The sequence below is a fragment of the Sceloporus occidentalis genome, unplaced genomic scaffold (genome assembly GCF_023333645.1).
Source record: "Sceloporus occidentalis isolate IW3139 unplaced genomic scaffold, rSceOcc1.0.p SCAF_6, whole genome shotgun sequence".
In the NCBI taxonomy this organism is placed as follows: domain Eukaryota; kingdom Metazoa; phylum Chordata; class Lepidosauria; order Squamata; family Phrynosomatidae; genus Sceloporus; species Sceloporus occidentalis.
Window position 1 is genome coordinate 127,600,157 of NW_028316986.1, and position 144,179 is coordinate 127,744,335.

The 144,179-nt window shown below is 40.1% G+C and overlaps 3 protein-coding genes across 5 annotated transcripts in view; 1 reads left to right on the forward strand and 2 right to left on the reverse strand.

Moving 5' to 3' along the window:
• Positions 1–2,581: 2,581 nt before the first annotated feature.
• LOC149311388 (succinate dehydrogenase assembly factor 4, mitochondrial-like) lies at positions 2,582–11,703 on the reverse strand. The gene is made up of 3 exons (XM_089528557.1): positions 11,565–11,703; positions 5,239–5,391; positions 2,582–3,273 (listed from the first exon to the last, which is right to left on the reverse strand). The coding sequence occupies exons 1-3, from the start codon at positions 11,635–11,637 to the stop codon at positions 3,164–3,166; spliced, it is 336 nt and encodes a 111-aa protein (XP_089384683.1). The 5' UTR covers positions 11,638–11,703; the 3' UTR covers positions 2,582–3,163.
• A 7,352-nt stretch (positions 11,704–19,055) lies between these two features.
• LOC149311389 (protein FAM135A-like) lies at positions 19,056–95,225 on the reverse strand. Of its 3 annotated transcripts, none has more exons than XM_089530982.1 (22): positions 94,893–95,225; positions 74,376–74,461; positions 72,190–72,313; positions 65,972–66,051; positions 64,597–64,736; positions 60,067–60,137; positions 58,884–59,057; positions 54,512–54,638; positions 53,284–53,437; positions 48,782–48,859; positions 43,074–43,129; positions 42,000–42,155; positions 38,587–38,660; positions 36,826–36,980; positions 33,584–35,876; positions 30,804–30,964; positions 29,902–29,993; positions 28,787–28,884; positions 26,950–27,101; positions 24,838–24,948; positions 22,326–22,439; positions 19,056–20,430 (listed from the first exon to the last, which is right to left on the reverse strand). In XM_089530982.1, exons 3-22 carry the CDS (start codon positions 72,264–72,266, stop codon positions 20,225–20,227), a joined length of 4,569 nt encoding a protein of 1,522 aa, XP_089387108.1. In that variant the 5' UTR covers positions 72,267–72,313; positions 74,376–74,461; positions 94,893–95,225; the 3' UTR covers positions 19,056–20,224. The 3 variants fall into 3 exon arrangements, with proteins under 3 accessions (XP_089387108.1, XP_089387109.1, XP_089387110.1); XM_089530983.1 differs by lacking the exon at positions 94,893–95,225 and adding an exon at positions 84,182–84,231; XM_089530984.1 differs by lacking the exon at positions 48,782–48,859.
• Positions 95,226–112,868: 17,643 nt separating this feature from the next.
• The window catches only part of LOC149311390 (uncharacterized), a 156,076-nt gene continuing 124,765 nt past the window's right edge, over positions 112,869–144,179 (forward strand). Inside the window, exon 1 of the mRNA XM_089528558.1 lies at positions 112,869–112,916. Coding sequence (XP_089384684.1) covers positions 112,894–112,916 — 23 coding nt within the window. The 5' untranslated portion in view covers positions 112,869–112,893. The remainder of the gene's footprint in view (positions 112,917–144,179) is intronic.

Consider the following 144,179-nt stretch of genomic DNA (forward strand, 5'->3'; position numbering starts at 1 on the left):
AGTACAGATAAAATTCTGTCATTAAGACATATGAAAGTTTAAATATAATTAAACTATACGTTTGTTGTTGTGTGTCTTCAAGTTGTTTCTGACTTGAAGGCGCTTTACAGACCGCCCAAAAGGGTGGTCTGCCGGCGCCGGTGTTTGCTGCGTGAAGGAGCCACAGTAGACAAACCGCACGACTCCTCCGAGCAGCAAAAAGAAGCTGCAAAAAGCAGCTTCTTTTGGTGGTGTGCTTATGATGCCGCAAGGCGCCAATGGCACACTTGCGGCGTCATAAGGGAGCCACGACGTGTGGATGCTAAGCATCCGCGACGTCAAGATGGCAGCGCCCATGTGTATAGGGCACCGCCATTTTGTACGTACTAGGTATGTACTAGAGTTAGAGCATCGGAAGGTGTTGTATGCTCCTTCCATTTATTTATTTATTGATCTATTTATTTACATATCACCTTTCTCCTGATATAGGGACTCAAAGTGGCTACCAACCAATTTAAAACAGTATAGCTTAAAAACAATACAAAAACATTAAAAAGTATCAAGTTTAAATTTTTTTAAATAATTTAATTTTTAAAAATTATACATTAAAAATTTAAAATATATGAAAACTATATACAAATCTTGACACATGAACTGTACAGCATTTAAAAGCTCATCAGCTTGAAAAAGCCTGATGGCACAAACATGTTTTTACTTGCTGCCTTGGGGCCATCCTGGTCTCTCTAGGTAGAGAGTAACTAGCCTTAATCATTATCCAGTTACTGCTCTTTGAATCAGGTGAACCTTCCCAATACTCTTCAAAGGCAGCATGCTACAGTAATCCAAGTGGGATGCAATTAAGGCATGTGTCACAATAGCCAGATCAGATATTTCTAGGAATGGGAATAGCTGGTGCACCAGCCTTAACTGCACAAATACACATTGATCACTGCAGAAACCTGAGCTTCCAGCCTCAGGGTTGGATCCAAGAATACACTGAAGTTGCAGACCTCTGTCTGCAAGGAGAGTCTAACTCCAGCCACCATAATAAGAATTTCTATTCTTGTATCTGCTTTCAACTGACAAGGAGCACTACTGTCTTCTCTTGATTAGGTTTCAATTAGTTTGCCCTCATCCAGTCATTACTGATAACAGGCACCAGTTTAGAACTGAAACAGTTCCCCTGAATTAGGTGGAAAGGAGTAATAAGAGTTGGGTGTCATCTGTATACTAATGGCACTGGATAACAAAACTACAGACAACCATTCCCAGTGGTTTCATATATATGTTCAACAGCACTGGAGGGACCACTCAGCCCTGAGGGACACCACAGGCCAATAGTCAAGAGGTCAAACAGGAGTTCCACAGCACCACCTTTTGAATTGACCTCTCCAGGGCGTCATTTCCACTTACAAATAAATCAGTTTGTGATCGGAATTGATGGATCGGTTTGACAGTGAAGCGTGGTTCACACTACATTTGCCCCTATCGCATTTTCTTGTAAAATAACCCACTTGTCGTTCACAGTGACTGATGAATCGATTCAAAATGGACCCTCTTCAGTGGGTTGCTGATTGCTGATCACATCATAGGAATTCCTGGTGTAAGTTTCTGCCAAGTTAACCAAAGCTGTCTCTGTTACATAGCGAGGTCTGAAACAAGATTGAAATTTTAAATATTTCAAACAAATATTTAAATAATCCATCTCATCAAGGAACTCTTGGAGCTAGAAGACCAACACATGCTCTAGTAGTACCTTCCCCAGAAACAGAATAACTAACAGGTAGTTGCCCAATAAGGTGGAATCCAGGGAGGGATTTTCAGTAATTTACTATAACCTTTTTCTAACAAAGCACTGATCACTCCCCTCTACCTACTGAGCCAATGTCCCTCTGGCTTTTTTGATAAGGCAGGAAGGACAAAGGGTCTAACATATACACACTGCTCCCAAGAATCCTGTCCATATCCTTAAGACTTAGATTTCAAAACAGAGTTGTTCAAAATATATTCACCTAAATTTATATGAGAAAAATACTAAACTTAGCAAACAGTGATCTGGGAAAATCTTTGAGTATTTCAAGAAGTGGAATAACCCATTCTTCGTTCCAAATTCCATTTTGGTGAATTGTTTAAAAAATGACTGATTTCTTGTCAAGTGTGCAAGACCCTGGAAAAAGTGCAACCACTAGAACAGGGCACCAAGAGAAAGCTATTTCTCCTGAGTCTCGTTGTCTTCAAAAACAGGCATTTCTGGTCTACATTTATATACAAGCTAATGATTTTTATGAGAACACTTTTAATTAAACTGAAGTCTTGTATTTTATATATTGTGTAATTTCATTCAATGTTATGTATATTTGATACTACTGTGAACCGCTTTGATTGCTGCAGAAAAGCGGTATATAAATAAAGTTTTTATTTTATTTATATTTTAAGTCACTGAACAGACAAAGACAATGAGTATGTAATACAGATGGCCATTTTAAACAGGAGTAAATAAGTAATTTACTCAGCATTGGGAAAGAATGGAACAGTAGTTTAGGTGCATGAGAATCACAGGAAACATGCAATAACCAAAGAAGAAAAACAGCTAACACAGTGGTAGATATCATTCATCTTTTATTTAGAGATTTGTGCAATACTCAATGTGGTTGGTCCAAACACCTTAAAAATGGCTTCTAGGATGTGGTAACTTACATGCTCTGTGCAGAACTGTGTCCTGAACGGAAGAATGTATCTGCTTCACACACAAAAAAACAATAGTTTTTTTCACATATCATTTAATAAACAGATTTTTCTTGAAGTAACTCTGCAACCTGCACTGACAGAAAATTTTGGCCACATGAAATCAGTCTTAGAAATCATATTTGAAAATTAAAATCCCACTGAGTTAAGCAGGGCTTCCATGGAAAATGAGTGTGGTTAAGACCTCACTTTTAATCGAATTCTACCAGCCATTAAATTCACACCCCAACAAAGGACAGATGCAAAATGGCAACATCCACCATACCCAACCTGAACTTTTAAAAAGTACCAATCCATAGAAAGCAGACTTTCAAATGTCATTAAATAAGAGTAATATAACACATTATTGCACATAAATACAAAAGACTCATCTGGGTGATATCTCTTCATCAATTTTACCATCATTCTAATATCAGTCCTCTTAAGAGTACAGAATCCTTTAAAAATCTACACAGCGTCCTTTCCGTTCCCAATCTCCATAACGAGTTGGTTCAGGGCCTTTGGGTCCACCTTTCTCCTTTGTAACAGGATTGATGTCATCTGGAAACTCTAAAAAGAAAGCAGAACAAAATATGAACAATCAGATTTGTACAACCATCAGACATTGAAAGACTGGAACAGAATTCAAAAAGACCTAGATAAACTAGAAAATTTGGCAGAAATTAATAAAATGAATTTCGATAGAGACAAATACAAAATTCTACATTTAGGCCACAAAACCCAAAAACAAAGGTATAGGATGGGGGGGGGGGGGGGAAGAGACATGGCTCAGCTGTACTACATGTGAAAAGGATCTTGGGATTATTGTTGAACAAGGGTGAATGCTATTTTAGCCTGTATTAGTAAAAGCATAGTTTCCAATTTGAGGGAAGTAACAGTCCCACTATATTCTGTGCTGGTCAGGCCTCATCTGGAGTACTATGTTCATTTCTGGGTGCCTCATTTTAAGGATATAGACAAGATAGGAGCAGGTTCAAAGAATGGTAATGAGGATGATAAATGGTATGGAGAACAAAACATATAAGGAAAGGTTGAAGGAGCTGGGCTTGTTCAGCCTGGTGAAGAGAAGATGGAGAGTGACATGACTGTAATCTTGAAATACCTCAAGGGCTGCCATAGAGAGGAGAGGGCAGATTTGTTCTCTTATGCCCCAGAGGGTAGAACCACATCTAATGGTTTGAAGTTCCATAAGAGTAAATTTCAATTGAAAACCAGGAGCAACTTCCTGACAGTAAGAACAATTCAGCAATGGAATCAATTGCCTAGAGGGGCAATGGGGTCTCCTTCTCTGGAAATCTCCCAAAACAGGCAGGACAGCTACTTGCTGCAGATGCCTTACCTGCAGATCCTGCACTAAACAGGGGGTTGGTCTCAAGTGAGTTAAACTAAATTAGTTGTCTAGTTGCACCATAAGACCCCTTCCAACTATTTCATTTTATTACTCTATTCTATGATGTGACATTCCTACATGTCTACTAACTGTGACAACTCAGATGAGTTAAACCAAATTAGTTGTCCAGTTGCATCAGATGAATGAGAAAGTAAATCCATCATAAAATCCCTCCCTCCCTTTATTTACATCCTTCATTTCCTCCTCAGTGCAACTGAGCCAAATAATTAAGGTCATTACACAATGAAATAGCAGTAGGACTAAAGAATTAAGGTGGACTGACCTAACTGAAATACATTTACAGCATTACCAACACCAGGTCTCTGCCCACCCAACACCCTGAAATAGTCAGCACACGTATTGAGGGTAACTAGACTGAGGAGATTGAATCATGTTTGACAAGAATAAGACATTAATATGAGATGTAATAAGATTAGTAAATACTCTTCCAGTATAACAACACATCAATTAATATAAAAACTTAGTTTTATTTGCATAAACAAAAAAATGTACAGCTTGCCAGATGAGCCCGTTGCGTGCCCCCAGAGGGACTAATGGGGTGTATGCCCATGGGTACAAAACCCATTACTTCCAATGGGGCTCCAGCACGGTGGAATTCCCCTTACGCAGAGGGATCCAGAACGGATCCCCACATAAGGGGAGGGTGCACTGTAATAAAATATGGTTTGAAATTACTTGAAAAGCAATTCTGACAGCAAATTGTAAATCCAAGATGACTTCCATCAAGTGATTTAGCCCTATACAGTATATCTTTGACCACATGGCATTAGTTTTACCTTGATCTCAAATAAAGAAGCCCAAACTAATGGTTTATATATGCTCTAAATCATTACCAACTAAGTATATGATTACATTATCTTAGTTATGTAAGGAAAAAAGAATACTGTTTTTAAAAATTCGTGTGTAAAGAGTCAATAACCAAAAGATACTGTTAAATAACCAAAAATGATTGCAGCTAAGTCTAAACATATCCCACTAGAGATCTTAACATAATGAGTTTTGCTATGCTTTATGATTTAAGAGAGAAGTAGCAATCGGAACTGGATATATTTTAGCACACTAATCCAAGTGCTGATATTTAAATTTTGCACACCCATACTTACTTTCTAGTGGCTCAGTCTCTACGTTGGATTCTTCTGCCTCATCAAAACGGCCTACTGGCAATTTTGGTTTCTTAAGCGGTGGATTGGTAGATTCAGCATTTTCTTTCGTGCTGAAGTTAATACTTCCCAAAGATCTGGGCAATAAAACTGACCCTGTTGTAAAGAAACATAATATTATTTTTTAGATGTATACTCACAGAATGCCTGTTTCTGCAATATATTAACGATCAGCCTGGAGGAACACAAAACTTTGTCTGTAACAACAAGTCAAATGCAGTTTGTATGTCTATGGAAACAGAACATTTGAGGACTGAAGCCTAAATAATGGTATACAATAATACACCCACATAAAAGCCAAGATGTTAATCTAGACTGTCACTGAGCAAATCAGTCTACAGTATGGAGGTACATTATTCAGAAACAAGGCTCTCCACAGAGAAATTTCTTCCTCACTACTATTGTGAGGAAATGGATTATGGAAATAGTTTCAGTATATAAAGCATATACTTCATCTTTTTAAAGTATGTGCTTCTTCTAAACAGGGAGCAAATGAAGCAGCGATTGGGCTATCTAGTCCAGTGTTATCTCTTCCAACTGGAAGCAGATTTCCAGATCCTCAGAAGAAATCTTTTGCAATCCTAACTATTAAGAAGACTAACTGGAATCACTAAGAACTGAATCTGCACATTTAGCATGGATTATATAGAATCTGGAATAAAACAACTGTTGCCTACTACTATATGCACAATCACTAGTCTTGACCACTATCACTTTGGTGCTATGTAGGCACTAAGAGAACACTGTTTCTCATTTTATAAAAAAAGACTGGCTTCAAGTACAGATGAGTTCTCAACATGTACCAGGTGTAACTTTTCTATATTAGATGACCATGGATCAATAATTCTAGAAAGACACAAAAGGGGAAGAAACATTTATATAACCAAGTTAGATCCTAAGAACCAAAGAATTGTTAAGAATGATGGCTATTTCAAGCCTCCTCTTCCTTGAGACTCCAGGTATTTATTTAATTTCTCAGTCGCCTACTAACCCACAACATATTGTCAAAGAATGATTTTGTAGAGGACATGCTTAGCGAATCAGCAAATGACATCAGACTAGGAGGGAGAGCAAATATCCCAGAGGACAGGATCAGAATTCAAAATGATCTTAACAGATCAGAAAGATGGGATAAAATTAATGCATTTCCACAGGGAGAAATGTAAGGTACTCCCCTTAAGCAGTAAAAATGAAATGCAAGTATAAGATGGGTGACTCCTGGCTTGACAACAGTACATGTGAAAGGGATCTAGGAGTCCTAGTAGACCACAAGTTGAATACGAGTCAACTGTGTGGTGCAGCAAGTGACAAAAGCTCATATGATTTTAGGCAGCAACAATCAGAGTATAGTGTCTAGGTCAAAGAAAGTAATAGTACCACTTCATTCTGCTTTGGTCAGATCTCACCTGGAATATTGCATCCAGTTCTGGGCACCAGAGTTCAAGATGGATGTTGATAAATTGGAGCATATCCAGAGGACAATGACCAAAATGGTAAAAGGTCTGAAAACCATGCCCTATTAGGAGCCACATAGGGAGCTCGATATGTTAAGGGAAGAGAAGGTTAAGAGGTAACATGATAGTACTGTGGTATCTGAAGAGTGTTATATTGAGGATGAAACAAGCTTGTTTTCTACTGTTCCAGAAATTAGGACATGGAGCAATGGATTCAAACTACAGTGTGCCTGTGCCTTACGCAGCTTCCACCAGAAAGATTTCTCCTGCACTCCAAAAGAAGGAATGGGGCACACACCCATGGCGCGCACCCTACAGTACGCCAGGTGCACGCCACAGGAACAAGCCCCATTATTTCTAATGGGACTTCAGTTTACACGTTTTTCCCTTACGTGGTGGGGTCCAGAATGGATCCCCGCGTAAGAGAAGGGCCAACTGTACAGGACAAGAGATTCACCTCCACATTAAGAAGAACTTCCTGACAGACCAGTTGGACAGTAGCACACACTCCCTTGGAGAGTGGTGGAGTCTCCTTCTTTGGAGGTCTTTAAACAGAGGCTGGATGACCACCTGTTTGGAATACTTTGATTGAGTATTCTTGCATGGCAGAGTGGAGTTCGACTGGATGTCCCTTGTGGTCTCTTCTAACTATATGATTCTATGATTATGGGTCTGTGTCAAATGTTTATCTGACATGTCACAAATATGACAAGCCTAAAGATCCTACAAGGGATCTTGTATCATCTTTGAGAATAACAGAAAAACAAACAAGTTGATAGCATAAGCTTTTGTAGACTGAAGTCTACTAATCCAAACTAACAAACAAACAAACAGCTATGTCTTTGAAGCCTAGAGTTTCCATCTTTTTTCTTTCCAGTCCATTATCGTATCTTTAACAACAGCATGTCAAATACAGAGCGTGTATGTGGTTGATTTATTCAGCACCACATGACTGTTTTGGAAAAAAACTGTTAATTGTTACAGGTGAATGGACAGAGATATTAGAAAGATGGCCACTCAAAGCAAGGTGGCCACCTTCAACACTTTCTGAAATAGCTCAGAACTACAAGGTTGCAGAAGAAAAGAGCAGCTACAAGTTCATAATTCAGCTGGTGAGCATTTTCAGCTCTGCTACTTCAGTCAGACTAATCAGTCTTGTTCACTTCTACCCAGTTTGTCAAGCAATAATGTGTACAACTGTAGCTTGAGATTTTAAGTAAAACGAAACAGGAGAGTGAATTGGAGACTTACTGTTAATTTCTAAACATTGATACAAGTGCAATATTTCTATGCATGGCTGTGAAAACTGGACAGTGAAGAAAGTGGACAGAACCAAAACCAAACACATTTGAAATGTGCTGCTGGATACAAGTTATACGGATACAATGGGTTCTAGAGCAAATCAAGCCTGAACTCTTACTAGAAGCGAAAATGACTAAACTGAGGCTGTCATGCTTTGGAGATATCATGAGACAATGTGGCTCACTGGAAAAGATGATAGTGCTTGGTAAAGTGGAAGGAAGTAGGAAAAGAGAAGACTACACTACAAGAGGGTTGATTCAATAAAGGAAGTCACGGCCCTGAGTTTGCAAGATCTAAGCAGGGTAGTTGGTGATCAGGGCTCTTGGAGGACTCTCTTTTACATGGTCACCATAAGTCAAAGGTCCAAAATACACTGCAAAAATAATCCAGTTTGAGACCACTTTAACTGCCCTGACTCAGTGCTAGGGAATCTTGAGAACTGTAGTTTATTGGGGCACCAGAGCTCTCTGAAAGAGGCGGCTAAATGCCTCACAAAACTACAGTTCCCAGAATTCCCTAGCATTGAGCCAGGGCAGTTAAAAGTGGTCTCAAACTGGATTATTTCTGCATGGTGTTTTGGACCAAAGTCGACTTGATGGCAATGGATTTAAAGTCTGAGGCCAATTCTAGCGGGAAGGGGAAATGGCTGTAAAAATATGGGCCATATGAACAGTGACAAGAGAGGATGCACTTGTTTGATGTAAAGGGAAAACAAATTGAGTGGAGGGAATGGAGTCAATATTAATAGATACCAGCATACTCTAACATTTTGCAAATGGAAATAAGGACATTCTTGCACAGTGACGTCAGCTCAGGGATGTAGAAGACACTAGGATAAAGAGTGAACATTTGCACCAAAGAGATTCTGGAGGAAAACTCTGCCCTGTTCCTGCCCTGGCTGCCTTAAAATAAATAAGCAGTGTAACTCTGAGCACGTGCGCAGTCCCTTCCTTTGAAATATTAATGGGCACCTGCAACCTTTTCATTCTACATAGACTGAAAGGAACAGAATTTCCAGGGCAATTACACATTCCATAGGTATAATTCCCCTCTTTATTAACAAGCTATACAACGATGCTACCAATTATGTTCCATTACATGCAACCCTATAGCTGTCCCCCCCCCCCAGGAGATCTTACTAAAACTCTACATGCCCCCAACTCCCCACATTAAACAAAAATGTAAAAATGGGGTGCTCCTAAGCACATGCCCCCCCCCGAACCAAATAATTGGTCCCAGAAAAATACTACTCATAATTTGAGTGTTGGACTGCGACTCTGGAGACCAGGGATCAATTCCTGGCTTGACCACGAAACCCACTTTGGGCAAGCCACATGCTCTCAGCCTCAGGGGAAGGCAATGGCAAACCTCCTCTGAACAACTCTTGCCAAGAAAATCCCAGGACAGGTTCACCTTAGAGCCGTCATAAGTTGGAAACATGAACACAACAAGAATTGGCAGAACCACCTCTGAGCCTTCCTTGCCAAAGAAAACCCTATGAAATTAATGGGGTCCCCTTAAGTCAATAGGCTGCATGAAGGACACACAGATCCTATATAATCATAGGATAGAGTTGGAATAGACTACAAGGGCCATCCAGTCCGCCCCTCTGCCATGAGGAACTCACAATGAAAGCACCCTGACAGAATCTTGAAAGTTAAGCAGAATCAGTCCTGGTTAGTACTTGGATGGGAGTCTGGCAATGAACAGTCGGTGCTAGAGGAACTGGACAAACCACCTCTCAGTACTCCTTGCCTAAGAAAGCCCTCTGAAATGCATGGGGTCACCATAAGTCAACAGCTTTCCTTTGGCCATGTCCTCCATGAAGGCTGTCCATTTAGAGCTGAAGAAACCTGAATTTATTGATTTATTATTCCTATGTCTTGTATTTGGCCATGTCTCCATTTCCCTTGAAGGCCCTCCATTTGGAGCCTATGAAGCCTGAATTCATTATTCCTATGCCTGTTTTTAAAGCTTTTCTTTGGCCATACCCTCCATTTTTCTTGAAGGTTCTTCATTTGGAGCCTAAGAAGCCTGAATTTATTATTCCTGTGTTTCTTTTTAAAACATTTCTTTGGCCATGACCTCTATTTGGAGCTGAAGAAGCCTGAATTTATTAATTTATTGTTTTTATGCCTGTTTTTAAAAGCTTTGTATTTGGCCATGCCCTCCATTTCTCCAGAAGGTCCTCCATTTGGAGCTGAAGAAGCCTGAATGTATTATTATCCCTCTATGTTTTTTAAAGCTTTGTATTTGGCCATGCCCTCCATTTCTCTCGAGGGCTTTTAAAGCTGAAGAAGCCTGAATGTATTAGACTCTTTTGATTTGGCCTCGTCCTCCTGCATTCCTCTTGAAGGCCTGCCTTCTCCTTGGGACCTGCCTGAGAAGCCTGAGTCCATTATCCCTGCTATGCTTGTGTTGTGAACCTTTGCCTTTGGCCATGCCCTCCTCCCTTTGGAGCCTAAGAAGCCTGGATTCATTATTCCTAAGCAGTGTTGCCAACAAGCCTGGAAGATAATTCCCGAAAATGTTTGTCCAAAACCCGCTGAATCCCCCCAGATCACATGGAATATTCAGTCACAATTCCCGGAAAATTCCCATAATGTTAAAATGGCGGATGTTTTGCAAATAAACGTAAACATAATTGAATAAAAATAATTGTAACTTATTTCAACCCTCAAAATCACCATTGAACCAAACAAAGAATCTTTCAGTCTTTTTTAAGATATTTATTTTGACATGAAGGGGGTTCAGGAAGCTTTGTGCCAAATAGAAATGTGTTCGGCTGCAACCGCACTGCAGAAATAAATCCAGTTTGACACCCTTTTAATTGCCATGGCTCAGTGCTAGGGAATCCTGGGAATTCTAGTTTTCGGAGACATTTAACCTTCTCTCTCAGCAAACTCTGGTGTGACAACAAACTACAATTCCCAGGATTTCATAGCACTGGGCCATGGCAGTAAAAACGGTATGAAACTGGGTTGTCTCTGGAGTGAAGATGCAGCCTGAGTTAGGTCCAAGACACACTGCAGAAATAATCCAGTTCAAGACCACTTTAGGTGCCCTGGCTCAGTGCTAGGGAACCCTGGGAAGTGTAGTTTTGTGAGACATTTAACCTTCTCTCTCAGCAAACTCTGGTGTGACAACAAATTGAGTCTACAGGATATCAGTGTTGCCAATTTAAGTCCAGTTCTTCAGCTGCATTTTTATTTAATAATGATAATAATAATGGTGATGGTGATAGAGAGAGAGATCTTGTAGCACCTTTGAGTCTCACTGAAAGAAAAGTTAGCCGCTTGAGCTTTCCTACAGAGTCCTTTGCATTGGCCATGCCCTCCATTCCCCTCGAAGGCCCTCCTCCCCACTCTTTTGCTTTGCCTTGCCTTGCCCTGCTTAGCGGCGGCGGCGGCGGCGCTGAGGCCTGCCTGCCTGCCCTGACACAAGATGGCGTCGGTCATGCCATGCCCTCAGTAGCCTCCCTCCCTCCCTCGGGCGCCCCCGCTGCTTGCTTACGGCCTTCTCCCTTGGCCAAGAAGGAGGCGCCTCCCAGGCGCTGCAAGGCCAAGCGCGGCCCAGCAGCAGCCATCTCCGTCAGCTCCCCGACCGAGGCCTGAAGGGCGGGACTGGGCCGGGAAGCGCCGCCTCTGGCCAGGCCCCTTCCTTCCTTCCTTCCCCCGTCACAATATAGCCCTGAGGAGGGCGCCATTTCCCAGGGCCTGCTGCTGCTGCTGCTGCCCTACATTTCAAGCCTTCTCCCTCCCTCCCTCTCTCTCTCTCCAGGAGGGAATGCCCCATAACGCCCCCCTCTCTCTCCATTTGGAGCCCTGACTGAGATTCTTAGTCTAAGAAGCATTCATTTATTATTTCCATTTCAGTGTGTTGTTGTTGTTTTTAAATAAAGCTTTTTCTTTTTTAAAAAAAGCATGTCCTCCATTTTTTATGGACGGTCCTCCATTTGGAGCCTGGAGTTATTATTCCTATATCTGGGTGTTTTTTTTGGGGGGGGGGGCATGTCGTCCATTTCTCTTGAAGGTCCTCCATCTGGAGCCTAAGAAGCCTAGACTTAGGTATTTCTGTGTCTGTTTTTTAAAGCTTTGATTTGACCATGTCTTCCTTTTCCCTTGAAGGTTCTCTATTTGGAGCCTAAGAAACATGCATTATTTCTGGGAGGTTTTTTTAAAAAAACTTTATTGGGTCATGTCCTCCATTTTTCTTGGAGGTCCTCCATTTGGAGCATGCCCAAGAATTCATATTGTTTTCACCTATTCTTTGGTCATCATGTCCTCCATTTTTCTCGCCAGTCCCCCATGTTGAGCCTCACTGAGGTATGATTAATGAGTATTTTTAAAAGCTTTTCCTGGGGCATGGCCTCCATTTTTCTTGAAGGTCCTCCATTTTGCAGTCCCTTGCCCTCTTTTGCGGTGAGGCCACCTAGTCACCCTGGTTTAAAGAAACTCATAAGCATTCCTGATTTAGCTCCTTCAGTAGGAAAGCAGAAGCAGGTGGCTGTCATAGATCAGCCCTCACATAAGGGAGAAGAGCCAAAGGCGCCAGAGGATGATCATCATCATCACTGTTGTTGTGTGCCGCCATGTCATTTCTGATTTATGCAACCCTATTATGGGTTTTCTTGAGAGGTTTTTTCCAGAGGTTTGCCATCGCCATTCACTGAGGCTGAGCCACTGAGAGAGTGTCATTCACCCAAAGTCACCCAGTGAGTTTGGTCATGGCCAAGCCAGGAATCGAACCCTGGTCTCCCGGGGTCCTAGTCCAACGCTCAAACCACTGTGCCACACTGGCTCTCATTACTATACTAATACATGTTGTAACCTGGTTTTTATTTTTGCCTCATTACTTGTTTTTTTTAACCATTTTGTGAATTTTTAACCATTTTTTTTTAAATTGGTGTAAGCCTCTTTGAATCCCAGTCTGGAAAAAAGGCAGGAGATAATTATTTTTATTATAAAATAATAATTGTTACCGTTATTGCATGCCTTCAAGTTGTCCCTGGTTTATGGTAACCCTAAGGCGAATCTGTCACGGTTTTCTTGGCAGGTTTCTTCAGAGGGGTTTTGCCTTTGCCATCATTCTCTGGGGCTGAGACAGTGTGACCTGCCCACAGTCACCCAGTGGGGTTCCACGCTGAGCCAGGATTCAAACCCTGGTCTCCCGGTGTCCTAGTCCAACGCTCAAACCATCACATCATGCTGGTCCTCATAAAAATAATATAATAATAATTTCCATGGGGAAAGAATTCAAACATAGCTGTTATCCTGGAATATCAGTATGCAAAGGAATTTTGTAGCACAGGTGCTACAAGATCCCTTTGCGTACTACTACTTTGTCCTTGTGCACCTTCAAGTCAGTTTCTGACCTATGGCAATCCTAAGTTGAACCTATTGTGGGGTTTACTTGGCAAATTCCTTCACGCTCTCCCCTCCTGAGGTTGAGACTGGGTACCCCGGGTCACTCGTATTTAATTTATTTCATTTGTATGCCACCTTTCTCCCAGAAAGGGACCGAAGGTGGCTCACAAATACAACTCCAGTGGGTTTCATGGCTGAGTGGGGAGTCAAACCCCATCTCGAGTCATAGTGCAACACTCAAACCATTATACCTACTATGTTTTTATTAGGTTCCCAAGAAAGATGCTCCTCCAACTGGTATATCTGTTCACTTTGGAGTTGCCCTAAATCGGGAAAGACTTGAAGACACACAACTGAAAGCTGAAGAAAATGGGTGCCAGTGGATGTAGGACCGCAGGCCCACAATATTTTGCTTTCATTTGTCTCTGCAATATTGATATTTGGGAACCAGGCTACTTCAGAGCAAATTTCCCTTGAAGCAGTTACATTTTCAAGCACATTGCCACTACTCAGGAATAGTAAGAGTAGCAAACCTTTTCCCACCAAGTTCATGCATGAATGAGCCTGTTAATAAGAAAGAGCTTTGGGATGAGGACTGCTCTGAATTACCTTGCCCTGCACTAGTTACATAGGATGGGGAAAAGGTGCACATTTGTGAACTATTGCATTTTACTTCCAAAGCTGCTCAGAAACTGCCTTTGAAAGCAGTTTTGACATAATTATGGGTCAGGTACGTCAAATGCTACTTAGTGTCATCCAGATAGAGAAGTTAATAGAAAAGGGATTATGTTGTTAGTTAATTTTTAGAAAAGGGGGAAATATTAAAGTTAAAAAAAAAACCCTTCATAGAATTAAAGCTGAAAAATGCTTCTATGGTTTAACTCCTTCACCTCCCTTTGTACCTGCTGTCTGGAGCTTGGGAGAGAAGAAAACAGCTGAATGGATTTGTGGAAAAACTCTCATTTCTTATCCAAGCTACCAAGGATGGTTTTAGTGTTTTCAGTTCCTTATGATATTACATTCTTACGGGTCTTGTCCCCCTTGACTGATTCCCACTGAATGCCAGCAAAAGTCCCAGGCTAAAGAGCCACACAATTTCCTGGGACACAAGAGGCACCTCTGTATTTGGTGTACAAAGTTGTGAAACCGCCTAGATGCAAAGAAGAACTGCCCCGCTTACATATTGACTTAAAATCGTTTAACCTTGGAATGAATCTCATATTCTAACCATGAGTGAGAGCCAGCGTGGTGTAGTGGTTTGAGTGTTGGACTAGGAGTCTGGAGACTAGGGTTTGTTTCCAAGCTTGGTCACTGAAACCCGGGTGACCTTGGGCAAGCCATACTATCTCAGCCTCAGAGGGAGGCAAGGTCAACCACCCTCTGAACAAATTCTGTCAAGAACACCCCATGATAGGTTCCCCTTAGGGGTCACCGTAAGTCGCACTGACTTGAAGGGATACAAAAACTCTTAACCATGAGCAAAAATAAAGATTCCTATATTCCTATTGAATTTGAATAGTTTGAATGTCATGACCTAGGTATTTTAGTTCCTCATAGTAGAAAAAAAACTGTAATCAAGGCACAAGCAAAAAGCAGTTGTCAGGAATCCAAGAGAACTACATTTTTGTTAAAAAAAAAAAAAACCTCGCTGGGATGTGTGAAATCTGTTGGCTCTTTAGTATGGCCTCTCCTCTAACTAATTAATAATTGATAATAATAATTGATAATAATAAATTATTTCTGTAAGTAGATTAATGGTGAAATTCTTATCTAAGTCAATTAAATTAAATATTTATTTTATTTTCCAGGATTTATATCCTGCCTTTCTCCACAAGGAGATTCACTGAATCAGTAAATTCAATGAATTCAATAAATGAATGGCCCATCACATTAGAAAATTAACAACTGATAACTTCGGTGGTTTTAGTTAACTAGTACCTATCAGTGGTTTCATCAACAGACAATACTAAGGTACTGCAGCAGTGGTTATTAACAACCAATACTATGGAAACTTGTAGAAAGTAAAAAGTAAAAATACAGCAGCTAACAACAGGGAAGCATCAGTGGAAGGCAACTCTATTGTCTTCTCTTTCCTTTGGAAGTTTGTCCTCAAAGCAATGGCCCACATCATGCACCAGATTTCCCCAACCTTTAGGAGTGTACCCCTTGCCTCCAGGTTTGAGGCAATGTGCAAATTCAGCCCCACAACTAGGTGTCAAGGAGTAGTGGTCTGGTCTCCTGAGAATCAAAACATATGGAGGAATAGTAGAGGAAGAGAAAGGAAAAACAGCTGTAAGGCAGAAATAATTTCCTAGTTACTAAACTACTTAAATATTTAAACATTTTAACTACTGTCTATAGGGTGATAATAGATTTAAATGAGGGTCATACAGTTAGTGGGGAGCAGACAAGCCACAGAAACCTTCACAGCAATTACTGATGAGAAATATATAGCAAGTACATTTCTATACTGCTTATCAGTGCACTTAAGCACTCCCTAAGCGGTTTAAAATGTGTAGGCTAATTGCCCCCAACAAGCTGGGTACTCATTTTAGTGATTTACAAAAGGATGGAGGGCTGAGTGGACCCTGGAGTCCTGCCTAGGATCAAACTCACAACCTTAAGGCTGCAGTACTGGCATTTAACCACTGCGCCACCAGGGTTCCTAGTGAAATGCAGCTCAGGTGACAATATGGGGGTGAAACTGACTGCAGGAGACTGCAGATGTAACTGTGTAGACCTTGCAACAGCCAAGTAAATCTCACCTCTGCCAGATACACCTGCCAAGATCTTGCATTACTTCAGTCTTGGTTAAGTATCTACTTGTCGAGTTATGTTATGTTGGCATTACACAACCCCCAAAGAGAATACCAACCTAGTGCCATGTATGTGGACAAGTGATCAATGTGTACAACAACCTGTTGTGTAAATGCAGTACACATTCACATGCTGCTCTGAGGTCTTCCATGTGGTGCAGCACATGCAGTGGTTCTGCATGTACAATTCTGCTTCCATGATCATCAGCTGGATGCAATCATTGCACTTTGTCCACAAAATTCATTCTGCATGTGTAGTGCGTATATCAGCAATAGGATTCTAGCCATTAGAAGCATTTGTTGTGTCATGAAATAAAATTGTAATAGAAAAGGGAACCTATAGCAAAACCCTAACAGAATCAGTACAGAGCATTGGTGTCTTGGCAGATGGAATATGTAATAGAGACAACTATTCCTTATTTACTGCTTTTAGGAAGATTTTTTTTAAATGTGATAGTCTATGTTATTATTTGAAACAATCTCAGCTTGAGTACACCAGAGGGTGGTATTGTTGAAACTTAGAGAGAGAGAGAGAGAGAGAGAGTTACTTTGCCTAAGCTTCTTCTGTGTCACAAGATTGGTATTAAAGTCAGCTGCCCCAATTCAGTAGGAGATATCTGCTGACACACTTAGTGCAAACTCACACCATAACGCTCAACCAGTTCCCACTAGATTCCCTGACTCACCTGAGGCAGATGCACATCCAAAACTACTAGCTGTATGCAACAATAAACAACCAGAGCTATATCAGGACTAATTGAAAATATATATAGGGCTCTGAGAAAGGAGATTGTCTACTATTTCTAATAGTATAGCTTAAATACTTAAAACTTTAGTTGTACAAAAAATCTGTACAGAAAAGAACAACTGTTCACTACCTCACAGAGTTGTGAACAAATAAAGATGTATTATGTCCATGGTGGTGGTGGTAGTGTGTGCCTTCAGGTCATTTCCTACTTAGGACGACCCTAAGGCAACTCTTATCATGAGTTTTTCTTGGCAGGATTTGTTTAGAGGAAGTTTCCCATTGCCATCCCTTGAGGCTGGGCGCACGTGATTTGCCCAAGGTCACCCAGTGTGTGATGGTATAAGTAATATGGCCATATTGTGTCCAGTGTTTTGCATCCCTTTTCTAACTCATACAAAATAACATTGGCTTTATGCACAGTGATATTCAGAACCACCAAGATTAGGTTTTTGAACATGCAATAAATTCAACTTTCCATTACCATACATCATATATTAGTCAATGTACCAATGGTACAACCAATGTAATGGTTAACAGAACAGTGTTAGCTTCCAGATTTAACTAATTTCTCATATAGACTGCTCCAGGATCAAAGTCCATGACCAGCACCCAACAATGGTGTTTTGCTGGCAGAACAGCAAGACTGCATATTTGAACACCTAATCATCTGGGTGGTTCTGAATATCACTGTGCATATAGCCAATGTTATTTTGTATGAGTTGGAAGAGGGATGCAAAATACTGAACACAATACACCAGAGGAATGGCCGGGGTATAACCCACTCACCAACATGGATGCCAGCACTAGCTCTGGAGTGGGGAGCCTGGTTTTTAGGTGGCAAGGATGGTTGGCAGGGCAGATGAGTTCCACTGTGATTGCCAGTGAAAAGTGGGATTGCAGCCTCTAGAAATTAAATCTAAAAGGCTTTTAAGCAGGGAGTGGGGAAAATAATTAATGAACACATTTCTTTGGTTTGTTATCCTTAAGAATCTTGTTGTGTGTTTTCAAGCCCTGGTGGTGCAGTGGTTATAATGCCTGTACTGCAGCCACTCACTAACAAACCATTCAATCCCAGCCAGGGGCTCAGGGGCAACTCAGGCTGGCATCCTTCCAAGGTTGCTAAAATGAATATCCAGCTTCACTGAGGCAATTAGCTTACAGTTGTAAACTGCTTAGAGACTGCTCAGTGTAGTATGAAGCAGTATATAAATGAAGCTGCTATTGCTATTGAGTTCATTTCTGACTTATGGTAGCCCTAAGGTGAACCTTATCACATTTTCTTGACAAACTTTGTTCTGAGGGGGATTGCCTTTTCCTCCCTGTGAGGCTGACTTGCCCCAGGTCAAGGATTCCATGTATGAGTGGGGATTCAAACCCTGATCCCCAGAGTCAAGGTCCAAAGCTCAAATCATTACACCATGCTGGCTCTCTAAGCATCAACTACGTATAACTAAAAATATAAAACTATTTAAATAATTAATTATAACTTATTATTATAGCTGGTTGTTATAACTATGTGTACTTATTCTCTTTTTTGCCTCAATTTGAAATGGGAATTGTTGGTACCATATTTCCTGAAGGGCTAATACTGGCAAGAAAAATATTATAAATTTAGAACTCATGATTTAAAATATATATAGAAAGGAACCACATATTTGGAATGAATCTACATAGGTACACAGCCACTGCAACTGAACATAAGAAAAAGTTACAATCCTAGGTGCACAAATGTAAGAGTAACTCCCTCTGAGTGCAATGGGACTTATGACTGGGGAAATGGGCTGCTAGTGCAACAGCTAAAATAAACTGGCAGTGTGTTTTCCCTAGTAAACAGCAGAGCATTGCTAAAAACTCTGATCATACCATTAAAAACAAATACTAACATCTGTTAGAACTATGTAACCTTCAACAGCTTCACTCCAAAAGTCTGAGATAAATGATACCAAAAAAGTTAAAGGAAACATGATATAAGCAATATTCAAACTGACTTTGCTTATAATAAAATTATACATCTCAGCATATTGAAAAAGAAGCAAAATTTTGCTTTCTCTCACAAGTTATTAGAAGTCTTTTCAATTTATTAACACCAGATGCAATAACACAATGCTAAAAAATAAACATGCACTAGATATACAACAGATTTATATTTTCAGAAAACCTGGTCATTACAATTAGTGAATGCACAACATCTTTTTTACACCTTTAAGTGCATTGCTATTTGAAACAGGTAAAGGGGATGAATATTGAACTCACTGCTGTTCAGCACCAATTTGACAGACCTTTAACACTGTTGTATATTAAAAACATTTACCAGTATCACTAAAGTTTACCATTTTGTTCCATTTCAAGATGCAAACTGATTTTTATTTACAATAATTTGTAGTCAGTAAAATGCATTTAAAAATCTATATTCATAAAAGTATTGCAGAAATTTATAGCCTTTACTTTTTAAAATGTACATACAAGGAAATCCTGTGTAAAAGGTTCACTGAAGAACTGAACCAATAGTAAGAGCAAAGTTTATTAAACTTTGCAAAATACCATTTGAAGGCAGCTCACATTTCAACATTCAAAAATCCTTAACTGCTGCTTGCTTACGAAAACTAAAGTTCCAGTAATAAAGGTGAAAATGTAAACCAACATGCTACTGAGATCAATAGGAAAATGTAGTTTCCACAGGCATAGCATTTCAGTAATGAGTCTATAGAAAACAGAATGTAGTGATATAACAAACAGTCACTCAAAAGAGTGGTCTTGAACAGACCTACAGTTATCATAGTTATTTTAGCAGCCAACATTCTTCCAGTTCAGCTTTCTACAATATGAAACAGAACTATCAAATTTAAAACCTTCTTACACTTGTTAAAATTCAGATTTATTTTGGCATCAAAAGATGCATAAAAATGTCACATAACACTGACCTTTTGCAATCTAGAGAGCCAATAAACCCACCAATTGTACATAACTGCTTAAATCTCAGTTCTGAAATAAGTAGGTACCCAAAATAAGAAAAATAGAAAAAAGTAAAAACGAACATTAAAAAAAATATTGCACAGCCACATTACCTAGAAAGTAAAGTTGATGTTAAAAAAGCTCTTCACATGGATGATATAAATTATCTTCCATATAAAAAAGTATAAATATCTCTTAAAATATAGCGGCAGCTACAGTTTTAATATCACACATAATTTGACTCATCTGTTAATGAGGTAATAGCCAGGTCAGTTACAATGTTTTTTATTCCTACTGGAAATATTTTAGGGCAGCAACCAGAAAAAACTTTTCTAAAAATATGTCTGAATCCAGAACAGCAATGTGTGCAGCTCTTCCAATGAGAGAATCAGCTGTGTTTGGCAATGCACAATGTACATTATAACGAACCAAACTGCATTCCTTGTTTTGAAGAACAGGAAGAAGCAGATTCTGGATCATTTCGGCATATATTGGTCCTGCAAATTAAAAAGGAAGATGGTATTATTGGTTTTATTAAAACCTTTATATACAACAGCCCTTAGTGGAGCTAAAAAACAAATTGTGATTTCAAAATACTAGACTAAGTTTAATTGCTACTCTCAGAGTAATCCCACCTGCTTATGTGCTACTGTGTACTTCCCACATAGGCCTATCAGATGCCTGTAGCAGGTCCACAACCATGACATGAGCACAGCATCTTCCTGCTCATAGTCCCTAGCAATTGGTATTCAGAGATAATACTTCTGTTACTGGAAGATATATATAATCATCCTGAGAAGTAGACATGAATGTGTCTAACTCTTTCCTGGTCAATCAGATCCCATTAACGTATATAAAAAGCTGAGTTCCCTCGCCGCGTGCAAAGCACTTCACCCTCACTTATATACTACTGCATTTGCCAGCTAGGGGCCCATTCTCCAAGTTTGGAGATCCTTCTGAAACTTTTGTGTATCTGCTTTTTTATCTAAATAATTTGAAGTTGTCATTAAATTTGGCAATTTCACTACTTACACATAATTACAGATCATGTATGTACCCTACTGTTTATATTCTTGAGACAGACACGAGAACTACCTTGTCTAATCCTACTCTCTGTTACCTGTATTTCAATTAGTTAATCTATTAATAGGAGCATGCCTTGCCTTTATACCATGACTGCTACATTTTGGCATTCCTCTGAGCCTTATCCCAAGGTCACACAAACAAGTTCATGTGAAGGGATCTGGCCCTATATATGAACATCTATGAAAAATCTTTGATGTCTCAAAATATAACTAATCTGAAAGAAAGATGTTACATAAAAGCACACCTAGGACAAAGAAGACTGATATGAACAACAGGCTACAAGTTGGGGAGGATTAGGAAAAGAGAAGAAGGGGTGTGAGCATTTATATATAAATTTATATTTGTCATCATTTATGGTGAGTAGTTTGACTCAGTATATGAAGTATATTTTGGGAATCACTCTTATATAACACAAGGGTTAGTTACCACTAGCAGGTAAAGATACAGCCTTCTGCTTAACTCTAGGTCTCCAATTCCAACCATAACAATGACCAAATATGTTTAACTGGAAGCAATCTATCTGCCAAAGCCAATCCATTTTTAAGCTTAAATCAGAGCATCATGGGATCTGTAAGTAAGCCCTTAATGTTTTGTTGACAATGCAGCCTCCTTTCCTTTAAAGATACATGGAAAATTCTCTTTGGGGCAAAACAGACCACTCCAAAGCAGCAGCTTGAAGCTGCTCCTGAGATAGCTGGGTTGCGGCCATGGCAATTGCACACCTCGACCCTAATCCAGCTTTTTGCCAGCCCAAAAAGAAGTGGTAAATGCTGTTCCTTTTTGAGTTGGCAAAAACCCATCTTTTCCCTTCCCACCATGGCCTTACAGTGCTCCTGTGGTGTGCAGTGTTTTAAATGCTCTGCTGCCAGAATGCCATGAAGTTGGCCCATGTGTGGCCAGCGTGGTGGCTTCTGGTCGTCATGCATATGCCACACCCCAAACCGCTGGGAAGCTGGCATTTTGAGACGATCTGTACCAGCCCTTTGTCCAGTTTAATAGGTTTGAAGGGATAATGGTGTAGTTTGAACTAAATGTACTTTTACAGTATTGATCAATGTATATCTTCCATTTTGTTTATTTGGTTAAAGAATGATCTCTAGTATGATAACACCTAGGCTAGGTAACAATCTTCAAGTGTCAACTCATGCTAAACCAATGTTTTTACATTAATATTTTGTATGCATAAACCATTCTAGGATCCAATGAAGAATGGCATAATTCAAATGAAATCTTTCTCCCCAAGATATGTGTAATACTGCCCAAGGGCTAAATACTGTTTCATACATGTCTACATGTTGGCTATTACCTGTCTGTTTGTCCTTCAAAGCTGTTTTACACATCTCAATGCGAGCAGAATGATAAGGGACATAACGATCTTGCAGAGATCCAACTAATACTATATTTTTGAAATATTCAAGACCTGTGAAAGACAATAATGATAAATATAAAACATGCTGTATTTAAAAATATTTAGCACAGATTTTACAAAAATATTTGCTTTTTTTTGGCTGATCAATAACAGTAATAAGTAGAATAATAAGAAACATGTCAACAAAGATGTGGTCATTTGAAAACTTAGACACCTATTATTATTGAAGTGAACTGGTTTCATGATGGGAGCTACTAAAATCTGCATGGATTTCCTAAAAAATAATGTCATAATATTATAGGTAGAATTAGGCATCTTTGAATAATCAATAACAATGAACAAACCAAATCCATTAGAGACTTGGGCTGGAATCTATCCCTTCTTCTTACAGCTGAGGAGGGGATGAGGATATGACCTTATTGGGGTGGTGTTCCAAAGAGCCCCTTGGCATGGGAACAACTAGTCCCATGATGGCAAACCTATGGTACGCCTGCCACAGGTGGCATGCGATGCCATTTCGCCCAGCATGGGCCAGGGAGGAGGAGGAACACGTACACGCCTGCCTGTTCCTCCTCCTCCCTGGTATTTCACAGCCTCCATCTATTTCTCTGAGACAGTTGGAAGCCAGAAAATGGTGCTGGGGAGAAGGAGCCACAGGTGCACACCTCTGGCTCCTCTTCCCAGCCTTCAGATGCCTCTCCAAGATAGCTGGAGGCTGTGAAAAGGGTAGGGAGGAGGAGGAGCGACCAGCATACCCCATTTGCTCCTCCCCAGAGACCTTTCCTGACCACCACCTGCCTTCAAAGGGACAGCTGGAGGTCAGGAAAGGTCTGGGAAGAGGAGGACCAGGCGCATGCCTACTCCTCCTCCTCTCCACGGACCTTTCCTGAGCCCCAGCTGTCTCTGAGAGATAACTGGAGGCTGAGGGAAGAGTAGGAGGAAGAAGAGGAGCAACCATCGCCCCCCCTTCCCAGACCTTCCCTGGCTTCTAGCTGACTCTCAGAGACGGCTGGAGGCTGGGGAAAGGGCAGGGGTAGAAGTCCTGCTCTAGAAGCCCTGCCTCTGGAGGGCAGAAGCCCCACCTCCAGCATGCAGCCCCCAAAAGGTTCACCATCACTGAACTAGTCAAAGTAGGAGCTGAAATATCAGCTGTGAAAACACCCAACATTGCTGTCTCTTTAAAAATCATCAAATTTCCAGACTATAAAACACAATCATATGAAAGGCTCCTCTGAAAGTTGGGTTTATCTGGCAACAAGAAGCTTCAAACAGGAAATATTATCCTAAATATATAATACTAATAAAATCTAATACAGTGGACCCTTGTTATACGCTGGGGTTTGGTTCTAAGATTACCCGTGGATCACAAAATCCATGGATACTCAAGTCCCATTAAATATAATGACATAGTAAAATGATGTCTCTTATATAAAATGGAACATCAAGGTTTGCTATTTGAAATGTATACTTTTGTTGAACATTTTCAAACTGTGGATGCTTGAATCTGTGTATAAAAAGTTCATGGATTAGAAGGGCTGCCTGTATGTGCAAAGTTCAGGAAAGATAAAGCCAAAATAATTAAAGGAACAAGGACAGCCATTTTGTGGAAGAACAGTAATATCAGGCTCCTTGAAGCTGTAGCATAGCAAAATCTGGGATACAAGAAGGGAGTAAGGCATTTTCATAATATTAAGGTCCTTTGCATAACTGAAGGAAACACACAACATTTACTCTCTATACATATACAGCAGGAATCCCCCACCCCCAAGATTATTTACCAGCTTGCTCCTCAATTAAATGTATTAGTTTTGTTTTATGACATACAAAGTTGATACCTGCAGGTACAAATGAAATTCCTAATTTGTTTGCTTGACAGAGTGTGTTTTTTTCCTAATGTGATAGTCTTCATTTGCATATGTCCATGAACCCACACTCTGTTGCACATAATTAATCTGAAAGCATAACTTCCATTACACCATTAGAAGTTAAGACAATTACAGAAAGATGTAATCCTATTCCCACTGCAATTTGTTTGACAGTTCTGTAAGAAGTGTTGTTTTACTACTTCTGAGAATTTTAATGAAATGGTCCAGATTCAGCAACATGTTTTTGATACTCAAATCTTTAACAATGAGTTCTTCTGTGATGCAACATAAACAGCTATTGTAAATATAGGAACTTCCTACACAAGTCTATTTGGCTTTGAATCAGTGCCATAATTTAACTTTTTAAAAAATCAGTGTCCTCTATTGTCTAATGAACAGCTGACTTTTGAAAACTCTTTAGAATAGCTGGCTTAAATTGAAATCACTGACTGCACTGGCACAGGATCAAAGTGCCTTTATACACATGGAGTAACACATTGTTCCATGATAATAAGCTGGCATGAAAGGCAAAGCATATGGTATATAGAAGCAACAAAATAGTCTTAAATGTTGGCATAGCTTACCTGCCTTTCTACTAAGTTTGTACAAGAAGGTTTGGCGGGGATCTGAATGATCTCGACATGTCAGCTGCAGTAAAGACCCTGACTTCTTCCACTTCTGCATAAACCAGAGACCTATATTTTTATGTACAGAACATGTGAGTATATAGAACAAAATCACACAAATAATTACTTGTGTATGTTACATATACAGTTGATTAATTCGCCCAAGGTAACTGATTCTCCCAATTTATGTTCACAATATGATCATGGTAACTGCCTTTGTATTTGCCTGCCTCATTTCTTATCTGATTTAAATGAATTAAAATTACGAGCATATGTATCAAATGAATAAATTTATCAAATGGAGAATCTTCACATAAGGCAAACTGTGTGCCCAGAAGAATTTAAATGTCTCCCTCTGCTCTCCTTGAATAGGCGTCTGGTGATTAAATGTTTGAGCACAAGGGTATTTAATTGGGTGTGTGTGCTGTACTTCCATTTTTATTTTTAAGTATTAAAAATGCTTCCATACTGTTTAAATTAGCTGTGCTTTAACAGGATAGCTTTGGATAAGATAACTTTATCAAGAGGCTTTTAGCTGTACTTCATTTCTTAATTAAGCTGTCCTTAATGCTATAAACTGCCTTGGGTCTATGTTTGGAGAAAGACTAGATATAAACAAGATTAAAAAATAAATAAAATACCCCCAAGCAAAACCAGTCTGTATCACACTACACTTTCAACCTTCATATTCCAGGCATTTAAATAAATATTATGACCTTCCTTATCCTTAAAGTCACTAATATCAAGTAAAAGAGAAAAGAATGACAATTGTTCTGAGCTGTTCCCATTAACACTTGGTATCAGCATACAGGGCACTTAAAACAGTTGAAGTCAGTTTGTGTTTCAGGTTCTGTTCTAAATTGAAGCCAGACTGATTTGCAAGAGACAGAGTCTACTCGGTGGTCACTTTGGAGTCCTAGAGTGCCATTCCATGGGATGTCAGGTTAGGTCTCTCAATTATGATCATCCAGAAGCAGATTAAAATTAGTTTTATTCTGCTAAACTTTGTACAAATAATCATTGGCATTAATATTTATATTCTTGCTCTTGGTCACTTAATGTATGTTTTTGTATTGGCTTTTACCCCTTATATTAAAGCAGTTCACATGCTGATATTAGTGTACAAAACCAACTCATTTTGAGGGGGACACTTTGGGAACATCAGATGAAAAATGGTATAGAAATTTCATCAACATATGTATGTATTTCTTTCTTCTTTAAAAAGTCTCAATGAGCACATTCCTTCTTTAGAATGGAAGTAGACTGTAGCTATTCTCTTTACAGGTAGATCAGTATGAATACCTTCCATTATATCACTCTGCAACTGTGCAAATGAAGAATCTTCAACCACAGGTGCTGGACTGTCTGGCTCAAGATAACTTTTCATTTAGAGAGGGATACTTTTTAACAAGCACATCAGAGTACTTATTTGTTCATCCTATCCTCTAAAATTAATTCTTTAGACATTAAAGAACTCAATTTAAGAGCTTTAGTTTCTGTACACGTTCATGTCTATAGTTACTAAGATTCGTTGTATTACACCTCCTATGTCAACTTCTGACTTGCAGACTCTGTTCATCCTTAAGAAGTCTACGAATTGCAGCCAATTACAGAACAGTGACTCAAGAAGGAAGACATAAAGTTGTGCACGTCAAGTCCAGAAATTTGTTTTCAGTGCCAGAACTGGAGCTTGGACCCAAAACTTTACATATACAAATCTGTTTCCCATTGAGTTTAGAAGCCTAATTTAGGAGGAAAACAAAGTTGCTGTTGTTAAACCACTGAGTTGGAAATCCTGTATTCAAAACACTGAGAAATCTACTGGGAAATCCACTGGGATACCCTTCTAGAGATCATTAATCAAAGTTCAGCACCAAAGTAGTAAACAGATGAAATTTAAAACTTACTGAAAAATTATCTGACCAATTGTCTTGTTAATTCTTATCATCCACATGTGTGTGGAAGCTCTAGTGAACATGGGTTTCTTCATTCATTTTCATAACAGACAGGAAACTCCACACAAATATTGCTTCAACTTTCAAAATGAATACCAAAACTATTTTTTTTTACCTGTATTAACAAGAGCGCTGCTGTTGTAGAGTGTACCAAGGTGTGGTCCAGACAGGGACAGGAAGGTGTAAAGTTTGTTGAGGTAAAATTTAAACCTGGGCCTTGTGAGCACCGAACGGATTATTAAGTTACCCAATGAATGCCCAATAAAACTGAACAAAACAGAAAAAAAGGGAGTATGACCTTTTGCAAAAATGTTTTTTAAAGAAATCTGCAAATGAAAACAGTTACATTATCTTAACTTTACTATGTAGAAAAAGCAATGCATCTTATGCATTCCCTGCATAGAAATGATAACACAGAGAACAGTATAGCGCGGGCCTGCACAACATATGGAACAGGGGCTGCATACACCGCACCAAAGGATTTTGGGTGGCCCATAAGGATGTGGAATGATTTCAAGGCTTGCCCATTGCTCAGCCTTCTCCTGAGGAGAAGGCCAGGCAGCAGAGGAGGAGGCTGGGCAAATGCTTGCCCAACAAGGCTCCTCTGGTGCTTGACTTTCTCCTGAAGAGAAAGCCAAGTGGAGAATGAGGCTGAGTGAACACTTGCAATGCTCCTCTGCTGCTCAGCTTTCTCTTGATGAGGCAGAGGATGAGGAGGACAGAATCAATATTAATAATATTAATTATTATTCATTAATATTATTAATTAAGTAACCAATTAATATTTAATTAAAACCTATCTGCGGCCCAAAGAAGTTAACCTATTTTAATTTTGGCCCCTTCCTACTGCCAAGTTGTGCACATCTGGTATAGCGCAATCTTCAAAATGCTTAAGATGATTACCAACAACTTGCATTTGTGTGCACAACATCTGAAGGAGGGCAGGACACCATGATTATTTGCCTCTCTCTATCCAACAGATAAAGAAACATGTCTCTATCACTGCTAATTTTAGAATCTCCCAGTTCCATTCAGCTGGTATCTTTCCTCTACTTATGTTCTACAGCTTGACTTATATAGAAAAATAATATTTGCTTGCACTTGTAAGAATGTACAGAATCCAGTTAGCTTGACTGAGAAGCTGCTGGAACACCGAACTGAAAGAAAGACAACAGCCCATTTTTTCATTAGTATCTAGTGCGCAGAGAGATATACCACTCCTGAATATGGAAATTTTATTTAGCTATCTTTGTTTAAAGCCACTGAGAGACATGGTCCTGTTCAGTAAACCAGCCAGCCATATACTCTTATTAGTTCCTCTAGTGAGTGGCCTGGAGCCTCTTCCAGCTGCGCTGGATCTGGCCTTTCCAGGGCACAAAAAGTAGCTGCAAAAAGTAGCTCCCTATTGTGCCCTGTAAAGGGTATGATAGTCTCAGCACTGCAGCTTTAAGGCGCTCCTTTGATGCTACATCATGTGGATGCAGTGCCAGAAGAACACTGTGACGCCACGTGCTGTGTGGAGCAGTGTGTGGCTTTATGCCGCCCTGCAAGCAGGGTTAGGACATGTATCATGTGGACGCCACACCCCAACTCCGCCCCCAGATCGGCATTAATGGCCGGTGTGCACAGCCCCTTAGTTCCCAGTCAGCCTTGTACTTTAAATTATTATGCTGTGTTTTTTTTTTTAAACCACTCCATTTTGAAGATGTGGATCCAAGCCATTGGGTAAGTTGCTGGCTATGGAGCTTCTTAATCGGTAAAACAGACATGTTCACAATGCCCACATTGGACATTGTATACATTCTATTTCCTAGTCTATATCTAGTAGAAAAGATAGAATAGTACTTTTTTCTAAGTCTGTGCTCTAAAAAGAAAAGGCAAGATTATCGCTACAACCTCCAGTTTATATCCCCTTTCTGGAGAGAAGAAATAACACATATTAGAACAATTACCTGATTCTTGAAATTGTTAGATTGTAAATTTGAATATATTGTATTATTTCATCCAAGAGACGATCTGTCATTGAATCAAAATCAGCAAATGTATCGTTCTGTGGAGGAAAAAAGTTTGGTGTTCCTAAACAGAGTTGATTTCTGATAAACAAATAATTGGTGCCAGCAACATGGATAATAGCAATCAAAGTTGATAGTAGTAATTCCAGAAGTTTAGGGAATGAAGCAAGCTATTATTTGCACAGTGCAAGACAGTTTGCTTTAAATGCCCCCAAACAATTACTTCTCATAAGGCACAACTGTGTCATTCCATTTAAGATGGATAAGGCAGAGGTTTGTTTACAAGACACAGTTTTGTCTTCAATACTCAGCTGAATTATCTTCTAAAAGTCTGGAATCTCTAACCTGTGCCCCTTAGCTTCAAAGACTTATTCTAATCAGGGCTGAGGCCCTGCACCTATTGTTGATGCCAATACAAATATTACTGATATGAAGATGGAGGTGATGGTGTCTCCACTCACGAAGAGTGCTTTCTCATTAAATAAACACATCTATCGGTTTCTCTACATCAACAGCACGTACAGCTGGCCCTCAATATTTGCAGCTTTGACTTTTGTGGATTTGATTATTTGCGTTTTTGATTAATATGTTCTCTCTAGGAATCTAAGTCCTCCAGCGCAATTCTGCTGGAAGTTGACCATAGAGTTGTTCTGAAGAAACTGTAAGTTCCTAGAGAAAACACTTGTCTAGGTATTTGTAGGTCCTCAAGCATAACTCTCTTGAACAACTTCTGGCAGATGCTGACCACAGAGCTGCACTGGAGGACCTGGAGACTCCTATAGAGGTGTTCTCTTGAGTAAAAAGAATAGTGTATTTTTATTTATGGTTTTTCCACATTCATGTGGATCCTTCACCCCTAATCCCAGCAAATGTGGAGGGACCACTCTATAGGGCTGCAGTCCTACCTGTAAGGTTAACTCTTTGACATACAACATGATTCATAACTAACAATTTATGTAATAATTTGGCAACAACTAGTCTACATGAAATGCTCACAATATGTCATTTTACAAAAATAAAGATATATTTAAAATCTTCCCAATACTTGTCAATACCTGATTTCTTTCAGACATCAGAAAATCTATATGACTTCCAGGAAGACCAAGTTCAATGTAAGTCCTTACTAATCTTAAGTCTGCACTATTACCTAAAATAAAGGAGACAAAGATCAAGTATGAGGAAAGCTTCTTCCAGAAAATATAACATGCTACAATATAATATATGTGCCTAACACTGCAGAAATCCTGAGGTATGTTACCTCACCATAAAAATAATAAAACTACAAGAAAATATTGTTCTTTTTTCCCTAGTGCAGCATAATTAATTGGATAGAGCAATGTATTTTGGTAACACCTCTTCCATGCAATATATTTGGGACAAACCTCCTTTATGCTGAGTGCTAAAACATGTACAAACACTGTTTTGAATCCAGTGCATAACAGAGGGTCTGCATGCCCTCAAAATCTGTTCCAGGTGGTTGAGCAAACAAAAGTTTGGGGTTCCAGTACTGTGGTGCTTTCTTCTTTCTTTTAAAAAAAAGTAATTTAAAAGACATCCTACTGAACACAATAGGATCCTAATGATGGGATTCACAATCACAATGGGATTCTTTTCAGCATGGCTTATCACAGTTCTCACATCTAAATCAAGAAACACTCCTTCCAGTTCTGAACCTACCCACACTGGTAACAAAAACAGAGGTAAATCTGCACACATCCACACCCCATTTCTACCTAGAGGACATGGGGTATTTTGAATAAATGCAACAAAAAATTCAAAAGGGGGAGGACCACAACCCTCTAGGTGGGTGATGCTCCAATTTGGAGGGCATAGTGTACCGTTGGAGACAGCAAAAATAGCCTTGTAGTCCATATAAAACTTATGGGCCACACTTTTCCTACACCTGACCTAAACTCGCAAATGTTTTCTAATCCATGATCAACTGCCAATAGCATACCATCTAAACCATGCACGCAGACTACGAGATGTATTCCATCTTCTGTATTTTCCTCCTCTTCAGTACTGAAATAAGGTACTGAGGATGCCAGTTTGGGAATATCACTGTACATAAATCCAGGGAGCTGAAGTTGCTTCAGTTCTTCTTTAGCCTGGAGGAATCTGAAACAAGATTTTATTTCACCCACTTGGCAAATGTTGTTCAACAATTAATGAATAATGAGATTTGTTCAGCTTTTATATGCATTTGTTTTAAATCATAGCCCATTCCATTCTATGACTATAAAGTCACTAGTATATGAGCTCAGCAGTTTATTTACAACCATCACTCTTCCCATTATAAATACATATATGTGGCAATGATTTCTCCAAGTAGCTTCCACAACATAGTTATAGCAGCTCCTTTTCTTTCATAAGAAGAATGTAAGAATTCCATTCTTCTATGCTGAAAAGACAGTTGTTATAACACATTCGTTATACTGTATGAAGTATGAACTATGCACAGTTGCACTGAAACAGATGAGTTCTCATGGCAGAAATGCCTTTACAAAAGTATTTCTGCCATGAGAACTCATCTGTTTCAGTGCAAGAATTGCCAAATTTTTGTCTGAGAGGTCAGGATAAGAGAACAGCCAACTTCTGTACTACAGGGAAATGTCTTAAATAAGTTCAGTCTGTATGAATTGACCAATTGTTCCTTGTGCTCTTAATTTAGTCTATATGTTGTGAATTTGATTTTGCTGGGTCTCTGGATTGTAATAAAGAACTGTTGTTATTGCCTTATGAAAAGTGACACAGGAGAGTCCATTAGCTACAAACATTCTCAGTAGTGTTTTTCAGATATAATTTCAGTTCCAGATAAAAGCACCAAGCAACGTCACTCTGCCATGCTCAGAATAATAATAATAATAATAATAATAATAATAATAATAATGTTTATTTATATACCGCTTTTCCAAATTAGATCAAAGCGGTGTACAACAGGAAGTACAATACAAAGTCAAAATAAAACATAACAGGCCTCTCTTCCCCTCAAGATGGTTGTCAGAAGGAGGGCTCTTAGTCTTTCAGGCCAGGCCTCTCTCCCCCTCAAGATGGTGGTTGGAAGGAGGGCTTTTTCTTCTTTCAGGCAGGCAGTTGGAGCTTGCCTGCCTCTCTCCCCCAAGATGGTGGCTGAAGGGAGGGCTTTTCTTCTTCCAGGCAGGCAGTTGGAGCTTGCCTGCCTCTCTCCCCCAAGAAGACTGGAATGCTACCCTGTTTCATCTGCACAACCATCTTTTTTGTCTTGCATCCATATATGCCACAGTACATCACTCACATTACACTATGTTCTGACAAGTATTTTGTTTCAAAACCACTCTTTGAGATTAAGGCCTGAAACAGATGGGCCAAAAGGACTGTGCCAGGATCACGCCAACCACGTGGCCATTGCACAGGCCTGCTTTCAAATAAGGCTGCCACTGCAGTCCTGAGCCCAGCTGCCGGCAGGAGCGAATTTACTTCACTCCATTTTGTGCTGGCATTTCCAGGTTCATGTGGTCTCCACGTAGCTTCTAGTAACTTTCGGGGCATGCGTCATAGAAACGCCACACCCCCTACGCAGCCCAAAGCCGGCACCTTTTGCCCATCTGTTTCATGCCTTTGTAACTACTGAAAATTTAAGAATGAAGTAATACTCCATATTTCATATTACGTACCAATCAGAACACAACTAAAAATCAAAGCAAATACTCACAAACTTTTCTATGAACAAAAGACTTAAGCTGACATTCTTAGTCTTCACCTCTCTCTCCACTATAAGATTCTCAACTGTCTGTCTCAACAGTTCTGGATATCATAAGATCATCACTCACACATATCTATATAATTCAAAATAATTACTTCAAGATAACGTCTTCCTACCACCCTGTCAGTTTTACATAAAGCTGAAAAAGCAAACAACTCCACAAATCAATGCTATCTTCCAGTATTCACCTCTTTTACTGGTGGGTATGAAGACAGTGCCTTGGTGATTATTTCTATTCTCTTCTATTAAAACAGGAGTTTGCAATGAATGCATTCGAAAGGATTTTTTTAAAAAAAAAAACCAATGACAACAAAAATCCAACAAATTGTAACAGCTAGCGCTCCTAAGGGGAAAAACTGTGATAAAATAACTAGGATTTATTCAGAGGTTTGACATTGCATTTCCCTGAGACTGAGAGTGTGTGACTTGCCTAAGGTTACCCAGTGGGTTTTATGTCTGAGGGTTTTAAATATGTTGTTAGCCACCTTGAGGCTCATTATTTAGTTGAGATATAAATGAAAATTAACAACAACAACAACAACAACAACAACAACAGACCAGGGATACGGAAAGGGAACATCCAGATGTTGTTGAACTGCAGCACCCATCAAACCCTTGCTGCTGTCTGTGGCTGATGAGAACTGGAACTTGCAACATTTAAAAACGACTTCCCACTCCTGGTCTATAAGTCTGTAATTTTATCAGCACCCCTTCTTTATCTACTGAATTGCAGGCTGCATTTTAACCCTGTCCCCATTGTTCACAGCCACAGCCCTAATGCACAAATATCAGAATTCCTGGCTACCTTAATGATGAATTCAGATGGAATTTCAGGTCTAAAAAAGTGAAGGGGAAAAAAAACCCAGCACCTCCTCCTCTTTGTAAATCTATTTTTCCTAAGAGTAATACTCAAAATAAAATGCAACATACAGGTTTTATATATTTCCCCTCTAAAATGATCTTTAAAATCAGTTGGTCTAAATTATATTACTTACGCTAGCTTTTGAGGTTTGGGAGTCCACTCATACCAAGGGACAGATGAAGTTGTACTGCAGGAGACACTGCTGGGTAGCTTGGGAATTGCATTATGTTTGTCCTTTGAAGACCATAACACACTGCAAGGATATCCTTTCAATGCAGAGGAAAAAGCCAAACTACTTGGAGTACAGAATGGAGAGATATCTGTGGCATTCCCAAAAAGTTCCCTGGTCATTCTTTCCGGTGTTAAAGAACTCTCATTTGTTAACCCAAAAGTTTCCTCAGAATCATTGGTAGCTCTATATTCATTAATATCATCTGCTTCCTCAAAATAACCATTTTCAACCATGTCTTGGTCTTGCTCCTCCTCCTCCTCCTCCTCCCCTGTCGAAATAGAACAAATTGTTCCCTTTTGAGGGCTAACACAATTGCTATTGTCAGCAGCATATATTTTGGAAATCTCTGTACTGCTTTGATAGCTAAAGTAGTTTTCTACAAGTCCTTGCTTCAACATATCTGCACTTCCTTCAGATGCAAGGATATTCATGCTTGTGGGATTTTCATTTTTTGCACTTGACAATTTATCAACTGGCTTTTTTGGCTCTAAAGAGTCAATAAAATCTCCTTCACTTGGTCTTTCTACACCACCTTCAGTGTAACTCGATACTGAACCTGAAACAACACATGACTCCCCAAGATAAACAACTCCCGGTGGAGTTTCATTTGTTTTTCCTATAGTATGCAAGTCTCTCTCCAGTCTTTGGCTATCTTTAAAACCTGTGTCAATATTCAAGTGTGGTGTTTTATCTGTACATGTATCTTCATCTGAAAACAACTGTAAAGGACATTTTACATTTGAGGGCGAAGAAGGCAGAAATATAGTTTCATTGTCCAACTCTTCTGAACATGCTACACAGTGGTGTGGCAAAACATTTGGTTCTTCATTGTCATCACATTCTGCCAAGTCAATTGCTCCCAGGTCTAATACAGTTTTGCTGTCACTTAACTGGCATTCAGGTACAACAGATATCTTTGAGTTTTCATCAGGGGATAGATCATCATCAGAAGGGAGAGAATTTATCGATGTCAATGAGGACTGTATTTCACTAACAGCACTTGTACTTTCTGTACAGTGATTTTCTACCAGGTTTTTAATATTGCAATCTGGTTTTAACAAAACCTGAGGAAGTAATCTCTCGATACTGCATGCACTTTGACCTTGAGGAGTTTCAAAAGCCACATCTGAACTTGGATGCATTGCAAAAGAACTTGGTTCACTTTCTACACCAGAATCTGAAAATCTAGAAGATGCATAGGTAATACTGACATCGGGCAACTTAAGTACATCACCACTTACAGCTGCAACAGCAGTTTCTTTTGTTGAGAGAGCAGACTGACTGGTTGCGACCTTTGCCAATGAATCTTTTATGAGACGGAAGTTTGTTTCTTGTACAACTTCCTTTTCAAGCAGTAGTTCCTCTTCTTCCGATTTAGGTCTCTTTTCAGATTCTGGTCTTTCAAACGTAGGCTTCTGCAAGTTCTCTCCATTTTCTCCAGTTCCTGAAACTTCTATTTGTGAACCAATTCTAAGGAACACTTTCTCTCCCGCATTAATATTTTTACAGTATGGTTTGACTTCTATTCTGATAACTCCAGAAGTACCAGTACAATCTTCAACAGTAGTTCTAGTTGTCAAGCTGCTATCCCCATGAGTACCCCCAATGCCTGCTTGGGGGATATCAGATTTACCGAAAATGATTGCATTTGAACACTGAGAAACAACAGATATATGTTGGCTTTCCTCACCCCCTTCCAGCTTTGTAGTAATTTGTTCAGTTCTAGACGGCAAACTTGTAAAATCTTTCTGACTGATTTGTCTCATTAAGTTCTTTGTATCACAAGGATGTCTACCCACAGTATAATCATATCCTTCCTTCTGGTTATCTGAAGGCATTCCTTCAAAGTATTTAGAGATGTCATCTTGTGCTGCACTTTTTAAACATTTGTAGCCTACCAGGACAACAGAGTCCTTAGAGTTTTGTTTTACCATTTTTTTGGGATTTTCTGGTTTCATTGTTTTCATCAATTTGGTAACTTTAACTTTGGATTTGTTCGCATCTTCATATTTCCCCTTAGCAGACTTTGTGAACTGCTTTTCACTTTCTGACTGCCAAGCATGGGAGACAACTGAAGATCTGTTTTTCAGCTCTGGGCTAGAAAAGCCAGCCATAGAAGTTTCTTCTGCATCTATTTTATCTGGTTTCTTGGAATCTGATTTCTGATGTGTTGTAGACCAGGGCACATCTGTCTCTTATATAAAATTTAAAAATAAACAAAAAACATATTAGAATAAAATAATATAATTGTTTATCATCAATAACATATTACATTTGAATTTTATTGATTTAAAATATAGATCAGAGAACCATGCTTTTTGTGACACTTAATTTATTTCTAAGGTTGCATCCACACTGCAGAAATAATCCAGTTTGGCACTACTATAATTGCCATGGGTCAATGCTATGGAATTCTGGGAACTGTAGTTTTACGAGACATTTAGCCTTCTCTGTGCCACAGCTCTAGTGCCACAAAAAACCGTAATTCCCAGAATTCTGTAGCACTGAGCCAAGGCAGTTAAAATGGTGTCAGACTGGATTATTTCTGCAGTGCAGATGCAACCTAAGAAAGAAATTCATATAATAATTCAGATCACTGCTCCACCTAGCATAGTTTTATCTCTCTATCAATCATTGTATTTATATCCTGCCTTTCTCTTGAATTGGAACTCAATGTCCACAATGACAGGGAGCAGCAATCCAGCATTTCAGATGGGAGTCTTTCCCAGAACTACCTGGAGATGCCAGGGGAAACCTGCATAGAAAGCACATACTCTACTTCTGAGCTACAGCTCTCCCTGGGTTTCTATTCAACAAAGACATAAAACATACAAAGACAAAAATATTTATTTGTATTTAAATAGTTTGAAAATTCAAGGGACAAATAGTGGGTGTTCATATGCAGAATGGGATTCTGGATGCATTCTGTCTACCTGCAATACCAGTTACTATGTGGCAAGCTGCTTCTAAACCCAAGGAGAGGCTTCCATAACAAATTACAGCGAGAAAAATGAAAGTCAGACTCAGGACCGCTCCAGTGCATATGTCTTTTCAATCCTTGCCTTAATGATCTTGTAAGAATATTGCAAGAGTGAAATGTTTACTTATCTCTCCATGGCAAAATCCAGCAAGCCTTGATTTACCTTCAGTCACAGAATCTAGGTATCGATCTTCAAAGATTATAGGCAAGGAATTCAGATCTCCATCCAATTCACTGCATTCAGTTGGGAGAGGTGGGAGAGAACTGCAGAAGGAGGTGCTTTTTATTGCAGTACACATCTGAAGGTAGCTCTGGGCACTGAAAGATACCACCTTATCTTGAAATAGTTGTACAAAGTACAATGCACAATAAATTGTAGTTGATAATACAACTAACATTTTATTGTATAAATGTATGAATAAGTCAGAAACAACAATCAAAAACAAATATGTTACAAACTTGTTGTGTTAACAATGAAAATTATAATCGCTATAGCTGAATCTAATTTGATTAAACAAAATGTACAATCATCAGCAAAACTGCTAACAGGTTTTAACAGAGCCGCTCATAGGCTGTCCTAATTGCAAACCAGAGCAGTCAAATTGTAGTAAAAATGAAGGAGATATTAGATGTATAGGAGGTTAGGATATAGTAGGCAAGGGGGGTAAGGATCTGAACTCGCAGTCAATGGAACTGTTTAGACAATCTAATTAACACTGGCCAAATCTCTGCACCTTAAGGTTCAGCACCCACAATAAACATTGCCAACAACCCTTTGAGCTGTACAATGAATGGTACTGGCCAAACAGGGTGATCTGAGGATATCCATAAAGGTTGAGTCTCCCTTATCCAAAAGGCTTGGGACCAGAAGTCTTTTGGATTGTTTCAGATTTTGGAATATTTGCATGCGTGCATATATATATATATATATATATATATATAGAGAGAGAGAGAGAGAGAGAGAATGGGACTCAAGTCTAAACATGAAATTCATTTATCTGCCACATATATCTTATATACATAAAAGTGAAGGTAATTAAAAATAATAATTGTAAGCCACTCTGATAGCCTTTAGGGCTGAAGGGTGGGGTATAAATACCATAATTAATTAATTAATTAATTAAATGGTAATCCCTTGACATGAATGTCTAGTTGTAACTGATTGTGTGTGGGGGGGGGTGCTTGTCTCCATTTCTAAGCCAAAGATCCAGCGTTGTCTGGGGACTGTTCTGGTGGTCATGTAGCCAACATGACTGCAATTGGTACCTGTTTATCTACTTGCATTTGCATGCTTTTGAACTGCTAAGTTGGCAGAAGCTGAGACTAGTGACAGGAGCTCACTCCATCATGCAGCACTCAGGCCTCAAACTGCCAATCTTCCAATCTTCCAATTGTCAGAACTGAGGTCTTTAACCACTAAACCACCACATCCCACCCTAACATACATAGCCTGAAGGTAATTCTATACATAACATTTTAAATAATTTTGTGCAGAAAACCAAGGTGGTTTACACTGAACCATCGGAAAGCAAAGATGTCACTATCCCAGCCACCCATGTAGACAATGGGGATAAAATTTTAGTTCATTCTAGAGACCTATACAATTCATTTGCTAGATAAAATACCATCTCATTATCTTCTCTATTTTTCTAACAAGCGCAATCATTTAAGGAAGAATGTTCCCATAGTAAATGGTTACATTCCTCCAGTAATAGACAGCTGTTGAGGGAGACTAAAGCATCCTTCTGGAATGTGCTTCACACAACATATTAAGTTGAAGTTTTTAATATAGTAAATTTAATGTATTTACACATTTAAATATAACCTATGCTCTACAGTGATCTTAAAATCAATTAGTAATTTTTAGATTAAGTTAAAAAATTTTTTAACTTAAGTGCTGACATTTCTATTTAATATTACTTACTGAAGTTCTTGATATGCAAGCGCTGCTTCTCTTGGATGTTCAAGACAAAAAAATGCTTCAGAAAATCTACGCACCTAAATTGTTTTGAGACAATAATTTTTAAAGAGCTCACATAGAAGAATTTTTAATTTTCTTTTATGACAGACACCAACAATACACCTACACCACAATGTCATAGTAATGGCACATGATTGTTAATTTTTTTTTAAAAAAAAAGCCTAGATACACAACACTGTCATAAAATAATGAATTAAGCTAGGTCAAAGCCTTCTGGCAAAACTCTGAAAAAGAATGCATTTCCCACAGCTTTCATTTTCAGTCTAGTGGTTCTCATTTATATTGCAATCTGGTGGTTTTCATGATCATATATATATATTGAATAAAATCTCTTTTCTTCAAATGCTAAGTATAGATACACATAGGAAGGGAGAATTCAGACTATTACTGCATTACGTGCGAGTTTCATGTACAAATGAATGATGACCTCAGTCCATAAAATCTAATATCATATAAACATCTTTACTTTTAAGGTGCAAAAGGACTTCTTTGTTGATTCTAGCTAGTCGTCTAAATTTGGACTCCATGAATTTTTGATTTCCCAGTACTTTGGTACTCATTTATGCAGTAACCACTGATTTCTCACCATGTTCTTCTATTCAGAATTCTTGCTATGTTTGCAACCTTTGCCTCAGACAAGTCACCATATAATCAAAACATGTATCTTCAATGCTCTAGTGGCCGTCACATACATGCAAATGGTATGAACCTATTATCTGAAACCAAGGCTTTTTACATGAGGTCCCATTTCCTCAATACAATGACTTCCAGCCCAGAGACTCCTATTCTCCACAAAAGCACTAAAACTGGTATAAATCAGTGAGACAATTCTTCATCTGAGGAACTTAGCTACTTATTTCTCCAGTGTTGGATGAACACTTAATGGCAGAAATTTGAGAGCCATATCTTTCTGCTTTCTTCCCATATTACTCTAGAAATGCAAGTGTAAAGGAAATCATAGAGATGTGGTGTCTTCCTATATGAATTTAGCCCTTCCTGGGGAAATTGCTACAGTTGAGCACAATAAGATACTGCCTAACTAGCTGTGTCCTAGGCCCATGTGATTCCTTTATGCTGAAAATGGCATAATAGTGGTCATGAGAAATCTATTCCTACATGATTTTGGTAAGAGATCACTGGTCCTCTCTTCACTATGTCAGCCAGTCTTAAAGTCTTGAGGGAACTGACAAGTCACATATCCGAAACAGTGGATCATGCTTGAAGACCCTGTAGCTCAAGGCTCATTTTCCTCTAAACCAGTGGTTGCCAAACTTTGGTCCTCCAGCTGTTTTGGATCTCAACTCCCAGAATTCTCAGCCATGTTGGCCAACAGTCAGGAATTCTGGGAGCTGTAGTTCGACAGCATCTGGAGGGCAACACAATTCCTGCCACTAGTCTAAAGGCACAAGGTGTATCTCTAGGCAGCAGAGTGCAGCACCACAGCATTTGCATTTTACCAAGGGAAAGGCTTCACAAACCCTCTCCTGAGGGAAATGTCAGGAGGAGACTACTTGCTTCTGCCTTCAGATACTGGACTCAGCTTCAGACAAGGCTGTCTCCTGTCTAGCCACCATCTCCTAGTAAATCTGTTTTATTGCAAATTATGTTTTATTTTATCACATTTAATAATATGAAGGTTAAAAACAGGTTTCTCTCAGTTCCTCTATCTATCTACATTTATGCGATAGTTTCTCCAGACTCTAATCTCTTCAGTTTCATTTACAGCAATCTAGCTTTTCTATTACCTCATCAGCAGACTGTCAGGTTAATTCACTCCCCTTCCATCCTGTTCGCTTTTATGGCAATTTAGGTTAATTGGACAGTGCTTCTAAACAGTCTCTGTGAAACTTTAAATTGATATGGGCTCTTCAGTCAAATAAGATAACTCAAGTGCCATTGTAATTCACCTTGACAAAGGGTTACAGCTCTACAACTAAGGTTATGGCTAGACCATTTATCCCCCACAATTTTTTTCTGAGGCAGGAAATGAGGCTTTTTGTGTTCCATATTATTTGGGTTTGTTTGGGGATTTTTTGGTGTTCCATATGGTTTATATCCAAAATGTCTAGTATCTTTTTTTGTTAAGAAAAAGGCATTTATGAAGTGGAATAAATTAGAACCACAATCATCTAGGTATCAACAAATGAATCTATAGTTCATTGCAAAAGCCTATGCAGAAGTTAGGCTCAAGAGGGGAACACTGGGTAAAATGAAACATCTGGGCTACATGTAGCTTCTCGCTGCTCCTGTCCCCTATCCTTTTTTTTCTTCTTCTTTTAAATGATTAAGTCCCCTTGTGCCAGCCAGGGTGAGTGCAAGACAAATTTTATGGATTTAAAGCCCTGCCCCAAAGCTGTTTTAGGCCAAGGAGAACCCTTTTTTCCCAAAACTAGAAGTACTTTCCAATCACTTCCTGTTTAAGAACAAAAGGTTTCTCATAGTACAAAGATAATAGGGGAGACGCTCTCTCCCCAATTATGACAGAAACAGGGGCTTTTTCAAATACAAAAGGAATTCATTACAATGGAGCTGGTGGCATGCTGGAGGGAGATGTAGCCCTCCCAGGTGCAGTGTCAAGTGAGTGTGGTCCCTGGACCAGTGGCATCTCTGCCCCATTCTGAGGCAACTGCCCAGCCTCAGACCTGGAGCAGTTGCCCAACATAAATTCTGCTGCTGTTGCTCTGTGGGGTTGTCTGTACACCCGCCTGTCCTCACACTGACCGAGAGACCAACCCAGGTGAGCACTGGGGCTTGGCCCATGCTTTCCTGGCCCATCTGCTCAGGCCATGTGTTATTTTTCTATTGCTGTTCTAGAACTGCTTTAGTTTTATCAATATATTTAAGTAAAGAAATAGATATAAAACCAACCTTCATTTGATAAAAGCTTAGTTTTACCTAATATTAGAAAGTAAGAATGTAACTTCAGAGACTTAGGGCTGAAACAGACAGCCTCGAAAGTCCAGCTCAACGTCAGCTTGGGGGCATGGCGTTTAGACACGACACACCACCAAGTTGCCCAGAAGCTGCAACAGTGATTACATGCCAGCCGGCTTCTAGGTGACTTTAGGGTGTGGCATTCAGACGCCACTCACCCCAAAGCCAGCGACAAGCCAGCTCTAGACGTGAAGGGGCAACATTGTTCCGCCCCAAATAGGAGCAGACTTTTTCCACTCTTATCTGGGGCGGAGGCTGGCCGGATTGGGGCTGCAGTGTGCAATTGCTGTAGCCCCAGTCCGGCTTTCTCAGGGGCCGTCTTTTTTGCCCCTTCGTTTTAAGAGCTAAAGTTAATGTATAGTTTTAGAATTTAGCTTTATAATAACAGAATTTGGCTGACTGCAGCAAAGCAAAATACCTACACGCATTATATGATGTTCTTGTGCTAGCAACGCAATGACGTCTTCTTGGAAGTTAATGGCTTCAAGAAATTGTCCCCATAAAGCCATCAGAAGTGAACAAAGCTGTGCAAGATTCATATTTATAAGTTCTGCCAGCTCATCAGGATTTTCCATTTTCTACACAAGAAAACAACAAGATGAAAACCTGTATTTTTACAATAGTAACTTTTTGAAACTCTACACCAGTACATTTTGGACATTTTTATAAACAGCAGCATTGTTAAGTCAGATATCTTCCTTCAAGGGAACAATACTGAACATTTTTATCTGTGGTAATTAAAAGTACGTTGTACTCTGTACTTAATTTTTTAGAATATCATAGCCTGTGGTAAATTCTTAATGGTAAGAAATTTTGTAGAAAGCTTGGAAATTCAAGTATACAATGTCCATCCTGAATTTGGAAGCAGTATGTTTAAAACAATGCATTGTCCAGAATCAGGATTTGTTAGGTGTTTTTTAGTATTTAGTTTTTGCCAGCAATGATGGCTAATATTAGTCCTTTTCTTCTGCAAGCAATAAAGGCCACAAATGTGCTGCTCTTCAGTGAAGAGAAGTGGGATTTTACATGTTGCTTGTTCTGGGCTGAGCCCAATCTATCTTTCTTTTTTGAAAAACAAAGTGCAAGCCACATGGAATACATACAGCTTGTATGATATAATTTTCTCAAGGGCTCTCTATGGAGCTACCGCCAAAGACTGCTATAATAGTATAGCTCTGTTGATCTTGTTCTATAGCTCTAAGGTGTCCAAAAACAATAGCTCTCTTGTTCTTGTGGTATTGCTGTAGGACCTGTTACAACTACTGGGATATTTGTGAAATTTATAAAGGCGCAGCAATCAAGAGCACAAGAATGTCTTCTCCTAGAATAATGTTTCAAACTCTCTATCTATTTAATAAAACATCAAATAATAAAAAATGAAATCTTTCAACCATGGAGGTCAGCTATTAAACAACTGCTAACTTGGGGTTGGGATAACTGTGATAAAATCAGAAAAAAAGCAGTAACGTAAGATTTATGCAGATTAAGGAGAATACCTTTATTTCTTCAGAGAGTTCTGAAAGACGTGCTTCTACATCTGTATCTATGTTTTCTAAAAAGATTAGAGCACATGCAATTTAATATTTCTACACTATAGTCTACATTTTATACAACATCAAGCAAGATACCATTCAATCAGTTCAGTTTCAAAAAAACAAGAATTGTTCTTTTTCTTTGTTTCTTAATGTGGAATCCTGGGGGGGATTTCAGCTAAAGCCACAACCAATTTTTAAAGCAAAATCTCACTTCTGATTCCATTCATATGCTATTATGAAAGTCACCTGTGTGACATTACTGAGATCTCCTATAATCAAGTATTAGAAAGTCTTCCATAAAGCAACACATCACACTGCTCTGCAAAGAGATTCAAGTTTTATTAAGACTGAATACAAAAGCATAAGCTGCAGCTTGCCATGCAAATTCTCACAACAGAAACACATTTTTGAAAGTTTGCACTTAAAATCCAAAAGGTGTTGAATTTTTAAGATGTCAATCTACGTGTAGAAAACATAAGAAGAGAATTACTGAGGAATTATTACCACACACTGGATTGGATCATGATTCCCAGCCCAAAGAATGGAGTTCATTCATGGAATGGTCCCAACAGCATGAGGAAGAAACCATTTTATTGATTCTCCATTTTCGCAGCAGCCCCTGACAATCACCTCCATGGGGCTAGGGATCCCTCCAGAACCATGCTTCTAGATACTGCTGAGAGAGTCAGCCAAAACTGCCTTTTCTTACTATCCCCTTGAAAGGAATCCCTTTTGTGTATGGAAGAAACCCTTTTATGTACATAAAAGAAACTTGGGGAACAACCCTGAATATATTTTAAAAGTCAATTCCTTATTTTCAATATGGTATTTAAAACAGGAAAGATTAACAAGGTGTCTGTGTACAGATAGGGGAGATTAATTTTCATATTTCCTAACTATAACAAAAATCTATTAAAATATACATTTTAACAATATATTTTTAGCCTTTGAAAAGCCTTTTTATTATTTACCATATATACTCTCTATAAATTGACCTCATGTATAAGTCGAGATCAGATTTTGGGCCCCAAATTATGGATTTTGCCATGACCCGTGGATAGGTCAAGGGTAAAACCTGGAGGGTCCTTCAGAGAGAGAGAGAGAGAGAGAGAGAGAGAGAGAGACTCTGATGCTTTTCTTCATACGTAGTTTCAGCTTTCATTTCAGCCAGACATGCTAGTGGGAGGAGGACTCTTTATCAATTAGCAATATCAATAAATCACCCTTTCTGCTTGGCTCTTTCTTGCTAAACTCCTCTCTGCACCGCATGGGGAAACCTGAAAGAGCTGATATCACATTTCCATAGTGACCCGTAAATACGTAGGCCTGGGATTTTGGGGTCAATTTTTGGGCATAAAGTTTTAGACTTATAGATGAGTATATATGGTATATAGTTTTAAATTTGTCAGATTAGCTCTATTCTATGCTGCTCTGTGATTTCTGGATAGAGGATAGGATATAAATATGTTAAGGAATACTGCATTTTTAAAAAAAATAATTTCAAATTATATTTAATTATAACTTAGTTATTAATTATAACTCACAACAAAGTCAAAACTAAATGTTAAAATTTAACTTAGGAAGGTAAATTGTTAGTTAAAATGATTTTGGAGATCAGTGTGAAATGAAAACCGTTTACCTTCTGAAATGAAACTGGAAGATTTGGAGTTGGTAAGGAGAAGAGTGGTATGGTTCATGAATGAAAATAAGGAAAATTTGCACAAAAGAAGCATTCAGTTTCAAAAGAATATTACAAAATTCTAACGTAAGTCATCCTCAATAATTTTCCTGTCAAATGATTTTCTAGATTCTTTAATTTTTGAGGGAAAATGTCTGCATTCAACACCAAACATTACAGATGCTCTAGAGCTTTGATTCTCTGTTCCAGGGCAGATGGGGAGAGGAGAGTAGGTGGGGTGGAATCAGTTTCTTTCAACACATAGTGTATAACTGACTGTTTGGTATTGGGACACTGAAAATGAGGAGCCTGAAAATGAGAAGAGTGTGAAGATTCTCAGGTTTTTCCTAAGGTTTTTCCTTATATGTTGCATATAATTAGATGCAAATAGGAGAGAAACCTAAATTATTAGGATCATCTAAAAGCTTGTATGCACCTAAGCCCCCTTCTAGGTTCCCAAACTATTTATACAGCACTTCCTATTTCTTCTGGTTTAACAGGATTATAAGATATGAATAAATATATGGTCTTCTGTATAATCCTCAGATTAAATATGCCAGTTTCTGTTTTTTTGCAACAGAACAGGTAATTTTGAAAAACAGGTTGTTATATACATGCACAAGGCTATAAACTAACATAAAGCCCAAGGCCTGAAAGGAGAGTTTGATTAACACAGTACATACTGAAACTTTAAAAAGTTCAGCACATTACTGTTAGCATGATACAATATGAAAATATGACCCTTTAGTATTAAACTGATTTTTAAGTAATAGTATAGAAATAAGAGTGGCAAGATAATTGTATGTGTATTTTTAAAGCAAAAGGAATGAACTTTTCTTTGGGTTCGCTGGTCAAAGAACACACTGCACAAATAATCCAGTTTGAGACCACTTTAACTGCCCTGGCTCAGTGCTAGGGAATCCTGGAAATTGTAATTTATTGTGGCACCAGAGCTCTCTGACAAATATCTCATAAAACTACAGTTCCCAGAATTCCCGAGCATTGAGCCAAGGCAGTTAAAGCAGTCTCAAACTGGATTATTTCTACAGTGTGTTTTGGACCAATGATATGCTGCCAAATATGCCCACTCTTAGCACCCATACCAAAAATTATATGGGACCACATGCCTTTCATATATGTACTGTACTCTCTTCTATATGCATACCTATATTTCTTTAAGCTAGAGCAGGCCATGAGCAGAATTCACAGTAGGATGGTATTAATTTAGCAGTCATAGAAGACCAACAAACTTCCATGAGTGAGTCCCTGCTCTAACCTGAAGCTCCTATGCCACCCCAATTCTAATGCTATATTCTAAATGCTGGAACTGTGTATTACTAAACAGTAATTTTTTAGGTAAGCTATATAAACACAGCTATACATTTTCGTGTCCTACCTGGATGAGAGAAACACCAAATCTTCTGCAGTTTACCAACATGTTGAAAAAGAAATGGCTTTTTCAAATTTCAGTTACTTATACCTGTATGTGAAGATGTAGGGTGGATCTACATTGTAGAAATAATGCAACTTAACACCAATCAAAGTGCTAGAGCTCCATCTTATGGAATCCTGGGATTTGTAGTTTTGTGATACATCAGCATGCATTGGCAGAGAACGCTGTAAAACTACAAATCCCAGGATTCCTTAGGATGAAGCTCTAGCACTTAGAGAGGTGTCAAACTTCATTGTGTCTACATTGTAGAAGCACCAACAATGAGTAACTGATTTCACACCTAAGCTATGAAATTTATTAATCAAAGGATTATACAGTTAAAAGGTGATATCCTGGAAAAAAATGATCAGATCCCATTATAACAAAAATCAATTACATAGGCTCAACATTTATCTAGCAATGCTTTCTTTGCTGAAGAAATTGTTGGTCTTTAATAACACTATGGCGGGTTACACACCGCCATTAAAGTACGGAGTCAGTCCGTACTAGGGTTAGGAAGGTGCGGTGCTTCCGCACCCCCTAACCCTAGTACGGACTGAGTCCGTACAAAATGGCGCCCCCCCTTCCACATGGGGGCCGCCATGACGACATCATGACCGCGCCGCCTCTATACGGGGCGGCGCGGATGTGACTTAGTCGGTCCGCGCCAGGGCGCGCGCTTAGTGCGACCTTTCCGCGGACCAGGAAGGAGCTCTGTTTCGGAGCTCCTTCCTGGTTTGCGGCGCCGCTTTGCTTTGCTGGGCGCAGCCTTCAGACGGCTGCACCCAGCGAAGCAAGGGAGAAAGGGGCCAAGCGGCCCCTTTCTCCTCCTCCCTGCCGCCGCGGGGTGTCCTTGGGGCTTGAAGCCCCAAGGACACCCCTTTTCAGGCTGCAGGGAAGCAGCGTTTTGCCACTTCCCCGCAGCCTGAAAAGCAGCGGATCGGGGCTTCAGCGGCTGCCGTTCTGGCAGCTGAGGCCCCAATACACCGGGGAAAGGGGCGGGTACAGCCCGCCCCAAATAGGCGGTCTGTAACCCGCCCATAAGCACAAGTTGTGCTGGCATGAATGCAGCTGAAGAGAGGGATTGCCATGAGGTTCAACAGAGCTTTAGGTTTGTGAAGGAGGGCATGGTGAAGAAAACAGGAAACAGAGGAGCCTATCATTTGGGATAAAGGCCAAAACATTCTCAGATGGACTCTATGGCAACCACTCCATCTATGCTAGGAAAAAGGATGCTCTAAAAGCCAACCACATTCACAACAAGAATGTTGGTCTACTATAGCACATTTGTAATATTGGCTTTCTTTCAGCAGTCATTACCATTCTGTAGTATCAAGTTGTACAGAAAGTACAGGCAGGCTACTATTCATTCAGAAACAGATGGGCCAGACAGATCAGCTTCCAGCCACTTTGGGGGTGGGGAGTGCAGATGGCACATGTTCCTGAAATGGCCGGTAGTCACTCTGGGACTGTCTGAGGCAGCCCGAAGACACCAGCAAAAGGAGTGGCTTTAATCTACCCCTTGCAGGCAGCCTGTTTGGGCCTGCTTCGGGGGCAGGCTGTATAGTCGCCACACTCTCAGGCTGCTCTAGGACTGAAGGCAACTGGAGCAGCCAATCTGTTTCACCTCAGAAATAGGTGAATTCAATAGGAGAGGAAAGATAGAACTCCAAAGTATTCCTGGGATCAGTCTAAACACGCAAGCAGAACTTCTCCTGTTCAAAGGAGAAGTGAAGTCCGCTACCGAAGAGGGAAGAAAAAGGCAATTTATGATGATTATGCCTTCCCAAGTGCCAACTCTCATACTGTTGCAAAGTATCCTAAAATCTTCCTGAGCTGGCTTATAGGAGATACAGGCACCCTTAAAAGAAGGAACAATCATGAAAAATCTTTTCCTTCTCCTTTATGTTGTGTCACATCCCATTAGTGGAGAACCAGCATGGTGTAGTGATTTGAGCGTTGGATTATGAGACCAAGGTTTAAATCCCCAGTCAGCCAAAGAGCCCCACTGGGTGACCTTGGGCAAATCACAATCTCTCGGCCTCAGAGGATGGCAGTGGCAAAGCCTTCCTGAAGAAGCTTCCTAAGAAAACCCTGACAGGTTTTATTGGGGTAGCCATGACAGAATTAATCGAAGGCACACAACAACAACAACAACAACAACAACAACCCATTAGTGGAAGTCTGGTCATGGGAAGTTTCAATCCAACCTGCTAAACATTAGAATTAAGATTTTATTGGTATTATTTTATCGGATGACTGAAGAGTTCATACTTTACAATCATTTCTGAATTTAAAATAAACAGAAACTGAGCTAGCCACAAAATGAAATAATTTCATTAACACTGCAAAAGTAAAAAAAACTATACAGTGCCTTAATTTGAAAAGTAATTATTGAAGTTATAACCTGTCTTAAACTAGGGTTGGATGATAACTTTAGGCTCCTTGCTCCTTTAAACATAAAATAAAAGGTATTCTTTACAAACAACAAAAACTATTATCTTTTATTATTACAAAACCTAATGGGTTATAAAGATAACCCACTTTTTAAAAACATACCTAGATAGGCGTCTCCCTGGATTCGATGGTATTTTCTTCTGAGGAGGCGTTCATAAAGGACCTGCATGCTGGACTTGGCTAGTTATAAGGATTGTACACATGACTAGTTACTACACTCCTTCTTCCATTTGTGCTAAGTATTAATGTTATTAGTCTTAAAGTTAGTAAGAAAGTTTATCACTCACCTAATAATTAGTGAAATTAGGTAAGATCAATGAAAGAATATAATTTAGTAAAGTCTAGAGAAGGTGGTGTTGATGATGTACATTATGGCTTTTATTATAGATTCTAATCAACTCTGTAGCTTTTTTGTTTGTTATATCAAACTGCCCAAATGCTAACAACTTCTGTTATTTAAAAAAAAAAAATAGCAGTGTGATGCACTTACATGACATTTGCTTTTTTAAAAAGCCAATTCGAAAATAAAATAAAAAATGTACATCAGAGAACTAAATAAATAGAAGACAAAAGCGAAAAAAGACAATGCAAGCAATTGAAAGGGGGAGAGGAAGCAACGTTTTTCTGTAATTTAAATGGGATTTCAGGAGCAGTTATCCCAGAACCCCATTTGAATCTCAATAGCTGCAATTTTTAAAAAGAAAAAAAAATCAGTTAGTTTGTAGCCAATTGCACATTAATATCATTATGGTATAAGTAACAAGAATACTATTTTTCAGTGAATACAACTGCACATTCAGCTGCATGTAACCAGGCCTCAGCAACTTTATTCAGCCTTTTACATACACACAGTGTTCACTGGATTGCATCCATGATAATTAGAAATAGATTTGTTTAGGTTCATGGTAATAGTATTAGAACTTATAACCCAGGCACATATATGTAGTAAGCCAAATAAAAATATTAAACTAATTGTTTAAAAATCACAAATAAAACATTAAATACAGAAAATGTCAGCAATTAGCAGCATACAGTATTGAAAACTATTTCTTTTTATATTTTGACGTTCTCCTCACAAGAGGTTAGTAATTTACTAACCCATGGGATTGATTTGGTTCTTAAAGAGAATAGAATAGCAACATTTCAGTATTTTTGTGGGATATTATTGAAATGCACTTATGTAATGTAAAATATTAATGACATTTAAGAAAACAGCTTAACTCATTTGTCAGAATTAGGAAGGAAATTCAAAACTGCATTGTTGGCATATTTTTCTAAACAGAAAGGCTAAATAAAATGAGAATTTAAAAATGGCAGAGCTAAAATAAATTTTAGAGCTTTGGGCAGGGCCCAGCAGGATACATGTACTGATGGAATTGCTTCCATCAGCTGAACTGGGGTATGTGGAGGGGTTGGTGGCATTTCCCCATCTGCACTGCAGTCCCATATGCAACCCTAAAACCTGCTCCAGAGAACTGGGAAACACCCCAGAGCCAATTTCAGAGCTGTGTGGAGAGATGTTAAGGGGTAGAGGCGAGAAAGAAAAATTCTGTTACACTACTGCCAATAGTTTTGGTCAGCAGTACAAGGAATCTAAATGAAGAAGAAAAATTATGGCCACTCTAGATACAGCAATCCAAGGGTTCCACACGCAAAGGTGCATTCTGGAAGATGCAGAGGGCTTAATATGCGGGGGTCAAAAGAGCACACCTAGCAATGTGTTACCACATGCGTGCATGTTTCCCTATAAATTGGACTGGGCAACATGTGGCCCACTGCTCTTCACCATTAGCAATTGCAAACTGCAGTCCACGTGGAGGACACAATGTTATGGTTTGCATACTAAACACTGCATCTTGAGATGTGTAGCAGCATTTATGTAGTTGTTCACTACTTCTTGGAACCGTAAATTAGGGAAATCTTCTACTCTAAGATATAACAAGCTGTGTTTATAAATTGTGGTAAGCCAGGTTTCTGGAGAATCTTGGCTTACAATGAACAAGTTATATACATCCACTGTCACTGACCAGCTAAACTAACCAAAGTTTGAAAGCTTATTGTGTCATTCAATTCCTGGTTCCTGGCCTGTCAGAATCTAGGATCACAATCTAGGCTTTGCTTTTGGTTTATGAATCTTGGCCTATTCAGAACAAGAAGTCAGGACCCTTCAGCTAATACACCGTATACACTCGACTATAAGTCAACCTCATGTATAAGTTGAGGGCAAGTTTTGGGGCCAAAATTATGGATTTTGACACGACCCATGGATAGGTTGAGTGTACAACTTGGAGGTTCCTTCATTGTGTGTATGCGAGGGGTGAGAGGGAAGCAGCAATCAATATGAGGCTAAAGTGTTTCAGCCTTCACTCCCAAGACAGCCAACCGCAGGGGCAGGAGAGGGACTGTTAAACAAACAGCAATCAATCAATCACCAAGGACTCTATCTTCTTGGCTCAGGGCAGAAAGAAACTGCATGGGGAAATCTAAAAGAGCTGCTGTCATATTACCATACTGACCCATAAATAAGTCAACCTGGGATTTGGGGGCCAATTTTGGGGCATAAATTTTTAAATTCATAGATGAGTATAAACAGTAATAGATTTTCAATTCCCAATTAGTTTAGGATGTCATGCTGTCAGAAGAATAACCTAATAGTAAGCTACAATAAACTAGGATTTTTCAGGCACATGGAATTTTACTGTGTGCAAACACAACTGTTCTCTCTCTCATTAATTCTAATGTCAATTCTTTTTTATATGACTGTGAACCAAAGGAGCATCTTATATGCATATTAAGCTGCACATACAACTGGGGCTGCCTTTGCCAATTTCACCAGTGCATCAAGAACCAATGCCTTGATGCCTCACATTTTTGTCTGACATCTTAAAACTGTGAAACTGAGGCATAGGTGATTCTTCAAATGCATAAAGGAATCAATGAAAGAATGGATAACAAGGGAGTACATGGGAACACAGCTTTTTTCCAAGCTCATGGCTAATCTGACTGAGATCATTACACCTGAGCCAAGCTCACTGTGCACAAGTTGCACTTGAATTGATTGTGCCCTTGCATTTTTTGGCCCTGTTTCTTATTCCCAGGTAGAATTTATAATTGCCTTGCTGTGTTAAAATGATTGGATATTTTAAGGAACTAATAGGAATGTGTAATTCAGTATTAGTATTTTATAGATTGTGTTTTGTATTGTATTGTATTATTTTAATGATGTGAGGTGGGAAATATAAATAAAAGTATTATTTATTATTATTAAAAGAACAGTGGTGCTAAACAAAATTCATGTATTGTGAAAACCAACAGCGATGGATATAATAATGCCTTCTACTTTCTTTTGCCAAGATTTCAAATGGTTTGCATTTTGTATTGTTTACTACAAGATACAGTTTAAATCAATTCTTTATGCTGAAAATATGTGTTTAAAAAACATAAAGGAAACTCTTCATTCAGGTGACAGAATGAGTGTCTCCTATATCTATAATATACTACACTACTTAGGAGATTTTAAATTCTTGATAAAGAATGACTCAGATTTTAATTGTTATTGTTGTAAATTATAAACATATTAGAACTCAAACATACTGAACCACCGTGCACTATCAAACCACAATTTTTGAAGTGCTGAATGAGGATTTAGGTTCTGGAATTACATTATTTTCACTATATAAATCTAATCTAAAGCAATCATTTATGCACACAGGGACATCATGGATATGTTTCATGTTTCTAGTTTGCTATATGTTTCTAATCATCCACATCATCTCCGCATTTAAAAAGAAGTCTTTATTTTTTTTTAAGCTGGGTTGGAGATTGAAGGGGAAACAGGGGGAGATTATGCAGAATACAGTTCTGCTGCACAGGTCCAGACGGTTTTGCACATAGCTCTGGATAGAAGGTTTTTTTTTTTGCTGATTTTGTTCCTTTGTTTTTTAAATGTCCTTTAAAAAAACTCTCTCAAAATTTATAAAGTGGCTGTTAAAGAGAAAAATCTTCCAGGAAACTACAGCTAAACATGGCTTTAAATATGTGCCATGTCTAGTAAATGTATAGCAAGATCCATAAAGTTTTGTTGGACATACTACATCACTACTTCATTGACCATAAAAAATACATATGCTATTCTAGTATGAGCAAAGAAGGGCCCATCAGCTTTTAAACATATAAATAATGGTCAAACTGAATATATTATATCTTATATGTCTTAAACTTTAGATTCACTCCGATGTTTTCAAACAGAATTGATAGGACAATTTTTTATGGATCCGCTATATAATAAAACTACATAAATATAGAATTGTCCCTTTCAACATCTGAGTTTTAAACTCACAATCCTAGCCTCAATGATACAAGCTGTAATTCAGAGCTTTTTCAAAAAAGAGAAAACAAAGGAGGCAAATCATAAAGTCAAGAAATACAGGTGGGGAGGGGAAGAGCCTGCCTGCATACGTCTATGCGAACTGAGGGCAATGTTTTATACTGGGTTAACTGTTATTAGGTATATCTATATTAATGTTAAGAAATGAGTTAAAGAAAGAAAAGTAAAAAGGGTTCACCAAGCAACAAAAGCAAAGGAAGACATTTATTTCACATACCTGCATCTAATTTCAGAGAGGAAGGCAGCTCTTTTGATAAAGTAGTGAAATAGCTGTGTAGTCCTTTGAATGCAAGCAGCAAACTGGCACAAAGTGTATGGTGGAGATTGTAAGCGTGATTCAAAAAAGGCTCTGCTATTATAAAACTGCTGCCCTAAAAACAATTTATACAGTTATCAATCAGCAATAGCAGCCACAACAACACATTTCATTTAAAGGTGAACAGCAAGACCCCCAAGTAATACAAATGGTATTCTGTGTCCATACACAGCTTCAGCTACCTCATAAATTCCCCATGAATTCTGAAAAATCTCCAAAGCTGTAGCCATAAAGCACTATGGTTGGACTAGCAAAAAAAAAAAAGTGATTACCTCCCATACACATGCTGGACATCCTAGTTCTGGGCCAGTTCTTTAATATACACTTTCTCATTACTGAGCTTTTTTCTGAACTTAAGACTTATTCTGAGTAATGAAAAGTTATTGAATTTATTAAAAAGCTTCGAAACATTTATGTGTGCCTCCCGAAACAAAGTGTGCCCCAGAGGCCACACAGGCCAATTAGATCATTTTTGTGCTCCTAGCAATTACCCCCACCCAAAACCCTATAATAGCAACTATTTTTAAAAAAATGAAAATGCCCAATACAGTGGGCCCTTGGCTTATGCGGGGATCCCCCCCCACGTAAGGCAAAAAACACGTATGCTTGAGCCCCATTGGATATAATGGGGCTCGTGGTTGTGCTGCAGCTGCGCGCATGCACACACCATTCTTCTATTTACTGCGCGGCTTCAGAGTAAGCCGAAAACCGCCTATAGCGAGCCCACATATGGCACGGGCTCACTGAATTGTCAAGCATCACTTCTGGAGGCATTCAGAAATGGCAGGTTAAGCAAGAAGGGTCACCCAATTCTCCACCCAGCCTCCAATAACTCTGCAACTGCAAGTAGATTTCCTGTGTCCCCCCCCCCCCCGCCCCCATTGTATTTTTCAATTAATTTGGGGAAGGGGAAGTGCAGCCCACCACAGTTCTGCAAAGGTGAAAATTGATTTCGTACATGCCCACTCTCTCTGCATGAAGCATCACATGAAAAGCAACCAGTCCATCTTTTAAGATAACAGAAAGCATTCATGCTGTGTAATGACAGCGTAACAGATATATTTTACATTTTAGATAGTAATGCTGAATAATTATTCTTTCAAGCCTATTAAAAATATTAAAATCTTACATCAGCTGATAATTGTTTGGTGTAATTGTTGCCAAAGACAACACTTTCAAGAGAAGGAATCACAGAATCCCTGTTTTGTGCTGGTGCATTTCTGTTTAGCCAAGTGTTCTTGATTGGGCGAGGAAAGCTAAATACAAATGAGAACAAAATTAAAGCTTTAGAACAGAAATAAAAGGAGAATTAGAGAGATAGAGGTAGGAAAAAGAACAGCACAGCATTAAATCTTAACCTCAGCTATTTGTTTAGTGGCTTATGTACCCAGGTAGAAATGCAGTTGCATCTTCTAAATTTTGGACAAGCGATATGGACTTTAGATGGATGTAGGACAATAAGCCAGTGTGACATAGTGATTTGAGTACTGGGCTAAGACTCTGGAGGCCAGGCTTCAAATCCTGGCTCAGCCATGTAAACAAACTGGGTGACCTTGAGCAAGTCACACTCTCTCAGCTTCAAGGGAAGGCAATGGCAAACCCTCTTTGAATCAACATGCCAGGAAAACCCCATGATAGGTTCACGTTATGGATGCCATAAGTCAGAAATGACTTGAAGGCACACAGCAACAGGAGAATGAACTGGTTTCTGGAATCCAAATAAATGTGCAACTCGGTTTGAGAAGCAAACATAAAGTTGCACTAGCCACTTCTTAGACAGCAGCCCCCCATGCCATATCATTTTTGAAACTAAGGCAACTTTCCAAAAGCATTTTGTGAAATGGCAAGCTGTGAATGTCAATCTGTGGCTTATATTAAAGATGTGTGAGTGAAAAGGAAAGTTGGCTCACATAAATGAGCTCTGCTAAATTCTTCCAATTTGTTCTTCCTGTAGTAGCTCATTCCAAAAAATCTCTCCTCTCTCAGAAGAGGGGGAAGAGCCAAGCAAGCTCTTTTCCTTTAGTGGACTTCTACTTACTGTCCTCCAACTCCAAAACTCCAAGACATCTCTTTAGTACTTCTTTAGATACCAGCCATTACTTTTCCCCCTGTAGATTACAGAATGCTAAACACTCTACTATTTCATTAGGTACTGTTCTAATAAAAGCCTAACCGATTAGCTTTTTTGGAAAAAGTTAGATGCTCAACAAAATAATCTTATCCCGTGCTTGCAACCAGTAGAAAAATCACAACAAAAACCTCAAATAGCTGCATGGGAAGAAACTAATGTTAAATTGAAATGAAATAAAAAGAATGTATCACATGTGAGAAGAGGCGTAGTTTAGCTTATTGGCATAAAGTTTACAGTTTTTAAACAGCATAGTGGAAGGGACCTAGAGTATTCCAAGACGTGGAAAAGAAAACCATATAATGTAATAATGTTTCACTAGCACTACAGAATTCCTGTTCTCCTTCCAAATGCTTGTATGTTGCAGAGTTAGGCTTCTTTTAGTTGTCATTTGTTAATACAAGAACAATAATTTAAGTAACATTAAGACCATTTGAATACAGCCAGAAACATGATAACAGTATAAGAATACTCCATTTCTTACAAATTTGCTAGTTAAAGTTAGCTGTTTCCAGTGATAAAACAAGTTGGAAACAATAGCTAGGACAGTAATAACTGGAGACAGCTATGGCCATTAGACCTGCAAATAGGCAAGTACACAGTTAATTTCTGGTGCAGGTGATGGTACAGGAACATTAGGTTTGAGTACATATGAAACTTCTTTGATCATCTCCCCTTGACTGTTACAATTTATTCCATCAACCAACGTAGCAGTAACCACATATTTGCTTTTTGCTTGTTTGCACAGGACTTGTACGTTTTGTAGACTAGATTGTCTACAATCTCTCTATATATGGTACAGATCTTTCATGGCTAGCCCTTTTGTGTCAGGCAAAAATGAGCATGGACACACATTTGGTGTAAGAGAAATGAATTTTAAATGTCGTAATATTGTAGGTACTTTGGCATTGTTTTCCTTTGCTCTCTCATTTATATCCTTTGTTGAATGTCCCTAGGTTTTGTTAGGGATGATGGGAGTTGCAGCTCTTCTCCTGGCTTTCACTCTCACCCCCCTGGTCAGCGGAAGAACAACCAGTTTGACCAGTAGCTCTGAAATTGGCTGAAGATGTTTTCCAATCTTCTCTGGAGTCTGCTGGTTCTTGTGCAGCTCTCAAGACACCAGTCAACACAGTAGTCTTCTATAAAAGATCTACTTTTATTCTAATATATACACTATGCACAAAACAATTCACTACTCACAAAACTCACACTACTATACTCCTCAATACCCACACTACTATACTGCTCAATACCCACAAAAAATATTGCCATACATTATTGCTTATATAGGCATTTGTCTCCCATTCATTATACAGTTGCCACCTCCTGGGCGTGTACATACATTATGATTGACATATCATACTTGGCTCAATCTTTACCTCACATTGCATCATACATTGCTGTCCACTCAATGACTTTCAGGTGATATCAATTTGCACCTTTTCACTTTGTCCTTGCCACATGTGTCCTTGGCTTTTAGGAACTTCTAATTACATTATATGCAACACCTATGTGCCATTTCAATAGCTTTTGCTGTGTCATGTTACTTTCAAATACATTCATATACATATTATATTTCTTGTGACTATATATCCCATGTTGCTTTTTCCTGACAGGTTTTACCCTCGACTTATGCAAGGGTCATATGAATATCTATAATTTTGCCCCTAAAGCCTGCCCTCGACTTATACATGAGGTCGACTTATAGTCAAGTATATACGGTAAGACATTTGAAGAAGAAAACAGAAATGCCACTGTTCAGAGAAAGCACTTAACTGATACTTAACCTCCGAAAGAAAAGGATTGGCTCCACAGCTATCTGCTGCAAACAGATCTCCCTGCTCCTTGAACCATAGGAACTGCTCAAAGGGTTAGGAGAACCTGCTGAATTGGAGCAAGGGCACTGAGGGGGAAGATCCTCAAAGCCAGGCCAAGGCACCTTTCTAAGTGGAAGTACCACTCATGGAATGCAATCCAAAGTGTCTGAACACTACATAAATAAATTATGCAGATTCTCAAGGAAAATTTTAAGTCACTCCTCCAATTTGTAAGTAGAACCATTATAAGAAAAGAAAAGATACAAAAGATTTCTATGCTCCGTAATTACATTGCCCTGTTTCTTTCTACAGTGCTTTCTTAGCATCAAAACAATTAAAGTAATCACGTTTCAGATTTCATACTTTTTTTCAAGAATAGAACTATAATCTAATCACCGCAAAGATGGTCCTGGAAGAAGCCTCCAGTTTATTTCAGCTGAGGAAAATTTGCTTCCATGCTAACTTCTAGCTGCTTCAGCTTGTGTTGGTCATGCTAATGTGTTCCCTGGCACTGTATCCAACTTTTCAGTATTCTTATCATTCATACAAAGATGGGGAACTGAGTTTAGTACATAGTGATTTGACTTAAGCTGAAACACACAGAAATCAGCATGGATTACTCTTTTCTGTGGCTCCCGCAATAAGCTCTTGACTCTTAAGATGTTTTAAAAGATATTATACAGAAATATACAATCTGATTCCCGTATCCACAGGGGATATGTTCCCAGACTTACTGTAGATAGTGAGAACCATGGATAACAGGGAACCCATATTTCTGCTGGAAGCTGATCATACAGTAGCACTGGAGGACCCCCAGATACCTAGAGACCTCCTCCCTTCCAGGATAAATAAATAAAACTACAGGTGTGGTTTTAAAATTGTTCAGTTGTTTTTAAATTTTAGATTGATACATTTTAATGCTTTTGTATTGTTTTTAAATTGTATTGTTTTAAACTTGTTGTTTGCCACCTTCAGTCCCTACATTAGGAGAAAGGCAGGATATAAGTACAGTGCTACCTCGGGTTACGAAATTAATTCGTTCCGCGGCGCCGTTCGTAACCCGATACATTTCGCAACCCGAAAAGGCGCTGGAAAGCCGCTAGCCGCGCTTCCGATTTAAATTTCGCGCCGAAATTAATTTCGTAACCCGAAAAATCTTTCGTAACCCGGAACAGTTTTTTTAAATCTAACTTTTTCGTAACCCGGAAATTTCGTAACGCGGTCAATTCGTATCCCGGGGTACCACTGTAAATACAATAGTAAAAATAATAATCACATAGCTACAGGGGTTGGACTGTAATTACTTCTAAAATCCAGTGTGTGTGTGTGTGTGTAGTATTATTTTTATGTATTTATTTCATTTTTACAAGCACTGAACAGGACCTTAGTCACTTGAGGAGTGTAGCTATAAGATACAATTCAAGTATTCACCATTCTGACTGTGTAACTATTGTTTTAAAGACGAGATAAACAAACAATAAATAAGAATGAATTATATCTTATTATATTACTAAATTTGAAAAAAAGTGTAAAATGTCAACCTTTATATTAATTACCTTATCAATGGTTGGTGAAGAGCAACTAAAGAGGCGTGGACTATAACAGAAATGACAGAGAGGTGAAAGTAATCAAACATGACATTGACATAGTGATGAAGGCCTTGTTGTAAGGTAAAGTGCAACTTTAGTGTTCGGCTGCTAATTAGCTGCAATGTATTCAGGTCCTCTGGCCTAAAAAAACAAGAGCACAATCACAGTCACCATTTTGAAAGTAATAGTACTATTACGAATGCTTAAACACAAACCGTGGCTTTTACTTGTTTGTAAAAAAATTATTCATCCAGAATTAATAATCTGATGTGCAGAACTTTCAATGAACTAGTGGAGTCCCAGCCACTGAAATGACTGGAAGCCCCTCTATGCACACAGAAGATGTTTAATCCTCAGTGAAATCTACATCATGTACATACCTGGAAGTGCACAGACTTTGAGAATCAAAAAAAATCTATAAATAATACCAACAAACATGAAACATAACTTAACAAAAATGTTCAAGTCCAAGCATTCATGTCTAAATAATCTCTCATAAAATTACTTCTCACATTAAATAACAAGAACTTTCATGTTGTAATCCATATGTTATAACATACAGTCTAATCCAGAAGTTGTTTCGTAGGCAATTTATAGATAGATTTCAAAAATGCACATCCACAGACTTTCCTACTTCATTAACATTAAGACCATCCTCACATGAAAATGAGGTTCAGTATATGGTACCAGATGTCGCTTTTGGAAGCTAAGCAAGTACAGGCCTGATTAATACTTGGATGGAAAGCCACCAACAAAGACCAGGTGCTGTAGGCTAAATTTCAGAGGAAGAAACAGGCAAAACCACCTCTGAGGATTGCTTGCATAAGAAATATGAAATTCATGGGCTGCCAGAAGTCAACAGGCTAATTAAAAATTAACCGTCTAATTAAAAATAATAATAATTGTAAGCCATTCTGAGAACCTTTGTGGCTAAAGTGCAGGATATAAATACTCTAAATAAATAACAGGCAACTTGAAGATACACACATACACACACGTGTGTGTGCACGCCATTAACACTGAAACAAACAGGGAATTCCTTGCATATAATGGCACACATACAGAACTCTGAACGAAAGACTTCCTACTTGAAATAGCTATATCAAGACTGCAATATTAACAATAAAATATCATTTAGTTTTGAACTTACGAATAATCTGTATCTGTAAAGTGTAAATCTAGAGAAAGCAGAAAATTCATTTCATTAAGAGACTCTTCGATCTAGGAAAAAGATTGAAAAAAAGATAAACATGATTTGTAATAAAAACATGGTTTATTTTGCAATTCTGTCTTTGCCTTATTTATTAATTTAAAGTGTTTGTATACTGCCCTTCATTTCTATTCAATTCTTGGGCTGTTCACAATAGCTTGAAATATAGTAATAAGATAGCTACAATAAAAATGAATAAAACTGCAGACAGAGTAGTAAATAGCAATATTCTTCCTTGTCCCGAGTGGAATTCAAGATGTATGTGAATATAAAAAAATCCTAGATTATATCTGGGATATTTTATGATTGCAGATCCTAGCAGAAAGGACTTATCTGAAATGCTATATTCCCTCCTCTGCTGGTTGGGGATATGATCATTCTTAAACCCCTTTCCATCTGTAAAGAGTGAGGCCAAAGAGGTTTAGGTAATCCAGGGACTCCGCTTTACACAGGCAGTAGGTATGTGCTGTAGGCTATCACTAGTTCTAGGAGTAGGGGGGGATTAGTTAGATTTGGGGACATGATGGGAGAAAAAACAAGTTAGACAAAATACTATGCTCATGTGGGACAAGTAGATTGGAATAATGGTACAAAACCATACCTACAGATGATATTATGCAGTTATTACACTTCCAGCACAATCAGTGGAAAATCTCAAATGTCTGGGCTCACTTTCTCTCTTCAGTGACAAGGGTCAGAATTCCTTTTCTCCCCCACTACAAATATTTTATTAATTAATGGTCAGAATTCTGACCAACTCTGCAACCAATTACAGCCCATGCCCCAAACCATGGAAGAGCCAGCCGGGAGATAGCAATCTCATAAAACCAAGAAGCAAGCTACGTTGTTATATCATCACAATCCTATCCCTAGCTAAAAGGAGGAGCTTTTCTCATGCAGGAACTCTGGCAATGTAGAAGCATTTTGTACAAGTTTCAAACAGTCAATGGCCAAAGGGGAAAAAAAGACACAGAGGGCAGATGAACAAGTCCTATTGCTTCAGAACCAAGGCATAAACAATGACCACTAGGAATTTAATAATAATAATAATTATTATTATTAATTTGAATTCCACTTCTGCACCAGCAGCTGAAAGGTAAAGCATTTAATCAACAAAATGGAACCAACAATGTACAAGAAACCCAGCAGATGCTCCAAAGCATGGAAGTGCCTGCCTTCGAGACAAACACAAACACACACACCTCTAAAACCTTCCAGAAAAAGAAATGAATATGCAAAGCTCTTCAATTTCTTCCATCCTTTCTATGCTATGACCAGCTGTGTACTAGTTAAATAGTCTCCCTCTATTCAGCAGACAACAGTCTCTCACATAAGATTAAATATATACCAATAGTTTAAGGGAGGTCCTTCTGCTTATAAATTCTCAAATTCAGGGAAGCTGAATGAAGAATGCAGCCACTCACATTGTTTGGTGAATACCTGGCATGCTGTTATTGCTATTGCCACTGCAATATTGGTAGACTTGATTGTGTAGAGTCACTTAACATCTCAATGGGATCCAAACTCTTCTTTTTAGAAGTCATATTCTATACACCTGCCTTTCAATCATGGGATACATCTTATGTATGTACTGATCCTGACTGCTCCTAGGTCAGTGTATGTGGTATATGTATACATCTGTGTATGCATTGGGTGGGCTGCTATTACTGTGTTGGGTGAAATCCCTATCATTTCTGTTACTATATACTGCCTGGCTATCTTTCCTTGCATGGGCAAGATGAAGGTGTATTGATATACAATTCTGCAACTACCAGGGATGCTACTGGAAGAGCTTGTCATTGTCACCATAACAAGAGACCTATTCCGCAAGATCCGGGAAATCAAAGGAAATTTCAAACCAAGAACCGGGACACTCTATGACAATAAAAATAACATAATTCAAGACCAAGAAGGAATAAAAAGATGTTGGATGCAATAAACAGAAGAGTTATATAAAAAAGCTGATAAAATGAAAGACATGTGAAACAAAGCCATATGAAGATGAACCCCAAATTCTAAAAAGTGAGGTAGAAGCTGCAATAAGGGAAATGGTGAAAACAAATCACCAGGAACTGATGATATCCAAACTGAACTGCTGCAATCTATGCTGACTCTCTGGAATGCTGCCAGCAAACACACATATGCTGATAACAGAGTCTTTAGCCCAGTGACAGTAAAGCAGAACTTACACAGAAGTAGTCTGAATGCAGTTCAAGAAGACAAGCCGAGATCAGGATTCCAGATTCACCGTGCTGAGAGTCAAGCCAAAGTCAGGATACCGGGAGACAGCGTGGCCAAACAGTCCAAGGTCAAAACAGCCAAAAGATAACACAGGTCCAGTCCAAGGTCAAGGTAACAAGAATCTAGATACTAGGAGCTAGTGCTAGCAGCAATCACGCCGAGGGATCATGCAATAAACTCTAGCAACAAACTCAAGCCTCTCTCCCACTTAAATCAGGGAAACTCTCCCTCAAGCCACCTGAGGCTGGTTTGCTAATTGTCTTTCTGCAATCCTTCTGGATCTGCGCCTGCAAGCACTCTCAGCCCTCCTCTCTTGATAGGAAGGCACCTGCAGGCAAGCCTCGTCTCCAGAGTCACCACTAGGCTGTGGCACCATAGGAGGCCTCTCCTCAGCACTAGGACCTGGTTGGACCTCCTGCTCTGGGGCTGGGGAAGCACAGCTGGGACCTGGCAGAGTAGAACTAACACCTGGCGTAGCCTCAATCAGCCCTTGCTCTGGAGGAGGCTCATCCTCCTCCTCATCGAGCTCATCTTGGCTGGCCGTGACACTGACAGAGTAATCTACAAACAGGTATGTCAGCAGATATGGAAAACAAAACATTGGCCAACAGACTGGAAACAATCCATGTACATCCCTATCCATAAAAAAGGAGACACAAAAACCTGCAGCAACTATAGGACCATAGCATTACTCTCCCACACAAGCAAATTTATGCTCAAAATTCTGCAACACAGACTCCAACCATACATGGAGAGAGAAATTCCAGGGGTCCAAGAGGGGTTCGGGAAGGGAAGAAGCACTAGGGACCACACTGCAAACATACGATAGCTAATGAAGTGCATGAGGGAATTCCAAAAGAAAATCTGCATGTGCTTTATAGACTATAGCAAAGCCTTTGATTGCATAGATCATGAAAGGCTATGGAGCACCCTTAAATACATGGAATTACTAACACATCTGATAGTCCTGATGAAAAATCTGTACTCAGGACAAGAGGCTACTCTCAGAGAAAGAACATGGTTCCCAATTGGCAAAGGGACTAGACAAGGCTGCATCTTATCACCCTACCTGTTTAACTCATATGTTACTGAAAGAGTCTGTCACTGTCACCAGAACGAGAGACCTATTCCACAAGATCCGAGAAATCAAAGGAAATTTAGTAAAAAAAAAAAAAAAAAGCAGGACATAGGAGGAGGAGTGAAAATAGGAAGAAGGAAAATCAACAATCTAAGATATGCAGATGACACCATGATACTAGCAGAAAACCTCCCGGACCTGGAACAACTACTAAGGAAGATCAAAGAAGAAAGTGCAAAAGCAGATGTACTGTTGAACATAAAGAAAACAAAAATAATGACCACAGAGACTCTACATAAATTCAAACATTGATAGAAATGGGGACTGCAGCCAGGAAATCAGAAGAAGATTAAGAATGGGGAGGGTCGCTATGAAAGAACTAGAAAAGATCCTAAAATACAAACTTATACAACTGAGCACAAAAGTTAGAATCATACAAGCCATTGTATTCCCTAATAGCATGTATGGATGTGAGAGCTGGACAGTTAAGAAACAAGATAGGAAGAAAATAAATTCATTTGAAATGTGGCACTGGAGAAGAGTGTTGAGGATGCCATGGACAAAAAAGACAAATAAATGGGTCCTAGAGCAGATCAAGCCAGAAATCTCCCTGAAAGCCAGGATGGTAAAACTTAGACTGTCGTACTTCAGACACATCATGAGAAGACACAACTCACTAGAAAAAACAGTAATGCTCGGAAAGATGGAGGGAAGTAGAAAGAGAAGAGGACCACATGCTACATGGATGGACTCAATTAAGGAGGTCACAGATATGGCTGTACAGGAACTAAGCAGAGTAGTGGAGGACAGGGGGTCTTGGAGATGTCTCAACTACAGGGTTGCCATGGGTTGAGATGATTCAAGGGCAGTTAACAACAATCTTTGCATAAGCAATGTGAAGGTGTACTGATATGTAATTCTGCAGCTACCAGGGATGATAGCAGAGGAGTCTGTAATTGTTGCCAATATCATGCTTTTGACATCTATTATTGTGCCATCAAAAACTATGTACGTAATGCAGGACAGGATCATGACTATGTTATGCTTGCCTTAGTAATGGCGTAATGGTAATCTGCACAGCTAAATTTGTGGACTGACTATTTAACATGTTTAGGTATGTTCATAGTTAAGTATATGCAAGAGAATATTACCTTCCTTTCATCCAGCAGCATTTTAACTTTGAAGATCATAACATCATTCACAGACACCTCCTCATTTTTGTAAAGAATCTGAAAGGTTTTACTACAGACTACATTGTCATGGACTGATGCTGGAAAGGCAAGATCAGCACCTGAAGATGATAATATGGATTAGAGATAATCAAGATTTAAATGTCAAGATTCTGATTCTTCTTACAAAAAGGCAACTAATATATTCAACAAATTAATGTTTCTAATAAATCATTTTCATTTTGTCATTGTGATGATGATGATGATGATGATAATAATAATAATAATAATAATTTATTTATAGCCCGCCCAATCACAAGGAAACCTTATGTATGCTTATTCAAACAATTTAAACCTGTTGGCCATCAAATAGTATTAACTTAAGTTGTTAAGTTAAGGTCTTGGTTAAGTTCACAGATAACAGTATTATTACAGTCGGCCCTCAGTATCCATGGAGGACCCATTCTAGAACCCACCGCAGATACCAAAATCCATGGATGCTCAAGTCCTATTGTTCCCAATGGGGGTGTGGCCACTAGGCTGCACCACCACTGAGGACAATGGGCCTTCACTGGCCCTCACTCAGGGATGCCTTCCTCTCTCCTTCACATGCAGTGAGAGGGAGGCAGGGGGCTGCTGCTGCTTCTGCTTCCTCCTCCTCCATCCCTCCTTCCGCTCACCGACGGCGGGTGGATGGCTGGACACATCCAGCCACCACCATCACTTCTTCTTCCTCCTTCTCTTCATCCTCCTGCCCCTCCTCCTTCTCCTCCCTCCCGGCTCTCACCAGTGGGCTGGCGGCTGGCAACATCAGATCGCCACTACCGCTGCTTCCGCTTCCTCTTCTTCCTCCCTCCCTCCTCTCCCTGGTGGCAGGCGGGCAGCTGGCGGTTCCTTCTTCCTCCCTCCTCCTCCTCCTCCTCCCTCCCTCCCTCCCTGCTCTCACTGGCAGGTGGGCAGCTGGCAACATGGCACTGCCGCTGCTGCCACCATTTCCTCTTCTTCCTCCTCCTGCCTCCTCTCCCTCTCTCCCTTCCCTCACCAGCAGTGGGCAGGTGGCTGAAGGCATGGGGCCACTGCCACTTCCTCTTCCTCCTCTTCCTTCCTGTCTTTTCTTCCCCCTCCTCCTCTTGCCTCTTCCTCCCAGCTCTGCTTCCTCCCTCCAGGCTCTCACCGGGAGTGGGCAGGCAGCTGGCGGCATAAGACTGCAGCTGCCGCTTCCTTCGCCACTGTCGGTGCCATCTCAATGTGGGCTTGCTGCCCACGGATAGTCAACTAACAAATATTTACTCTGCTGACAGTGCTTCTACAGTTACTACTAAAAACTCAAATAGTAATGAAAAATATTCACACTTACTCGCTGCATGTAACAAGCTTGCTTCAATTTTGTGTGGAACTCTTGGAGGAATTTTCATAGATACACGAATCTGGTAAAAGCTGCAACGGACAAAATTATTTACAAAGTAACACTGTTTTATCTTGCTCTTTTATTTATTTAAAACTTTTTACATGGTTTTCACGATGGCTCACAAATTCCTTAAAAACGCATCATAAAAGCAGTTACCAATCCTCCAGCAAATTGCAATACAGTTAGAAGCAGTTAAAATAATTCAGCACCAACAAATCAAAGGCAGCAAAAAGAGAAAAGAATGTAGCCTAAAATACAAACCCAGTTACACATATTACACATATCAGAACACCAATCTAATTTGGATGTCTTCTAGTGCATTAGGGAAAAAATACAGCAGCCAGGTTGCTGACTTGGGCAGCTTATAGGGAGCTTGTAACTTCCTTGCTAAGACAGCTCCAATGGCTGCTAATCCATTTCCAGGAAGAATTCAAAGTGCTGATTATGATCTTTAAAGTACTATATGGCATGGGTCCAGACTATCTGAAAGGCTGTTATCTCCCTCTATAAGCCTGCCCAAGCTTTAAGACCCGTAAGAGTGTCCAACTACCACCATAGCCACATTTGGTGAGGAAATGGGATAGCCCCTTCATTGTGGCTGCTTCCAAGTTGTGCAATTCCCTTCCATGGGAGGTCCTCTTCACCCCATCCTGCTCTCATTTTTCTGGCAGGCAAAGACATATATATATATATATATATATATATATATATATGGTTTTTAAGCTGCTGCAGCAGATGGAGTGCATCCCTCTTTCTTCAAAGATTGTGCCCAAAGTAGCTCAAAAATATATCAAATGAGCAGCATTATGACTCTATGGTTCGCTATTTTTCTGTTATTCAACTTCTTTCCACCAAGCACCAACTCCAGCTTGGATTTCAAGCAGCAGGTTCATTATACTCCATATTGATAGGATGGAGCAAGTCAAGTGGAAGATGCTCTCACAGAAGAGTTTGGTTTATGCTGGGCTTGGATCAGAGCCAGTACAGACATCCTGCTACCGGCCCTCCAAGTCACCGCTTGGAGGCTAGCCCTTGCGACATTTGGAACATGATTTATGGTTGATTTATGATGACATTCATGATGGATTTATGACCCCTGTGTAAGCATTGAAGTTGTGGCCATCTTTTAACCCAACATACCATGTCCAGCCCTTGCTCTGTCCTGGTGCAAATACTCAGCTCTTTGATGTTAGTCTCTCCCCATCAAACACTCTGGTGTCCTGTACTGAACATGAATCCTTCATATGCCCACTCAGAAATAGGTTCTGTTAAGTTCACCTGTGCTTATGTTAAAGTATATGGGCACAGTATTGGAGCCTTAACCACAATAGTCTTCTATGGCAGTGCACCCATCCATTCAACAGGGGATGTGCATAAAAGTGAGTGACCATATTCAAAGGGAAGGACAGCCAAATTACAACAGGGCTCAAAACATTGATACTGTATGTAGAAACTATGTTTATGAATTTGCAAAAACAGAAATAATTTAGGGATCCATGTTTTGAAACAATATAATTTACTAAACAAAGTAACTGTTAATTTAATCAGCTAACACTTCAATCACAAAATAAAACAGCCCTTGATTTAATCTTGGTACTTAGAAACATAGAGGCAAAACCGGAAGCACAAGAATTCCCACACCACACTTCCTCTCTGGAAATTAAAAGTTGAAAATGTTTTTCCCATGCAGTTTCTAGCCAAATAGTACAACAGGCAACTGATACTAGCTGTGTTAAATTGATATTCATTGTCAAGAATAGTTTTAAAATTCTACACTCTAACAACATTTAGTTTTTAAAGTTATGTTGGTTTTAATGCTTTCATTTTATTTCACTATATTTCATTATATATTTGCTATATTCTATATTCCCCAATTTAAAAGATACTAAAAGTATTCCTTTTCTTTAAATAATAAACAATAGCTTTAATTTACCGTGCCCTATGAAGAGCGGCTTATTTAGCCTGGAGATGAGAAGGTTAAGAAGTGACATGATACTCATATTTAAATATCTGAAATGATGTCATACTGAGGATGGAGGAAGCTTGTTTTCTGCTGCTTCAGAGTCTAGGACACGGAACAGTGGATTCAAGCTACAGGAAAAGAGATTCCACTTAAACATTAGGAAGAATTTCCTGATGATAAGAGCTGTTCGACAGTGGAATATGCTGCCTTGGAGAGTGGTGAAGTCTCTTTCTCTGGAGGTTTTTAAACAGAGACTAGATGGCCATCCTTCAGGAGTGCATAGCAGGAGGTTGGACTGGGTGGTCCTGGTGGTTTCTTCCAATTCTATGACTTTATGATTCTAAATGTGATCTCAGACTGAAGAAAAATCAAATACTTCTTTTAATATTCTCTGATCGTGTATATTATACAATGTGATTTAAGAGGCAGTTTACAAAAAACAGATACCAGTGTTTTAGAAAACTGACAGCTTAATGAAGTAACCAGCTAAAAAATTACTTTAATAAGCCTGGATAAAAACTATAATCACTGTTGATGTTTTTAAAACAGTGAAATCTGTTTTCTATTCAACCATCTCCGTGGATGTCTGTCATCAGGTATACAAGATAACAGTATGGGCTAGTTCCACCAATCTTCAGTTAAATTATTCACTTGTTATTTCGCTCTCATTTACTATGTATGCAGCACACAATGAGGCAGAAATCTATCAATAAAATACTAAATGGGTAGTGCTAGTTGAAAGTGAAGGTTTTACAGCTTAAAATAGAAATGACCTTTGACTTCATCTAACTAGTTAAGGATGCCTCCAGTGGCTTAACTAGCTTTTTCAGTATCCTATGGCTCATGAAGGAAAATGAGGATTAAAAATACTAGACATAGCATGGCACAGTAGTACATAATCAAAATACAGTGCGCCTGCATCATACGCGGGTGCGCCTTACACGGACTTGAGTTTACGTGCTCAAGCCGCGGGGAGCGCACAGGGCAGAAGGGGCGGTGTGTCCCATTCAATTGAATGGGCACGCACGCCCATGGCGCCTGTGCGCCGCCGTGCATGAGCCCCATTGTTTTCAATGGGGCTTGAGCATAGGCGGAATTCGCCTTACGCGGAGGGGTCCGGAACGGATCCCCCGTGTAAGGAGAGGGCCGACTGTATGTCAGTAAAGCTCATGAGAGATTAAAATAGCTGCTAAGTCAACAGAAACAGGGTTCACTTTTAAAATCAAGTTGAAAAGGCACATTTATAGTGAAATAAGATGGCAAAGGCCCAGTTCAGAAGCAATGTTTTTGGTTCAATAAACCTTGTGTATTCAACTGGAAATGACCATTGTAAACATGAGGACTTGGACCAAAAGTGAGAATTTGTACCTGCATGTTTCCCTGTGCCCGTGTTACATTGCTGTTATTTCGTTTGTTAACCTACAAACCTCCTATTACATTTGAACTCAAAAACTGTGGTTTAATCTTGGACTATGAAGCGGAATATAAAATCTGACTCCCTGACTCAGGAAAATGAAAAAGGCAAGTCATTCTATTTCCGACACTAGGCACGAAAGTGCATTGATCAAGTATTGAAAAGGCATTTCCTTGGCTCAAAAAGGTCACTTTAAATCAAGAAATTTGCTTGGTCAGGACAATAACTTTCAACTGGAACATATTAGTTGTAAAATTCATTTATATTTTATTTTTTAAAAAATACTTGACAATATAGAAGTATAGATCTCTGCAAATTTGCTTTTAGCCTCAAATTTGGATAGAAAGCGAGGGCATAAGGCGTGAATAACCAATTTGGCATCAAGATCAGATTTTCCCATGATGGACTGGTTATAATAAGTAACAAGCCAAGGAGCCTTGGGAGTCCTGGCTCATTCTGTATGAGTAATGTGGAGATGCAAATAGCCTGGCAGCTCCCACCTACAGCAAGAATGAGCTCCATGGTTTATTTACCTGCATAAAAAACTAAGACCACGGAGCTTTTGCTTTGTTCAGTCATGCTGTTTGAATGCAACTACAGCTCTGTCCCAGTGTGGCTTCTCTCTCTCCCAGCCCCCACTTATTATTAACCTTTATTTATAAAGCGCTGTAAATTTACACAGCGCTGTACATACAATCTTTTTAATTGGACGGTTCCGTGCCCTCAGGCTTACAATCTAAAAAGAAACGACACAAAAGGAGAAGGGAGTGGTGGTAGGGAAGGGGATGAGGGCCAGCAATTCTTCTCTACCTTCAAGGCCTGGATCAGGGGAGATGGACTGGAGGGAGGGCTTGGCTTCTTAATGGATGGTTAGTTAATCGCTTCCACAACAAGCCAAAGAAACTACAGCACAAACCCTGGATTCTTTGTTTGGCTTCTTGGGATGAATGTGTGCAAACTCCAACTGAAGCAGCACCTACTGCCTGTGTCTGGGCAGAACAAGAAACAAGTCAGATGAAAGCTCTCAGGTTTACTCAGCCATTCCTGCTGCAAATGGAAGTGTTTAGGTAGTCCTCTGGCTTCTTGTAGCCTACAAGCTACACTGACATGTCAACATGCATTAATGTAATTATGACTGATTCAAAATTTAAGGTTTGTTTTTTTAAAAAAGGGATGGTCCTGAAAAACCAGAAATATCTATAAAGATTTTGGGGGATCCAGTATAACTCAGAATTCTAGGGCAGAAAAAGGTTTTTTTTTTGGGGGGGGGGGGGTGCAAGAAAAAACTTACATTATTCAAAATGGGAAGAATCATAATCACAGAGTTGGAAGAGACCGCAAGGGCCATCCACTCCAACCCCCTGCCATGCAGGAAATCTAAATTGAAGCATCCCCGACAGGAAAGTGATGTCAAAAGAGCTGCACCGTAAGAAATGGAATCCAGACTTTCAATTATTTTATAACTAAATATCGACATTGTGGATGTTAAATAAATATCCAAGGATTGCAAGTTAAACAAAACTTGATGATCTTTTGAAATATGTCCTCAATCGAACAATGATACAAGACTGATTTTGAGATTTTTTCCCCCAAAAAATAGAAGTTTTAGAGTTCTATAAACAAAATAACTAGAAATAGAAATATAAGGTGCAATCTGATTCACACTTACTGCTTCTAAGGAGATATGTCTAGGACTGCACCGTAAAGCTGCAATCTGACACATACTTACTTGATCAGAAGCCTTATTCAATGGGTATTACTTTTGAAAATTCATGCATAAGACAGGATTGCAGAGCTCCTATAAGTCAACTTAAATTACTCAGATCACATAATGAAATAATACCTACTCTTTACAGATTGACAAACCACAACAATGCTTTGAGTAATATTTTTGCATTCAACAGTCATACTCAAATTTCATAATTATCACATTCAATACTCAAGTCTCATAGTATCACTCCCTGAGATTATGGCCTGTAGTAAAACCATCTTGAATTAGAGTAGCCTCTTCTGTAAAAAGCTAAGCTAGAAAAACTGAATGCCAACAATTCCCTACTGGATATCTTCTCACCACCTGGCAACCAAAAAAATTAAGTTACAACCCAAGCACCATGATATGGCCAAAGTATGCATTTGAATATGGAATAGCATGACTCCACAATCCTTTTTTCCCATGTGGATCACAGAGTAAATCAGTTAAGCATCTGACCAAGGACCTTCAGAAAATTATAACTGCAACCATGTTGTACCCTCCAATATGTAGTAGACACCTATAATACCCAATTTTCTGTAAACCAGTTGCAGAAGCTTCCATGGCTCAAGCTCAGTACTTTGAACACTAAAATTCTGAGGAAGGGAGAGCAGGTGGTGATGAATCAAGAGGACTTGCATCCATGCCTGTGAACCAAGCCCATGTTGTCTTTGTATTCTATTCATGAGAAATCTGTTATGATATAGATGGAGTTTCAATTCATGATACACTAGCTTTAAATTAAAATGTCTGCAGAATTAAAGGTTAAATGTCAAGTGTTAATAAGCATAATTTTTTTTCTTTCTTTTTTTTTAAGTGTTGGCCTCTTCCTGCCCTATTCCATCCTCAAACCCTGCATATAGAATATTATTTCAACCTGCCTTGGATCGCTCTTGTATAGAACCGTAAACAATATTTAGTGGGAAGAACTTCTACAACTTCATCTGCCACATATATTCAATCACTTATTAATCTTCTTTACAAATGTACTTCAACAGTAATACCACTACATAAGTTGTTTATGAAAATATGTTACTTACCCTCTTTGAAACAAATCCACATTATAAAATTTATGCAGTTCCACGGAGAATTCTACCATTGCTTGTACTTCACTCATTTTTATGTAGATACAGAGCTGAGGAACAGCTGCCAGCACCTTATTTACTGGAGAGAAGGACCATAAGAAACTTAAGCTGTACTCTTACCAGACATGAGCCATTAACCATATTTCTGCTCTTAACATCTATGGCCTTAATGAAAATGTGCTACATGATCCCAAGTTTTAATATTAATCACTACCACCAGAATGGTCATCAGTACAGATACAGAATATAAAACAGAGGAAGAAATAATTATTCTTGCTTAATGTGGTAACCATGAGCACACCTGCTAGGACATAAGCTCCACTTAATTCAGTGGGAGCATTTGCAAGTGAAATATGTTTGGGATATGGGTGCAAACAAATGTTTTACTCTTGAATTATTCTTAGAATAGCAAAGTGTTCCATATAAAGACTTAGGGGCTGTGCAGGCCAGTTCTGAAGAGGCAGCCTGCAGGCGCCTCCATTATTGTCAGATTGAGGCCGTGGCAACCGCATGCCATGGCTCTGATCTGGCCTTTCTGAGGCACAAAAAAGAAGCCACAAAAAGTGGGTCCTTTTTGTGCCCTTGAAAGGGCACCATAGCCACTGGCACGACAGCTTTACAGTGCTTCTTTGGTGCTGCGTCATCTAAACGCAGCACCAGGGGAGCACCATGACACCGTGCGCCATCTGTTGCGGCGTCAGGGCATGCGTCATATGGACGCCACGCCCTGACTCGGCCCCCCAGGCTGGCCTTAATGACCAGTCTGCACTGGCTCTTAGTTAATCTGGTGACAAACACATTTGCTGTCACTTCATTTTTCAGCTACAAAAATACAGAAATCCTAAATCTAACCACACAGAAAGGATTCCACCTCAGCTTAGGCCTCTTTGGACATAATGATAAACTACAGTTGAACATATGGGTGTAGAAACCTCTGACCCTCCCAATGATTTGGAGTACAACTACCATAATTCCTTATCTTAGGTGACATTGAATTGGAGAAAGGTAAACTGTACTACAAAATGTCGGAAGGGCCAAAAGCTCTTTGTCCTTAGCCTAACAGTATGTGCATTTCCATTCATTCACTCCTCTATCCACTCTCTTATTCCAGTGCAGCACTGAGAGAAAAGTTGGAAGTTTTTCCTTCCACTTTTAATCTAATCAGATTTCTGAATTACCATCTGAACTAATTGAGTGCTGACAGGTTTTGAATCAAAATGGAGGCACAGAGAAACAAGGGGGGGGGGGGAGTCATGATAACGCTCAGTATCAACTAAAAAACACCATCATCCTAAGGTAATCTGTTCCAGCCCAGCTCAGTGAGAATTGAACTTGCTCAGTGGCCAGGAAGAGATATGTGCTGGTATAATAATCAGAATCTCCTGTTATGCCAAAGTATATACTTCAATTGTCATTACAGAAGGAGGCATTCATTACCTCCTTGAACAATAAGCCCAAGCTAACAGTGTTTGGCTGCACCCATGAAGTCAATCATTGGCCAGTGGAGGTGGGAGGACCCCCAGATACCATCCAGCTGCAGCTGGGGGTAGAGAAAATGTTACCATACCAGACCCAAGCCATTGCCTTCTGTAAGTCTGGAAGAGCAATGTTTCAAAACTGCAACTCAGTGGTGCCCTAAATCTCCGGGTCCACAAAGTATACTGACTGCGGGGTGAGAAACAGTAGCCTGGTGTAAGAATGCTGATACAGATTTAGGCTTGCTAGAGTTTATACATGTCTCATCTTATATGCCAATTAAAAACAGGATTGCCAACAACAAGTGAATAAAGAATTCAGGAGCTGAAAGACCCTGCACCAGCTCCACCCATCAAAACAAGAGTGGACCTCCTGCAAGCTATTACTGCATCCTGCAACACACTGCTGTATGTTTCTCTTATCAAGTGTAAAACACTTGAGTTGGGCTTTTTTTGTACAGTTTCATTCATTTCATGTAATACAAACATGCAAATGTCTGTATTAAGACTGAATTTTTTTTCCTTAATAATTTTCCCATTCAGCAAGTAAAATATAAATGTTCTTCTCACTTTGATACAATATAATATTAATGATGCAAAGGGTGTTACTAAAGCATATTATTGGGGCAGACATTGTATTATTAAAATAATGTATTTTCTTTTTACCTCTAGTAATAAATAATCCATTTTAACGCAGGTAATAAGAAGTCTTCCATTCCCCCATTTCTGCTGTCAAAAGCATGCTGCTTGCTCTGCAAGAAAAGGAACTGAAATTATTGTACATCTGTATTCAAGCAATGTACCTATATAGTTTGCTCTAATTTTCCTGTTTTTCTTATCTTTTTTTTTAATAACCCTCCCCAACTTTAGCTAATAATTCCTAATAATTGCTAAATGGAACAAATAGCAAGGTGTATATATGGTAGAATAATGACATGTTTTAAAAAACCAACCAGTTAGTTTACTGCAATTTTATATATGAAAACAGATTCAAACAGTACACATTTTAAAGAACACCTATGCTTTCACATGTCAATGTATGGTTTAAATCATATTTGTAATCCATGGTTTACATTAATTACATTTATATATGTTATGTTCTACTGAACAAACCACAACTTAGATAGTTTCCCTCTCTTTTCAGTTTTACTTTTTACAGTGACAGGTTTCCCTGTGTTCCTGTATCTGCTCTCTGACAAAATGGCTTAGTCCAGTGGTTCCCAAACTTTGATCTTACAGGTTGCACTTCAACTCCCAGAAGTCCCAGCCAGTTTGGCCAACTGTCAAGAATTCTGGGAGCCAACGTCCAAAACATCTGGAGGACCAAATTTTGGGAATCATGGGGCTAGCTGAATGAGTCATTCAGTATGCATCTGAAATGTTAACTGGCATGAAGGCTAAGTACAATTTGCACTAGCCATAGTTCAGCATTATACTGAAAAAAGACCTCCAAGCATAAGCACCATATTAAATGTAACACAGGCCTGTTACAGACTGCCAAAATAAAGCTGCATCGGGTCTCTTTGGAGGTATGCTGTTTAAATGATGCATGCATCCTAAGAATCTGGAAGCTGCACCAAAGCTACGCTCTATTCCTTAGGACTGGAGCATGGCTTTGGTGCGACCTCCGGACTCTTAGGATGCATGCATCGTTTAAACAGCATACCTCCAAAGAGACCCAAAGCAGCTTTATTTTGGCAGTCTGTAACAGGCCACAGTGATCTACGGTAGAATTTCATTTCATACTCTTGTCCTAAAGAAAGTGTACAGCTCAGTAGAAAATAAAATACTGTATATGAGAAATTATGTTGGTGGTGTTTAGATGGAATTTCTGATCCAAGCAGAACATATTTACTAATTCAGATTGCATAAAGATCTTATCACAAGGAGAACAGATGGAAAATAATGACTTTTTTTAGGGAATTACATGATCCTTTGAATTGTAAATAGGTTGTATTTTTCTTTTCAGAAAATGCAGAATTCTGGCTGTTGAGTCACAATTATAATAACCTATGAGCTGAAAAAACAAGTCCATAAATTGGGACTACAGAACCTATTAGTCACTAAAAATGACCAAAGCAAGAATAATAAAAGAACATAGTGTTGGCAGAGATACAAAATACTTTGAATGCCAATATCCATTTGAAAATAAAGCTGTTTAAGCAGATTTATCCTCAGTGTCAGTTAAATGGCACAAAGGGCTTCAAACCCCTCAGCTATTTGAATTAAGCTGTTTCACAGCAAGAAAGGCAACTTTAGAGGATGACCATTTGTTGTTGGAGTTCAAAAAACAATAAGTGTAAAATTTCCAAATTAAAGAAAACAACTCCTGTTACAATTAAATGGTAACTGCAAATGCTATGGAGAGGTCTTAGCTGGCTGAATTCTTCTCGTGTCACTTTTAATATATAGTTCTAACCTGTAACAGGTGGATGGGGGGAACAAAATTCAAGAGCTGTGTTTGGATGTAGCATTTTTTTGATGTTATGTGCTGTTACCAGCATTGGTGCCTTAAAATCATAAATATGGATGACTTTTCTTCTGATGACCCTATACAGATTGCCTGATGGGATACCTGACACAGAGTTCTCCATCACTGCAAGACAGACAGGTCACGTAGGCTATTGAAATATAGATCAAAGAGGCCCAGATAGGAGTTGCCAACAGAAAAGGGTCATTCACACCTTTGAGGCAGATTTATGGCCAGGATGCTTTGCCAGGCCAGAACCATTCTCACCTTGGATAACCATTCTCACTTTCTATAGATCAAGCAATCTTTAATATGTAGATTTGGCTTTGCTTTGAAATGTGGAAACAACTCTTCGCCTGAGGCAAGATTTTGCCTATTTAAGGTCCCTCAAACCTTTTGTCTATGTTCTGTCTTAGAATCCAGACAGGCTTCATGTCGGTCTGAGTTCTGATATAGTTCCAATCCACTCCCCCTCCCTTCCTTCCCCTCCGTGTTGCTGAGTCTTCATCAATCTGGACCTGGAGCACCGCCAATACAGGTGAATATTCCCATTAGAAAGCCTCATGTTATCTATCCAGCGCTAACTTACTATATTCCTGAGTTCTTGGATGATTGTGTGAGTGTATGATTGTCTTATGTGTGAATGAATAATAAACAGTATTCAGTTTTCATAAAACTTGTCTCTGTTGACCTATTTACCTTGGCTACCTTCGTATACATAGGATAGAGACCGCTCCTCTGTTTGAGCTAATGATAAATTCCCCAGACCAAGATCTCCTTATTACAGTGCCTTCAAGTCATTTCCAACTTATAGCAACCCTAGGGAGGGTTGGCAAGATCTGTTCAGAGGTGGTTTGCCCTTGCCTTCCCTTGAGGCTGAGAGAGTGTGACTTGCCCAAGGTGACTCCATGGGTTTCATGGCAGAGCCCGACTTTGAACCCTGATTTCCAGAGTCCAACGCTCAAACCACTACACTGTGCATGATTTAACATCTTGTACACAAGTCTCAGTGAGTCCAAGGAAAGCCATGGGGTCATGAACTCCCCCTCCTTTATCCTCTTCTGACACTTATGGGACAGAGAATAAGCGAACATTCAGTTTTACTTGAATTGAGTTCTAGCTTGTTATTACAGTCAGCCCTCCTTATCCATGGATTTTTTATCCATGAATTCAAGCATCCACGGGTTAAAAATACTTTTAAAATATACATATTTCCATAGGCAAACCTTGATTTTGCCCTATTATATAAGGGACACCATTTTACTATGCCATTATATTTAATGAGACTTGAGCATCCATGGATTTTGGTATCTATGGGGGGTCCTGGAACCAAACCACAGTGGATATCAACGGCCCACTGTACTATACCTATTATTTTATCTGCGCCTATTATTTTATCAGTACAGGTTGAATCTCCCTTATCCAGAATTCCAATATTCCAAAAGCAAAACTTTTTTCATAAGTGGTTGAGATACTGTCATCTTTGTTTTCTTTTGGCTTAATGTACATAAATTTTGTTTTATGTACAGAATTATTAAACATACTTTATATAAAATTACCTTAGGCAAATGTATAAGGTGTATACGGGAAAAAATGAATTTTATGTTTAGAACTGAGTCTCATCTCCAAGGTATATCATTATGTAAGTACTGTATATGCAAATGCAGGTACCCCAAATTCAAAGAAAATCCAAAATCTCAAACACCTCTGATCCCAACCTTTTTGGATAAGGGAGACTCAACCTGTATGTTATTCCCCCCCCCCCCCGCAAAAAAAAAAAGATCCTGTAAATTTCATGAATGTATGAAGCTGCATTTCTTCTGTCAAGTCTGGCAAGGTACAAAAAGGCAACTTTTGCTGACACTGTCAAACCCAGCAACATTCTTTTATATTCCTAGTCCACAGCTGTCCAGTGACTCATATGGTAATAACAAAACCTTCAAGACAGCTTGGTAGCTAATGCAAATTGTATAGCACCAGTGTAAACTGTGCCTGACAGTATGCTCAATTTACCAGCTAAGCTGCACCTGCTGCCATCCCAGACTAGACTCAACAAAATTCTCAGAGGACATCACAATACTCTATGAAGCTGACTCTGTTTCAAAAGCAGAGTAGGTATCCACAGATGTCCAAAAATTCCAAAAGTGGGGCTGCTGAGGGACGGGAAACAGTTGCGCTTCCTTTCCTCTGCCAGCCTCTGAGGTTACTCTGTCTCTCCGCTTCTGATAGTTAGAAGACAATGTTTTGACTGGCCTAAGAGACACTCCTCCCCATTTTGCTAGGAAGCGCCCACACTGAGTTTCTATATTGGCTGCAGAAGCGAGTACAGTACAAGTACAGTACTTCCCTTCTCTGCAGCTGGCATGGAAATGAAGAATACAATTCTCTTAGAGAGCTGTTAGCATTTGTAGAGGCTATTAGATTTGTGTATTTTTTTAGACAATGAAGAAATAGAAATAGTAGAAGTTCTCATACCTAGGATCAAACATATGAAGACTGAGAATGGGGAGGACAGCTATAAAAGAACTAGAAAAGATCCTAAAGTGTAAAGATATACAGCTGAGCATGAAAGTTAGAATCATACAAACCATTGTATTCCCCATTACCTTGTATGGATGCGAGAGCTGGATAGTTAAGAAACCGGATAGGAAGAAAATAAATTCATTTGAAATGTGGTGCTAGAGAAGATTGCTCAGGATACCATAGACAGCCAAGAAGTCAAACAAACAGATGGTAGTAGAACAGATCAAGCCAGAAATCTCTCTGAAAGCCAATACTAAACTAAGGTTGCTGTACTCTGGCCACATTATGAGGAGGTATGACTGACTGGAAAAAAACAATAATGCTAGGAAAGGTGGAGGGAAGAAGAAAGAGAGGAAGGCCACATGCTAGATGGATAGACTCTATAAAAGAGGTCACAGGTATGAATTTGCAGGAATTGAACAGAGCAGTGGAGGAGAGGGAATCTTGGAGATGTCTCATCTACAGGGTTGCCATAGGTCAAGATCAATTCAAGAGTGGATAACAACAAACTTCTTTATCAAGTTAAAATAATGACCAAGACAGAAGTGATAGCTACATAATTATAAAAACATGCCCAGTCAGGAACAATTCAAATCATAGGATGGGCTCTTTAGCTCCCAGCCATACATCTGTTGAGTATGACAAGAAATGGCAGGTACTGTTTCCCTGGGACATTCCTTTGCTCTGCAAGCAAGTTTTCCACAAAGGCTCCACAGCATGCAAAGAATGCAGTTTGAAGTATCTCCTGCATACCAACTGTGTGAACCCAAAGCATTCCTGAAATTACTGCTGTTTTGAACATGTACTGTATATCCAAGCATTCACAGAAACCAGTGCTATATCATGCTGAAGGTATCTTATTTGGAAAATACTGTTCATCAAGCCTCAAAAAATGCTAAAGAGCAAAGTTATTTGTGCACCATATGTTTAGAAATATCTTAAATTCTATTTCCCTGTTATAGTCTCTGCTAAAATTAAGCCGCAGTTTAGGACTGCAATGGTAATCAACTGATTGGTTAGATTGGTATGTTTTTAATCAAACAAACAAGCTAAAGAAAAGTGTCCCAGTTAATCAGGGGGAAATTTTAAAAAAGATTTTAAATCATAGGGATCCTTATTAAAATGACAGATACCAAGAGTCCTCTAAAAAGCATCCCCACCTCTTCACACTCTTCTTTCACATAGAGACATTTTGCTTTCTAAGACACCACCTGTTATGGCACCTGTTAACACACTGTTGCATACCTCCTCCCCTCCATTGTATTTTGGGGTCCCCATGTTTGTATCTGGAGACAGCATGTTCTTGAGAAATCGATGGCTTTTCAGAAAGGTCAGGTTCCCAGAAGAAAGGGAAGGTGACCTGAGGCATGTGAACAATCCAGGTAATAATACAACCATAGCTGGTAATTGTGCCTTCCTTCCCCCAAGTCATATGCCATTTCCTCTTGCACCTTGAGACAAAGGGTCTCCTTAGGCCTAAAGCAGTAAGCCAGTCTCTCTACCTACCCCCTGTTGTGTTCCCAGACAAACTTCCCTGTTAGCAATCCTGGGGATATCTTGAGCCAATCACTGGTTTTTGTCACACTAAAGTTAAAGCTATCAACTAGCCCAGAATCCCATTGTCAGTTCCTGGGAAAGCCATCTTTGTTACAGTGCTAGAGATCATCAAGCACATCCCCAAAGGCTAGTATGTAGAGAGATCTGGTAGCATCTTTGAGACTTACTGGAAGAAAGAAGTTGGCAGCATGAGCTTTCACAGACTTCAGTCGACTTCCTCAGACACATCTGAAGAATTAGACTTCAGTCTAGAAAAACCCGTGCTGCCAACATCGTTCTTTCAGTAAGTCTCAACGGTCTTACAAGATCCCTCTGATTCTACAGACTAACATGGTTATATCTCTGAATGCTACCCCAGAGACTAGTTATAAATATTGGTCTCAAAACCTAGCCTCTTCTCACACAGCTGACATACACCTCTGCATTCTGTATATGTTCTGTGTCGCCCTCAGACCCCTCCAGTCAAAGCCACTCCAGCTTCCCATGATCTACTCACTGGACAGATTATTATTACCCCCTGCTAAGTGTCTTATAAAACTGCAGTTCCTGGAATTCCCTTGCATTGAGCCAGGGTAGTTAAAGCAGTCTCAAACTGGATTATTTCTGCAGTATGTTTTGAACTTTAGTTAACCCAAATCTAGAGTTCTCCTCAATTATTACTTGTATATACAGCTGCAAAAGGCCCTCAAGGTTATCTAGTTTCTTGCAAAAGCTAACTAAAGTACAATTGGCCCTCTGTATCTACAGATTTTTTTATCCATGGATTCAAGCATCCACAGCTTGAAAATATTTTAAAAATATATAAATTCCTATAAGCAAACCTTGATTTTATCTTATGGTGACCCCATGAATTTCACAGGGTTTTTTTTAGGCAAGGAACATTCAGAGGTGGTTTTGCTTTCTCCAAAATATTGCCTACAGCACCTAGTATTGGTTGATGGTCTCCCATTTTCAAGTATTAAACAGGGTTGACTCTGCTTTGCTTCCCAGATCAAATGGGATCTGGTGCCTTCAGGAGATTTAGGCTCCACACACAAATTTAATTCAATCGATCAATTAAAGTCATATCATTAAATCAACTAAAAAAAGTCTTCTATTAGCCTTACAAATCTACCACTGCATATTATATATGGATAATCTGCTTCCTGAAGTTAGTGGTAGCAAGCAACTGAAAACACTGATATATCACTGTAATGACAGGGGAAAAATTGCATCAAAGAACTGAGCAGAACAATCTAGTCAATAAGATTGGAATAATTTTACAATAAATAAGCTACTGTTGACAAGACAGTATTTTATGAAGAGTGTGCCCAGGCAAAGCAAAATTTAAGAATAAAGTTAAATAACAACTTAATTTAGTCTGTGAAGAGATGTTTCAGCATTTAAGTCTTCAGGACCAATGCACTGACTTTTCAACTGTGACATCTTTAGTTAATGACAATAGTTTTAAAATCAGTTAATCATGTTCCTCTAATTAAAAAAAGAAAAAGAAATAAAAGAGTTCTGTTGTTTGTTGGAGGACTTGGTACCTCCTAGTGTGTTGAACTGAAACCCTGGCATTTTCTTGAACCACAATTTAACAACAAATAATGAATTAATATTAAATTTTAACAGAATCATGGAAAGGATGGAAGAGAAGCAGACAGGCTTGCTATGATTCTGATTTTCATAAGTGTTTTATTTATGAGCATTGGACTATGACCAGAGTTTAATTCCTTGCTCAGCCACAGTAACCCACTAGGTAAACTTGGGCGAATCACACACTCTCAGCCCCAGAAAACCCCATGATATGTTCACCTTAGGGTCATCATAAGTCAGAAACCCAAAGCTGTCTTGGAGATCTTTGTGAAAGCTGAAAGGTTGATATCCAACTTACTGACTGACTGAAAAAGTTTTTTTTAATAGTATGCATATTGCAAAACTTAAGTGATAGCAACCCATATAGTATTTAGTGGTACAATAGGGATCATATTAGATGTCCCAAACATAACCTTCCATTTAATAATCTGCTTTAAGAACAGTGGAATTCTTTCCTGCAAATGGTGCAGGACAATTCATCTAAGCAGAATGCTGCCCAGATGCTTCTGGCATACAAACTCTACCATTCGCCAGGCATATCCTATCATTAACCAATCACAGGATTTACAACCAAAAATGTCCCCTTTGAGTCCAATACTTGTATGTCCCTGCATATTGAGATAAAGGCAGGATATACATAAATGAAGTGATAATGATATGATGATGTCTGGCTGGAGGAAGCTCTCCATTACAAGATCCTATATGGAAGAACACATAAGTCTTTTATTGTGGGTACAGAGAAGAAATTGGCCATTGCTTTACCCCTTCTTCTCCTCTTCTCCTATCCTTTCTGTTTAATGCCCCCAAGACACAATGAGACACCATCCTACAGAACTCAACCACAATGCCATTTCCCATAAGCTCCCTTATTGGGATACAGCCTTCTTTCTCATTTTAATTTCCCATAATGGGTTCACATTAAAGTGAGGTTCATCATGGCATCCACATCCTAAGTCTTAGTCCTGGATCCTTCGCAGGGGGTCACATTTAGTCACGCCTAAATGGAGCCAGTTAATCATAACTCAAGGGATGCATATGTTCAGGACTATGGGGGAAAAAAGGATACAAAATTGAGGCTTGTAAGGCACAGAGGGGGGGAGATGGCACAGAGATAATTGAATATTTTGGGGAGCTGTGAATGATTAAATTGTTCAGGGGTTATTGTGTGATCTAATTGTACCTTGATAAATGAAGACTGCTTATTTATTATTTTTTTACAACTGTCTGGCTGTTCCTGTTCAGTTTTGACAGAGAGATTATCACATGGGGGGGCAGTGTCCTCCTGCCCTCCTTAAACTGGGCTAATCAAGCAATTGGGGGCCGAAGATTATCACACCCCTGTGTACTTCTGCCGTCCTTCTCCCATGTGTAAAGTGTGATAGAGTCATACCCGCATGCTTCTCCCATGTGTACAGTGTCATGGAGCCATCATTTGGTATTAACAGGAACGTCCGTTAATACCAAATGACGGCTGCGTAACACTTTACACACGGAAGAAGTGCACAGGGACGGCTCCATGACACTTTACACATGGGAGAAGGACAGCAGAAGTGCACAGGGGTGTGATGATCTTCGGCCCCCAATTGCACGATTAGTCCAGTTTAAGGACAGCAGAAGGACGCTGTCCTCCCCCCCCCCCCCCCATGTGATAATCTCCAAAGTCTGGTCACACTTATCACAGTGAACCCACACAAAAACACATCCATGACCAACATTGGGATCACCTTGAAGCCCAAGTACCCAATCCAGGGTGGGATCATGAGGGGAAAAGTGAAAGACAGGAGCCAAGGGTTTGGAATTGCAGGGCCAGCTTGGAGAGGAGATCCATCACATAACGATTTCTATATTCTAGGGGCGGGAGATGATAAAATTTGATTGTATTTCTGTTTTGGCATTTGGAGTTTGGCTTCTGTGATTGTACTAACAACTGAATTCAAGGGTTCTCTCACCCAGCACCTGTCGTGTTATACAGCTGGGGTCTTCTTCCACTCACATTCCAAACTTGCTTAATAAAATAATATTTGCTGTCATTTTAGAAATAAAAACCATGTACAAATTTATGCATATGTTGGTGTTACATATATAAAATATTACTTATAAAGTTACACAGAATATATCCTGTCTAATTTAACAGAAAATAATGTATGTATAATTTTGTCCATAGTAAGTACATGCTGATTTTAACATTCAGTACATCCACTGGGTGACTTTAAGCAATTGCTCTCAGCCTCAGGGGAAGGCAATGGCAAACCTCTAAAACCCAATAATGGGTTCACCTTAGGGTCATCATAAGTCAGAAATGACTTGAAGGCACACAACAGGCACACACGTATGTGCTACTCACCATGGTGCTACTTTTACATGGGATTGCATGTTCCTGTGAAAATGTTCTTTACCGTGTAAACCCTGTGATGAGACAATCCAAAATAAAACAAAAGATCATGACAGAAGATGAGACTCCCAGGTCAAAAGGCACTCAACAACTACTGGGGAAGAGCAGAAGACAAGTCCAAATACATTAGTGCTGTTCCTAATGACGTAACTGGAGTCAAGCTGAAAGGATGTTCAGCTGTTGATGTGATCATGAATGAAAGGACAGTCCAAAGCATTAAGATTACACAAGATCAATGCATTAATCTCCCCTGCAAGCAAAGCGATGCTCAAAATTCTACAATACTTTTATCATATATGGCATGAGAAATGCTAATTTCCAAGCTGGGTTCGAGAAAGGAAGAGACACTAGGAATCATAACAAACATACATTAGCTAATGGAGTACACGAAATCATTATAAAAGAAATGGGTGGGCCACAATATTTAACTGAACTGAAGTGGAACATGTATTCAGAACCAGAGGCTTTTGTCAGGACAGAATAAATAGTTTCCAATTGGTAACATATCATCCTATCTGTTTAACTTGCATGCTAAATGTATCATACATAAGCAGTATTAGACTCAAGGAAGGAAACCAGATGAAGTAGACCTCAGTCTATGCTACCAACTTCTTTCTCTCGGTTAGTCTCAAAGGTGCTACAAGATTCCTTTGAATACTTATCCAGAGTAACGTAGCTGTATATTTGAATCTAGACTCAATCAAGGAAGCCACAGCCCTGAGTCTGCAAGACCTGAGCAAGACTGTTGATGATAAGGTGATTTGGAGATCTTTCATTCAAAGGGTTGTCATACTTGAGAAAGTCAAGTAAACAAGAATTAACAACAACATATATGCTGACATTTCCCACTACAATGTTTATAACAATGCACTGATAAACAATCTGTTTAGCAATATATTCATTAATTTGAAACCTAGTTAACTATTTTTTTCAAGGTATGTAATTCAAAATTGCAAATAAAAATTATCAATTGTCATTTGGCAAACTGGTTGGTGGTGAAGGAATAAAAAAGTCAGGGTAAACCCTGCCTAGGTTCCCACCTTTCCAAATTTCACTTCACCTCCACTTGTTCTTGTGCCTCTGTTTCTCATGCCTGTCTCGCCTGTTCCATTTCCAGTCCAAGCAGGGATCACACCTCTCATTCCCTCTGGCATCTGTGCTCTCCCCAGCCTTCGCCCTTCTTTACACTTAGCCCTTTCCTTTTTTGTTCATCTCCTTGCAGAACATGTTACACTTCCTGCTGACTCCTGACCCCATCCTCATTGGTCCAGAAGCATCAGTCCCTGTCTCTATGATCTCAGAGGCAGTGACATCAGCAACAAGAAAAGTGCCAGCCCATTCACCTAGGATCACCCTATTCTGCTATGGTCAGACATCACCTGGAGCACTGTGTCCAGTTCTGGGCACCATAGTTTACAAAGGACATCGACAAGATAGAACATACCCAGAGGAGGGTGACCAAGATGCAAAAGGTTTGTTTAGCCTAGAGAAGAGATTTTGAGAAGTGATATGACAGCTATCCTCAACTATCTGAAGGACTGCCAGCCAGAAGATGGGAAAAGCTTGTTTTCTGCTGCTCCACCGAATAGGACTCAAAATTCTAAGTAAATATTAGGAAGCACTTCCTGATACTAACAGCTGATCAAAAGTGGAACAGGTTACCTTGGAAGGTGGTGGAATCCCTTTTGTTGGGAGGTTTTAAAACAGAGGTTGGGTAGCCATCTCTCAGGGTAATTTAGCTGTGGATTCCTGTGCTGGTGGGGATTAGACTAGGTGACCTTTTAGGTACCCTCCAACTCTGCAGTTCAGTGATTCTAAGAACTCAATGGAGAAGGTCAAAGAGTCACATAGTTGTGATAAAGAAATTAGTTGAGCCACAAGATTTGAGCTCTTCACCACAGCCCAACTGGTCTTTCTTCTAGACCAGGGGCTCCCAACCTGTGCTCCGGGAAGCCCTTAGGGCTCCGTGTGCACTTCCCAGGTGCTCTATGGCTGCTCCAGGAAAATGAAATAAATAAAAATTGATTGAAGTTAAAGGATAAGAAACAAAAAGTAATACTATTCCTAAACATCATTAATTTTAAGACATAGGGTAGGCCTCTTAGGAGCTCCACTATAGAATTTTTTTCAAAAAAGGGCTCCATGAGTCAAAAAGTTTGGGAACCCCTGTTCTAGACTATAACTTTATGTCATAAAAGCAGATTGCTACTTTTGGAAAGGACGGTGAGGTGTAATAACAAAACTGAAGTCATCTCAGGCACAAAGCAAGCACAGCCCTTGTCTGGAAATTCACCGATAAATTTCCCATGTAAGCAGGAGGCAATATGAAGAATCAGCTTGTGAGGCTGAAACCTAAATACTCTCTGAAAAACTTATTTGTGCCACCAGCACTAGCATCATATGGGGTTCCCTTTACTTCCCCATATAAGTAAATGATCTCACCTCACTCTTACAGGAAGAAGCAAAATGCTTCACTCTACGAAAAGGTGAAGGCAAAACCTAATTGCTTACGTTCATGTCCCAGACTGACATGCATTGACTGTAACCCTATTGGTGCACACATGAACACTTTTACTTCTTTCCAACTCCTCCCTATGGACAGCTTTAATGGAAAATCTGCAAATAAAAAATGAATGTACCTGAAATATCTGTCGTATGTAGATAAGAATGCTTACTTTTTTCAACCCAAAACAATAAAGTTAGAAATATAAAGTTTATTAAATTGAAGAAGACTTTACACAATATAAAAATTTAAAAGAACCAGAAATACGTCTAATTTCAAAAATGTAAGCCGCTCTGATAGCCTTTTGGCTGAAGAGCGGGGATTAAATACTTTAAATAAATAAATAAATAAATAATAAAATATAAATATGCAAGCAAATGGTGACTGTGAGTAAAAGCAGATACCCAAAGTTATAAAGGAAGAACCAGTTGAGGATTGGGGACATTAAGTATGTCAAAAAGAAAAAAACACAGAAAAAGAGTTTTCTCCTTGTACTAGGTTTTACTTGGATATAAAAATAAAAGTCTCACTTATGGGGGGTGTTATTTAAGTTTCAAAAGACACTGAATCATACTGGAAATTATATATGATACATTAAGCCTAGGATCTCACAGATTCATATACATGATGAACCATAGTCGTTTATTTTCTTACAATGCGCATAAGTTGATGGAACTTACACACTGAATATAATGTTCAGTGTCACCATATGTCAGTAGAAACAAAAGCAGATTTTCATCAAGTTTTACATGGCCTTCAATCAATGCCATGAGACTCCCCCACCTTCAAATAATAACTAGGTTCTAAACACATTGTTCCATGACCCAAGTCCTTAGTCACTGCTCCTACAAGTTAGAAAACTTTATGTAGGCACAAACCAAGATACCAAGAATGTTTAAGTTTATGAAAGGTGCAAGCATGAGCTCAATGCTCCCCCCACACCTTTTTTAAAGTCACATTGCCTAATGGTGCAATTCCATCTTTGAAATAAGATTTTATGCTTTTTAATGCAAAGGTTCATATTTTCTTTAAGAGCTAGCCTAGTTTCCCAAATGGCAGCACCCGTCCACAGATTCCTGTCTTTGAAGCCAGTGCCTTTTATTAGTTGCTTAGCCAGAGACACAAGGAACACATAAACTGCAACATTCTGTTGAGGGCTCCAGTTTTATTAAATAATCTGAATATAACCATGTCAAAAACACAGCTGGGATATTTCAAGATGGAGAGCTCAGAGTACTATCAATAATTGCTTTGCTGTTTACAGAATTGCTACTGACTGCCCATGCTTCAGCTGGAAGCTTTTTGTAGTATGTGTACCTCTCTATGGTCCATCCACAAGGCAGACAACAACAACAACAACAACAACTATTATTATTATTATTATTTATACCCCGCTCTTCAGCCAAGGGGTGAGAAAAGTACAGTCCTAGGGGTGATTGTGAATACCCCAAATCCCTCAATTGCCTCTCCCTGTAAGCTCCAGGAGCAGTGGCTTTCCTTTTAAACAGGGTGCTAAACCACCCCATTTAATATGTTTTAAAACCCAGTTCTCCAAAACCAGAAGTAGCCCTCCAAGTACTTCTTTTTTTCTTTTTCTTTTTGGCAGTATGGCCCTCAGAGGACCTCAGGCAGATCCCTGACCCCTGGGCACAACAAAATTGCCTTTCCCAATATAGACTGAACATGAAAAGGGTTAGAGGAATGAAATGTTGGTGCTGATTAAAACAGAATTAGGTGTTAATTACTAGGATATGGGAGCTAGATTTGCACTGTTGTTTAGAGAAGTATAAACACATGGTGTAGTGTCAGTATGTAGAGAGATCTTGTAGCACCTTTGAGACTAACTGAAATAAAGAAGTTGGCAGCATGAGCTTTCATAGACTTCAGTCTCCTTCCTCAGATGCTTTGTAGACTGACCTAGGAAAGCTCATGCTGCTAACTTCTTTATTTCAGTGAGTCTCAAAGGTGCTACAAGATCTCTATATACTAATTCTACAGTCTAACACAACTATACCTTAGAGTTCTACCACATGGTGTAGTGGTTTGAGTGTTGGACTCTGGAGATCAGGGTTTGAATCCCAGTTCAGCCATGGAAATCCACTGGGTCATCTCTCTCAGCATCAGGGCAAACCCCCTCTGATGAAACTTGCCAAGAAAACCCCATGATAGGTTCACCATAGGGTCGCCATAAGTCAAAAATGGTTTTGAGGCAAACAACAACAACAATAAAATGGAAACAAAGCAATATCTGGTACTTAGCGAGGTCTTCCAGGCATTCCCTGGCCCCAAATGACAAATGTTCCTAGGAGTGAGTACACTGAATTTATTTCTGAGTGGAGAAATTGACCTGTAACTTTATTATCTTTTAAGAAGACAGATATGGTTTTACTTTAAAAGTGACAAGGGAAACTCCCAATACCTAGGGACAATCTGTAGGGCACAAAACAGGAAGCTCATACAACTCCTGCCTCTGAGGCCACTTCTACCAAAAGGAATTGTCCAAACATGTCTGTTCACAGGTACTGCCAGAAGGGGAGAAAGCATCCTCACATTCATTCTTCCCTAAACACCATCAATGGAGATTCTCCTTCTCCTTCTGCCTCAGAGAAAGGGCTGGAACTTCTTTCCCAGTGGCTCCCACAATCAGGGATCTAGTGCAACATTTTCTTGTAGATGTTATCTTGTTGTTTCTAATTTGAAATATCTATCTCTTCAACTGCTTATAAAAGAGATTAAGTATCATCATACTGAACTGACAAAACTTTGAAAAAAGAAGAATATATAAATGCTGGCCAATTAATTCAAATAGACAGCCCCCCCCAAAACAAACCAGCAAAACAGTGCTGTATAGAGACCAAACAGGGCTTCAAACAATTTATGCAGGCATTCTTTCTAACCAGATTGCTAAATGGTACAGATTGTTCTGTAAAGGGATTTTGCAGCACCTTTGAGACTAATTGAAAGATAGAAATTGGTAGCATGAGCTTTCGTGGACTGGAACCTACTTTCTCAGACGCATGGGGTGGAGATGGATTGCTTTGGTTACTCCTGTACAGGTTCTTGAGACATCAACTAAAGTTAATCATCACTGTGAAGAGGAAGATTAGGATTCACAACATTATTAGCATACTTTCCTGTTTGCTACTCATTGTTTAATACTTCAAAGCTAAATAGATCCGGTATGTTTACTTGGAACTAAGTGCAATAGAATTCAGTAGGATTTACTACCAAGAAAGTAGACTATACAATTGTATTCTAAAACTGCTTGAATCCCTTTCAGTAAATACCTTCAGCAATTACACATCCTTTAGAAAGGTGGGCATAAAAAGAGAATAGCCTTCTTAATTAAAGAAAATAACTCCTTCCAAAAGTCACATATAGATTGTTGGGGATGTGGTCAACAGAAATCTTTTCTTTGGTATTATTTAGTACACTATGGACAATTGAATACGTCCTTCTGTATTTAGTTTCAAGATTAATATCTACTGTATATTTTAGAAAAGCTATAAACCAGCATTTCCTGGTCTATTTCTGCTAGATGCCAATGCTTCCCAAAATCAGTGATATCCCTTCCTGCAAACCCACCCTTGCTACAAAACTCAAAAACCATCTCTGGAGCACATATTTGGCACTACAGGGAATGCAATAACAACAACAAGAAGAGGAAGTCCTGGTTCTGTTGGCAGTGGATTGCAAAGTACACCAATGGATCTTAGCCATAATATCTTTCCTATCAGCTACTCTGGGTGAAATTTTCAATGCTATTTCATTTTCTTTGCCAATGTTAGTCACTGTGTAATTTGATAGAATAATCAGTGAAGTTGAGGGACACTCAGTCAAAGTTATAGACTTGCCCAACACTGAAAATTATTTGTTTTGCCTGGTATACCCATTCATTTTGTTTAAAACTGACCAGTTTAGATTGGATGGCCTGGCCCTGTCACCAGCCCTCACACATTTGGACTCCACTGGGACAAGGGCCTGTGTGGGTGTGAATAAGTACAGCATGTGAATGAGCACAGCTTCATGGAACAATCTGAAACAAAGTAATTTAAATACATTATTTAAACCACAGAGGAAAATCACTCTATATATGCCATTGATTTAATCCAGCCATTCCATGCTGATTCTGATGCAATGTATTTTCTCAGTCGTTTGTTCACAAACAGCCATAAAGCTGGACTTGCCACTTCATTTTTATACATAAAGGATTTTGAATTCAAATTGACATTCTCACACACCTATGACATATGTATGTCTGTCCCTGGCTTTCCACTCCACCAAATGCATCTGAGGAAGTAGACTTAAGAAAGCTCATACTGCCAACTTCCTTCTTTCAGTTAGTCTCAAAAGTGCTACAAGATCTCTCTACATACCCTTGCTCAAGCTACAGCACCTGGCATTCATAAGCTGCTTCCCATCCAAGTACTAACCAGGACTGACCTTGCTTAGCTTCCAAGATCAGCCAGGATCTGTTCTCTATACTTATTACTGAATTCAAATAGGCTGAGGACATAACACCAGAATAGAAGATGATCTATATGAATCTGATGATAATCTGAAGGCTTCTTCTAGATTCTAGGAATGAGCTAATCATCTCTACCCCACAATCATCAATGCCATACATGGAAACTTTGTCGTTTATAGTGCTTTACGGCAGACATAGTTTTTTCATGTTTTATCTTTTATCTAGGAGAAAAAGCTTTTGAGTTTCATGGATGATGAAGGGTCACCTTAGCGTTGGCATGAGTCAGAAACGTCTTGAAGGCACACAACAATAAAATATGCAAACAAGAACCAGTGTGGTATACTGGTTTTAGCACTGGACTATGACTCTGGAGGCCAAAGTTCGAATCCTCGTTCAGCCATGGAAACCCATTGGGTGATGTGGGCAAGTCACACTATCTCTGTTTATTTGTTTTCTAGGGCCTTCACATCTCTAGGGTTTGTATGTTAGCTAACCTTGCTGCAGAAGAACAGATTATATATATATATATATATATATATATACACACACACACACACACACACACACATATGAAACAAGAGAAAAGCCACAGCTCCTTGACAGAATGTCTATTTTGCATGCAAAAAGTGCCAGGTTAATCTCACATTTGTAGGTTAGGACTCCTGTCTGAAACCCTGGAGAGCCACTGTCAGCGAGTTTAAGCAGTACTGAGCTAGATGGATAAAAGGAAATAGCTTGGTTTAAGGCAGCTTCCTATGTTTTCCAAAAGGTATCGCTGTGACAGTGTATTAAACTACAATAAGTTTCTTTAGAGAGCTGGCATCGTATAGCCGTCTGAGTGTGGCTCTGGAGATCAGGGTTTGATTCCCTGTTTGGCCATGTAAACCCACTGGATGACCTTGGGTGAGTCACACTCTCTCAGCCTCCACAGGGGAAGGCAATGGCAAACCTCCTCTGAACAAATCTTGCACCAAAAAAAAAAAAAAAGCATGATAAGGTTGCCTTAGGGTCACCATAAGTTGAAAACAACTTGTAGGCACACAACAACAAACAGGGTTTGAATTCCTGCTCGGCCATGTAAACACACTGGGTGACGCTGGGCAAGTCACCGTCTCTCAGCCTCAAAGGGTGGCAAAATGGCAAACCCCTTCTGAACAAACCTTGCCAAGAAAACCCCATGAAGTCGGAAAGGACTTGAAGGCATACAACAACAAAAATGATGCTTCTTTAATTAAAACCAGGGCCCATCTAATGGCATTAAGTACATCGGAGTGAAGTTTCTGCAGCCCATTAACTAATGTAGTCCACATGTATTTATCAAGACCTTCAAATATAGCTCCTAAAATGCTTTATGCAACAGCAAAGAGCTCAGCCCTGTTCTTACAAGGTATCAGGTAGCTCACACTGAGTTAAAAGGAGGACATAATATTACATCAGGAATGCCAGGAATTCACATCGATGGAAATATATGCTAGAGGTCCCTAGAAGGAGGAGCAAGTGACAGAATAACAAATAATAATAATAAATTTTATTTCTTTCCCACCTCTCTTCAAGCCTTCAGATAGATACAACATGTTAAAATGCAAAACACCATTAAAAGAAAGACTATATGAAGTATTAAAATCCCAGGTAACTCAACTAAAGTTGTCCCATGAATGATGCAGGTATACCCTTACTTCATCTTTCCAGTACATTCCGTTTTAAATAAATCGAATAAAAGAAACTTTCTAAGGGCACCAAGCCTTGTTAATCTCAGAACAAAAACAAACCAAAAGTTATCCAAAGGAAAGAGGGGAGATGCAACATTTTAAAAGACTAAAGAATCAAATCTACAAAATGGTTCTCAGTCACACAGCTGTCTTGCCTAAAGGAGTGAAAGATAGCTAAGACTGCATCCACACTGCAAAAAATAATCCAGTTTGAGACTACTTTAACTGGAATGGCACAATGCTATGCAATTCTGGGAGTTGTGGTTCTGTGAGACTTTTAGTCTTCTCTGTCAGGGAGCTCTGAGGCAACAGCAAACTCCAAATCCCATATTTGCACAGCATGGAGTCGTGGCAGTTAAAGTGGTGTCAAACTGGATTATTTCTGCTGTGCAGATGCAGCCTAAAATGACAAATGAGAGAAAGATATTTAAAAGCTAAAGGATATCCCAGTGTCCCTGAGTTGATACAGGATGTGTTACAAGGACGGAATGGAGGAAAAACAGGAAGAGTTTCCTGGTATGATCCCTGCTCAGCCATGGAAACCCACTGGGTGACTTTGGGCAAGTCACACTCTCTTGGCCTCAGAAGATGGCCATGGCAACCCCCCTCTGAACAAATCCTGCCAAGAAAATCCTGTGGTAGAATAGTAATATGGTTTTAGAATAAAGGAGGGCTAATAGGGTTTGAATCCCTGCTTGGCCCATGGAAACCCAAAGGGTGACCTTGGGCAAGCCACACTCTCTCAGCCTCAGAGGACCCTCTCAGCCTCTGAACAAATCGTGCCAAAAAATCCATGATACCTTAGGGTTGCCATAAGTCAGAAACGACTTGAAGACACATAACAACAGGCAGAAGGATGACAGACAGCCAGAGTAAGCAAGTGGTTTGGGTGCTGGACTAGGAGACCAGAGTGCGAATCCCTCTCAGCCATGGAACCCACTGGGTGACCTTAGGCAAGTCACACTCTCTCAGCCCCAGAGGAAGGCAATGGCAAAAACACCCTCTGAACAAACATTGCCAAGAAAACCCCACGACAGCTTGGCCTCAATGAGGTGGCCATAAATAGGAAACGACCTGGGGGCAAAACAACAACAAGCCTAGTCTACTTCCGTTTAGAGAACAGGATAAAGCACACACAACAAAAATACATGCCAGTGTGTGTGTGTATCAATGTATATATGTGTATGTGTGTATATACACACTATATGTGTGTGTGTGTGTATACACACACACAAACAAACACATATACATACATATGTACAATATATATATGCATGTATATATGTGTGTGTATACATATATATGTATGTGTATATATACATACACATATTTTGTTGTATACACACACACACAAATACACATACATACATTTATAAACATACATATATACATAGATATATATGTATGTGTGTGTGTATATATATATATATATATGTAACAAAATGTGTGTGTATACACAGACTTATATATAGATATGTATGTGTGTGTACACACACATATTTTTGTTTCGTATACATATAGATACATACATACATGCACGCACACACATATATTCTGTTTCTGTGTGTGTGTGTGTGTGTGTGTATAGGGTCAGTGTGGCGTAGTGGTTTGAGAGGCCCTGCCTGGCTGGGAGTCCCTGCTCCTGGGCCATGAACGGAGCCCACTGGGGTGGCCTTGGGGGAGTCACACTCTCTCAGCCTCAGGGGCAGCCATGGCAAAACACCCTCTCTCAACAAACCTCGACACAAAACAACATCAACAACAACACACCGCAGGATAGGGTCTCCATAACTCAGAAAAGAAGGCACACAACAAACAACACACAGAGAGAGGTATCCATCTATCTTATCTACGGCGCTGCTTTCCACCCTTTCCACCTGGCCCCCTCCTCCCGCCAAGTGCCAGGATTCGCACTCAGCACCGCTCAGGGAGAGAGCAAGGAGAGGTCGCAGCAGCCTCCCTTGCCCTTCCTTGTCTGCCCACCTCGCCGCCTTCCTCGCCTCCTCCTCTTCCTGCGCTGGCTCTCCCTTCCCGAGGAGGAGGAGGCCTCAACAGCAGCACCGGCCTCGCGTAGCGCAGGCATCCGTCGCCGGAGCCACCTCCGCCGGCAGAGCGGCCGGGCTTCCCCCGCTCCTCCTTCTCGTTCTCACAAACGGGGAGTTATGGCAGTCCAGGGAGCCACCTGCATCCCTTTGGTTCCTTCTGGGTCGCCCAGTTTGTGGCCCTGGCTGCCTTTGGAGAGAGGCTCCTGATGCTTCTGCTCCTCCTCCTCCTTTGGCTGCTGTTGCTCCTTCCTTCTCTTTTTCTCTATGTCTCCCTCTGTCTTCCCTTTGCTGCTGCTGCTGCTGCTGCTATGTCTGTGGATATGTGGAGAGGACTGGGTGGGTGGCCCAGAGGGATAAGTAATAATAATAATAATAATAATAATAATAATAATAATAATAATAATAATAATAATAAATAATGATCATAATAATAACCAAAGAAAAAACTAAAAACCACTCATAGGGATGTAAATTCAGGCTTCTTAGGTATCACTGATGGGTTTTTGTTTACATTAGTCTCAAAGGTGCTCCAAGATCTCTCAGCAAACATGGTGTTACTCAATGAGCTTCATAGGGAGGCTCAGAATGGAGGGCGTTTTGGAATTCTTCCTGGACAGAAGGTTGAAATGGAGGACCTGTCCTGGAAAGGGAGGGCGTCTGGTCACCCTGACCCCAGAGATACTAAATGCTATTCAGAAATAGGTAGGATCTCCTCACTCGCCTGCTGCAACAGGGTGACCAGGTGCCCTCCTTTTCCAGGACATGTCATCACTTTCATCCTTCCATCCAAGAAGAATTCCAAAACACCCTCCATTCTGAGCATGACTAAGAAGCATGGACATATATTTCTATGAGTGGTTTTCGCTTTGTATTTGGCATTGTTCTCCAATTTTCCTGAATGTTCTCCATTTCGCAGTGCCTTGTCCCCGTTCCCAGTTAGGACATCTGGTCACCCTGACCTGTAATTCTGCACAAAGGGTCAATTCCCTCTCCCCAGCAAGCCCCAGCAGGGATCCCTGCTAGCCCAGCTTTTGTGTTTTGGACAAGGGGCTGCAGTGCAGGAGGCCAAAGCCACACCGCCTTTTGGCTCCTTGTTTGCAGTGCCTTGCCAAGTCTCTCTGCCTACCTGCCAGCCTGCAACTGCCTTCTCAGCAGATGCTGAAAACTTAACAGAAAGTGCCTCCCCCTCCATGAAAGAAACAAAGAAAGAAAAAGTCAGGGTGGCACAGCAAATCCTAAGGTCATCAGTGGAGTCATAGGCCCCAGATACAAAGGAGAAGGTAAAATCTCAATAAATAAATACATAAAATTCCAAAGGAAGGAAACAGATTAGATAATTCAAGGCAATCAACTCAGGAGCAGGAGGCCACTTGCCATTTCTGAAAGGGTTATCTTGAAGAGTGATAAAAGAGATTTAGACATGTCCTCCCCAACTATCCTGACCCTCATCCCAGCAACAATTTACTTTCTCATTTTAATCAGGACAGAGCACCAGAAAAAGACAAGCAGAAACCTGACCAACTGATAAAGATGTTTCCTCATAAGCAACAGAATGGAAATGCTTAATCTTGGTCCTTTTACAAACATGTCCAGGCATACCTATAGTTTGAGCTTGACAGAAGGCGCCTGAACGCAGACGTTTTCCTTGGAGCATTATGGAGACCCATTTTGTCTGATGTAAGACCATAATAATACTCATTACTGATATACGGTCAGCCCTCCGCATTTGGGGCTTTGACTTTTGTGGATTTATCTGCGGATTTAATTAATGTGTTTCCTCTAGGAATCTCTAAGTCCTCCAGCTCAAATCTGTTGGAAATTGACCACAGAGTTGTGCTGGAAGACTTAGAGATTACTAGAGAAAATACTTCTCTAGACATTTGTAAGTCCTCCACCTGGATTCTATGGTCAACGTCTGGCAGATGTTCACCATAGTGTTGCACTGGAGGACTTAGAGATTCTTAGAGCGGTGTTCTCTCAGGTTAAAACATAGTATTTGAATTTTTTCAATTTTCACAGGGGTCCTGTGCCCCTAACCCCAGTGTATATGGAGGGCCAGCTATACTTTTTGAACAGCCTTACTCAACCTTTTTAACCTGGAGAAGCCCTTGAAATAATTGTTAGGGCTCAGGGAAGCTCTGCATAAAAATTACTGTATCTGCAGCTTAACAATGTTTATTTTTATCAGTCACAATCTCTCAAGAAATCCCTAGTGACCTCTTACAAAACCCTAGGGTTCTGGGGAAATCTGGCTGAGAAACTCATTGTTCCCCAGAAGTGACGCTAGCCCAACAAATACTTTATTTCAGTAACTATAAAAACATGTTTCTGTATAGCAAATGAGAAACTGAGGGGCTCCACAGACTGGCTATTAAGGCCAACCTGAGGGCGGAGTCGGGTGTGGCGTCCACATGACACACATCCCGACTCCACCCCAGGCCAGAGTGACGCTATGCGCCACTCCACACAGTGCGCAGCATCACATGCTCCTCTGGTGCTGTGTCTACATGACACAGCACCAAAGGGGTACAGTAAAACTCCATGCTGGCTCCTTTTTGTGCCATGGAAATATCAGGGCTGCGGCTGCTGTGGCCCTATCCAGCACAGATAGAGGCAGCTACAAGCCGCCCCTTAAGGGTAGTTTGTACAGCCCCTGAGACTGATTAGTAACAGCTTGTCTAATGTCACCTACTGTTTGTGGCCTGATTGATACAGATAATCCCAAAGAGATAAAAAGTAGTTAAACTGGGCAGTGCTCACTACTCAGGCCAGGGTAGCATTTGAGCTTTGGGTATAAAATATTTGTGATGGACCATTTGAAATAAAGCTAGCAATACCATCGCCAACTGAAATGATGCCCAAGTAAGCTAGAGGGAGAAAAATTGAAATGGGAAAAGCCTAACAGGATGTGTTTCACGGGTTTTGAAAGATATACTCTCAAATTTGTAGACTGCAGAATAGTGGCTATTCACTTTGAACTGCTTTTCAAGAGGTTTCAATGGTTTCACATTTCTGTCAAAAGACTGTTTTTTTCTTTTTGTCTACCTTGGCTTCATCATTGAACTTTTTTTTATTCTTAATGTGAAGAAAAATGTTTGCTGTATATTGTGATGATGTATCATACTGATGATGATTTGGAGCCAAAGTAGATGTCATAATATGGTATTGTAGCCATTGCATTACCATGTATGTACGTGAAAGCTAGATAGTTAAGAAAGTGGATAGGAAGAAAATCAATTAATTCAAAATGTGGTACTGGAGAAGAGTGTTGATGATACCGTGGGCAGCCAAGAGGGCAAACAAATGGGTCCTAGAACAGATCAAACCAGAAATCTCTCTGGAAGGCAAAATGACTAAACTAATACTGTAATACTTTGGCCACATTGTGAGAAGTAAAAAACAATAATGGTAGGAAAGGTAGAGGGAAGCAGAAAGAGAGGAAGGCCGCATGCTAGATGGATAGACTCTATAAAAGAGGTCACAGGTATGAATTTGAAGGAACTGAGCAGAGCACGGGAGGACAGGGAATTTTGGAAATGTCTCATCTCCAGGGTCACCATAAGTTGAGATCAAGTCGAGGGTGGCTAACAACAACTACGACAACAAAGTTAACATACATTTTTTGAAAATGTCCTTCACTGTATTGTAGTCCTGACAGAAACCATTTTTCTCTTTAAGTCCTTCATTTCCATTGCAAGAACAGTTCCCATTGGCACCAATTCATGAAGTGGTGAGAAAGGGAGAAAGAGCTTCATCAGAACTGCTGTATAGGATTGTGGTGGTGTGTGCCTTCAAGTCATTTGGTGACCCTATAAAGTGTTTTCTTGGCAGGATTTGTGCAGTGGAGGTTTACTCTTGCCTTCCTCTCTGGCTGAGATAATGTACCTTGGCCAATGTTACCCAGTGGGTTTCCATGGCTGAGTGGGGAATCGAACTCTGGTCTCCTAGAGCCCCAGGCCAACACTCAAACCAGTACACTATGTTGGGTCACAGGAAGAGTTAAATTTCATTGAGTTCCATTGTCCTTACTCTGATTCCCTATGGCTGCTGTTTACATTAATAGTGCTTATGCTTGCTGAATGCAGTAATACATCCAACATAAAGTTGGCTCTGGAATCTTTACTTTGTATAATTGCAAGGCACAGTGTTGCTGCTGAGTCACTCACTCACCTTCGAAAAGTTCCTCCACTGTTTACACTGCATGCATTTTGCTTTCTTTGCTTTCTAGCACTAAATGCTTATAATTCCTAGTGCTGGGCATTGCTCTTGATTTAAATGCTAGAATGCACGTCTATTTCAAATATGCGTAAGAGAGGTGACGCGCTGAGCAGCTGAAAGATCAGATATCATCATTTGATCTCTTATTTGACTGCAGTCAAACATTGTCAAATATTCTGTGAAGCTTCAAAAAATGGTCTACTTAGTACAACTACCACTAAAAACTGGTGTTTGTTTAATAGTTGTCACATTATTTTTATATCAACTCCATTTAAGCAGTATGCCGTAAGCACAGGGTGACCAGATGTCCTCCTTTGCCAGGACATGTCCTATACTTCAGTGTTCTGTCGAGGAGGAATTCCAAAACATCCTCCATTTTGAGCATGACTAAGAACTGTGAATTTATATTTATGTCAGTGTCTTTAGCTTTTATTTGGTCATCTCCTCCATTTTTCATGAATTTCCTGTATTTCACTGTGCCTTGTCCTCTTTTGCGTTTATGACATCTGATCACCCTGTGCAAGTGTAGGTTGACCTGGATATCACCAAATAAAAGAAAGGAAGGGCCAATTACCATTGTGAAGGAATAATATACAATATTTATTCATTGATTCAGCCAGTCAATTTAGCAGTTGCTCAATAATGGTTGTTCAGTGTGCAGCATCCTAAAACCAAATTAAAAGTAATTTACAATAAACAAAAAATGAAGGAGAAAGGAAGATAACTATAAAATCAAGCACAGAAATAAAACCATAGAATTGGAAGAGACCCCAAGGGTCATCCTGTCCAACCCCCTGCTATGCAGGAACTCACAATCAAAGCACCCCTGACAGATGGCCATCCAGACTCTATTTAAAGACCTCCAAAGAAAGAGACTCCACTGCTCTCCGAGGGAATATGTTTCACTGCAGATACTGCTGTTTTGAAAAAAGTTCCAATATTTAGTGGAGGAGTGGGTTAGGGAAAATAAAATAAAATGGAAGACCATGGGAGTTACTCAGTTTTTTAGGCATTTTTTAAAAGCAGGGTTGTAGGGGTTAAGGAGGGCCACAAAAATGCTTTGGGGGCACATGCACAGTCATTGCGCATCCTTTGCTATCAGATAAATAAATAGCCAGGAAACAAACATGCCTGTAGCCAGGGGAAGGACAACCATGAGATCAAAGCTAGCCCTTCCCTGATGTGAGACGGAGGGAGCACTGGGGTGTCCAGGGTGGCTGAAACTCAGTGGAACCTACTCTTGTTACAGGTTTGGTTATAGTTTTTCTTCAGCCATCCCAGGGTTGTTGTTTTTTTTTTTTTTTAAAAAACCAACCCTGTTTTTAATGAACTATTGTAAATTATACAGTATTTCATGCTGCTAAAAAAGCAGTACTTCCTCTCCTCTTTATCTGTATTTTTCTGAATTATTATTTATATCTGTTGTTGTTGTTGTTGTTGTTGTTGTTGTTGTTAGAGTGCCAGCGTGGAGTAGTGGTTTGAGTGTTGGACTATATCTCTGGAGACCAGGGTTCAAATCCTGGCTCGACCATGTAAACACACTGGGCGACCATGGACAAGTCAAACTCCCTCAACCTTGGGAAGGCAATGCTAAACCCCCTCTGAAAGAAAACCCCAAGATAGGTTCATGTTAGGATTACCATAAGTCAGAAACTACTTGAAGGCATGCAACGACATCATTGTTGTTGATGTTGTTATTCATCTGTACTATTACTTTTTATATTGCTATGGCAATTCTGTTAATGCTAATGTCCCTTTCTTCATAAATAAGGGGCTAGAGTTTCCTCACAATAATGGTTCCCTCAACTCTGCCTTGTTAACTACAGTACCTTGGAGCACAGAGCGATTGCTCTCTTCAAAATTTAACCTGCCTACCGCTGTAAATCAGTATATACACTAATCCCTTCACATTTGTGGGGTAAGCATTCACCAACTTGATTAAGCATGGATTACTGTATTTGCTGTGATCGCCACTGCTGCCGCACATGATTTTTAACAGGGACTTCAATACCACTAGTGTCACTAGGAGGAAATCAAATTGGCAGGTGGCTGGGCCTGTCCATGTGCCTGTTTCCTTGCTTGTTTGCTCACTTGTACAGGCAGGCAGAGGGAAAAGGATGGGACAGGGAGAGTGCAAGGAGGGAGGGTGTGCATGTTTTCTTACTTGCTCATTCACTTGTGCAGGTGGGCACGGGATTGAACAGGTTTGTGCAGATGAGCAGGGGGCAGGAAGGGGATGGGATGGAGGTCCCCTTTCTCCATTTCTAGCTTTGTAGGTATTTTTGGGGGGTTTCTTTGTAGGTATTTTTGGGAACAAGGTGGCTCAGCAGTTAAGAAGCTGACTCTGACTATTGCAAGATCAGCAGGCCGGCAGGTCAAGGTCCAAGTACTGCATGACAGTTCCCATTACTAGTCCCAGCTTTAGTCAACCTATCCGTTTGAAAGCATGTAAAAGTGCAAGTAGGTGAATAGGCACCACTTTGGTGGGAAGCTACAGTGTTCTGTGCAGTCCTGCTGGCCACATGATCACAGCGTTGTCTTTGATAAAGCTGGCTCTTTGACTTAGTAATAGAGATGATCACTGCCCCCTATAGTTGGACACAATTAGATAACCTTGTCAAAGGGGAAACCTTTACCTTTTTAAAGATACAATGGGCCCTCTGTATACACGGACCTTGCCATCCGCGGAGGTAAGCATCTGCAGACAGCAAGTCCATTGGCGGGGTGGCAGAGGACAAGGAAGGAAGAGATGGGAAGAGGAGGAAGGAAGAAGCTGTGGTGGAAGAGGAGGAAGGAGTGGGAAGAAGAGGGCGAAGGAGGCAGGAAGAGGTGGGAGGAGACAGGAGCAGTGGCGTCCCGGGGGGGTGCAGGCCCCCCACCTCCTGCAGGCACTCCTTGGGGCCATGTGGGTGCTGCTCAGGGCTTTGGGAGGATCTCTGGGCCTCTGAGTGGGCAGTGAGCAGCCGTTTCCACAGCCTGTGTGGCCCTTCCCCCACCCTCACAGCCATTTCCCCAACCCATGTAGCTGTTTCCAGCCCGCATGGCAGTTCCCCTGGCCCATGCAGCTGTTTCCCCGGCCCTGGAAGTCCCGCACTCTGCACTGATGTGGGATCCCCACTGAGTGGGAGGAAGCCACAGAGGAGGAGGAAGGAGTGGGAGGTGGCAGTGAAGGTTCCTTGCCTCCAGCCACCCGCTGACTTAGGTGGATTGAGGACAATGGGACCTGAGCATCCGCGGATTTTGGTATCCGTAGGGCGGGTCCAGAATGGTTCCCCTGTGGATAGAGAGGGGTCATTGTACAGTTGGCCCTTGTTATCCGCTGGGGTTTGGTTCCAGGACACCCTGTGAATAACAAAATCTGTGGATGCTCATGTCCCATTAAATACAATGGGATAGCAAAATGGTGTCCCTTATATAAAATGGCAAAATCAAGATTTGATACTTGGGATTTATACTTTTTTTTGAATAGTTTCAAGCTGTAGATGCTTGAATCCATGGATAAAAAATCCGTGGATAAGGAGGGCCGACTGTATTTCTTCCTCTCACAAATGAAGGAGATATATTACTAAGGGCAGTCAGCAATGCTACAAAAGTCTCACATAGACAGAAAGAAACAAAGTACTTGTTACTAATGAGGGAAGCATAATTTCTGCTAGAATGGGCAGTCTCATCTTTATTGTCTCTCAACATAGGACTAATGGTACTCGACAAGACTATCAAACAGGACCAAGACTATGGGCCTGGAGCCTACACAAACAGGTCTTCCTACAATTAAGGAGTAATCTGGGTCTCCAGTAATGGATCTGTTTGCAGATAATGGATCTCCTACAGGTCTTCCTACAATGAAGGAGTAATCTGGGCCTCCAGTAATGAATCATACCTTAGCTAGAAGGTAAACAGATTTATAACATAATTTTGGATAGAGGAAGTTGCAGGAATTGATGGCTTAATGTCACCTTGGCCTCAAAGCTTGTATTATACCTTCCAGCTGACATCTCTGCTACACAGAGTTCTTCTGCAGGTGGGATTGGAGCACACTGAGGTAATCCTTGTTGGTGAGCCAGAAATACCTTGTTCTCAATTCTACTTGGTTTTTTGATTCAGAAATGATGGCTTCTTCTTCACAGGTTCATCTGTTAAGGAAAGGTCATTAGTAAAGACAGAACCAGACTGATTACAGTTAGAAGGATGTAAACTGGGTGGTGTGTGCTAGGGGTTTTGGACTACTCACCTCAAGTAATTGCATCTATTTCGATAGCTTTATGGTCTTCCATCTGAAGACTATAATGAGATTTCACTTAGCCTTTCTGTTGTTGATGCAGAGGAAAGGGGTGTGACACAATCTTCATTCAGATAATACTGGCTTTCCTACAGAAAAGAAAAGACCTGTGTTTGAAGCCCAGCCCTTTCAAGTTTCAGGTGGTTGTGTTAGGTTCCCTCTTAAATCTGGTTCATAACCAGTCTCTGGCTAAGTATTCTCACATCAGATTCTTTTTAAAGAGGGAAAAATCTACTAATTCTTCTTACTATACCTTATTTCCTGTAATTGGACTTTCATAAGGTGTTGAAGGTGATGATTTGAACCTCTTAGGAAGACACAGCTCTGGTTCTTAGAAAACTTTATTTCTGGTAATATTTAGAGTGTCCAAACTGAGAGCTCTGTTGGTAAGAAAAGAACTATATATTTTCCACAAGGACTGTGTGGTGCGAGGTCTGGAGCTGTTGTTCTTGCCAAGGGTGAATTCATTTTTCACAGAGGACAAAACAATTTTCTGCCAAAATCCAAAAAGTGAAAAAGAAAAACTGTAGCATAAGTTGGAGTTTTTTCAAGAAAACTGAATATTCCCAGACCTTTGATTACTTATTGGTACACTCAGCTCCCCATATCCATAGATTCTTTATCCTTGGATTCAAGCATCCACGGTTTGAAAATATTAAAAATTCCAAAAAGCTAACCTTGACTTTGCCCTTTTGTATAATGGACACCACTTTACTGTGCCATTGTATTTAACGAGTCTTGAGCATCACGAATTTTGTAATCCACAGGGACTCCAGGAGCCAAACCCCAGTGGATACCAAGGCCCTGTGTTACTAGGTAGAAGTGGTCAGCCAGTGTCTACTCATCAAAGACTGGTCTAGTACATCCCAGCAGAGGGTATTCTTCTCTGCTGCAGAAAATCACATTGTTACTTACCATGATTTCCCCCCCAGAAATAGGTGGTGGGTATCTAACCCAGCTGGGCAGTGTATTTTCACTGATATGTGGTGGTATGTTTACTTTCAGAATTAACTGACTAGAGGTCAATGTCTTCTCTTTTGTAGGGAGGAGGATTTTTTTTATTCTAGGTTAAATAACAGGTAAACAACCAACCAATAATACAACACCAGTCACTTTCAGCTCATGTAGTGCTCAAGCATCCATCACATCAATGTCATAATCATGGGCACAGTGAAAGAGAACACCATTATAACAACAATACTTTTAGATGAATCATGACAATAAACCCTTCCATAGATTCCTGTAGGTTGATAGTGGGCGAGAATCTGAGGCATTACTATTTACAAACTCAAGAAAGGTCGGCAAATGGCAAAAAAAAAAAAAAAAAAGCTTGCGTAACATAGAAGGTTAGTTTTTCTGTGAGAACTAAATTGCACCGTCTGTTTTTCCATTGCAACAAACATGGTTCTTTTATCTCCTTTCCAGTTATGTGCTATTTCTAATTTTGCTGCTAAATAGCAGAAATTAACGAATTAAAGTTATTGTATTAGGAGTTATTATTTACCTTTATTGCATAAGGAGTTATTTAAAAAGAGCTAACAGGGATTAACTTCTCGCTTAGGTGTAGGAGGATTGTCCCTCCAGATTGGAAGAAAAGAGCTGGCAAGAAAGGATGATACAACACAAAGAAATCATCCACTCTCTTGTTCTCCAACAACCAGAAGAAGTGTTATTCTAAAGCTTATCCTCTTGCTTGTTTTGTTAGAATTAAAGCACTTCTGGCAAAGAAAGAGAATAGGGCACTTAACAAGCAATGCTACTCTGTGGAGTCAAAATATTTTTGTTCAAAAGGGAATGTGGAAAGACTAACTGAATCCCTTGGAAAAGCAGGAGGGGTGTCCTCTTTGAGGGGAGGGGTGTCAGATGTAAGCTTGGGGAGCATAACCAGTAAACTGATAGACTTCTCAGGAACATTTTAGAATATGTATAATACCTAACCTATTTGTTAAGCACCCCTGTATATCCTGCACTGTATTTTGGGGTCTTCATATTTTCATTTCTCATATAAATGAAAGCCAGTGTGGTGGAATGTTTTGAGTGTTGGACTACAACTCTGGAGTCTAGGGTTTGATTCCCGACTGGGTTATGAAACCCACTGTTGAGTTACTCTCTCAGCCCCAAGGAAAGGCAATGGCAAACCTCCTCTGACCAAATGTTGGCAAGAAAACTCCATTATAAGTTTGTTTTTAGGTCATAAGTTGGAAATGACTTGACAAAACAACAATATCTGGAGAAAACATGTTTTTGAAAGATCCGATGACTTTTCAGGAACACTAGGTCAGGTTCCCAGAAAAAAAAGGAATATATCTGAGGCATGTGGTCATCCAGATAATAAGAGCATCAAATTGTATTGTATGAATTCAGTGATCCTTCCTTCCTCCAAGTAATCTGCATTTCCTCTCAACTTGAGGCAAAGGATCTCAAACCACTACACCACACTCGCTCTTACCAAGCACATTACTGTTACTTTAAAATAAATAACCAATTTACATTACTCATCGCTTGCTGTTCATATTATTTATGGGGAAGTGAAGGACTTCCTAATACTGTCAGTCCTCCTTATCCACAAATACTGGCCTGTTACAGACAGCCAAAATAAAGCTGCTTTGAGTCACAGTGGAGGTATGGTGTTTCAATGATGCATTCGTCCTGAGTCCAGAAGTCGCACCAAAGCCACGCTCCAGCCTGGAGTGTGGCTTTGGTGCGGCTTCTGGACTCTTAGGACGCATGTATCATTGAAATACCATACCTCCACTGTGACTCGAAGCAGCTTTATTTTGGCTGTCTGTAACAGGCCTCTGTATCTATGGATTCAACAATCCATGGCTTGAACAATACCCCCCATACCAAAAAGCAAACATTTGTTTTGCCATTTCTTACTACACTAGTGTATATAATGGGGCTTGAGCATCCATGATATATATACGCAGGGTCATGGAACCAAAATCCCAGCAGATACCAACTGTAAAACACTTTCAAATTTGACTTTTTCTTTTTTTAAGATAGTGGAAGAGAAGGAAGTACTATGTGTTCTAGCCTCCAGTATTAGAGTACAAAGAATAGATGATAAAGAGAATGTGAAGTAGGTCAAGTTATTGTGTGAACTACTGTCTCCCATGCAGCAGTACAGTAGTTGAATGAATCTGCCTTGCTTCTCTCATTTATTTTCTTTCCAGAGGGGATGGTGTACCAACGTATGGTAGCAAAGACAATCCAGGCATAACATAAAACTGTGCCAATTTATTGAAAGACCTATTTATGATTCTTTAAATGGGTCAGAGATGTCATGTTGACAGCCTACAATTTTTCTCCATTTTGAAAAAAAGGGACAAGAAGAATCTCTACTTACAGTTCTTAAAAAGCAGGGATGGGAATTGTGTGACCTTCCAGATGCTACTGAACTGAAGCTTCTAGCATTACCATTAGCTATGCTGACTTGGACTGCTGAAAGTTGTAGTTCAACAACATCTGAAGGCTCCACAACTTCCACCACTTTATTATAACGTCTAACAATACAGTCCTACAGATACTTAATAGAAAGTACATTTTGACATGATCAGTAGGACTTACTCCAAAGTAATACCATGCAAATTAATACTTTAATTGATAAAACCAAACATCCAACACTATACATGCATTCACATTTGTACCTTATTAATTAAATTTATTTTGTCCAAAACCAAAACTGAACTAGATCCATTTGGACTATTTTATACAAGCTCCAGATAGGATCCTGATTGTCTCAATTCAATTCTGGAATGGAACAGCACAATCTGAAGTAATTTGGACTAATGTGGAGGTTTGGGCATCAAAAATAAGGAAGTGGGGAAGTTTAAGTCTCCAACATAAATATACAAGGAAAACAACAAAGTGGTATGATTTAGAAGAGGAAAGGAGCTGTACTTTGTTCCTTGATGGCTGCAATATACAATCTGGGACAGTAATCTTGCCCGCTCCAATCACAGTACTTAGGGCAGTGAGAGATTGAATGAAGTCATTTAAGTTATATAGTCAATTATCTCCTGTGTTCCTTCATTTCTTTACTAGATTTTTCTGTTAGTGTCATATCTCTGAAACAGCTCAGATGAGGGTTTGGGTGGATGCTCTTGTTGTCTAAGCTTGGTTTCTCTGAGTGTTTGTCCTTTCATTTGCAACCTTTCCCCCCCTTAATCTGAATAGCCCAATTTGATCTTGTTTTTCCTTTTCTTGTTATTTTGTTAGTTGTTTATTATATGTGAATCAATATGTGCTTTAGATAGTCAGACATATTCTTCTCACCCCCAACCTCAAGCTTTCTGATTTTCATTCTTAGTGTGACACATCTTTTGTTTAAAAACCCCCACCTTTCTAGTTCCATGTTACATGGATAATTTTTCATTCATCTAGTGTGCCAGGAAGCATACTTATTTTATTTATAAATCACTTTATAAATCACTTTTATTATTATATTGCATGTTTAATTCACAGCATGAAGCAAAGCAAAGACTAAACACTATTTTGCCCATTTAATTCACATTAGTTGAGGAACAAAACATTTAATTTAATTTCTATTCAATCTCCTCATTAGTTAAACTTGTGTATTACTTATAGTTTCAACAATTATTGACCATCATATCATCTTGAAAACATCCAGTCTCACTAGATTTTGGAAGTAAATCAGGTGAAGCCTAGTTAGTACTTGGATGGAAGAGCCACAGGGAATATATTCCAAGCTTCTCCAGATAGGGCTAGGAAAGAATCCTTCCTGAAATCCCAGAGACCTGACATCAATCAGTGTTGGCAATATTTGACTAGACGGACCATAGTTTCCTATATTGCTGTTATTATTACTGTTACATCTAATTATTAAATTAATTTAATCAATCATAAAGCATCTCTGTAGTAGTAAAATCTATGTGGTGCTCCTAGGCCAGAGGGAGGCAAACTGGTTTGCAGTCACTATGGTTCAGGATGCTGGTGCTGGGAGCAAGTCTGTTTCTATTGTCAGAAAAATTCTAGCTGAGACTGAAGATCAGAAGGAAGCAGAAGACCTCAGCACTATAATCTCCATGGCACCCAGCAGTAAAAGACTTGTGATAAGGGTGCATCTACACTGTAGAAATAATGCACTTTGACACCACTTTGACTGTCCTACAGAATCCTGAGATTTCTAGTTTTGTGAGGCACAAGTACACTTTGGCAGAGCAGCTTGATGACCTTGTAAAACTGCAAATCCCAAGTTTCCATAGGATGGAACTACAGCAGTTAAAGTGGTGTCAAACGACATTTTTTTCTACAGTATAGATGAACCCTGAGTAGCAGCAGAAAACTCAAGAGCATTGTCTGGAAACACTGTGAGGTGAGAGTGGATCCCAAGATTACTATCTGACTTCATTGTCAGCAGTTAATGTACAGGGGTAGATTAACAGGGCAGTATGGTACCAGCAGCCTGCTCTAGTACTTCAAGAAGCAGAACTAAGTGGTGTGCTGAAAACAGAAGCAGAAAACCCCCAGCAGCTGAGCAACAGTCGCAAGATCTATAGGGCAGGAATAAAGAGTGCTCAGTCTCCTGATAGTATCTCTCCCTCTCAGCATTCAAGAAGCTTAGGAAGGCAAAACAGGAGGAAAAAAATTATTATTGTTCAAGACATTTACAGCCCCATTATATACCACATCTGACATGCAGAAGTGTCATGCTTTCAGTGGGATTAAGTATCCTGAATTCTTCATGGGACTGAGCTGTTAACTGGGACTAGAGTGGTTTATAATGTGTGCTTCATTTATGCAAGCAGCTGTGATCTTCAGTGAATATATCAAGTCTATGTAAGTGAAATATGCTTTTATAATTCTTTATAGTTTGCAAAACTCAAATAAATTCTGTAGCTTTTAAAAATATGTTACCTTAAGAGGTTTGATTCTCAATTTTAATTGGGGAGGATGATTGTTTCACTACTACTTAGTCTTTATTCTACTTTGGCAATGCCCCACAAGGCACTGTTTCTTCTTTATTAGAAGCCTCTCAAACCTGATATGTTTTTAACCTTCCCTCCTATTCTGTTCCACTTCAGTGCAAGTACTCTTTTTTCTCAAGACATTATCACAACAGCCTACAGTCCCACCACAATCCCACTAGTTTAAGAACAGAAGCATACTGGGTTAGCATAATTTTTATACCACACTTTCCCCCATGACAGCAATTGCTGATTCCTGTGTAAATGTGCACATGGCAACCAGCTTTGGGAAGGTATTGGCAGCCAGGGCTGTTCCTCCTTCCCACTACTGAAGCTCAATGCTGCTGTGTGCACAGTCTCACAGCAGCCATGTGTTTTGTGAGGAAATGGGAGGACAAGCAAGCTTAGCTGCCAACAGCTTCCTGTATGAATTTGCACACAGCAGCTGGCTTTGGGAAGATACTAGCAACTATGATAATGGGGAAGGGGAGAGGAAGAGAGGAGCAGAATCATGGCCACTTACACTACATGACTGCCCAATAAGTGGAACTGAAGAGGCAGAGACCTAGCGAACCATGGCAGAAATGGAACAGCAGTGAGAATGAGAACCTATTGATGGGTTTTGCCTATCATTTAATAGGTGCACTGCTTGGGCCGGCTTGGGGCTGTCACAGAAGTATGAAAGGGCTGCAAGCAGTGGATATTTGGTATTGCCACATTTTGCTCAAGGATGTAATTTTTGCTGGCCTGATCAATATCCTCAGGAATTTCAAAGTGCAGTACTATGCATTTTTACTCAAAAAGTATGTCTTCACAGTTTTCAAGTGAAGCTTACTCCCAGATATGTACACATAGGTTAGCAGTCTCAAAGCTGAATAAAGCCCTGAGCACAGTATCCTGCATTAGAAAAATATTCTTAAGCACCTAAAGTAGTAATGTGTGAGAGACATAATGCTATAGTATTTTCACCTGGCATACCCGGGATATTGAAATACACCATGTTTAATCTGTTGGGATCATCTCTCTTCCAAAACTGATAAATTATTAAGAAGTGCCTTGAGTGATTCTTTGGCTATAATGCCAAGAACACTTCCTAGAAATTGAGCCTCCTTCCATTCAGTGATTTATGTCTTAGTGAGCACAGTGAAAGAGCATGGATTTTATACCCTTCTTTTAAAATGATCAGGCAATGTGTACACATTGTTTCTTTAGACATAACATCTGGATTCCCAGGACTGGATTATTGGATGTTTTTGTTTTTGATTAATTAGGTCTTTCTGACACATCTAGCATATAGTGATGAAGATGTGGTATAGAGGTGTGGGCTTTAATATATATGCTCACAGGTCTAGTTCCAATGCATAATGTGATTAGTTGAATAAACTTGGGAGAATCTCACTAAATATGCCAAAGAGTCTTTTGCTTACAACAGCAGTTCTCAACCTGTGGGTTGCAACCCCTTGGGGGTTGAACAACCCTTTCACAGGTGTTTCCTAAGACCATCGGAAAACACATATTTCCGAAGGTCTTAGGAACCAAGACACTGCTCCTGTATGGTGGGGGGTCACCACAACATGAAGAACTGTATTAAAGGGTTGTGGCATTAGGAAGGTTGAGAAACACTGGCTTACAGCAAAGGTGGACATCTTTGGGAGGCTAAGAGCCTCATTAGCCGCCTAGCAAACCTTGGGGGGCTCCATCCCCCCACTCTACTCCCCATATAAAAATAAACCCCACACTTTTTTTGCCCCCAAATGAACTCTAGGGATTGTGGGCATTTTCTCCAAGTTTTTAAGTCCCCTTCTGGACAATTTTAGACCCAGGAGAGGTCTTTTTTCAAAACAAGAAGTATTTCTGGTTTACTGGTTTTAAAAAGTCCTTTCCTGATCTTAAAACAGCTTTGGGGGATTTGTTAGAATGCCCTCACACCTTCTAGAGGGCATTTTGGGACAAAATTCTACATTTCTAATCTCTGAGGGTCACAAAAACAGGCTGTACTTTGTCCACCCCTGTTATGGCAATCTGTCATGAGAAAGGGCAAGCCTCTTTCAAAACAGAGATTCACAGTGCCATTCTACTGTGCATGCTTACTCAGATATATATTGTACTGTGTTCAGTGAAAGTTACTCTCGTGTAACTATACAAAGAATTTCAGCCTGAGAAAGTTTGTGATACAATGTGGTGCCTGTTCATTTCAAGACAATAAAAAATTCAGTGGGAATGCCGAGACCCTGGAGTGCATCTGAGGTAGCTGTTTGGATCCAAGTCTCCTTGCTTTTAAACAAATGCAGTTACAGTCATCCCTTCCGATTCGCAATTATCCATTCTGGACCACCACCCGCCCCCCGTGAATTGGAAAAATCACCAATATTGGAGTCCCATTGATTTCAAAGGCCACATTCCTGCACACAGCCTTGTGTGTGCGGCGCATGCGCATACACCATTTTGTTCCCTCCCCGCTTGTTGCCCATGAGTAATCAAGACCGCAGATCCAAAGTCTGTGAACAAGGAGGGACGACTGTATATGATTTAATTCTGGCGTATCTGCTCTGATTTAGTAGTGACCAATTATTGCTTTTTAAAAGCTGCTAGATTTTAATTGGGGAGAGGTTGCAGCAGTTAATGATAGAAAGCTTTGTCCTGACATAATTTTTAATTCAGCTGGGAAATGCTTGCTGCTAACTGTTATGCAGAACATCGCTTGCCCTGTGTCAGGGCTTTCTCTATTATGCCTGTCATCCCTTCTGGAATTCACTGTTCTTGGCATGCTATCAGAGCCAAAGTCTAATGACCTTCAGGGTACAACGCAAGACACACTAATTTTATACTGACTCCTTTGTTCTTAATTCCTCTCCCAATTAATACAATATCTCACTTATGTAATCATCTGTGTATGCATTCAAACATTCCTTGACTAGGAATTTAAACTTTATGAAATAGTCATTGAAGAAAGTGCTGAAACATGACTGAGTGGTAGGCTCCTTCCCCTGCCTGAGTTCTCCCACATACTGAAGGAGAAAAGGGGTGGCTGAGAAAATAGCCCAACCTCTTTCTTTCCCAGCAGCGTAAGAGCTCAGTATCATGCCTCTTCTTCCACTGTATCTCAACAGTGTGTCAAACTAGATGATATACTTAGCACATTTATAGAAGAGGTGCTTCCTTGAGTAGATCCAAGATATCTCTTTGTCACTGCGCATGATTGGCCTCACCTATGTTTCTTGCATTTAGCTTGTTTTGTTGTGTGATGGATTGTTATGATTGTTTTGTGATTGATTATTGCACAATAGACATATGTTATCTTCAAAGAGATAGCTGTGTTAGTCTGAAAAATCAGTATGCTAAGGGATCTTTTAGCATCTTTGAATCTAACTGAAAGAAGTTGGTAGCATGAATTTTCATAGACTTGAACTGAACTGACATTCTCACACACAAGCAACTTATATTGGTCTGTCTCTGAATTCTCCACTCCAAAACATGTATCTGAGGAAGTAGGCTCAAGTCTACAAAAGCTCATGCCACCAACTTCTTTCTTTCAGTAAGTCTCAAAGTGCTACAAGATCTCTCTACATACTGATTCTACAGACTAACATGGCTATATCTTTGAAGACTAAAAATATATCTATTTTGCAATAATCAATCACAAAACAATCCCTAGAGGCCCTCAGTGATGCCTAGTCATGTGAAGGGCAATTTCATCATATCTTTCCTCTTTCTGGGCCATTTTAGGCCCAGCAGCGGTTCTGGGACACAAAATTGACTTTTCAGTCACTTTTTGTTGGAAAGCAGGCCTCTCCTGGACCTAAAATTTGCTGTATGGAGGGCAAACGTGTATCCAAAAATGCCCCCACACTTCATAGGAACATTTGAGGCCAAAAATAGGCCCTGTACAAACGGGCCATTAAGCACGTACTGAGTACGTGCTAGGGTTGCCCGGGAGTGTCCTTTTCAGACGCTCCCTAACCCTAGGCCGTACTAAGTACGTCAAAATGGTGGCGCTCTGTCTACATGGGCGCTGCCATTTTGATGTAGCAGCCGCATCACATCCAAACGGCATGGCATGGCTGTTACGTCCTGGTGTTGCTGAAGGGCGCCTGTGGCGCCATTTCAGCAGCATCAAAAGGAGCTCCAAAATGGAGCTCTTTTCGTGCCAGCAATACTGAAGAGAAAGGAGCCCCTTTCTCTCTCTCCCCGCTGGTGTTGGGGTCTCCTTGGGGCTTGAAGCCCCAAGGACACCCCTTTCCAGGCCATGGGGAAGCGGCATTTTGCCACTTCCCCAAGGCCTGGAAAAGCGGCGGATCGGGGAGGATTGGGGGCCTCTTGTCGGGGAAAGGGGCAGGTGCAGGCCGCCCCAAAGGGGCGGTCTGTATCCTGCTATAGTTTGTAAAAAAAACATTTTAAAAATTGCCTGGCCCTGAGAGTAACAAAAGCAGTCTTGATGCCCATATGCAGCCCCTGGCCACCTTTTTGCTGCCCTGTTTAGAGAGTATACTCCACTTAAGGTCTCATGTGATCTCCATACAAGAAGATAACAGTGTGAATCTCCTTTATCTGCAATGCTTGGTATCAGAAGTGTTTGAGATTTTGGATTTTTTAATTATTATTATTTTATTTTTGATTTTGGAATACTTGTTTTTATATATACATTTGTTGTTGTGTGCCTTCAAGTCCTTTCTGAATTTATGGCAAACCTAAGGAGAACCTATCATGTGGCAGGATTTTGTCAGTGAGGTTTGCCATTGCCTTACCCTGAGGCTCAGAGAGTGTGACTTGTCCAAGTTCTCCCAGTTGGTTTCATGGCTGAATTAGGAATCGAATCCTGGTCTCCAGAGTTGTAGTTCAACACTCAAACCACTACGCCATGCTGATCCTATGCATATACATACATTAGGAGATACCTAGGTCTAAACAGAAATTTCATTTTAGTTTCATATACACTTGATACACATAGCTTGAAGATAATGTTATACAATATTTTAAGATATTTTTTTTCCTGAAACAAAGTTTGTGTGCATTGCACCATCAGAAAGCAAAGGTGTGACTATTTCAACCACTCATGAAAAAAACATTTTGGTTTTTGGAATATTTTGATTTCAGAATTTCAAATAAGGGAGATTCAACCTATGGCTGCAGAACGCAAAGCTGAGTCCTTATTAAACATTCAGCACTCCTTATCATTAAGAGAAGCAGTCTGGTGTGTTACAAAATCTGTGTTGAGTTGTGCTTCTTGCTTGTTCTCTGTTAAGGCTTGGTGGATTCCAATGAAGCTGGAAAACTGATTGGGAGGTATAGTCGAGTTCCCTGAATACCACACACATGCGTAATTTATGTATTGTTTATGCCACAAAGATTTCTGTGAGGTGTTCCAGTCTGAAAAATTCTTGTATACTATTCAGCAGCTAATGTTAGGGCTTAGCTCTTGATCTTGTATGTTTACTTAGAGCTGTCCTATTGAGTTCTACTAAGTTTCTCTGGGGTATGTATACGTAGTACTGAAGATTTAAAACTGTTAAACATCACATTATACATATCTAACTTTTGGAATTATAAGTTTAAAGAATGATTCTCAAAGATCACTGCTGTCAGTGTCATGTTATATAAAATTACTCAGGATTAAGTTTTAGTTAATTCAGTAGGACTTGCATCTGAGCAAATATGCATAGATCAGGCTATAGTATTCAAAGAAAATCCTTCTGGATTGGAGGATAGATTCTGTTTAGGAGAGTGGTTTTCTGCAAATTGTCTGGATTACATGTCCGCATTAATTTTTTTCCTGTTAATTTCTTTCAGAGTTTGGAAATAATGTATTACAGGCTGTGACATTTTCTTTTGGGACTAACAAAAGGTTTATCAATATTATTTTTTCACATTTTCCTCTTAAAGCTCATGTATAGACTTTTAAAATAATGAGCATTTTTTTCATAATTTTAAACAAAAATTATTAATGTGAACACTCCCATTAAAAAATCATTTTAAGGTCTGATTTATCTAGCTTGGTAAATATAAACATTTTCTAAAATTGCTTTTAATTGGTATCTACAGATCTTCCAGTTTTGTTTTGACGTTTATGATGCCCTATTATTACAGCTTGCTCAACACTCTATATTATTTAACACATTGATTTTAAACAACAGCTAAAGGTTATTTTATGTGGAAAGTCTAGCAATGAGTTAATATTGATGTGTATGTATGCTTAAAGTCATATCAAATAAGGTTTGTTGTTAAGGAGAAGGAAGAAATGGAGGGTGACAGATATCCTCCAACATTTCACAGATGAAAACTGTAGCACGTGTGGCCTAGCAATGTCAGAATTTGGTCAAGGTTGCAAAAATATTAATGAAGAAGAGCACACAGAACAGTTTGCTTTTACTTGAGTCTACTGCAAAAGGCTAGACTCCAGCATCTCCTCTCCTCTCCTTCTGGCTGAGAGCAAACTACTATTGCAATTTGACCTCAGTTTGCAGCAACTGAAGTAAGCTGAAAACATTGGGGGGAAAGTTGGAGAAGAAGAGAGAAACTGGGATATTTTAAAAGGAGCTGAAAAGTGGGCCGACAGAGGATTAATTGGCATCTCTCTTGCCAAATAGGTACATTTCGAGGGTACTGGTGATGTAAGGAAATGTCATTTAGCCTTGTCCTAGGATATTCATTTATTGGCTTTTGACTTCTATAGGTTCAAATTGGATTTGAGAAACGTCTTTTTACAAGGATTCTGCATATTTACTTCTGTCTCAAAGGCTGCCATGATAAAGGAACATAGGATAAATAATAATAAAAAAGCAGAGAAGCTTACTGTATATACTCTTGTATAAGTCTAGAAATTTTGGTCAAAAAGTGACCCAAGAAACATGAGTTGGCCTATCCACAGGCCAAGGTAAATAATGTATTTTAACCCAATAGATGAGCCATCCCCTGGTGAAAGGAAAGAGTCTAATCTGTCCTGAAAGCACTGATCCTGCTCTGCTCTCTTATCCATCCACTCATTAGTGCAGTGATGGCGAACCTATGACACGCGTGTCAGTGCTGACACGTGTAGCCATTTGGGGTGACACGCGCCGTGCCACCCACCTCCTCCTCTGTTCCAGGCCGCACGGGCGCGTGGAAGAAGCAAAGGAGGAGGCGGTGTGCCTCCTGCGCGCCCTGGAACAGAGGAGGAGGTGGGTGGCGCGGCCGCGTGGGGAGGCGTGGGAGGGTGGCAGGGAGGTGGGGAAGGGGGCGCGGGCGGGTGCAGGAGGCACCCCTCCTTCTCCTCCTCCACCTCCTCCTCCGTTCCAGGCCGTGCCAAGCGGAGGAGGAGGCAGAGGTGCCTGCCTGGCTTGGTGTTCCCCACCTGCGCGCGCGCCAAGGCAGCAGGCAGGCAGCCACCCACTGCCTTCTCCGCCTCGCGCTGTGCACTTCCTTGGGCCCGGGAGGCGGAGGCAGAGGAGGAGGCTGAGGCGGAGGTGGGTGGCTGCCTGCCTGCTGCCTTGGCGCGCGCGGGGGGGGGGCGCGCCAAGGCAGCCACCCACCTCCTCCTCCGCTTGGGCCTGGGAGGCAGAGGAGGAGGAGGGAGGAAGGAGGAAGGAAGGAAGGAGGAGGAGGGAGGAAGGAAGGAGGGAGGGAGGGAGGAAGGAAGAGGGAGGGAGGAAGGAAGGAAGGAGGAGGAGGGAGGGAGGAAGGAAGGAGGAGGAGGGAGGAAGGAAGGAGGGAGGAAGGAGGAAAGACAAGGAGGAAGAAGAGGAGGAGGAGGAAGAGGATAGTGATGATGAGGATGAGGATGATGATGATGATGATGATGAAATGAGCCAGCTTCTGAGGCACGACCAATGTAAGTTGCTCTGATTTTTACAAACTCATGCGCAGTGGGGGAAAAAACCAAAGTCCCTTGACCAAATACACACTTCTGAGAAGTACAGTTGAATCCGAGGGCAAACCCACTTCTTGTTAAACCACCTTGACATATTCAATTATATATTGCAATTATACATTTTGTAGTTTAAACTATAAATTGCGCAAAATTATGTTTTTTTGTCGAAGTGACACACCACGTTATGCTCGATCTTTTGCCGAATGTTGACACACCACGCTGAAAAGGTTGCCCATCACTGCATTAGTGTGAGCACAAACAGTTACTCTTGTTGGAATTTTGTAAGTTCTTTGGCATTGTTTTCCTATGTTGTATCCTATAGATTTTTTTGTTAGTTGCCCCTAAGTTTTACCTTTGAAATATCAATGGGTCATATCAAAAGCTGTAATTTTGGCCCCAAAACCTGCCCTTGACTTATACCTGAAGTTGACTTATAGTCAAGTATATGTGGTAGTTTATAATGAGCCGCTGTATGTTAGCATTGGGGCACAGCAGTATAAGAGGTATAAGAGTAACATACTGCCATCTTTTGTAGGCTTCAGCATATCCTACAACATTTCACAGATCAAAATCTCCCCAAATTACAAACTCCAGAATTCCATAGGATGATACAAACCCTGACAATTAGGGTAGGATCAACAGTGTTAACATTGTGTAGTTTGAAAAGGCTCCTGTTGTGTTTACTTGGGAAGAGGATATTCTTCATTTGCACACACACATGCACACATTCAGAAGGCACTTTCTTTTCTGGCATGTTTACTATCCAAGACCAGGCCAAGCTGGCCTAGCAAAGCATGTGATGGGATTTACAAACGAGTTAGGAATCTTGAATGTGGTTTTTGTATGTGAGAGACAGAGATATTAAGACTCCACATATTATTGTAGTCATTACATCATTATCTTGCTCTGCAAAACTATTTGTGTATTGGAAGTTTAGAATAATACCCAATGCATTTGCTTATTGTGTTTATGTGAATTATAGGTGAGGCTTACTGTCAACATTGGACAATCCCTCCTTCTCCTCACACAACGGTTTGTTTCATTGTTGTATGAGAAGAGCACAAAATCCAAAGTCCACAGTTGAGTGATATAACTTTATTAGGACCAATGTAAATTTATGTGAATGTAAACATATTTAGGCTGTGAGTATGATATTGTACTTTAAAGATATAATTTTGATTTTGCTAGATGTTTATATCACTACTATTGCCATTACATTCAGTCATTCAGTGATATACAGGAATTACGATTTATGAGTAACGCTAGTACAAAAAACATTACTAAGGATTCTTTATGGTCTGGTACAGGAGGAGGTCCATGAGTCTGACAGTATGATTTACTACATTGGGTGACATCACTAATTCTCACTCTGGAAGGCAAGTTAGAACAGAGGCCTAGAACAACAACTGCTAACAGTTAAGTCCTGGTTATGGCAATGGATTAATGTGTAATTCATAGACACCAACTAGAAGAAAATGTATTTTTAGAAATCTGGTCAGGTTATATTAATGTGTGTGGGTGCCTAACCAAATTCATACCTTATGAATCTCCTTCTGCCCCCCTTACATTTTTGTTTGATTTTTTTTATATAATCATACTTTCAAAATCCATTTTTAAAAAAGTCCTAGTTATAGCATTGCTAAATTATAAGTAAAACAGAAGCAATTTTCCATACTGGCACATTTTGTTAAAGGTCTTGTTCATCCCATCTAAAGGTAAATGTCAGCATGAAGGAGCATGTAAGGAAACAGTAAATAAAAATCAATTTGATTTCTAGTAGCACACTTCTTGACTCTTCCATGTCTTGATACCATTTTGCAGTGGTCAAGAGCAACTCTGCTGCAGTGGTTGTGCTCAGTATTTTCCGATTATTTTTGCACCTACCCAGATCTATTTTTACATAATTTTAGAGAAGGTAAAGAAAGAATCTTAGTAACAGTTGTTTTTAAAATACTTAGTCTTTCATAAGGAAAAATACAGTAATTCTGTAAAGGAGCAGACCCTATGGTATAATTTCTTATCAATGAAATTATTTAAAGTATGCTAATATTTGCCACAAAAAACATGCCTTGACTTGGCAAACCAGTCAGTCTGTTGAAACCACAGTGATGGAATCAGGAATGCAGAATTATTAAAGGACTCTTTCAATTGCTAGAACATTCATAGAAAATGAGGCTGTTCACACCATTCCTTCATATTTTCAAGTACTACATCTTTTGAGTAAATAATATTTTACTTTCTCTGATCAATTTCTTTCAAAGCCAATAAGGATAATGGTGTTCTGTCCACTGGTTTGTTGTTGTTGCTGTATGCCTTCAAGTTGTTTCTGACATACGGGGACCCTATGTGGTTTTCTTGGCAGATTTCTTCAGCAATGGTTTGCCACTGCCGTCCTCCGAGGCTGAGAGAATGTGACTTGTCCAAGGTCACCCAGTGAGTTTTATGGCAACTGGGGATTCGATTCTCCAGAGTCATAGTCCGATGCTCAAACCACTACACCATGCTGGCTCTTTCTATCTATTGGTAGCTATATTTGTTTCACTCTACCCCCCCCCCCCAATTTCAGATAATTGATTAAGGATCTACTTTACTCACAGAGCCAGTGTCATGTAGTGGTTTGAGTGATGGACTGGGACACTGGGAGACAAAGGTTTGAATCTCCACTCGGACATGGAAACCCAGTGAGTGACCTTGTGCATTTTGCACTCTCTCAGCTTCAGAGGAAGTCAAAGGCAATCCTCTGGACAAATTCTGTTAAGAAAATCTTGTGAAAGGGTCACCTTAGGGTTGCTGACATAAGTCAGAACTGACCTGAGGGCACAAAGCAACAACAAAACTCCAATAAACTCAGTAAGACATAAGTTTGAGTCAATACAGGAGTTCAGTGTGACCTTCACAACAGCCCTATGAGCTTATTGAAACACCAATGCTGTTCCTGGAACTTCATGGTTTATCCCAGATTTCCCATATTAAAAAAAAAAGTACTTATAAGAAAAGTACAGCTTTATACTGTACAGAAACTCGGTAGTACAGTCAGGCTCAATTATTTCATAAGGCAATACACATAACCAAGACAAGTTTAGGTCTGTTTGCTGGTCCCAGATACCCTATCCTCAGCATCTGGATTTGGACCTGAAGGAGTAATATCAAGTGTGAATCCATGGAGAAGATCTTCTAAGAAAACAGCATTGTTTAATATGATTTCTGATCATGTGGTCCATCTTTTAGATATCAGTTCCTGGCTTTGCGGAGTATAGGCCAATATAAAATACTGTTTACTATGATAAGACATTGTTAACTATGGGCTGGAGTGGATAGGCAGGAAGAAGCAGTTCAATCCTGCTTTTTCCCAAAGTGGGTCAAAACCCTGCTGCCCGCACAGCCCACTCCTAAGGTGGGTCAAATGTACATGACCTGACCACATGGTGTGGCATCAAGCCACCCTGCTGGGTAATTTTTTTGTTGCTCCCCACCATACATGCGTGCCGTTGCATGAACACATCACTGTCAACCCCTAAGTACCTCCCACTGCTTGTCCAGATACTTTCCCATTGGAGAGCCATCCTTTAATTGGCCACATAGTCAATGTGATGCTCTACCTGTACATGGCATTGGTGCATCAGTGTGCAAGTGATATTGGGCAAGTTACACTCTCTCAGCTTTAGAGGATGGTAATAGCAAACTTCCTTTGAAGACTTGCCAAGAAAATCCTATGATAGGTTCTCTTTAGGGTTGCCATAAGTCAGAAACAATTTGAAGGCACACAACAACAACAAAGAAATATATATTGGTGGAGCAATATTTTGTCCCAGTTGTAAATATTTGTTTACTAGTAGAATGATTCATAGGATTGGGCAGTATGTTTTTAAATTAATGGAAAATAAAGTATGGTTAGAATCAGGTATTATTTTTAACTCGTAGTTTGCTACTAATGTATTTTTGCTTCGTTTCTCCAATACTGAATTTTCAATTTTTAAAATAGTGTCCTATATTTAATACAAAGTGACATAATACTGCTATTCTCATCGAAGTCTTGGCAGAATAAATATTATACTTTCTACTGAAAAGACATAACAATATTTTATATGGTTTGATTCCTACTGTTTTATGTGATTGCATTACTATTTTCGAACAAGAATTATAGGTTGAGGCAACATTAAAGAAAACTGTTGTGATGATTTCAAAAGTCAAATATAATTCAAAAGTGTTTCGGTGTAAGTAATTTCATGGACTCTGATATATCCTGTGTCCTCTGGCTATAATGAGTATGAAACATACCTACAATAGCTGAATTTTGACTTCACCTGTTATTTGGGCATAATGATATATCGTCCATTACATTTGTTGCTAGCTTTTTAATGTATCCTGATCTCCTTGTCTGCTTAACATATCAGTAAAAGGTCTATTTTTATTACCCTAATTTTGCTTGGATTTTTTTATCCATGTATTTTACCTCCATAAGATGTGGCCTTATGATCCCATGTTGATTCTGTTAGTATCTGAATGAGATGTACATGTTAATGCACTGTACATTTGTGTCATGGCTTGATCATTGTGTATATACTTTGCATATGGGTAAAATATGTTGAGACTGTCATTTATGCCTTGTGAGGGGCTTCATACATCTGAGGATTATGATGATTCATTAAGATTTTAAATAATAATAATAATAATAATTAGTAATACTTTATTTATATCCCACCGTTCTCCCAGTGTAGAGACTACAGATGATTGTTGTAATTAAGAATAAAGGAAGGGGCCATAGGTCTTTGCCTGAAAGGGACTTTACCCTGGTAGCTTGATTTCTCATCACCTAATATATATGGAATATTGTACAGATGGCCCTCAGTATCCATGGGGGATCCATTGTGGAACCGCCCCCCCTCCACAGATACCAAAATCTGCAAATGCTCAACTCCCATTGTCCCTAATGATGCCATGACCACATGCCCTTACCGCCATTAGGGACAATGGGACTGAAGCTCTGGCTCTGGCTCTTCCTGCTGACAGGGCACAAGCCTCTGCCTCCGAACTACCAAACTCCTCAAATCCATGGATGGCAAGTCTGTGAATACTGAGGTCCCACTATACTCCATTTTTCATTAACAGAAGGTGGTGGTGTGCCAACTAGGCATTACTCTAAGGTGACAGACAAAATGTTCTCCACTCCTGCTCCACATTCAGAAGATGATTGAACTGTTCTGTAATTTTCTTTCAAGTCCATTCTAGTCTCTACTACAGGATTTTTTTTTTTTGGTGGGGGGCAGTGTATATTCAGAGGTGGTTTGCCATTGCCTTCCTCTGAGGCTGAGACAGTATGATTTGCCCAATATGGCCCAATGGATCTCCATGGCCAGGCTGGGATTCAAACCCTGGTTTCCCAGAATCCCAGCCCAACACTCAACCACTGGTTCTTACAATATTATTCTTATTTCCTATCTTTTTCAATCCCTCCCCCCTCCCGCACCTTTAATGGACTGATGACTGAACCCTGCAAAATGCTCAACCCATGGTTGCTCAACTCTTTTATATGAATGTTGCACTTAAATCCCCTAGTACTTTAACAAAAAACTCCTTGAAATCTTTCCCAAATATTTATGAGGGCACTCAGTGGCATAGATAATATTGTTATGTCTACACATTGAAAATCCGATGAAATATCTGTTTTTGTTGTATGGGTTTATGGAGAAATATATTCCTTGTTGGTTTCTTCACAATAAATAAAATGCCTACAGGGAAATTATCTCTGTCAGAAATATATCTTGTTACTCATTGTGGTGGTTCTGCTTTTAAATGTGTGTTCCTTTTATCCAATCACTCTTTATAATTGTCTTTATCCTCTGATAATTGGGTATGTCAGCAAACAAGCTGTATTCTATAGCATTCATACTGCTTTGGATGGTGGATTTGGGGGGCGGGATTTTTGGCTAGAAGAATTATTCATTTTTTGTTGTGTTTTCTGATAATGAAGGTACCTAAGAAAATCTTGTTGGTGTCAGCAGTATTATCAATATATAACAAGGGTTCACTATGGACAATAGTCTCTATTGGCACCTAAGGTACCTAGAATTTACTTCTGTGAGCAGGGGTGGGCACACTGGCATCCAGAAGGCTGTATGACCAAATTTTCTCCTACTTTGGAGCACGGGAGGATGGCAGTATGCTATCATGGCTACTATATTGGGTGAGTAAAAGTGACATTATGTTACTCTGAGCCAACGTTGTAGTCCTTTTGGTGATTCATTTTACCCTTTTCGTATGGGTGGGGAAAATTGAATTTATAAGTGTCCAAGAGCTGCTGGGATTGTTTTGTGCTTTTTTGTGGGGGCAGGCAAGGGGAGCTGAAAGGGGGACGGTTCAGCCATATTTTCCCAGGAGTACAATAGTCTTGGAGGATAGTGGGTGTCCCAAAGGCTGCACTAAACCCCTCAAGGGCTGCAAGTAGCCTGTGGGCCACATTATTACATACTTGTTTTAGAGTAATTCAAGGATAAAGTTCCCCCTGTAGCTAAAGTGTGAGCAATGGCAAGTAATATATGTGACCAGAATTCCTCATAGTTAGCATGACTATTTATGCAGTATCAAAATAATGGCATATCTGCTCAAAGATCAAAGCTATTTTGAAGAGAGCTGAAACTTCTTTAGAGGGGGGGTACCTGCAACAGAGGCTAGGAACATGGTTTATATGTTATTCCTAAACCAAGAGAGCAATATTAGCATTTGATAGATGCAACATTATGCTGGAAGGATGCAAGACTGTATGACTATCAAGAGATTTCTGATGGAAAACCTCAGGCTGTTTTTTCAATCCCCAATACGTCCTGAATCCTCCTCCCACAAGGTCTTAATTTTTTTATGCCCTAGGAATTATGTGAAATTTATTTATTTCATTTGTATGCCACCTTTCTCCCAAGTTTCTTCTTACTTGTAGTCAGGTTATTGGTGGCTGTGTAACCATAGCTGATGGTGGATGGGGACAACTGTAGTGTAATCTTTTTATGTTGCAAAATATGTAAGGTTGTATATTTGCAGTGTGGCTTCACCATTTTGAGTTCATTGACTCCTTCCAAGTCACAGGCCTATATCTCATATCATGTTGTTTCTGTTGCAGTTCACTTGTTTTGGAGGGAACAACTTCTTGGCCATGTGAGGACAAGAGACAAAGGGCAATAAAAGTCAGGTTATAAAATATCAGGCCCATTAGCAACAGAATAGTAACTTTTCTTGAAATCCAGGTAGTCCTTGTCCTGAACAAAGATAAATGCTTCTAAAAAAACAATGGAATTCTTTGGCGCAAGAGGCTAGATTGGCTCACTTTTTGACTATGATTCATAAGATGGTCAAGACTTTCCTGTTCAAGCAGATATTCATATCTTGGGTTTTATATAATGTTGTATTTATATTTATCTGTTTTTATTATATTTTATAATGGTAGTGTTTTTAATTGGTTTCAACTGCTATTAGCTGCCCCGAGTAGTAATATAAACAATAGTAGGATGAGATACAAAAATGTGTGCATGTCAGTAAGTCAGGATGAAGGATTGCAAGTTGGACTTTGGAAGGAAAGAGGAATGATCGTGAAAATCCAAATTGAAATTTTAATTCTGGTGGAGAAAGGTTTCCCTTATGCATCCAGTTCATATAATAATGCACAGAAGCAAACAGTTCATATAGTAATTCACAAAAGCAAGGCAAGACCATTTATTTCACATCAAATGGGAAGAAGAAAACATTGTATTATATGTATGGCTACCATTATCTATGTATTTTATGATCAGTTAATTAATTCAGTGTATGAAAATTTGAAGCTAAATTTTTTTCCAGGTAAATAATAAATTCCTTATGTGCACCTTAGACAGTTCAAAACCTGAATAGTGGGTAGGTCAGTGGGTAGGTATTTAAGCTGTGCCCTTAAACATGTTGCATTCTTACAAGTCCATGCAATTTTGTTGGAATTCCTCTGTGTATTAGGTAAATATATTGGAGATGTAAATGACTGATGCTTGTGAGGAGGTGGCAGAAAATGTCTAGATTTCTTTGAATAATGCTACCTGCCCAGAATGTGTATAGTTCTTATCTTTATGCCAAAAATAATGTGACAGCAATTCTCTCCAGAGGCTGTTAGCTGTATTTGTACTTCACAACTTCACTCAAGACTGGTGGTATAAACAAAAATCACATTTTCCTAAATGCTACTGGCAGCAAAAGGAGGATCTTGTACATTGAAATGTGAACCTCTCTATAAACTACTACAGTGTTGTTCTAAAAATATAAGCAACACTCTGGAATGTTAGTTATAGGGAAATTGCCATTAATAAAGGCATGACAGACCTCCCCCTGGGGAGCCAGCAGGAATGCTGAGAAGAAAGACAGTCAAGAACAGAAATCCTCTGAAGCCTAGGGAGATTCTGTGTTTTGTGAAGTACAGAGGGAAAATTCTGATGGCAAACTCGCTTCCTCCTTTGAGTGCCTGAAAGCAAAATACGGCTGCCCGTATCGCCGGGCAAGCCGATTTGCCGACGCGGCGGCAAAGAACTACAGGCCCCAGAGTGCTCTGGGGCCTGCCCCGGCTCCCTATTGGTGCGCGGGGCGGAAGGGGCAGTCCTTCCTCCCCGCGACGCTCTGGGAGCCGGGCTCTGTGGTTGGAGCTCCCGGTCCTCCAGGGCAACCCATTGGCCGGGTTGCCTTGGAGGAGGAGCTCCGTAGCCACACGTTGGAGGGGCGGGGCTTAGGCCTATTTCAGGCCGCGTTGTCGGCCCTGTCCCTCAGTTGGCGCTTGGCTCTGCACGGTGCAGAGCCAAGATAGGAAGGGAGGAAGACCGGGAATCTTCCTACCAGGCCTGGCCTCCCTTCCTTTGGAGCCAGCCAGGGCCGGGGTAAGTGGGGCGGTGTGGTGGGGGGCAGTTGTCTTCCCCCCATCCCCGTTCCACTGGGGCTATTTGCCCCGGTCCGCGGCTCCACAGCCAACGGACCCGTGGGGGTCCATGCGGCCCTGTTTAGGGCCTTGCCAGAGGGCGCGGCAGCCATTTTGCCTCCTTTTTAGGAGGCCTTTGGGGTGCGCCCGCCATCCTGTTTCCCTGAGCGGGAAAATTTGGTGCGCCCGCCATTTTGTTTTGGCGGGAAGCCGCCATTTTGTTTTGGCGGGAAGCCTCCAGTATGCAAGTCACATCTATTAGCCTCATGTGAGGTTTTATTGTGGGCTCCTTTTCATGAACCTGGTATATTTGTCCATTAGTTTGCCTTTTATCATGCCTCCCAAGAAGTCCAACAAGAGTGGGGGCCAGAGCTCTGGAGCTGCACAGCAGCTCAGTCTTTCGGTTGCTCCCAGTGAGATTCCAGGTCCTAGAGACATCTCTCCCAGTTCTGGCAGTGAGATAGACGAAGGGCTTTCGCTTGCTGCTGGTCAGTCTGATAGTACCTTGCCATTGCCGGCTGGGGCCTTTGGGCTGACTGAGGACTCTTTGGCTGATCTGTTCGGATCCATTGCAAAACTCATCCAGAAAGCTACTACAACTGGTCAACCCGGTCCTTCAGCATCTGCTGCACCCGAGCCTCGAGCGTCCGATCGACAACTCCCCAGATCGTCGGTTCCAGTTTCGACATCTTCTGGTGGTCAAGGCTCCAGTTCTGCAGCTCCTGCATCTCGTCATCGAAATCGGTGGGGGTTAAGTTCCTCCAGCTCGTCGGGCTCGAGTTCGTCGTCGACTTCATCGGCTGAGCGTCGAAAGGAGAAGAAAAGAAAACGCAAGGCCAAGAGGAGACGTCGCAGAGCGCGCCGCGAGGGAGTTCTTCAGCCTGCCGCAGGAGGTCGAGATCTTCGTGGGGTGCCTGTTGGGAGGGATGGTTTTTGGGTGGAACATGCCTTGGTTCCAGGTCTGCCTACGTGGGCCATCAAGAAAAGGGCTTGGCGCCCGGGCCTTCAAGGTGTGTGGATGGATCCGCTTGCGGCGGATTTTCCTGTTTGTTCGCCAGGTGAGCGTCCACCTGGTGCTCATCTATCCAAGAAGGTGCGCAAAAACATCTTAAGGGGTTGCTACGTTGATGTTTTTACCCTGCTGCAGCCTAAAGGAAGTGATGCGGTTGCTGTCACTTCAGCTAAGAAGAGCAAGCGTGAGCCACAGGTGGTTCCGGTTGAGCCCACTTTTTCCAATTGGTTGGAAGGTTTTGCCATCTTTAAGGCTGTGGTTTCTATGGCCTTCCCTGAACGTGCTTGGCATTTGGACAGCCATTGTTTAACTGTTTTGCGGGCAAGGGACTTCTCGGGAGATGCAGCTGCCATCGCTTACGATGCGGCCTTTCGGCAACATGCATCCCAGAATTCCAGGGAGCGTTGGGATTTGCTCCATCACGAAATTTGGTTGTTGGAGGTTGGCACACCTGCTGCCCTCAAGGAACAACAGAAGGGACTTGTCAAGAAGGACTCTAAATTCTTACCATGTTGGGACTTTAATTCTGGTCATTGTGCTCGTATCCAATGTAATTTTGAACATAGTTGCACTGGCTGTAGAGGGGCTCATCCTAGATCTTCCTGTTTTCGCCCGGATCAAACAAATCAGACTTTTCGTGGAGGGCGCACTGCTCCTGCCACCATTGGCAAGCGTGCTGGTGACGGGGGCCTAGTTGCTGGTTCCTTGGGGCCGTAATTAACCAATTTTCCCTGCTTTTATAAAACTATATTGGCTTTGGTCTGATTCCTGGTGCTCCTTCACCTGGGGCTTGTAGCATTCCCCAACCTTTAGCTGCCTCAGCTGGGCTTCAGTTTCCCTTCTAGATTCAGGCTCTAGTCCCAGAATTTGTTAATTTTTAGCCCAGCTGTGTGTCTGGCCAATTTTGTTTTTTCCTCCTCTTCACTTCTTCCTTTGGTTTTCTATTTGGCTTGAGGGGTGTTATGGGTCAGTTTCATAAAAAATTTTTGTCCATTTGGAGCTGTTTCAGTCTTTCTAGCAGCCTATTTGGGCTGAGTTCCTCAGTAACAGGTTCGTCCCCCCCCCCCCACCCTTGTTCAATTGGTTATGGTAGTTTGAGCCATGCAAAAATTTGTTTCAAGGAATTAGGAATATGGTCTATTAGGTGTTATGTTTTTATCGGTAATTTCTTTCACAGCTCTCAGTTTGTCCAGAAGGGGTGTTTCTATGTTGCCTTTTATAGCCTTTTGGGGGTTTGTTGTTATGGCTATGTGCTGAGTTCCTTTCCACCTTGATACCTGCCATTCATCATGCTTTATATTTTCTTTGTTATTTCATAATTCTGCATTGCTGCTGTGTCTGGCTCGAGAATCACAGGTGTGGTTTGTGCTTTTGTTGGTTTTACACTATATATTTGCTCCTAATATTTTTGGTCAATTAGATGATGTTCTTTCATTTACAGGCCAAGGTTCTAGTGACCATGGTGCTCCTGTCTAAAAATAATAAGGGGCTATGGGATGGTTGGAGCTTAGGCTTCGGCCAAGGTTGCCAGGTGTTCTATATGTTTTATTTGACATCCATTGTCTACCCCTCCCCCCCTTTTTTCCTGTTGTTATTGCATCAGTTATGAATCTGTTCTACATCCGGTGGTCTTCTTTGAGGGCTCTTGTGGGGGAGAGCTGGTGGTTGGGTCCAAGAGCGATGTGCCGGGGGGCTGTGGTGCCTATGGCATTTGCTCATGTAACATGGTGTTACTTTACCTTTATGGTCCAAGTGCAACCTTCGGTCTGGGTCTGGCAGTATGGTTCATTTGCTTTGTGGTTCAATTATTTCTAGGCTGCTCAGGCTTTTCCAATTTGTTAGGTTTGGCCTGGGGTTGTTCATTTGTGTTCATGTCTATTTACTGCAATAATATGCTATTTGATTACACTGTTTGTTTTGTCCGTTGTTGTTCTGGGCTCTCACCTGGGGACAGCCAGACCCCCCCCCCATTTGTTGCTGTTGTCGATTTGCTGCTGCCTGCAGGATTGCCTTCACAGCACGTTGCCTCTCGTTGGGAAGAATTGGCCTATGCTGGTTGTTCTTCTGCACTTGGACCTATGCAATGAATGTTAGCATCGCTCTTGGCAGGGTTGGCGGTAGGCCTGCTCGCAGGCCTTTTGTGGCGGCAGCATAGGCCAGGATCTGCACGGTGTGATACCAGGGATAGGGAGCTCTGGTTTGGGAGTCACAAGGTACCCGGGGGCGAATAGGGCAGGCGTATGGCCATTGCGGGGGCCATACGTGGGAGCGCCTCCCGGTGACTAGGGGCTTAGTGAATATGTGAACGCATGACATGGTTTGCGGTCAAGGTTGTGTTCCTTAACCCCTAGGTCATCCCATGCGCCTGGTGGGTGCCAGGTTTTGAATCAGACAACATCGGGTTGTTCGATTCCGCAGATCCTGACCTCATGCTTTGTGCCAACCCTTACCAATTGCTTGCTAATAAAGTTGTGGCCTTTCTTCCAATATGTTGTTGTGTGGTTATTTGCTGGAGCCTCTGAGGCAAAATACGGCTGCCCGTATCGCCGGGCAAGCCGATTTGCCGACGCGGCGGCAAAGAACTACAGGCCCCAGAGTGCTCTGGGGCCTGCCCCGGCTCCCTATTGGTGCGCGGGGCGGAAGGGGCAGTCCTTCCTCCCCGCGACGCTCTGGGAGCCGGGCTCTGTGGTTGGAGCTCCCGGTCCTCCAGGGCAACCCATTGGCCGGGTTGCCTTGGAGGAGGAGCTCCGTAGCCACACGTTGGAGGGGCGGGGCTTAGGCCTATTTCAGGCCGCGTTGTCGGCCCTGTCCCTCAGTTGGCGCTTGGCTCTGCACGGTGCAGAGCCAAGATAGGAAGGGAGGAAGACCGGGAATCTTCCCCACCCACCCACCGCTTTCTCGTGGGTTTTCCTTTTTCTGTCACAACTTTGGGCGGCAGCATAGGCCAGGATCTGCACGGTGTGATACCAGGGATAGGGAGCTCTGGTTTGGGAGTCACAAGGTACCCGGGGGCGAATAGGGCAGGCGTATGGCCATTGCGGGGGCCATACGTGGGAGCGCCTCCCGGTGACTAGGGGCTTAGTGAATATGTGAACGCATGACATGGTTTGCGGTCAAGGTTGTGTTCCTTAGCCCCTAGGTCATCCCATGCGCCTGGTGGGTGCCAGGTTTTGAATCAGACAACATCGGGTTGTTCGATTCCGCAGATCCTGACCTCATGCTTTGTGCCAACCCTTACCAATTGCTTGCTAATAAAGTTGTGGCCTTTCTTCCAATATGTTGTTGTGTGGTTATTTGCTGGAGCCTCTGAGGCAAGCTACTTTGTGCTTTCTTACAGAAGTTATTAGCCAGAGGCCTTTTAGACAGAAGGAGAGAAATCACTTCATATACTCTGCTAAACCAGTGACACTCCAGGATCAGGGCTTGATCTCATCTACATATGCAAAAGAATGAGAAGGCATGATCCTGGCATGATAGAATGGATCATGTCACTTCAGCCTGTTGTTGGTGATCCCATTTTTGACTGCCCTCCCTTTTAAAACAGAAACTAGCTCTAGGAATAAGGTTGTGATTCAGCCTTTCTTTGAGATGTTTACAGTGTTTGAAGTATTTTTTTGTGTGTGTTTCCTTTTACTTTCAGTAATATTTTGTTCATCTCTTTACTGTTTTAATGTGTGGGAATGTTCAGAGATATGGCATGTCCATTAGTAAGAAGAGTCCTTGAAGTCTTGTTATTTACACCATACCTTAGGTTATATCTGTAAATGACCTAGCTCACAACTTTGCAGTGCAACAGCAGAGCTAAATAAACATGCAGGAGAGTTGCTTGTGGCTAAGCACAACATTTACAACATAGTTGACAGAAATGTGGTTTTTTTTTGGATATATATTGCATGTTCCAATATCTGAGAATCAGTTTTAACAACAAATGTTGTAAATGGTGTCTTTTCCCATAAACACCCCCCCCCATGAAGCATGATATAATACACGGTGAATCATATATGACTTAAGATGATATGAACACAGTTAATGGGGCCACGAGGGAGACGAGAGTAAGAGATGGAGTCTTGCCCTACTTTGGAGATGCAGGCAAAAATAAACAACTGCAGCCTCTCATAGCTTGTGTGTTCTTCCTCATTAATAACTTTGACCATCTTGCCCACACTCTGATGCTCCTTGGCGATATGTGCTCTGGTTTTCATCTGTAAAAAGTTGGTGGGTATGCCATTCCATTTACAAAATCCAGAAGGATTGGCAGCTGAATGGTTCTTCAGTAATGATGATGAGACAATATAGGCCCGAAACAGACGGACCAAAAGAACTGCAGCGCGACTGCTGCAGTGCCGTACATGCCAGGGCTGCAATGACTGAATGCGGCTGGCTCTGATCTGGGGCCACCACTGTGGTCCTCAATCAGGCTGCCAAAAAGGAGCAGATTTTTCCACTCATTTTTGGCCCGTTTCTTTTGGGAAGCCACAGTGTCAGCGCACTTTCTGCCCACATTCAGGCAGTGCATCATCTAAATGCTATGTCCCAAACGTGGCTGGAAACCACTTCATTTGGCCTGTCTGTTTTGAGCCATACTCTCAGCAAACTAGCTTGGAACTGCAAACATATCTGTATGGTGCCTGGCTATCCTCTCCACACTTCACTGTTGTCTCCTGCCCTGTACTGCCTAAGGCACCTTCCTCACTCTGCCTAGTTGTAGGGCTGGCCCTGCAGAAGAAGGAAAGCAGAGCTACTAGTCACCAGCATTTAAAAAAGAGTAAAGGTATTCCCCTTTGACAAGGTTGTCAAGTTATGTCCAATTGTAGGGGGCGGTGCTCATTTCCGTTATTAACCTGAAAAGTCAGCATAATCAAAGATGACTTTGTGATCATGTGGCCAGCATGACTGCACAGAATGCTATTACCTTCCCACTGAAGTGGTACCTATTTATCTATTTGTACTTTTACATACTTTTGAACAAGTAGGTTGGCAGAAGCTGGGACTAGTGACGAGAACTCACTCCATCACCATGGCACTTGGCCCTCGAATTGCCAACCTCCTGACCTTATGATAGTCAGAGTCAGCATCTTAAATCGCTGAGCCACTGTGTCCCATCATCATCAGCATTACAATGATAATAAATGTTAAGATAATGAATTATAAAACTCAGAACAGAAAATAGATTCTTGAGGGACAAGCAGAAAGGGAGAGGGGAGAAAAATACACGAAGCCAAAAGACTGCGATAATAGCTATTTTTACTTTTTGTGCATTAGTATTTTTCACTATCATTGGGCAGCATCCATCTATTTTTACTTTGCAGTTTTCGTAGGAAAGATGTCCTCTGGCTCTAAATGTTTTTCTCACTCACTTCTGAACTGTATCTATTTTTGCAAGGCTTAGGTGCAATTGCTACATTTTATTTAGAAATTCTCTCCGTGTTATTGACACTGCACAATTTTCCCATCAGTGCTCAAGAGAATACAACTGAATTAGGTCAGTAATTGCTTAAATGGAAAAACAGAATTATTTAGCTACTTGTGTAGACAGTGCCATTATATAGCTAAAAGCTTTTATGACACTAACTTGTCACAATTTAACAAACATTTTCTCTCTCTCTGTATATAGCAAAAATGTGCTAAACATACCAGCGATATTTTCTATAATAACCATGGCATGTGTTATATTTATCTAGTTATAGCCCCAGTCCCAGTAATTGCATTCAAAGCAATTGTTCTTCAATTCTAGTAAATATTTAGGAGGCAGAAGCTGGACTCCTTAATATGATCTTTAATAGTTTATATACTCCTAGATTTAAATATAATTTCCTGCAACTGTCTAAAGTAAAAATAAAACCTATAGACCACCCTTAGCCAAAAAACAAACTGCCATTTTCACCAACTACACTGCAAGATCTCAGTGTAGCAATGACAATTTAATTTTCCTTGGCTGCAGTCATGTGCCATTATGTGCAAATGAGATTTCTTTACCACTGTGCAGGAATCCAGCTTTTCAGCCTTATAATTAGAGGTTGCCTTAGCTGTATTTTCATAAACAAAACCTGGGGCCTGTTCCTCCCTTCTTATTGTATATTGTGAGATGTTTGTGGTTAGTTATATTTGTGAAGTTTAGTGGAAATAATCTGATAGCATCCAGGATGCTACATAAAATACTATTTTTGATCCTTTTCTCAGAGCTTTGTGCTGCTTTGTACTAATGTCAGAAACAAAGAGGAAAACATTTTATATGCATTCATTATGATGATTTAAAACAGCATTTCCCAACTAGGTGTTTTTAAAAAAATGTGTTGGAATACAGCTCCAATTATCCCAGGCCAACACAATCAATGACGATGCTAGCTGGGGATAATGGGAATTTTAGTCCAATGCATGTAGGAGATACCAAGTCTGAGAAAGCTAGTTTAATGCTTTGTATCTTAACAGGAGACAAATTTTAAAAATAGTTCGATACAGAGGTTCTGCTTTTAAACACTTACATTTTGCTGCCTAACAAACTAATAGGCCTTGGTTTTCACTGCTATCAAAATACTGGTATCAGCGAGCAATCAAGCAGGGTACTGCATGCATAAAGGACTACTCATGGTCTATTATTAAAAATATTGTAAGGATAGACGTCTTTTTAAAGTCTAAAAAATAGCATGGTTGGTGAGAAAGAGTGTACATTATATTTCATATGCTACATTTGAAATGTACCCCTTAATGGCTGAGATAATTTTGTATTAGCCAGACAGATGAAACCTCATAATAGTTTCTGAATTAGTATTCCCCGTGTTTCCTTCATAAAAGGATAAAATCATCAAATCTTTTCTTCTGAAGCAAATATATGCCACTTGTAGGTGTCCTTAGTTTCATGGTGATTTCCCAAACCTGTTTTAGTTTTTAACTTATAAATATATATGCCACTGTTTATCAGTATAGCTATTTGTAAATTAGACAGCCCTCTTGGTATGAACTGTGTTTCTCATTAAATACTCAAGATACTTGACTGAAGTAGGTAATCATTGTTCCCATGTATAAATTGGGAATTAAAATGAGGAACAGTGAATTCTCCAAGACTAACTAGTGATTCCATGCTGAACTGGAATGTAAACGTTTGTAGATATTTACTCAATTTTTAAGATATAAAGACAAATATACTTTTTGGTTAATTTTTTAAAAAAAATGGCCACAGCTTCATGAAAAGAAGCATGGTTTGCCATAGTTTATGAAGCAGGATTATATTCCTGCCTTTAGCAGAGAAGACAGTTCTATTCAACAAACACGATAATATTTTCCTCAGTTTTTTATTCAAATTATCAGATGGGGCAGATTGTGGGGGAAAGATCCATTGGTCTTTAACAAGTATAAGAGAGTTAATGCATGACTCAACACTCAGCTACAGCTTCATCTAAGGAATGATCTACAATGCTTTCAATTTACCGTCCACTAAATATACCATAAAAAGCCTTATGATTCACTGCCACCACTCCTTGTATTACAGTGCAGGAGATGAAATCATTCTAATTTATTTCCTGCAGTGTTTTAGGGCTATAAGCAGGGCCTCTGAGAGAATTTTTGCAAGTCGGAACAAGACTGCTTTCTGGCCCTGGGATTTGGGGAGGGCTCCTCTCAAAACTCTCAGAACCATTTGGACCTTAAATCTTCAGTTAAATCATTTCGATAAAGATAAAGGTATAACATTAAAAAAATTAAATTGTAGTTTTTCCTTCTTTGTAGGAAAATATGGTCATGATAAAATATGAACAAAGTAGACAGATTTTGTGTATGATTATAAAAGCATAATTAAACATGATGTCTAACTCAGGTTATCTGAGTATGAACACTGTTGTTGTTGTGTGCCCTCAAGTCATTTCCAAATTATGGCGACCCTAAGGTGAACCTAGGATGGGGTTTTCTTGGCAAGATTTGTTCAGAGTGGGCTTGCCTTTGACTTTTTCTGAAACTGAGAGAGTGCAACTTTCTCACGTTCACCCAGTGGATTTGCATGACTGAGCAGGGATTTGAACTCTGGCCTCCAGAGTCATAGTCCAATGCTAAAACCATTATACCATGCTGGCTCCTTTTCGCATATTTTGTTGTGGGCCTTCAAGTCGTTTCTGACTCATGGCAACCCTAAGGGGACCCTATAACCCCAAAATCATTTTGGAAAACTAGATTACTACTATGGAGGTTAACATGAAAAATAACACTATAACTGTATAGTGTGAAAGGGACCACGATCTGGACCAGGATCTGAAGTTTATATGCAGGCCACTGTGAAGACCAGGTGCAGAGAAACTTTGACTCTTTAGAGGAAATGGGAGGTTTGCCATTGCTTTTCCCTAAAGCTGAGAACATGCGACTTGCCTAAAGTCACCCAGTGGCTTTCATGACTTGAGTGGGGCATTGAACCCTGGTCTCCAGAGTCATAGTCCAACACTCAAACCACTTTGTTATGCTGGCCACTGATAAACTGTCATTTCTGCCATCCTGATTTGTGAGGACACATTCTAAATGGGTGTTGTTGTTGTTTTAAAAAAAGAACCTGTCAAATTTATACCTGAAAGACATAGTAAATATATGTTATATAATGAAACAGCCTCTTTCCTGCTTACAATGTCAGTGTGACCTATGACCAACCAGAATTCAGAATTCTGATTGGAATTCAGGGGGAAATGATCTGTTTGTTTCATAGGAAAAATAGGCAGATTTCAGTGAAAAGCCAAGAAAATACCTGAATAGCTACTTGTTTGCTAACCTTTGTCAAATAATGCAATGGAAGGAGCTGTAAGGGTGTTGCTGCTTTTAAGGGAGAGGACTGTCTGAAATTCATGGCCCCAGATTAATGTAGCAGCTGAACCTCCCTCTTATAGGCCCTGGCTGTGTGAATCCACAAAACTGGAGACCATTCTGTGTGCATGTGTGCTACAGAAGAGTATATGAAATTCTTGGGTAGTTTTAGGAGGCTGTTATTTGTTTCAGGTAGACATTTGTCATTTCAGGTAGAGAATACACATTGATATGCTTTCACAGCATATGTATACACTGGATTCCCCCATGAGATCCTCTATTGATGGAGTATCCTCAGCAGAAAAACTCATGGTTCCTTTATAGGTATCAAGGGTGTTGTCGAGATAATAGAAGTCAGTCAGCATAGGCTGGTGAAATTATCAGTTTGATTTTCAAGTTGGGTCTTATTGACCTGGTAGGAACTTCTAAATGATGATCAGGAGGTCTATTAGGCAATATTTGCATTCCACTTTGGTAAATGAGACATGTTCAGTGAGTGACACAATAGACATTAAGGTATTGTCAAACTGGTATCTCTTGTTATAAAGCTAATGAATAGGTGGCATTCATAAACAACACAATACAAATGAAGCCATTTCTGTATATAATAACTAGGGATGGAAATAATATTTGAAACTATTTGAAAAATTGACAAAACATGTGTTTTGAGTGCCAGGAAACCAAGATGAGAAGAGTTCAGGACTGGCAAAAATCTTCACAGTTTGGGACTAATCCTGCACAAAATTTACACATAGTTGTCTTGTTCAGAAAACAGTATTTTCTGTGACCTTAATTTTGTAATTGGGGGCTTATTCTGTAAATAATTTGCACATGGGTGTTTGCATAGAAAATAGCTTTTTCTATGCAGAAAATGATATTTCTGTGTAAAACTATTTCCTGCAGAGCAAATGCTGTTTTCTTTGCAAAACAACCACACGTGAATATTACGCAGAAGTAGTCTTGAATTGTGAATTGGCTTTGAAAAGATTTTCTTGCAGCAAGAAGAAAATTGCTAAAATTGCCCATTGCTTTCTTTGAGAAGAAATGTAGGGGTGAAGCAGATGCAGGTAAGGAGTGGCTTGCCACTGCCCCTTTGCTTGCCGGGTTGGAGCCGCAGCAACCGCATGTCATGGCCCTAACCCGGCCTTTTCCTGGAGCAAAAAGGTGCGGCAGAAAGCCACTCCTTTTTGTGCTAGGGAAAGAGTGATTTTGCTGCAGTGGCAGCGTTTTTTCAGCATTTCTTTGACGCAGCGTGTGTAAATGCTGCACTCCCAAAACACCATGGATCTGCTGCACATGTGGTCGGCCATGTGGCTTCCCGGTGGACTGGGGGAGTGCTGCTGTCTGAACACCATGCCCCCAATCTGCCAGGAAACCAGCTCTGTTTGACCATCTGTTTCGCTCCTTAGTGAAGAATTACATCTCTAATACGTACAGTGGAGCCTTGCATTACATGGGGCATCTGTTCCAGACCCCCCCCCCTTGCATAAAGCGAATTCAGTGCATGCTCAAGCCCCATTTAGATGAATGGGTTTTTCTCCCATATGCAGTGTGGCATTCATGCCATGTGCACGTGCACCATTAATCTAAATGGGGCTCCCATCCACATGACCTCAAGTCCTCAAGTGATAGAATTCCCTATCATTGAACCAGGGCAGTTAAAATGGTCTCAAACTGCATTATTTCTGTGATGTGTTTTGGACCCAAGGAACCATCTCCTTCTCCTAGCAGAGTGGTGAAAGGCAAGAGCTTACACCATCTCAGGAGTACCTAAAGGAAGCACTGACCCTGTCTATTCTCTTGGTGCTCTTTTAAGGGAAAATGCCAAAGCACAGCTGCTATTATGGTTGTCTTGTCCAGGCATTCAAAAGGGTGAGCCGTGGCATTGCAGCAAGAGAGAGTAGCGGGTTTCAGTGCTTCTTTTACGTTCTTCTGGGATGGACTAAGCTCTTGTCTTTTACCACTCTACTCAGAGAGGTGGATGGTTCCTTTTTGGATAAGAGTTAAAGTGCAGTACTTAAAATGACCCATGGATAAGTCAACCCAGTTTTTGGGGGCTAATTTTTTGACTAAACCTTCTAGACTTTACATACATATATACGGTAGTCATTCAATCCCACCAGTTTTGCCTAAGATAGCTTCAAGGTGAACAGTATGCCTGCTATAGATAGAGTTTGAACTATTTATTTATTTATGACAAAGTGAGGAAAACTTTATCCTGTCAGCTAATGAGCTTATAGCATCAAACTTTATGTTCCCTTTCCAGAGCAATTGCATAACTATGTTGAATGTGTAATCATTTATTGGCTGTCATTTATTGTCTGCTACTGAAACTATGTATACTCTATGAACTGAGAAGAGGCAATATCCATTCAGTCCTGTCTATTTTTTTTTCCTTAGAGGATCTTTGCTAGAATGATTTATTTCTTCTGTCAAGCAATTCCTCTGCTACTGTTTGCTCTGATGTATTGTAGAAGGAGAACAGATAGGCTAATTTGCTAATTAGAACCACAGTTCAAGAAACAACAGTTGAGCCCTTGGTATCCACTGGGGCTGAGTTCCAGAACTCCCTGTAGATACCAAAATCCATGGATACTCAAATCTCATTCAATATACTGGCATCATAAAATGGTGTCCCTTATATAAAATGGCAAAATCAAGGTTTGATTTTTGGAATTTATGTACTTTTAAAAATATTTTCAAGCAGTGGATGGTTGAATCCATGGCTAAAACAATTTGTGGGTATGGAAGGCTAACTGTATGTTTAACTAAAAGTTCATTTGTGAGCTTGGCAAAACACACATTTTATTAAAAAAAAACCCGATTCAAGCCCTGACTGAACTGGGAATAACAGTTAAAGATGAAAAATGAATGAGGAAAATTGCTTTTAGCGTTGTCTTTCATGGACAATATAGAAGAATATGTTTGTCTCAAGCAGCAGCATTCAAGGACCTTTGTGCAACCCAGTGGATATCAAATGAAATGAGATAGTAGGGGAGTTGAAATAGGATGCTCATCTAGTTTGACCCCTAGTGCTGTAATGGAGAACACTTTTATACCTTGCTTCAACTGAAGAAAACCAGAGAATAAAAATGCTCTTCTTTTAAGTTAGCACTGCCACTGGTCAAATACTTGATTAAATAATAATAATGAAACCCCCCCCCACCACCACCAAATTCTAATCTTTAGATACCATCCCAGAAATAGCTTCTGATTCTTTGTTTTGTAGCAGTTTTAGAGAGTCAGGAACTGACATATTTCTAGACTGGATTTTTCTCATCTAATCTTTTATGTTCTAGACCTGGCTAGGCAACTAGGAAAGATTCTCACAGGCGTAAGTATAGATTTCCATATATACCATCTTTATTTAAATAAAAGCAGTGTCTGTTGTAACTTTCTCCTCTTTAAAAATGGATGCAACAAGATGGTTATATGGATGAATGGGTGGGAAATGGATAAAAGGAATGTAATTGGAGTAGTATGTCAGTCTGTAGTTTCATTTCCGTTGTTGTTACCTTTCCTCTAAAACAGGCCTCTATTCCCCTATTGGAAGTTGGGTTGGGGGCAATAATCCTCCATTCCACTATTGGGACTTGGGGGGATATTTTTGTACTTCCAGTTTACTTCCAAATTAGGAAAAACCTGACATGTGCCTATAATACCCCAAAGTGGCCCAGAAACATAGCAAAAAAGCTCTCTCATCCTCCAGTGGTGTGGGAGGCCATTTTGTCCCCCAAGTTTTAAATGTTTGAATGTGTTTGTGGGTCCAGCTTTTCCAGTTTCCTGTCATCCTGTGCCTTACATGAATGCCACTGTCTTTTCCTGGAGTACAGGAATATTACCAAAGTAAGGAAAGTAAGCAAACAAGCAAGAGAAACAAGATGTGACTTAGCATACATGCATGCCTGCATTGGCCTGGGCAAAATGAAGTTTAAAAAAACAGTACTTGTTTTAAAGTAAGAGTGGCGAGACAGAGAGGTGCTATAAGCCTGTATGCTGAGCAAGTGCAAAGTTGTGGTTAGAGTGTTCGTCACTGGGAAAAAAGATTTAATTCCGGCTGAGTTGTAAAACTCATTAGATGATGGTTGGACACCACGTTCTCTTCCACTGAAAATATTTTAATAGAGGCTGGACGACCAGCTCTCTAGGATATTGTGGTTGCATTCTACAGTGAATGAACTAGATGGTCTCAAAGAATTCTTCTATTTCTCTGATTCTGTGAAAAATGTGTGTTGACCTAGATTTGTGAGAACAGTTGACACACTTTGACATGCCCTTCATATGGCAACAGTTGTTCTTGTAACTCTGCTTCTGTAATAAGGAGCATCTGGATCATACTGAGGCTCAATCAAATACTCAGCACTGATGCGTTGGCCTCTGAAATGAGTTAAGGCTTCATTTTAAAGCACTTTGTATCGAACATGTTTAGCTTCTGGCAGAATTAATTTATTCAAAGAATGAATTAAGTAAAAGCATCAGGAGATTTCCCTCACCATTTCTCAGTTGCTTACGTCTATTCTTCATGCTCTGAAATGGGAAGAAAAACAGTCAGCTTTACCACTGAAACATCATCTACTGTTCTACTTTCTCTTTGCTTGATTTTGTTACCGTGCTGGGAGTATCCTCTTCCATTGAATTGTATCTAATTGCACAATTATTTTTTCATATGTCCATAATTTGTGTTTTGATTCATCATTTCCTGGTTTCCATGTATGTGAGAGGTATCATTAGGCTTTGTTCAGACTGATGTTCAAAGGCAATTTACTCTCAAAACATCTGCAAGGCAATGGACCTCTAATTTATATTCAATTAGCAGGTTTAACTTGCTAAGAAGCATTAGAGATACAGAATTCTTTGTAATCACAATTAGGATTGAGTTGCAAGTTACTAACACATTAATAAATAATAATAATAATAATTTTTATTTATATATCCGCCTCTCCCTATGGATCGAAGCGGGAGAACAGCACACATATAAAGTTACACATAGTTAAAATGCATTCTCATTATACAAAGCATAATTTAAAAACACATTAAAATACCTGTACATATACAATATCAAAATCTGATTCCTCATCAAGTTCCAAGTGGAGTATCATCTTAAGCTGTTAAAGCAGGTCTGGGGGGGTAGCCCCATGTAGAGTGCATTACAGAAGTCTAAATGAGAGATTACCAGTGCATGCACCACTGCTTCAAGGTCCTTTCGGTCCAGGTAGGGACGCAGTTGGCATATCAACCGAAGTTGGTACCAGGCATTTCTGGCCATCGCATCTACTTGAGATGATAATTGTAGTGATGGATCCAGATGAACCCCCAGACTGCGCACTTTGTCCTTTAGGGGAAGTGTGACCCCATCCAGGACTGATTGACAAATCTCCATGCCTGGACTTGGGGAACCTATCGCGAGTACCTCCGTTTTCTCTGGATTCAGCCTGAGTTTGTTTTCCCTCATCCAGCCCATTACCGACTCAAGGCAGGCGTTCAGAGGAGAGAGGCCATCCTTAGTCACTGCAGCAGTCGGAGACACAGAGAAATGAATTTGGGTGTCATCAGCATACTGAAAACACTGCGCCCCATGTCTTCAGATGATCTCTCCCAGCGGTTTCAGGTAAATGTTAAACAGCATGGGGGACAAGATGGCACCTTGAGAGACGCCAGATGTCAGCTCTCTTTTGGAAGAGCATGAGTCCCCCAGCATCACCATCTGGAATCTGCCTGTGAGGTAGGAACGGAACCACTGAAGCACAGTGCCCCCGACACCTATGCTATACGTCTTGGGAGTGTACAACATGAAAATGATGAATATATATATATAGTTGGACTGGTATAGAAACAGAGTTGTCCAGTTTTATACTATCCATGGCTTCTGAGCTTTTAATAGTAGTTTGTCTGCATGTATAACTAGGTGACAATGTTTATCTCCACACTGTGAAAAGCTTTACCTGCTTACTACTGCAGAAAAAAAACTTCTGCCGAAGGCACAAGAGCCAAGTAGATCTTTTCAAAGTCAGCTTGCAACTCTATCTTTTGATTACCAGTAAATTTAATGTTAGCTTTTATTAAATGGACTATTATTGAAATATGCACCTGCCAATGCTGTCACTCTGATTTTAAAAAATTGTTGTGAATTCACGTGACCTTGATAAATCTGTTTGAAAATTTAATATTGGACTGTCACTGAATTAGAACAGAAGAGTCTGTATCTCATGTGTGATTTCTATGATAACTATTATCCATTTAGCAGAAGCTATAAACTAGTACAAATACAAGTGATCCTAGTATGAATAATCATTATAGTGCAAGTTGGGATACAATGAAATGAGAGAAAGCAGTCTGACTACCAAATACCTGCTTTTGTTCTAATGTTTACAAAGAAGTTATTGTCAGTACCGAAAGACAGGATATCAAGGGAGTATCGGTTCAGTTTCCCTTTAATGGAATTCCAAATTCCAAAATGTTCTAAAAGCCATCGCTTTTTTCATGGGTGGCTGATAACAGTGACTGGTTTGCTTTCTGATGGTTAATGTACACAAAATTTGTTTCATGCACCAACTTTATTTTTAAAATGTTACATAAAATTACCTTTAGGCTATGTGTGTAAGTTGTATATGAAACACAAATGAATTTTGTGTTTAGACTTGCATCCCATCTCCAAGATATCGCATATATGCAAGTATAGGTATTCCAAAATCCCCCTGCCCAAATTATATTTTTCATGTTACACTATCCATGGGACTCCTACAACAAATGTAAAAGGTGAATTTCCATCTGAGAGGCTTCCAGGAAAGGCAAACCTCTCTCCACTTTTTTTCTGCTAGAAAAACGGTAGTCTCAGGGAATCTGGGTTGGGGTATTGGCATTAACAGCTGGTTAGGGGGCTCTTTGTTGCCCCCTCTTGGTTCAAAATTACCCATAGCAAAATTACCAAGTTTTCCTACAGCTTTATTGACCTTGTGGAGAGATGAGGAAGGCTCTCTGGGTATTTTTCTATGTCCTAAGTACACATCGAGCAGAACCAGCCAGTATGTCCAGATTAAGTGGTTTACAAAATGTAGAGGCAAAAGTCTCACAATGAAAGGCTGTCAGGAGAGCTGGAAGAAAAGTCAATATGACAATGAAAAAACTTATCATGAACTTGGATCCTGAACATCTTGATTAAGGCTTCTGTATTTAAATAGATGAGTCCATGCAACTTTGCAATTCAGTTTATGTAATAAGAAATAAGTGGCACAGGACTGTTGGTTTGGATTTGTTGTTGCTGGGGGGAGTGAGAATATTTTTAATTTTTTTTTTATTTCAGGAAGAAAGAATTAACTATACTGTAATTAGCAGCTGTGCTGTGTCCTAATTGGAATTTCTATCTTCTTTTAATTAAGAACAATTAGACCTGGGGCAAACTTCTATTACAAATTCTTGTTCATTCACCACCTACTGGATGCCCTCATTTTCCCAATACAATACAGATCCATGTATGCCTATCCATGCAGAAGTTATATCCTGGCAGATCACTCTTGCAGAATTGTAGACACCCTTGCATTATTTTAGTTTAGTCAAGAGTGAAGCATCTGGCTCTAAAATAACCACAGCATTAATGTAACAAGAATTGGTGTTGTAGCCTACATCACTAAAAGGTGAATCAAATATATTTTATTGGAGGCCTCTTAATTCAAAAATCTTGAATGGCTTCAAACAATCTTTAATGGTTTCAAGCAATGTGGGAAGGAGAGCATTTAGAATTTTTGAACAATGATTTCCATAACTGCTTTATTTAGTCCAGAATTTATAGAATTTGTTCAGTCTTTGGGCAGTGAGTTCTCCTTTTGCATAAATAGTTCTGTTTTCTTATGCCACGTTTTAAAAAAGATCCCCATGACCTTACAGCAATATTTTGCATGAATTTCAGTTTTTGGCAGCTTTCCAATGGGATTATACGAAGTCTGAGGAAGCATCTACTGAGAACAAAAACAGTTCTCAAAAGCTGTAATTATAAAACAAACACATCTCTTGTGGGTTGCTGTTCTTTCCCCCCATCCTTTTAAACATGGATATAAAATTTGTGAGAAGAGTTGTCATGGTGTAGTAGTTTGAGTATTGGATTAGGACTCTGGAGATCAGGGTTCAGTTTCCTGCTCAGCCATGGAAACCCACTGGGGACTTTATCAGACAGGGAAAATCAGGGATTTAAACAGCAAAAATTGCATGAAAAATCATGCAATCGTGATTAACATTTTCACACACATCGCCATTAAAGAGC

Excerpts from the sequence above, each read along its gene's own strand:
- LOC149311388 (XM_089528557.1), bottom strand. The coding sequence starts at position 11,637 with ATGGCTGCTGCTGGGCCGCGCTTGGCCTTGCAGCGCCTGGGAGGCGCC. Across the intron at positions 5,392-11,564 it reads CTTGGCCAAGGGAGAAGGCC|GGTCAGTTTTATTGCCCAGA; the intron begins GTAAGCAAGCAG and ends TCTTTACAACAG. Across the intron at positions 3,274-5,238 it reads AGAGACTGAGCCACTAGAAA|AGTTTCCAGATGACATCAAT; the intron begins GTAAGTATGGGT and ends CTTTCTTTTTAG.
- LOC149311389 (XM_089530982.1), bottom strand. The coding sequence starts at position 72,266 with ATGAGTGAAGTACAAGCAATGGTAGAATTCTCCGTGGAACTGCATAAA. Across the intron at positions 53,438-54,511 it reads CCAAACAATTATCAGCTGAT|GGCAGCAGTTTTATAATAGC; the intron begins GTAAGATTTTAA and ends AATTGTTTTTAG. Across the intron at positions 48,860-53,283 it reads CTCTCTGAAATTAGATGCAG|CCAAGTCCAGCATGCAGGTC; the intron begins GTATGTGAAATA and ends CCTTATAACTAG.